Below are 144179 nucleotides of genomic sequence, written 5' to 3' on the forward strand. Positions count from 1 at the left end.
TTTACTGATGACAAAATACTATATATATTGGTTAACAGAATTGAAAATACAAACTTTCAAGTTCTAGATACATGTGCATAAACCTGCAACAGCGTAGAATCAACACAATTCAGAACATCAAATCAGATCTGTCATTCTATTTCTATACACACAAATATTCTCCTCCTCAACCAGTTTCATCACAGTACAGGAAAACTGAACTTAACGTAACCTAGGACTGCATTTCCTGTCAACATCTACGCTCTACATAAAATATAAAATCAGATTTATACATTTTAAAACATTGTTCCACTACAGAACAAAACAAAGGGGAAAGTTCAACTTGGGTGAATGATATAAGCGAAGTGGGATGATATAAAACGACTAGATCCCTTAACTGATCATTCCTAGACTTTTTAATATCTTGAGCTTTACAGTATTTTTGTTTTTTTCTTTTGAAGTTTTAGATTTTTTTTTTTAAAGTAAAGAGTGCAATTTTGGGGGATGTCAGCTAAATTTCACTGAAAAATTCTTTCAATTTTAACTCTTTGTTAATGCAGGTTTGCTGATCGTGGATATTTTATTATACAGTAGGCATCCATGCAAATAATTAACATATGCTGTATGCAAGTGTAAAAATGTGTAGTAAAGATTTTGACAGGGATATAGTCCCACATATAATAATACTTGAACATAATGGGCTGCTGTCTACTACAACTTTCCTTTAACAGAGAGCCATTAATAATAGAAAATTCTATATATTCATTGTTGGGAGAGGAAAACAAATTGAATTTCTTGTTTGGGCAGATGGGAGAGCCACAGTGACCTTGAACTATATTTTTTTACAATCTACCTGGTTGTAGACTTAAACTCATCTTTACCCATATGTCACCTTATTACACTTCTATTGTATATGCTTTGATCTGTGCTGCCCACTTCATATATTAGTGGTGAGTGAGCAGTTAAATGATAGTGCCAGCTGCCCTGATTGAATTTTAGCATTATTGCTCATTGCTGCTTGCTAGGGTTTTATATATAACAAGAGCTCTGTGGGACATCTCCAACTGAAGGTTTAGACTGGTCTGCAAAATTCAATAGATTCTCTTACATGGTACGGTTTCACTACAGAAACTCTGAGCTAACCCTTTTGATTTTCTCTGTAAAAAAGCAGTATGTGTGTGTGAAAGTGACTGAGGGTCAAATTCTGCTCCCTCTGAAATCAGTGACAAAGCTTTCCCGTTGTCTTCAATTGGACCAGGATGCAAAGTATTCCTATGATTAATAAATACCATTTTCCACGCTGTAATGAGTATTGAAGCCCACACGGTCTCTTTCCCAACAATGGCAAAAGTCCATCTTGAATTGCATTCCTAAGCAATGAATGCCAGTGATGAAAATTCTGTTTACACTGCCTATACTGTACAGCATAGATCAATGCTTAGGACAGGAATCTTTACAGCTATCCTCACAGTAAAGAGACTTGAGCTAAAGGATGTCTGTCCCAAGACCCAAATAGTATTCAGAAAAGGGATGGAGTTTTTCTGAGTGAGTTTGACTATGAAGTGACTTCCCATCTTCGTTTCTAGAAAAGAATCAGGAATTACTCCAACTACTGCAGCCAATGTGAATTCCATTTTCAGGTACATTTTCATCTTTGGTATAATGCTAGGTCTGGCAGTATTACAAGCCCTGAAGTTGTTCAGTGTTGGAAGTTTATGAATAGAGACTATTGTACAGATGACTAGAATCTGAACCTTGGACGGTGATTGAAGTCGAGCACCAACTTCCCTACAAAACACAGGGTCACATCATGTTGCAGACCTGGAAGGGGCTCAGAGAAAGGTAGCAAGAATGATCAAGGCCCTAGAAAATCTCTCACAGGAATATAGATGGAAAAGATTAGGAATGTTAATGTAGAAGGGAGACTAATATTAAAGGGTCATGATAAAACTATATAAATAACAGATAGTCTAGAGAAAAATCGATTGGGAACTTTTATTCTCCCTGTCTTGTAACACAAAACAAGGGGACGTGGGTGGCAGATTATCCCACAGCTGCCTAATGCAGTGTTCTTGCACCTTCCTCTGAAGCTCCTGGTATTGTCCGCTGTTGGAGACAGGATACTGGATTAGATGCACTTTGGCTCTGATCCAGTGTGGCAATACATTCATTTAGCACAAGTCCATTTTGAATGCCATTGGGCAGTTAAGTGCATGAAACAAATATTTTGTAATTAAGTTGTTAATATTTTCATTCAATAAGTAGAACACTTGTGGGATAGCATTATAGTTCTCAAACAGTTGCTTCTTTCTCCAAAACTCTGAAAAGTGAAAGTAAAAACTAATTGTCAAATCATGTTCTTGCTCCCCTCTCATATATTTCTCATAGTTTAATTTTTTTTTAAAACAAGGAATAAAACAACCTAGGGGGTTAGCCTTCTAGCAAGTTTTTCCAGTCTTTGAAACAATTACATCTTTGTTGATGAGAAAGTTAAATCCAATACCCATAAGTATTTATTTTCATGTGAAGCCGATTAACTAATGATGCTGAAGTCTAAATTTCTTAACACAGCTGATGCCATGGACTGATCAGGTTGACCTCTGAGTCATGTGTCTTGAATTTTCAAGCTGCTAGCATTGGGCCAAATATTCAGGCTTCCAAAAATAGCTCTTAGCAATTGTATTTTTTAAGTCTTCCTCAGCACAGTCCTTTGCATTTAAGATTAGTGGGAGTTTGAGCCACAGGGGAGGAAAATATGAGTGTACTGTAATAATGCACCTGTCCTTTTAAGTTCAGAATACATATAAGTTATGCTAGCTTCTGCATTTGCTGAAGAATTCAGTAATTGGTCTGTCTTTTGGTGGGAGCCTCTGTCTTTTGTTAAAGTAATCTTGCACTATGCTCCTGGTCTCAGATTATAACTGGAGGCAGCAGCATCTAAGGCTATTCTTCCAAAGCTTACTTTTATTGGTCGTGAGAGAACTTTCTCATCTTTCTCATGATGATTGCTTAACACAAAATAATGTATTCCTCCTACTCCCTAGCACAAGATGGCCTGGCTGTGTGACATTTTGTACCTGCCACTGCCAGGAGCCTAAGGGGGCTGTGTTATGCCCAGATTGCTGTGTTATGCCCAGATTGCTGTGTTATGCCCAGATTGCTGTGGGCTCTGTAAATCTAAGCACTGAGATTCACTTCGGCACCTTTCTATTATTGGCTTCATTGGTCGTATCTGCATTGCATAAATATCCACACAGTACTGAATACCCTTCCAAAGCTCTGTCCTGGCAAGCCTTATCCTGATTGAAAAACCTGGGAAGGATTTAATGGGGGCAGGTTGCTCAAAAGTCCTGTTGCTTCTACTTTGCATCTACGTTTGCATTATATACATTTTTTAAAATAAGTGCACAGAACCACAGCATTTGCTTGTTCTTAACTCTTTGATAGCTGAACTGACGTGATAGAAGAAAGTGACTTGTTCTGTGATTCTTTACCACTGTTACATGAAACAAGTGTCAGAAGTTGACTGAATTTGAAACAGGGTTGATAAAAGATGATCCAAAAGTTCAACCCTCCACAAGCCTTTCAGTTTGATGAGGTGGAATTTTGAACCCAACAAATCTTAACACAGCAATGAAGTACAGATCAAGTCATTAGTTCATGCAACAAGGAATTAAACTGGAGCCTGGAGATATTTAAAAATCATTTGCCTTCATTGAGAAAGAAGAAGAAGAACCATTACCATGAAATCATTCTTAGAGAGTTTGATCAGCATTTTGATGCTTAAAAGAATGTAATACTCAAACCGATGTTCTTTTATGAGTGTGCAGAGGCCCAGAGACTTCATGGAAGCCTTAATAAAGGCATAATATGAACAAGCATAAGAACACATCAAGGATTGTCTAGTAGTTGGAATTTTAAACACGGGAATGTCAGAAAAATTAATTATGTCTGAGTTCACTCTGAAATAGGCCATGCAGTTGATAGCCTGATCTAGGGAAAGTGCAAGTTAGAGTGTCATGGAAGCGTGGTACAAGAAGCAGCAAAGAAAAAATTCCCATAGGGAAGAGAGAAGTACAATAAAAAATACTGCTTAGGAGCACTGAGTCACTGAAAAGTAGGAGGTATAATGAAGAACACATTCAAATGAGGTGTACCCAACCAGCGGATGCATGTGCAAGAAAGGTAAGAGAGAAGGACATTGGGACCATGTCAGTCGAAGCAGAGGGATGAGGATGATAGCCAAAGCAAAGATGAATGATGCTTGTTTCCTGGCATCAGCATCCAAACACACCATTCTTGAACAGGATTTGAATGCTAAATTTAAAATTGATTCAGGTGTTGAGGTCTGACACTGGTTTGTAAACAGACTTTTTAGGAGGTGTTTTCCAGTCATAAATTGGAGCAGCTCTGGGTAGTGCTCAATTGACCCCATGCACAGATAAGATGTTTGGGTTAATTCAAAGTCCATACTATCTACAAAGGCAAGGAAGTATGTGTTTGACACTTTGGTTATTAAGGTGGCCACTGCAAGTTACTACAATCATTGAGGTGGGCCTCATAAAAAACAAAGGAGAAGCTGGAACCATGTTTGGTGAAAACTACCTGCTTAAAGGACAACTAGAGTGGATTGCACTAACAAAAGGGCCTTTCCTTGTGTGTTGAATGCAGTCTGGAGGGTTCCAATCTGCCTTCTTTCCATAGTACAGGAGGAACTGGATAGGAGAGGAAGAAATAGTGTACTTAAAGCACTGACAGACTGATGTGCTCCTAAGGGGTCTGTCAGTGTCATAGAAAAAAGGACTATACCATATCTTGAGTCCTGAAAGTGGTAGAAGCTGTTTGACACAAATAAATGTAGAAAAAATGTATGCTACAAGAAATCCCACCATAGTTCAAAGGGCATGTGATTGATAAAGAGGGCTGGGGGCCAGATCCAGAGGAAGTTACAGCTATAGTTGAAATACCATAATCTAAAAATATATCTGAAATGATGAAATTTATTCTTCCTCTGGTAAATTTTTGGAGCACATTTCGCAAAAGCCCAGTCTCCTTATGAACTATTTCAAGCAGACTTTGTGTGGATTTGAGAGAAAGCACACGAAAATTTGATGGATCTAAATACTCTATTGACCACATCACTGGAACAGGCATTTGATGATGTTTCCAATTCTACAGCCGTTTCAACAGATGCCAGCAGTTAGAGTTGTTGGCGTACTACTCCAGTTTCAGTGAGATGTTTAAAATCCTGTAGCGTGTTGTTCCAGACAGCTTTCTGACGCCGAGATCAAGTACACACAACTAGAGAGAATGATTGACAAGTCTATGAGCATGAGAGAGATTCACAAAATGTTTGCAAGGTTTTGATAGCTTCAAGATCGTGACAGACCAGAACTTACTTGTTCTATTAATAAACAATAAAGATTTCGATATGCTGTTCATTAGATATCTGATTGCTTATGCATTTTATGAATTTCAAGCCTCTTTCTGAATATGCTCCAGGGAGATCCTTATGGGTGGCTGACACCTTATTGAGGAGCCCTATTAATCACCCATATTCTCCGGAGGCTTGGGATGATTCAGTGGCATCTACCTGTGCTCCTGTATCTCCTGCTAGCCTCAACATATGAGTTAGGACTCATTAAAATATCTGCTAATGCTGATACACAACAGCAAACTATCCATGATTTTAAGAGATAGTTGGCCCTGTTACTTAACAGGGGTCCATATCCAGCCTGTGATTTTTATGCAGAAATTCTAATTACCTATGGAAATCTCATTGTAGTCCTACATTCCTTGCAGAATAACGTTATTAGAAGCACCAGGGGGCCTTACAAAAAGCTGGGAGTGAGCCTGAATGTCTGTGTAATAACTCAGCACAGAGCAGGACCTAAAATACAGGTTAGAATCCTGCAAGTCTTGCCAAATGACCAGAGAGACAGCTCAAAGAACCTCTCATAACCACCGCTTTGCCAGATAGACCTTTGAAAAGGATAGCACTGGGCCTATAGGAAGAAGGAGGCATGGTTTTCTGGCATTGACTTTTTCTAGATTTGTGGAAATTCTGCTTCTTAGTAGACTCATAAGTCAACCGGGCCTGAAAAAGTTATAAAAGATATTTTTTCTCATTTTGACATTCTGGAAGAAATAGTCCCTAGCTCTGAGCCGTAATTTGCCGGCTCTGAATTCCACACTTTTGGGATGCAATATGGTTTCAGGCATATTATTTCCAGTCCTCACCAGCTGTGTGGGAATTGGCTGAGCAGTTCAGTTTGCCAAGAGAATTCTAAAACAAAAGGACTCCACGTTATCTTGACTGGACCACAGGGCAGCTCCCCCATCAGCCATAGGAGTAGCCCAGCTCATTTGTTTATGGGTTGAAAGTTGAATTCTGCCACCTTCAGAGATAAATCTTCATTATGCATGGCCCTGCATTAAGAATGTGAGGCTGATATGCCAAGACTAGGAACTCTATCTTCTTTAACCATCTGAACGTACCCCCAAAGTTTAAACCAGGGGATCCAATCCTGATCCCAGTCTGAGGAAGAAAAATATGGACACCACCAGCTGTGTAACTACACGCTCAGAGCCTACTAACCACTCAGCATTGCTACACAAACAGCTCTCCCCACAATACTTCAGGTTGCTTTCTGGTTTTGAATTTTTCCTTGTTTAATGGAATTTTCCCTCTCCTTCATTTTATGGCTGAGGTACTGGTAACCGTGAGACTGTACTTGATCCAAAATAGCACTTGTCAATTTAAGATATTTTCACCAGCTCATGTTTCTGAAGAGTAATCTGCATGTTGAATTACAAGTGATTTTATTGGTAGCAGGGACTAGACATTTTGACCTCAATCGCTTGCTGCTGTGGTCACTGAACCCTCCCATACAAATGAAAGAGACATGCAGAAATGGCTACATGGTATGTCCCAATCCCTGACAGCCTAGAGTGGACTCCGGTATAAAATAATATACAGTAGAGGCCAAATCCTAAAGTCTTGATCTGGTTTTATTCAATTCTTACTCAGGCAAAGCATGTTTTGACTTCAGTAGGAGTTTTGACTCTAAGATGGAGTAAGGATTTCAGATTTAGGGTAAATACATTTTAAATTATTAAATTAATAATAATAATTAATAAAAAACAACAACTTGCAGAACATAAGACTAAAATATCCTGTTCTCAAAGGACCCATTGTCATCCTGACAGATTCACAATCCCATTGAAAAAACATTTACTTCAGTGGAGCCACACTGATTTACACTAGCTGAGAATCTGTCCCTTTGCTGTAGATAGACTTAATTCTTTGCTTATTGAAATCCATGGGAGTTTTGCCATTGAATTGAGCATGATCAGTTCCTATATGCGGTATAGCTAGAGGGGAAGAGCTGTCACTCCAGATTCTTAATCCTAGAACATGAGGAAGGGCATGTGCTCCAGCAATATGATGAGAGCCCACGCCCAAGGTCCACATGTTTGTAGCATCAAGGGATTGTGAACACTGAGAATTCACACAGGAATCGGTTTGTGACTTTTATGCCAACATGCTTAAGGTAAGTCCTGAGATGTCTGTCTATGGATATTGAGATATTATTAGAATTTTACTATTTGATCCAGGTATTTTAGGTATTTAATCTTTTTTTTTTTTTAACAACATGTTCTGCATTGCCTGGGAGCCAAGCTCCAAATAAGGCAGGCAAACTCCATACTCACAAATGGAGAGGTTTCAGTAGCATTTGGAAACACATGCAAACTCTCAGAATAGAATTCCCCCGCCCCTCTCCCCTTACTAGAGTCTTGTTTCATTTTGGAAAAGTGGACACAGAGGGTTAATTTTCAAAGCATTGCCCGAGAGGTAAACCTAACCCTTTCCCACTTTCCCTGGCGGAGAAGGATTTGGGTGTGTAACTCCATTTTGAAACTGTACCCCACTAAGCATGACTTGTAAATACTATCATATACTACAGAACAGCCGCAAACACTCTTGTTTGTAACGGTGATATTACAGTATTTGGAACACTCTTGAAAACTGTGGGTGCAGTACTTTGGGGCTATTACAGTAAATAAAACACAGTAATTTTTAATGGCGGTATCTAAAAAAATGACACAAGAGAAGGAGGTAGCTGTCTTTCTAGTGTACAAGCCAGTGATCACTGAGAAATGTTTCCAGATTATTTTCGACTACCTTAGTATTTTTCTAGAGATGTGGTCTGCTAGATTCAGTAAAATCACAGAGGGCTCCTTTGCATGTTGCCTTATCTCGGTGTGTATAGGGACTTTACATAGTTAACCCATTTTGCTCTTAGCCTCCTAGATACAGTGTAGTGATTTCAGTATGCAATAAAAATATTTACATATCTCAAATGAAAAATTAATATATTTTACCATACTGTAGACATGTATATTCAAGATACTTACTGTTAAAGGACAGTAAATAATATTTAGTAGTTCTCAGTGACTTGCAGAAATGTTATGATAATACCATATCATACTCATAGTACAATTCATCAGTACTTTTTCCAAATGCAAATACAGCATAATCCTAACTGGATCTTTTTTTGGTTTGTTTCCCCCATATTTGTTTTCTCTATGTAGTATTCTGTTAGTAGTAATAAATTATAACAAGTGCTTTGCACTTTTGAATTGCACCTTCCATCTGAGCTCAGTGCACTTTACAAATGTTAATGAACTAAGCCTCAAGCAGTCTTTTGAGGGAGGGGAAGTATCATTATCCCCCTTGTATAGGTAAGGAAACTGAGGTGGGGAGAGATTGTGACCTACCCAAAATCACACAGGAAGTCTGTGGCAGAGAGGAAAACGGAACACAGGCCTCCTTGGTGCTCAGCGTACATACAGAGGCAGCTGGCTGAGAACTACATGTTGTAGACTTTTATTTTTTCCCTTTCATTTCTGTATATAATGGCTGAGCAATGCCTGATGCCACCTTTTTCCTCCCAGGGCTGCCAGATGCTGGGTTAGACCCCTGTGTAAGTTAGAGGCTGCTCTAACTCACTGGCTGGATACAGCCCCTAAAGGGCTGCTTTGCCAGCTGGGGATTGCCAGAATACAGCAGCACTCCAGCTATGCCTGCTCTCTCCTTGGCTTGCTCCTGACATATCTCCTACATTGTGGGAAGGGGACAGAGTGGTGCAGATCCAGCTCTATGTTAGCGGAGTATCACTCGCGCCGCCCCCAACCCCCACCGTCCCCCGACCAGGAGAAGCCTAATTTTCCCAGAGAGGCACAAAGGGACCATCACGTGAGCCAAGATCTGTCCGAATGTGGCCGATAAAACTGTGCATCCAAGCATAGCCTATGCAGCTAGTATACATTGCCATATAACTGAGTAGACAGTTTGCAGGTACGCTGCTGATTGATTGTTAGTCCTGTACTCCAATAAGAGAATCACTCCACTACTGAATTACAATGAAGCGATTTCCCAGAGCCCTTTAATGCTGAATCCTCTGCACCTTGCTCCCTTGAGTAGTCTCCAATGAAGTCAATGGACCTACGTGTGGGAAACCAAGCAGGATTTGGCCCCTAGGATATTTAGTTGCATGAAAAGCACTCTGGTAATACTCAGTGACTGAGCCAGGTGTTGCAGTTGGGTGGGTGGTGGTCTGAAGAGTGAACTCCCCTACGCTCACCTGTCACCGTCAGCTCCTGTACCATGGGGCGTGGCCTGGCTCCCCACTCTGGGCACTGAGACCTGGTACATGGATTCACAGCGCCGTTCAGGTTTGATCCCGTGACAGAGGGGCAGCCAGGTCAAATCTGAGTGAGTGGCATTGCGTCCTGGTGCCTGGGGTCACAGTGCCGCATGACCCTGTGTGGCATGCTGCAATGCCCAGAGCGGGGATCTGGGCCAGGCCCTGTAGGACAGGAGCTGCTGCTGCTGGGTGAGTGTGCAGTGGGCTTTCTCTCCAGCCCTTTGTGTCTCTTACACCTCCTTTTGTCAGTTGCACAATATGCTTGACAAGGTGCCTCACCTAGACCTAATGGCTGTGGGGGGAGGCAAAAAAGGGAAAGCGGCTGGCCCCCGTGCCCTCCATTTGCGCTGCCTCTGGGAATAGTCATGTTTCTGTCTGCTGCGTACTAAAAACACACTCATGATTACTGCATCACATAGATCCTGTCACGCAGTAGCAACAAACAGACTAGCATTACTGCTTGTTTGTTCTCTTCTGAAAACCTGCACATTCTGACTCCAAGATGTGGCATCCACTCAAGCCTGAATTTGAGCCTCCAGATGCAAAAAAACTCACTTCTTCCAAAAGTAAGACACCTGTCTGCAGATTTAAAATAAGCAGTGAGTTTATCTGATAAACCATCAGTGCCCTTTAAAAATCAAGCATAAGTTGCGCCTGCATCGAATACTGCAGCCTGTCTTCCCCCCTGCTCTCTTTTTCTTGTCTTTCCCCAAGAGGAGAATTGACAGCTGTGGCCTCAAACAGGGTGTGTCTTGGATGCCAAGTTCCGGGATATCGTTCTCACGGTGGCATTTGAGGTCCATGATAGGCTCTTTGGCATTGTCTCTTGGCAGCTGTGAGGCTGCTTCTGAAGTTGTGTCAGGTCAGACTGCTTTGTGTATGGCTGGGCCCCTTGCCGATGAGATGCCCCTTCCCCTACCAACTGTAATTACTTCCTAATATGGTACAGCAGATCCACATACAAGACTCTGATGATCAATAGGGAAGGATCCAAATAACCATATATTTTTCACCTTAGATCTATGCAGTACCTTCAGATGAATAAATTGCATTGCAGCTAGCTTTGCTCACTTTTCAGTACAAGACTCTGCCTTAAGTGGATTCTTCAGGAGGTTCTACAACTTATTCATTACATTTTCTGCATCCCAAGATCACCCCACTGTTTACTCAATACACAATTAAAAATAGATAAATAAATATTGCCAGCAATTGGCAACACATTTTATTAATTTTGCTCTTTGCCACCCCCAAAACCACCCCTCAAACCAATGCCTTCTGCCAAATTAAATTAATGGAAATTTCACTGTGCTCAGAAAGTCATCAACAAAGGCTCTGCTTAACTGTCAGAGGAAGAGAGTGCCAGAGTTTGGCACCCTTCACTAAGAATGTCTTGCCATCTGCCCCCAAGGAGTTCCACATCTCAGTCAGTCGCAGCCACAACAATGGAAAGAGGCGCTGTTTATTTTTCACTCTGAAAAACTGGCCTACGATGATGTTTGCGTCTACATCTGTTCATTTGTAATCTGCCATAGTATTATGGACAGTATCTGATTTAACTAGACATAAATTAGGAACCCTACAGCATCCTTTTGTAAATGTGTGTACATACATGTGTATCTATGTGTGTCCTCATATGTGTTTTGATTCTCCTCTCACACCAGTTACACACAAACACACACATTTACCTGTGTCAAGCTGGTGTAAGTTAGCCGAGAATCAAGCTAGCTGGAGATATGGGGTCACACAAACTTGTCAGAGTAAAGGGAGCTAATTCATGAAACTAATCAAGTGATACCACTCCAAATTTCTCAGGAAGTGTTTGTAAAGAAAACCTTAGAATAGACTCAGACATTTATTTACTATAGAGGAACAAGCCTACAGATGAGGAGAGAGAGAAAGTGAGTCATCTGCAGAGGTTTGCAATCCACAGACTGAAATTGGCTTTAAATAATTATGTAGTTGTAACATTCAAAAACCAGTCGGAGAACACTTCAATCTCTTTGGTCACTCGATTACAGACTTAAAAGTGGCAATTCTTCGACAAAAAAACTTCAAAACCAGACTCCAACAAGAGACTGCTGAATTGGAATTAATTTGCAAACTGGATACAATTAACTTAGGCTTGAATAAAGACTGGGAGTGGATGGGTCATTACACAAAGTAAAACTATTTCCCCATGTTTATTCCCCCCCCCCCCCCCCCGTTTCTCAGACGTTCTTGTCAACTGCTGGAAATGGCCCACCTTGATTATCACTACAAAAGGTCCCCCCGCCCCCCACTCTGCTGCTGGTAATAGCTCACCTTACCTGATCACTCTCATTACAGTGTGTATGGTAACACCCATTGTTTCATGTTCTTTGTGTATATAAATCTCCCCACTGTATTTTCCACTGAATGCATCTGATGAAGTGAGCTGTAGATCATGAAAGCTTATGCTCAAATAAATTTGTTAGTCTCTAAGGTGTCACAAGTCCTCCTTTTCTTTTTGCAGATACAGATGAACACGGCTGCTACTCTGAAACCTGTAGTTATGTTAATTATCCATCTCCCCAGCCAGAACTCATGGGGAAAAATGGTGCACACACAGAGTAGCAATGCATCTGATAATTTGCCTACAGAGTACAAAGGTGTCCTGACAGTCCAAAATTCTAATCACTGCAGCTCCCATTGACTTCAATGGAAGTGTTGAGTGCTCAGCTGCTCTGAAAATCAGTGCCAGATTTCACCCCAAAGGATCTCGCAGCATGTCTGTGTTCAGATACACAGATTAGGAATCATTTTACTACTGGGGGGGGGAGGGGGCGGAATACATTTTTGACCAAGGACAGTGAAACGAGGAAGAGTACTGTCAGCCACACAAGCGGTCTTATACTCAGGTTTTAGGTCTCCTCCTAAATATCGTCACATGGTAAATGGTACTGGTATCTATAGCAACTCAAAATAATGAAGGTCTGCTTCAATTTGAGCCATTTGGTTCCAGGGAGTGTCGGTATTCCGAAACCTGATGCTTAGCAGACATAGTGTAGTCATCTAACGGAGAGGTCTAAGGCATCACCCGATAAGGTAACACAGTGGGCTCTACCTGTCATAAATAGGCAGATCACTAAATTGTTTCCCTAGAATACTAATAAGGTGTTCTATTAAACTGTCTAGCTATTATATTACATTTAAAAAAATTATAACGTTCAGAAAATTACACCTCTTCGAATTACTTGTGAAGTCCTTTGAATATCTTCTATCTGGAGAAGTAACTATGCATGATGATTGTTGTCAGGCATCATGTGAAAGCCTACAAGTCAAAATTTAAAAAGTGAAAGTGCCGGAAGTTGATGATGCAAGTTACAGCTAATGCTGTAATTGCTGTTAGTGTAAGAACTTTTCCATGGCTTTTTTGCCTTAAAAAAATCTTAACAGAAGATCCTATTAGAAAAAGGAAAAAATTGTATTTATAACAGAAAAAATATAGAATTTAAGTTGTGAAAAACAAATCAAGTGAGGTATTTGGCACATGAATTATTGTGAAATAAATAGTGAGGACAGGAAGCAAAATACTACTTAGTATTCCTAACACTTTTCATTATTAAAGTCCTTTATAAATATCAATTAAATAATCCTCATGACATCTCAGTATTATGACAGTAAGAATTATCCCCCATTTACAGATGAGGAAACTTAGGCAGAGAATTCTGCCTAAGGCCACAGAAAGATCCGTGTCATAGGCAGGCTTAGAATTCAGAAAGCCCTGGCTTTCAAGTGTATGCCCAGAGAACACTAGAATATGCCTCTTGCTCTGTGCCCTTCCTGCTTTGCCTGTGGCGTATGGAATAGCATGAAGATTTATATTCCTTGCATCTGTCCCATATTAAAGCTGTCTGATACACACTTTCAGCTTGTTGATCATATGACCAATAAGTGTGAGAAGGAAGTGAGCACTACTCAGTGGTGTCTTCAGCACTGTCATGGTCATTGGAAGTATTTTCCCCAGGGATGGTAATTCCAGAGATCCACATAAGCTCTCGGTGGGTAGGAAATGGCAAGTTATCAAATACATCATCCTTTTTTCCTGGAGGTTAGCAGAAAACCTCAGAGTTAGGTGCACTTGAATCACTCGGCTACTGTTGTGGAGTTGATTCCCTGGCAAAACCCTGACTGAGAGAAGTCAACTTCAATAGGCATTCTGTACCTGGAGCTTCTACAACTCAGGGCCACTAGGGAGGAACCAGAAGCTGGCTTTTGGGCTTTTCTGTCCAGGACTGTTCCTCACTTCCCCAGTGACAGTCACACTATAAACAGCCACTACATGTTTAGCATCCTTGCCCATTTGGAAGTAATGGTCCTGATTACAACATCTCTGCTCCCTTGTTGCAGCATTTCTCTGCTAAGCACTAAATAATAATATTACCACCTCTCTCTTATATAGTGCTTTTCATCTGTATATCACAAAGAAGGTCAGTATCCCTATCTCTATTTTACAGATAAGGAAACTGAGGCATGGTGAGGCTAAGGCCCAGATTTCTAAAGGTATTTAGACAGTGCTGCACTCAACCTTGCAATGCCTAACTGATTTAGGAGCCTAAATCTCATTTTCAAGAGGGATGTAGGTGCCAAAATCCCATGGGTAGCTGATGGGATTTAGGCTCCTATGTGTCTAAATCCCTTTTGAAAGTGAGATTTAGGCTCCTAAATCAGTTAGGCATTGCAAGGTTGAGTGCAGCACTGTCTAAATACCTTTAGAAATTTGGGCCAGGCTGAATTGCTGAAAGTCACCCTGCCAGCCAGTGGAAGAGACAAGAATAGAATCCAGGGTCTCCTGTGACCCAGTCCAGTGCACTCCCTGTATTATGACAGACATTTTAAAAATAGGATGCTGTAGCAAACAGCCCATGGCGCATTTGGACAGGTTACCTGACTCTTGTGGGGCAAGCCAGTGTGTTCAGTGTCCTCTCTTTCTTGGAGATTCCTACTTTGGATTAAGCAAATGAGGCATGATCTCTTTTATCCAGATTTCAATAACTTACGTTAGATATTTGCTTCTGGTTTTGTCAAGTCTGAGGCAACTCTAGCTTTTGGTGATGCCACCACTGATAGAGCGTCTCTCCGGTTTCTGGGGACCCCCTGTGTTTATAGGACAGTCCTGAAATTAATGGGTGATGGGGGTCTGCTGTTGTCTGACTGCACCCAAAGGGGCTCTGCCTAAGATAAAGGTCGTTGTGGTGTTGGCTGTTCAAACTTTCTCCTTGCTCCCACCTGCGATCTGGGATCTGAGATGGAAGGGAAAACAAAAATCAGTGGGCCACCCTTCTGAGCATGTGCCTGGGTAGAGGGAAGACTGAGTAAAGAATCAGGATAAAAGATGGAGGAGAGGTTGAATAGAGCCATGGGTGGGAAAGGGAAGACTGAGAGAATGAGTCTCCCAGGAATAAAATTGGCCCTGGTCCTAAGGAAAAGGGAGAGATGATTTTATTTTTTTCCTCCTTTTTTGTGGGCTTGTTTGAGCCTGACCTGGAAGAGGTCAAAGCCCTTCAGGGGAGGCCCACCTCACAGTTTGGCAAACACTGCCTGGTGATTACTCACAGAGAAGTGATGCATTCCTTTGGTACTGCTCAGGCACTTTCACCCCCACCCCCAACTTGAACTTAGAAGAAAATATGGGGGAAGAGGGGAAGTAAAGCCATGACCCAAAGTCATTTGGTTAGTGAAAATGTACTATTGGGTGAATATCACAATTTACAGCAGATTCTGCAAACCCCAACCTTCAGTGAATACCTCTCATTCACACCAGTAGTCCCATTGAATTCCATAGGGCTTTTTGCATGGGTGAGTGCTATTCAGCAGGAGTCAGGGCTGCAGTTTCTGGCCCTCTATAATTGACATTACTGTTGGTTTATAGTGCACACAGTTGTGAATCCAGTCCTGAATGTCTTACAGGAAAACAAGGTTTGCATTTATCAGTACAGATTTAATTAGTGCCTTTCCCCTGTTCTTGCAAGGAAGGCAGTGGATTAAGCAGGCGTGGATGTCATGCATGGATATCAACATCAAGAAACAGTTTCACACAGTTGTTCTTGGCAGAGAGTAACACAGCTTAGAATCAATGTTTCATGGTTATTATTTTCAATCAGTACAAGTCCACACGTTTTGTCAATTCAAGCAAATATAGAAAAAAATTCCCAGGGATGGACTAGCATACAGCTGTACGGGGTTCTGGTGCTGCCAGTGTTCCCAGCTGCTGTATTATCAGAGTATTTATTCCAAAATAATGCCGTAAGAATAATATAAAAACCAAACACCGCACAATAGTTAGTGTAACAGGCTCGAGTCCAGCAAAGTACTTAAGCAGCTATTTAAATTTTAGCGCATTTAAATCCATCCATATTCAGCAAATCACTTAGGGACGTGGTTAAATACTTTGCTGAATTAGGTCCATAACGCTTATATGTCGGGGATTTTTGAAGCGGCAGGAAGAAAGTGAGCCTGTTTCATCACTACCTTCATCACTACCTTCATCATTTACTCCTGTGAAAAGTGGGTGTAAAAGGCCACTCTGTCAGAATGGTAGCCTTGTATAGCCTCTGTGCGCAGATATCAATGACTACAGCAGGTGCAAAACAGAACAGAATCAGACCACATATTGTCTCAGTTCCTAACCATAGCTATCTGCCTGTGATTGTGAAAGAATGATTGGCCAAACTCAGACCGATGTAAGTGGTTGCCAGTTCTGACCCTAATATAATCTACCTTTCCAGGCAAAAATATACATAAGGGAAACTGGAAGAGTATATTTTTTCTGTTTATGCACAAATATGTATTTAGGATAAAGTTTGTTTGTGGTAATGAAACACATGATGTTTAAGATGAGTGACTAGTTATTCATAATCATGACTGTACATAGCATAGTGTAAGTCTGGATACAGCCTCTGAGAAGCTAAAGTACGGCCAGCGTTAAGCAGGTACCTGCTAGGCACCAGGGACTGCTTTTTTTAGATACTGAGTATTTATTATGCACGGTGGGATATCTGCACTTTGGCTGGCTTCCCTATAGTATAGAACTGACAACATTACTATTTGCAAACACAGGCTTCACTCAAGTGGCACTAAAAAGAGAAGAGGTGGGGCAAGCAGAGCTTTAAAAAGGAATGGGGAGTCATTCCAAGTTTGTATATAAAGAGAAACTATGTTTTAGGAGGGATAATACCTATAGATATCTACCCACAAACTCATTTAAGGTCTGTGGTGGGCAGTTTTACAGCTTTTCTGTTTTTAAGATTTATTCCACAGCTTTGCTTGTTGCAAAGAAATTTGTAGTGATCCTCCTGAGATTAGCTTTTAAGCTGTGTTAAATTTGTGGCAAGGGTGTCAGGCATTTCATACTTGACTTAAAAAAAAAAAAAAGAGAGCGAGAGAGAGAAAACATTGTGTGTGTGGAAGAAATCTTGCTGGAATTTCCTCAAAGGTTGTAATATGGACTGAAGTGACAAGAAAAGCAAGACAGGGATAAAACTGTGGGGGATTGTGAAAAGATGTCCCATTGCATAAAGCTGGCTGCTGTAGAAACACTCTGGGAATACACATGTTCATCTTGTCGTGGATATGACTGAGTACAAGCAAGTTGCTCTCTATTGACAGTTCAGAAAACATAAGATTATGTTTCTCGTACTTCCTGCTTTTTTGCCAGTATTTTTCAAAATTGGTTTTGTTAGCCTCTCAGCTTTACAGCACTGGAACTGTCCCAGAGGATACCGATTGGGGAATGAAAACTCCACTTGTATAGGTAAGTAAGTGACTTTTACTTTAGACATTCAAATGTTAAGGGAAGCTGCATTTTTTTATCCTCTTACCTGAGTTTCATGTGCTTTTGGTTTTTATGGAATGTGTATGTGTTACTCTGATTGGCTCGATAAATCAGCTTTTATATATTTTTGTTTCCCACAACTAACAGGACTGCTATTCCTTTATTTTTATATCAGAACTAGCCAATGCCAATTTAGCTATCTGAAAGTAATCTGTAAGAGAAAGATTAATATTATTAGTAAAGAGATTTAAACTGTCCCTGGTTACCCTGTTCTGTTTTTATATGTGTCTCTGCAGTGTGTGTGTGTGTGTACATATATATATATATTTATATATATGAGTGTATGTACACACACACACACACACTCATATATATAAATATATATATATGTACACACACACACACACTACAGAGACACATATAAAAACAGAACAGGGTAACCAGGGACAGTTCAAATCTCTTTACTAATAATATTAATCTTTCTCTTACAGATTACTTTCAGATAGCTAAATTGGCATTGGCTAGTTCTGATATAAAAATAAAGGAATAGCAGTCCTGTTAGTTGTGGGAAACAAAAATATATATAAGCTGATTTATCAAGCCAGTCATAGTGTATGTGTATATATATATATATATATACACACATGCATATATAGAGAACTTTTTTTAAAGATATCTAGTTTACATTTCATGCTACATGAGTCAAGGACCTATTTGGTATCATGTATGCTAAAAGACATTGGTAAAAATGGATGTCATAGGAATATTAGTTTCAATCTTAGTGAAATTAAGATTTATGAACTGGGAGCCCTTTCTCCTGACAGCCTGAAGTTGAGGACAGAACTTTAAGATTGTGGAAGGGCAGAGCCAGTGCTGCATTGGGCTATACGGCAAGGGAGGGAGGAAAAATTCTGGAAGTTTTCAAGGAGGGAACCCAAATATTAGAAGCTAACCCCTTTCCTTGGTTTTCTAGTGCATCAGAAGCTCTGACTCAGTTCTTGACAGGATTCCAGTGATTTAATAACAGATGTGTCTTGGTATGTTCTGGCAAGAAATGGCAACTTGTAAACAGAAGACAAAAGCATGCATCCTAAATGTCTTATTGTTAAGAGAAAAGGAGCAAGGCATACAAGTACAAGGTATACAAATGATAGATACACTTACCTGAAGGCCTTTGAGAGACTGAAGCGTGTTTCATCACTCCTTTGGGAGTTCAGTATGATGCCTAAACACATTGTACGGGCCCTGTTGTGTCCTCACTTACACGACAACAACCCCATTGGACTGAAGGATGTTTCCTAGGTATAATTTAGAGCAGACTTTGGCCACTGAAGTTTAAAAGTCTATAAAGATGCATTCTTTCTTCATTTTCTTGCAGTTGACTCAGTTGCACCTTTACTTTATATTTATTAATCTCCAGAAAGTGAGAAATGCTTTGCTGTCTCCTCTTCTTTTCTATAGAGAATGAGAGACACTCCATTCTATTTTTCGTACTGTACTTGGAGAGATTTCTTTTTTAAACACCTCAACCACCAGAGCAGCTGGCGAGTAGCTCAGCAAGACACTGAAGAAATAGTCATACAATCTCTAGCTATAAAGTCTCTCTGGGTAACCTGTTAGAAGTATGTATTTTGTGCAGTAGCTAAGCCAATGAGTAGATAATGTGATCACAGGTGTTGATGATGTCAAGTAACATGTTACTGTTCAGAGTATACCGAAATTGAAATGAAATGGGCTGGAATCTGCCCTCAGTTATAGCCTTTTGGGGTTGCGTCAGTGTTATTGAGGGCAGAATTTGGCACAGTGCATAGCAGTGAAGAACAACACTTACGTGGAATAACTTTAGATATTTTAAATCCCTCTCTTTATTCTTCTGACACAAGATTCTGGTTGTGTGACCGTAGAACTGTTAATGTTTGCGTCCCTGCAATAATTACATGAATCCGATTAGCAAATAAAAGATGCTGTGCAAACACATGCGAGGAAGCTGAGGGCAGATGCTGAGGGCAACTGAGAGGACAAATGTGGAGAGTGGGTCTCATGACTCAGACTGCAAACTGTGAACAATGACAATGCTGGATAGGGCTTGACAAACATCTTTGTCATCTGTAGGTCATAACAAATACACCGGTTATTAATCAATGCTTCTGACATTGTCTGTTTTCCTGTTAATGTACCAGCATCACGTCAGCCATAAAGGCCTTCACCAAAATGAGAAGGCAACAACAACTTTATGATTAGTGCTTTTTGCAACAGCTCTCTCTTTATCGGAAAGAACACAGGCTTTTCTAGATTTGTTGTTAAATATTATTACTACTGATTTGGGGCTAGCTTGTGATATCCTTATTCACACTGTACTCTTTGAATTGTTCGTTGATTTCAAGGGATGTTCAAAGATCAAGGTGCTACTTAAGGTAAAGTTATCCTAATCTGGCCCTAAGTGTTTTAAAATAGCTTTGTAAGGCAGTTTATTTGAATCTTGGGTTGGTGGACAAACCCACCAAATCAATGAATGGCCCTGTCCCCTCAAGTGAGGGAGGGGCCACAGAGCCCAGAACTCCATAGATAATTGGGAGCAAGCAATAAAAAAAACAGGGAGACCAAATCTTCTAAACTGTACGCGAGGAAGAGGATATTATATACTTTATACTGTACATTATAAAGTTATATCATCATTTACAAAAAATTAATGGTTTTAGGCTCTGAACCCTTGTGGGTAGGGAAGCACCTAGTCAGATTGCAGGACTGGGGCCTTAGTTACCAGTTGGTAACTCATCTCTCTCTCTCATAGATCTTAGTGAATACATGTAAACTTTCACCTATACAGGAAAAGCAGTTTCAGCCATACAGGCGTTGTGCTACTTTGTACCACAGTCAGAATGTATACCCAGTGTCAGGTTTTTAGAGGAGCTTTAATTCCCAGCACAGTAGACGATCATTTACCTGCATCACTCATATTTTTGAAAGAGTTGCGGTACCTACACTACTTCAGTTGTTTGCTTATGTTTAGTAACTTTCTGCCAGCCATGCTAATTAAACATTTCACCTTCATAATGCATGACAGGACATTTGATGGGAATCTTGAAAATATTCAACAGAAGATATTTTCCACAGGGGTCTTTATCCAAAGCTCATTGAAGTCAGCTGAAAGACTCCCACTGACTTCAGTGGGCATTGCATCAGGCTTTATATGAATAAATACCATCTTTATGGATTAAAATTTGGAGCATCTTTGAAAATGAGGTATGAACAAGAGGTAACCAGGAAATATTGGAAAGTAATATCACATCTCTCATGGGGCCTTCTCCTAGAAGGTGCCAAGTGCTCGCAACTCACATTGACTTCAAGGATAACATTTCTTGTCCAAAGGAGCTTTGGGTTGTGTTTTACTAGAGACAGGTCAGTCAGGCTGATAGAATGAAGCGATCTTAGCTTTCCTCATCAATATTTTGTTTGGTGAGGAGTAGCAGGCATTAATGTTGTGTTCAGTCTTATGTCAAGATTTTCAGAAGTGGCCAGTGGATTTTGGGTGCCTCAGATTTTGGGTGTCTAGCTTGAGACACTTTTAAAAAGGCCTGATTTTCAGAAAGTGCTGAGCTCTTTCAAAAAAAGGGGGAAAAATAGATTTACCTTGGAAAGGTACCTAAGGCAAGCTAATAATAATAATAAAATTAACAATGCATTCAGTAACAGAGAAATGTGGGAAGTAATGATTAGAGCTGGGTGAAATTTTTCAGACAAAACTTTTTTTTGCAGAAAAATGCAGATTCTGGTTGATTGAAACATTTAGTGAATTCTTGCTGAATTTGCCAAATTGTTTTGGTCGAAAAAACAAAAAAAACCTTTTTTAAAAAAATTGATACAGTTAGTTTCAGTGTTTTTGAAATGAAGCATTTTGATTCAGACTAACTTTTTGTTTTAGAATGGTAGTTCAATTTTATTTTAAAAAATAAACCCTCAAAAATAAATCTGCATTTCGGGTTGAATGAAATGTTTTTTGTTTGACCCAAAACAAATTTTTTTTAAAACTTTTTTGGCTGGTCAAAAAATTTGAAAAAATTTCATTTCATATTGCCCTGAAATGATTGTTTTAAATTTTTCAGTTCAGCCAGTGAACCAAAAAATTGATTACTTGCACAGCTCTAGTAGAGAAGCATCAAAATTAGATGTTTGACTCAGAACAGCTGTAAGGGCTCTGTATCTGACACCCTGGATACTAACTTGCCCTTACAGTTTATTTTCCTGATCCTTCCCCAAATTGAAAATAGCCTGTTTGCCAGTTCTGGCCCAGACATGGCCACGCTCTTGAGATTTGGGTCTGAGATTGAAAAAGCTTAATGAGTACAGTTTCTCTCTGTGAGATTTCTGCCATTTTCAGTTGATAGCCCTTGAAAGCAGCTTGAGAGATTTTGCACCATTGACACTCAGCCCAAAACCTGATTCAGTTTCATACCCAAACCAAAGCCTAAATTCACTCTGCTTTCAGATCCAAACACCATCTCCTTGGCACAACTCCACTGAAAAAGTCCAAGGATCGATAATCTCTGTATCATACTTACATGGCTCCTGTTTTCATAGTATATCAGAACCTCCCAATCTTTAATATATTTATCCTCACAACACTCCTGTGAGGTAGGGCAGTGCTCTTCTTTCCCAATTTTACAGATGGGGACCTGAGGCACACAGAGACTGAGTGACTTGCCTACGGTCACACAAATAGTCTATGGCAGAGCAATATAATATATGCATGTAGTATAAATGCAATTAAACCTGGGTCTCCCCGGTTCCAGGCTAGCATCCTAAACACTGGACCATCCTTCCTTCTGGGAGCAATGGACAGGTGATATACATGTTTGCAATTATTATTATAGCAAAATCAGGATTTCTGTAAGTATGCTAGGTGCTTTACTGAGCAAATGAAAAAGATATAAGCTCCTTGGGGCAAGAATCACCAGGGTATTGCTCATGTCTCTTAGATTGGCCACAAGTACTTTATTGCTGTGGGTGATGTAGTAGATGCAGTCTCGATGTACAGTTAGCAGAACTATCAAGCTTATAACAGCTCACTGTGTTACTGCATATATTTGGAATACCCTTGGACATATGGTATATGTGTCAAGAGAAGCTGGTCAAGGATCCATATGTCAGAGGAAGGTTAAGAAGCTGATTCTTGGGGTCTTTTTACCAACACCCAGTACAAATATTAGCCTTGATCCTCCACTGCATCTGAGCTCATGTGTAGGGGGGGTGAACATTAGGGAGCTCATTATGGCTCCCTGATTCTGGGTTGGGAGACTCCTGCATGAGTTAGAGAATCTAGGGCTGCCGTGACTGATACCAATCAGGTCCCTAATGGAGCTGGGGAGGATAGGCAAATTGCCTGTTTCTTTCCCCTAACCAAATGACCTCCTCTGCTGTGCCAATGCCTTCTCCCCCCATGCTGAGTGGAGGGCAACTTGTGCAGCTTTTGCCAGTGGGGAGTCCCCCTTCCACTGGAGATTTCTCCGCATGTCTGAATGGCACACAGTAACCCAAGTAGAACTGAGAATCTGGCCCATAGTCTTTTACAGATGGACAAGCAGCACACTTGTTTGTTTTGCTTAATTAACTCATCAGAATTGATTTTGACACCTGCTCCTTAGATTCCACCAGCCTAAGACTCAAGAGGTCTGTGTTACAGTCTCAGATTGGTATGCCAGTTTCTGCTACTACTTCATAGTAGTGCAATTTCTTTTTTCAGTTCTTGCTATCCTTAGGCCTTTAAACAGTACAATTTTAGCATAAGAGGTCACCACGGGGATTTTCTTCATCCTTCAAATGAATTGTATGTTTGTGCTTGTTGATAAAATTGTGATGGTGACTAGATATAATGGGCTGAATTAATCTCCGGTGGATCTCCACAGGAGCCAAACTTCAGTGAGGTCGCATTTGTAAGTAAATGAAGGCAGACTCTGACTCACAGCCTTCACACACACACTGCTTCTCTGCATCCCTGCCAAGCATGCTAATGCTTCACCTTCTCTGAGCAGAGCATTTCTCAGGACTCTCAATAAACTGGAATATTTGTGTGTAAGGGCATTGAGGACTGCCAGCATCATGAAGACATGATTCATTGTTTTCACCGATTCTCAAGGCATTCTCTGCATAAAGAAGTCTTTGAATACAGAGCAGCACCTCATTCTTCTATTTAGAGCTGCCTGTCAGGGCACTGCAGACAGCCTTTGTGTTCACTAAGCCGATTTCTTTCACAGGGAAAAGTTCTCATTAGTTGTTGCTGGGATACATAAAGCAGCTCCGGCAGGACGGCAGCTGCACTTCCCTTTGGCACTAATAGTGCAGGTGAAGGAGAATACTTATGTTGCACCTGGTGGGCAGTTTTAGGATCAGTTTCTCCAAGAGTTTAAGAAATAACCTTTTTACTTCTTAAACTTTGCACAGAGAGAAGCGACCATATTCAGTATTGGGCTATCATCTATTGTTACTGCAATACGCTGAGAACATACACAGAGATCCAATACATTCAGTAGTACCCCGGGTACTACTGGCACCTCATCTTTGCCATTGTAATAAACTTTCTCTGATAGCAGAAGGGAGTTATTAATGTGCCTCTGATTTTATATTCGACAGTTATTCTTTCACTATAGCATGCTTTCAGTTAAGGTGCTTGTTCGCTCATTAGGGTGTGTGTGGGATTTTCTTTTTCATGTGAACTCTGGTGGCGATGAAAGGTGCCGGATAGACAAGGAATTTCAGTATTTACGTCTGTCAGTCCACAAAACAAATACAACAGAGGCAGTGTAAGTTCCCTCACCCGACCAGCCAGTGTGCCCTTGCCTGGAGGAACTATTTCTTAGATTCATCAAGTTTAAGGCCAGGAGGTACCAGTAGATCATCTAGTCTGGCCTCCTATATCACACAGGCCATAACATTCCACCCAGTTACCCCTGTTTTGTGCCCAACAACTTGTGTTTGACTAAAGTACATCTTCCAGAAAGGCATTCAGTCTGGATATGAAGACATCAGCAGACGAAGAATCTACCACTTCACATGATAGTTTTTTCCAGTTTTTAATCATGCTCTCTGTTAAGAAATTGTGCCTAATTTCTAATTTTAATTTATTTTGCTTCGCCTTCCAGCAGATGGTTCTTATGATCCTTTCTTTGCTAGAGCGAAATGGTCCGGTAGCCCATTAGCAGTGCCTCAAATGATCCACTTTTGAAATCCACCACTACAAGATTGGGAATAACTGGCTATGTGGTAGCACTGCTGAAAGGGATCTGGTGATTGTGGTGGAGATCAAAGTGAATATGAGTCAACAACGTGATGCAGATGTGCAAAAGCACGTATCATTCTGGGATGTGTCATATGTAAGACAAGGGAGGTAATTGTCCCACTTTTCTCAGCACTGATGAGGCTTCAGCTGGAATACTGTGGCTGATTCGGGGTGCACGCTTTAGGAGAGATGTGGATAAATTGGGAAAAGTCCAGAGGAGAGCAACAGAAATGATAGGCCAGATTTCCTAAATCTATTATGAGGAAAGGTTAAAAAACCTGGGTCTGTTTAGTCCTGAGAAAAGACTGAGGACCTGTTAACAGTCTTCAGATATACAAAAAGGACCATAATTGTTCCCCATGTCCCCTGAAGATAGGACAAGTAGTAATGGATTTAATCTGCAGCAAAGAAAATATAGGTCAGATATTACGAAAAACTTTCTAACCATAAGGGTAGTTAAACTCTGGAATAGGTTTCAGGGGAGGTTGTGGAATCCCCATCACTGGAGGTTTTTAAGAACAGGTTGGACAAACACCTGTCAGGGATGGTCTATTTGGTCCTGACTCAGCGGGGCTGGACTTGATGATCTATCGAGATCCCTTCAAGCCCTACCTTCCTATGATTCTATAACGTGATCCTCCGAAATGGCAATACTGCTAGCACTCAAATTAAAGGCCCAAATCCTGCAGCCTTTATTCATTTGAAACTCTCACTGACATTGATGGGTGATTTGACTGACAAAGGGTTGCAGGGTTTAGTCCCAAGCATCCTAGATGCAGCTTCTTAATAGCTATAACTGTCCTAAGAATCTGCTTAGCAACATGTTGTAAGAAAACTTTGGTTGAGGTTGCTCTTTTGTCTAACTCATTTCAATGCATGTACGCCTTGAAGGGACAATGAATCTGGTTGACCTGGCCTAATACTGTGAAGTTTAGGGGACATTCAGTGTAGCATTTTGCAGAGTTCAGTGTGGTAGGCTAATAACCTTCATGTAGAGGTTTAGGAAGAAGGAAAGGAAGGCTTTCTTTGCAAAGGATGCATATTGAAATAAATGATATACAAAAGGACAGCGTGGTAGGAATCTGTCTCAAAAGACTACTATCAAAATCAATCATATAACAGTATGTTTCAAAAGATAACTTTTAGAAAAAATTGAGGAGAGGGGCTTGATATATAATAATTATTACTAAGCTTTCTGAGGAAATAGCTGTCTAGCTAGAGACTTATGAAGTCCCCACTACTGTAGCATGGGAGCACCTTGCAAACAGTAATGAACTTATCCTCACAACAAAGCCAGGGTCTAGGAAAGTTATTACTCCCATTTTGCAGTTGGGAACTTAAGGACCAAACAGAAGTACTTCCATTGTATAAAAGTGGCATAGAGCCAAAGGAGCAGTTCTGTGCCCCTTCCACCCAGCTCCTAGCGGAGGGGTCCTGTCTGAGGGATGAGTGGCATGGCCAGGGTGAATCTTTCCTCCAGCTATCTCCAGTTGCCAGAACAGCATAGTTGGGCACCTGGGTGTAAATTAGAGCAGTCTTTAAGCTACTGTAACGATGCTGGGGAGTTAACAGGCCTCCGAATCCAGGGGGATCACAAAAGTGGTGTAAAAAACCACCTGTACCCCATACCTTCTAGAGCTGTGCTAAGCACGTTTCAGACACTGCTCAGAAGCTGGATCAAAATTTGCTGTTTATTTTCCTTCAGTGTGCCGCATATTGAGAATGAAATAAGATGGGGCACTTTGGCTCCTAGTTCCTAGATCTGAATGCCATGGCTTACTTAGTAGAGTGTCCCTGGCTCTGGAATTCAGTTCTCCCATTGGTGTGACAAAAAATGAGAGTCAATTCACCGACAGGGCAGAATACGTTGCTCATCTGTTTTCTCAGGCTTTTCCCTAAGTGCTTATGGTGATGGTTGGATTATCTTTACAGCTAATGTCGTCCAGCATAATATTATGCATAAAATATATGTAAATTTGTCCAGTGACTGATGGGTAGTTTTTATGAATTCAAAATAAAAAAGAATGATGTCACTGATTCTGTCACTAGATTTTGCATTGGTAAAGAGCAGGAGGAAGTATGGTTTTAAGGGTCTCTTTTGTTTTATGTTACATAGTTCCTCTGTGTAGCCAGCTAACCATGTTGGCAATCCGCATGTCAGCTCTGAACAATCTGTACATAACAACATACCGGTGTGTGATTCACTGCATATTTGAGTAAAAGGTTTCTACGTGGATAGAAGGCATTTCTTGTTTTTCTCTATAATGGGCAACTACAGAACTTTTGGGGTGGGCTTTATGTTCAGTTATTATTATTTGTCACGTACATACTGCTGTAAGGATCATGCTGTCTAACTCAGGGGAACACAACACACCAAATAACAGTTTAATAAACAATAGGTGCAGATATTGAGTTTTATGCCAGGAGTTTGTCTTAAGGAGAAAGGGAAGTTGCTTGTCATCAGAGAAGTGAGAGGAAGTTCAAAGCATGGGAGTAGGATGGCATGATAGAAGGTGTGAAGCAGAGATTGAGGGAAGAGAGTTTGGAGCAAGGGGAAATGAGTTTAGATCTGGGCTATGTTTTCAAAAGTCTCAATTCAGCCTTCACTTCTGCACACAATCACTTGTAGTCACCCTTTTTGGTGCATTATCCCTTATTCGCACAAGTTATAGAACTTATAAGTTCAAAATCCAGTTTCATGAAGTCTGTGCTTAGTTTGCACACACAGAGGGGGTTTGTATTTGTAAAGTCTGTTGTTTGTGCGCAAAAGTGATAGTGTGAGAAACCTGTGCACAAAAATGATTAATGCACACACAGTCGTGCATGTCCCAAGGGAAGCAATGTTTCAAAATGTAAACCTGATTTATTTTACCCACCGAGGAGCAGCTTTTCCTTCACAGCCCAGGAGACAAGAAAAGGATTGAAGCACCTCCGAGCATAGTTACCTTATACTGATGGTTCTGATTCGTACATATCTGAAGCACTGAAAGTTGCTGCCTCTCTGGTATCTGCTGTTGGTGACTTTGTGCTTGAAGACATTGGGGCAGAGGTTACACTCTCTAGTGGCTGAAATGGAATTACTGAGGAAGGGGAATGTAGAAGCCAATTAATGTGGAAGTGAGATTGCCTGTATTGGATCACTTCCATGTAAGCGAGGCAGTTTATTTGCAATTAAAAAAAGGATAGAAAAAGGAAATGTAACACCTAATATTGGTCATTTAATGCTGGGTTTGCTCCACCTAATTAATTGGAGAAATTGTTGAAGAACAGCTGAGTTTTGTGAAAAACTTGAACCTTTGTTATGTTGCAAGGATCAAGGTCAGTTTCTTGACTTATCTGGAGAATAAGTGCAATAGCTGTGTCCCTGATTATTGAAAGCACCTTAAATCAAGTCTCTCTACCGTTATAGTGAGATGCATTACTAGGAGCTTTCTTGATCATATTTGAACTATAGGAGTATTCACACAGCATTCAGTGAATTCCCAAAGCCCTCTTTCAATTTGCACTGGGCTAATGTTAAAATTTGGGGTGGGTTCTCCAGGCTTTCTCTTGTTTGGTTGTTGAAAAGTCTTGGTCAGGAGTATAGAAGGAAAATCCTCCGCAACCTATGCAGTGACTATCATTCTCTGACCTGTATTCCTGACTTTTTAGGAAAAGATGTGTTCAGGAATCAATGTCCTTTTTGCACTTGCAATCAATTGCAACCCTTTTTCAAATGCTGTTTTGCTGCATTTTCTGTTCGTTTGTGTACATTCATGTACTTACTGTGCTGATAAATCCCCCCAAAGAAGCCTTTGATATGCTTTTTTCTCCCTTCATAATGGACAGAAAAATGGATTTTATGCAGGGTAAAAGTCATTAATTAAGAGCCCCTTATATGTCTGTGCCAGTTAGCTTCCTCTGATGTACGCTAATAAATACATAAGACCCTGATGGTATTAAGCGCTGAACACCTACTGAGATATTGCCATCAGCTGCATTTGATTTCAGTTGGAACTGCGGGCTCTCTGTATTTCTATGGATATGCTCCTTGCAGGAGTGGTCCCTAAGTGTTTAATTCCTTTTCCCGTATAAACCCCAAATAAAACCTGCTCTTCAGGAATGGCCTTATTTTCCAAAAGTCCTTCACTTGTGTAGCCGTTTCATCAAGCCCTGATAATACAGCATAAATACATCAAGCATTTTGTTGATTCCTGAAGGCTCTAGACTAATCTGTCAATTAGAAGTCAACATTTCTAACTGATTCACTGGTTGCACTGAACTGGTGTTTGGTTTGGGCTAGTTGCTCTCAGAATTCAAAAGGTCTGATTTTTCTATGCAAGACTCAGCTGAATCTCAAATGTACTAGATCCAGTTTGAAATGGGAATTCCTTGGCATTCAGGCACGTTTTACAAACCCTATCACAGAAGGGGAGGTTGGGGGGGGAGGGCTGGCAGGGAGAAGTCAGGCAGCTGCGGACCGAGGTAGTGTGTCAAAATTCATTCAGCAAACTATAATGTCAACCTCAGAAACAAACAAGAGCAGGGCACAAATACATTCCTTTTGTCCGCGAAGCTACTGAACGTTAGTTTAGAATGAAGAGTTGTTAGTTACAATGGATAGTCATTAGGTAGAAGGGGGATTTCCCTGGCTTGTCCCCTACAGCTGAACAAACCCCTTGTAGCAACAAAGAAGCTATATAATATGATTAACGGAATGTCACTCTGTGTGGTCACTCTGAAGCCTAAAATGCCAGTTGAGTCAGTGTGCAGCAATGAAAATAGCTGCAAGTATGGTTTAGAGTTCTTTTTGCTCAAAATATCACCACTTTTCAAGGCCTGTTACTGTCCAATTTTGAAATTCTCAGCTATTTTGACTTTACGAATTACACCTGTGCAGCGTAGAGAGAGGCATGTGTCGATGCCAAGCCAAGAGTCCTCTAGACCATTGTGATATCAAAGGTAACACAACCAATCACCACCCTTACCCTATGGCTAGTTTGCATTTCAACAACTTCAGCGCAACACAACCCACACACAACAACACAACCGGCACACACAATAACCCCGAATACACACATGCCCTCTCTGCAGCACACACCCTTCATTCACAACCTGCAAAAATTTCATGCACTTCCAGCACAACACGATCTACAAACAAATCAACACAGCTCTCTCGGCACAACACCCACATTCTCCCACCCTCACTTATACTTGCCATAAACTTGACTGGCAAAGCCACAGACCCATTGCTAATGATACCATATAGTCATCCTACTCTCTTAATAATGGGAGATTAAAAATCTGTAGTTAACACATTATAGTATTGACTAGCTGAGTCATACACATGCTTTCTTTTTGTATTTTGTTCTGTTTTGTTTGCTGAATTCTCCTTTATGTACTTGTATTTCAGATATTGATGAATGCCTTGAAAATGGTCTAGGTACCTGTGGCCAAACCTGTGTCAATGTTCCAGGGTCCTATTTCTGCTCCTGTTTGCCTGGCTACACTCTGGATAATGACAAGTGGTCCTGTTATGTTGATGGTAAGATCATACTTTTAAATGGCTGAAAGGAGCTTTATAACTTTCTCTAGCAGTTTAGCATCAGTTCACACTGCGAAAATATTCCAGGCTAGTCTGCTCCTAGCACTGACATGACATAACTCGGCTACTGGACCACGTGTGGGAAAATGTCACGTGCTGATTAAACAACTGCCACAGCTAACATAAAATTAAAGTGGAAAGTGAGCTTACTGGAATGGGCCCATGCTCTGGTGTTAGCATGACCGTTCACAGACAAAATATAAAGTGTGGTTGTGGTAAGAAAAATGAGCATGTAAAATGAGTCCTCCTTACTTAATGGATCAGCTCCCTGTCTCTATGCAGAGTCATAGCATCCATCCATTCACCCATCCATCTCCTAACTAACCCTCCTGTTATCCCTCTCCCCCCAAAATCATGGCACTAACATGACATTTGCTGCCATCTCATTGCTCATTCTGTCTGTCTGTTCTACTCTTTCCCTCACACTCTGTCTGTCTTGTCTATTTAGAATGTAAGCTCTTCAGCCAGGAACTGTCTACACCTTTGTTTGTATAATCCTAATACAATGGAGTTCCCAGTCTTGGTTGGGCCCTAGGCACTGCCTTAATAAACATGATTAATAATAATTTCTCTCATGTCCAATACTGTAGTATCTGAGCACTTACGACCAAATCAAGTTTGAATTCATTTTACTCCTGGTAGCTCCCCAGTGCCAGTATAGCTAAGGAAGACTGAACTGGATTGGGTCTGGCTCACAAATCAACAACAGAATTGTTAGCTTTTTTCTAGCTTTAGAATCTTCATCACACTGCTGATGATGTGTGAGCCAGAAAGAAACAAGCCAGGCTGAGTTCACAAGGCTACAAGCGGTTCAGACAGTTTAAAAGAAGTATTTTTATCTTATATTTACCTGTAAACTATGTACATTTGATCCGGACTCCAGGGAGAGGAAAATAATGTAGCTTCACAATACCATTTGTGCACAGATGCTTTTCAGAGAACAGTCCCACATTAAATTGAAAACAATACCAGAGAACGACATCATTTTTATAAGGGATAGTTTCAATGTTTAAAACACTGTCCCAAGAGGTCTTCTGGAACTGTTGTTTGGGTAATTTCCTGTGCTTCTTTGTACGAATAATACAAGTGTCAAGCCCTAGTCCTATATATTTTATGTCAGATATAAAGAATCTGTATCAGATATGATGTGTGGACAGTCAAAGGAGAGGTGGCTTTTCACTTAAGGGGTTGTCAACATGGGGCAAAACCTTGCAGCTCATATCTCCATCTCTGGATATAAATTCTTCAGTCGGAAGCCCACCAAACAAAATTCCTCCATGTTTTATAGACTGTAAGGACTTTGGGGCAGAGACTGTCTCTTTCTGTCTGTTTGTACAGCACCTGATACAGTGACGCTCCAAACTTGATTGGTGTCTCTGGATGATAGTGCAGTATAAATATTAAATAATAATAGTAATAATAACAGGAAACGCAAACAAAACAAAATTCATCAATGCGTTCAATTCCCCTTCAGTCAGAGCCCTTAATTAAACTACTGTTGTGAGAAATTCACTGACTGGAGAGGACAAAAACAAAATATATGTAAACTCTTGGTCAGTGGAGTAATTGGCAAAAGTGCAAGCAGTACAGCTGTCAGGTTCCTGAGACAAATCAACCTTGCTGCAGTTCAACATTCATTTACCATTTACATAAACCAAGTCTACATAGTTGAAATAGTCTCACATGGATTTGCTCAGTGCAAACAGCAGAAAAAGAGAGTCACTAACATCCTAGAAGCAGCTGTTATAATTGGGTAATACCTTGAAAACTCCAAGTACAAAAGAGCCTATGATACAAATCACTGTGCTGGTGAACTTCCTCTTGTACAACAGTAAACCAAATCTTGGGTTGTGGTCAAAAACTGCTGCCTAACCTGCTATTTGAAAGCAGAATCAAACTCAGAAACTTGAGGGGTAAGGAGTCCCATTATCTCGACGGGAGGTGGATCAGGCACAGAGTTTTATTTGTCCACCTTCACCTTGCAAATGTTATGCATCTTGAGGACATCCAGTTCAAGTTTATAGGAATTATGACAACTGAGTTTAGAACCAAAGCTTATGCCTACTGTTAATAAGAATTTTTTAAAAGTTTATGCAACTTATTATTAAAACTGATGTACTTATTCATCCTTGTGAATATTAAAAGTATGTGTGCAAACTGGTGGGAGGGTGTGGGTTTGAGGGATTTAAAATTTCCCCTGCAGTATTGGAAACTAAACTCAAGAGGTGACTGGATGGCTATTATAGCTGTAATATATATGGGAGTGATACCCATATTACACATTTCAGGATAACTTTATTAATAGATTTCTCATGAATCTTTCCCCTCTTCATGTGCTCTGACCCGTTTCAGACACCTTTTAAACATACGCACACAAACTGCCATTGAAATTTTATTGCTTTCCCCTCCAAATGTGGTTTTGGTGGCAAATTAATTATTAGGCAGCCGCCTGATATGCAAGACATTTTTTAAAAAATGAAAGGCTGAATTATGATTGGTATAGTGAAGCCCCTTCTCTCACCAGCATACCAGTCAATAAGCAGTTGCTTGTACTACCTGAGTGAAAAGAAACGTGTACTGCTTGCAACACTGCACATGCCAAACTGGCCCTGTCTGGGCATGGTCAGGGGGTTGTCATACCTCTCTCATCCCTTCTGACTCTGGCTAGTGCCTCTAGGGCTGTGCTGTTGGGAATGCATTGTGATACTTTTCTATCAGGGTAGAAAGCATCTCTGCTAAAAGCCCTCATCCCTGAAAAAGAAATCCACAAACATGTTGAGGTATGAAAATGCACAGTAATGCACCCAAACAACCTTAACTCTGCCCTATAGGGGGAACCATGAGGGTAAAATAAATCTAACAAGACCATAAATTGGTTTAATGTAATCTGGGGCCACAGATACTCTAATGTACGAATCAAAGTCATATGGCTATTGCATGATGTCACTACAGGGCAGAGTTAAGGTTGTTTGGGTGCCCTAACTGTGCATTTCCATTCCTTACTTTTAACCTCAGTTCTGGATTTCCTGAGTTTAGGATACTTGCAGCACTAAATTAGTGATGTGCTCTCAACCCAAACTCCATCCTAATGTGGATTGTGTCTGGGAATTAATGGTAATAACTAGTGGCTGCATGAGTCTGTATGTGCAGCTTTTTCCTGGTTCCCATGAGCTACCTATGCTCAGACCTGGTCAGTCTCCGCTACTTCCCGCCAGGACCTTCATCCCCCAGTGTGGAGATCTGAAAAGACTCTCTGGTTGTCTCTCTGTGATTAGGGCTGGGGCTGCTCTAACCAAAGAGAGAGAGAGAGATCTGGGAGGAAACTAACCATACAGATGCAGCCATTCAGGGCTAGTCAGTGCTGTTGCTATCTCTCTCTAGGCTCAGGAGAGTGGGAGCCCCCAGCACCAGAACACCAAGCAATGGGCCAGGAGCCCAGCTAGAGCATCCCGCATCTGCTGGCAGGAGGCAGCTAGATCCCATGCCCAGCCCAAGGCAACTGGCGGCAGAGCCTCAAGGGGAAACTAGAAATCTCAGGGGAGAGCCTGCAGCCAGCAGGAACATAGGAATTCCTGTGTTCCTAAAGTTTGTTCTATGCTGCAATCCTATCAGGTTTATCAAGAGAGTTGCTGTTGTCTGTGTTATTAAAGAGCTCCACATTTATCAAATATCCAGATTAAAGCGTTGAATCATTTGTATGAAGTCTTCAGATTTCTGGGCCCTCATCTCTGACAGGCACGCTCTAGTAGACACGTAGGCATTTCAATTCTTGAGCATCTTGACTTTACTCAGTAATTGCTTTATTTTGACTTTCCATTTAGTAGCATCATACCTCTCACCTGCTAAGGCTCAAAGGTGGCCTCACACAGTTTCACTAAGACCCAAAATGAGGGTCACCAAAATTAGTATTCATCCAGGAAACTTAAAATGCTGTGGGATTCCGTCTTTTAGTGTAAACAACTCTTTCTGTGTTCTCTGATTCATGAGTCTGTAATTTTTGATTCAATTGACTTTCTACAATAAAAAGCGAAGGGGCATTGAATTTGTGTGAAACACAGATAACTTCTGGGACTAAAATGCGCAGTGACCCTTAGAATGCAGAACATTGTGAGGTATGAGTATTATAAGTTCTTCCCAACTCTGTGACTGGCATAGTGCTGAAAAGAATTTAGTGTCATGAAAGAAAAATACCTATGTATGACCACATTTCTTTCCCCCACCCCAGATCCTGCACCATTCTTAATTTTTAGCCATGGAAATGCCATCTTTAGAGTTGACAGAGAGGGGACCAATCACGAACGGCTAGTTGCCAATGCTGGCGTATCAGTGCTCATAGATTTTCATTACAAAGAAGAGAAAATGTATTGGGTGGACTCTGAAAAAGGGCTTCTGCAACGAGTGTACCTGAATGGCACAAAACAAGAGGTAAGGTGGTAATTGCCATGGGATTCTCCAAGAAACCATGCATAATGACAAATCTGATGTGAGGGGGCTACTCTTCAGATACAGTGGTGCAGTTTCTGCTTACAGATTTGCAATTGTAAGTGTGCATCCCTGGCACGCTAGCCTTGGCAGCAACGGGGGGGCATGGGGTCTGGGTACAGTGGGCTACCCCACTGGCATTCACAATACACACAATCTCTTTAATAAGGTGAGGGGATGGTGATAGAATAAAGGCTAAGGGGAGGAAATTTAGACTAATCTAGGTTTGTTGTTCTCGCAGACAGTACTAATTTCTACCAGCTTTAAATATATCACTGGAATTGTGGGATTTTCTCAAATAGACTTTTTCAGAAATCCAAGCTTGCACAGCTAGTATGAAGAGAATGTACGTAACTCCCCTGACATTTTTCTTGAAACTACTAATTGAGAGCTAAGATTACAAGAACACTCCTTTCAGCATTACCTCTCTTGCTCAGAAACAGCTGTGCTCTATATCTGGCTAAGGTTGTGTGGCAAAGACAAAGGAACTTCAGCACTTCCAGAACCCGAGATGCTGCCAGTTCTGCAGTGGACTACAATGAACTCCTCACAGGTGAACTCCTGTGTCTACATGCAGCCTCACTGACTTATCCTGCATGTATGAACTTGAAGGATTAGGGCTTTTTCCAGTGTGTGAATGGATATTTTATAGCTTAGGAAATACAAGATAAATTTAGGTAAAAGGAAAATCTGGGCAACATTGGGATACCTCTGCCTGATGTGATCTATTTTCATTTGAGAACAGCTCATCCTTGCTTAGCATGACTTAACTCAATGGTTTGCACTTAAAGATGTAGGTGACAGGAGGGGAGAAATGCAGCACAAATCAAGGTGATTAAAGAGCAAGCAAGGAAATCCAGTCTCTGTGGTGCTATTAAAAAGAGGCCAGCCAATGGATTTAAATGGAAGCCTCAGTGTGTTTGCAGGTCACTATTTTGTTTGGTGACAACTTTAGGATGGTAATTTGGGTTGTTGTTTTTTTATGTTTTTAATTTCTGTTTACAGAGACTACGCTATGTTGAAAATGGTGTTTCGGGGTTTGCCATCAACTGGATAAATCAAGATATTCTTTGGGCCAACCACCGGAAAGCAACTATTGAAGCAACTGACATGAATGGAAACAATTCCCGAGTCCTTTTAAAAGACTTAGGTCATCCCACAAGTATTGCTGTTGACCCTGGGAAAAGGTAACTCCGCTTGGGTTTATAAGTTCTTTGACTCAGTCTAAAAATAAACCAAATGCTCTGATGGCTTCTTGTAGGCTAACAGAACAGCTTGCATACAGTGTGTTGATCAAATGTCAAGTGATTGTTACAACTTCCCCAAGAACACAATAAAGATAAATAGGGTGGCAGGAGGCAGCAGCATACCAGAGACCAACACAGAGACTGACCCCCCTAGTTCATCAAGGTGGACTTAGCCAGGTGGAAGAGGAATGAGGAGGTTTTTGACTGTCGGGGAAGGATCCAATGAGGCCTCAGTTGATGGAGGTGGAGGACTTAAGGGGAATGAGCTTGATCTTCATTTGGTAAAGCAGGAATGATGGCTGAAAATGCTGAGAAGCCCCAATCTATAACATCATTTGAATTAGGCATATAGTACTTATTTAAAAGTAGGTGACTTTTAGAGAAGAACTAATGCCATAGTGGTTTTCTTTGTTCCCTTCTTTCTATTATGTTTGTCTCCGATTTTGGTCAGCTTGAATATCGGTTACAAAGCTAATGACTGTTGTTACCGTACTATAAATATTAGTGTTTTAGACTTGATAAGGGAGCTTCTCTAGGCTCAAAACCATTTACACAGAGAGCCATTCATAGATGCATCCACGCAGGGAGATCTGGCTGTTCTGAAGAGATATTTGTATTTGTATCATCACCCTGAATACTCTGTGCTGACTTCTCTTGACTGTGCAAAGCTCTTTCATTGGTAATGTTTAAAATAGCAGTGGAGGAGACATTGAGGTACTCCATATTGATATGGCAATAAAATATTTTTGTTGGCACTTTTAATTTATAATGAAGCCACTCATCGCTGCTGTTGAGACATTTTAATGTTAAGGCTCACGTGTCCTCCTCTTTTGCACTTATACATTAACCTTCTTTTCATGCTAACCAACAATATCTATATTCCTCACAGGGTTGCCATTTGAGTATGATTTGAAAAGCTGAATACCAGACTATTTGTTTTCTGTACTGAATGTCACATTTACCGATTTGGAAGTTCTCACAAGTCCTTGTACCCTTTCAGCCTAAAGCCACGTAGAAACATTTTATGAATGGAATAATGGAAATATATTTGCTAAACTGTTATGAACTCTGCGGACAGACTAAGGTGTATATATACACCTATGTGTGATCAACTAGGGATTTATTTTAAAGCATTACTCACATGCTGTCGTGTCAGGCTAGTTAGCTATTAATAAACTGTTTAGATCCTCCTAGAAGTCTACTTTCTTATGTATCATTTTTATATTTTAGCACATTCTGCTTGTCTGAAAGTCCTGATGGTGCTATTTTAATATTAATATAGTGAAGTCAAGCAGTCGGTAAATTAATTTCCAGAGGGACAAACATATGCAGTGTCAGAAACTAAGAAGAAATATAGCTTCCTGAAAATGTGTACAACTCTCAAGTAATGAAGTTCAGCATGATAGCTAAATTAATAATCACATTTTTCTCAAAATAAGCTTGGCTGGTTTTGCTACAGAATAATAATAAAGCAACTTTTTCCTGTATTCCGCTATTTCCTGTGTGGAGTTTAGGCATGGTCAAGAATCTGTAAGAGGAGGCGCTGTTGTCTAGGGGTACTGCAATGGATTGTGAGTTAGGCAATCTGGTTTCAATTCCTCCCACTAATTTGCTATGTGACCTTGTACTTGTCACTTGGGCCTGATCCAACTTGTGCTGAAGTTAATGGAAGTTCATGTGAATTGGACTGGGCCTTTAATTGCTCTATGTTTCTCCGTTTCCCCACCTGTAAAATGGAGATTATAGAATTTAACCAACCTTTTAAAACATGTTGGTATCCTGAGATAACCAGTACTATAAAAGAGCGAACGATGATTATTGCCGTGTTTGAAAATTGTAATAGTAGCAACCTCGTATTGTCCTTACTAAAACAGTTTTTCATCTGTAGTTAATAATCTCCGATTGACTTAGCACATACCACAACAGTTAGATTGTAAGCTTCCAGGGGCAAGGTACTGAGTCTTCCTATGGCATTTGTATAGCACCTACCACAGTCAGGTCCTTTCTTGACTGGGGCTTTCGGGTACTCCCATGATATAAATAAGAATAATGATGATACACAGGCTTTGTGGTATATTATTTTGTACATTTAAGAAGCATTGTAGTTCTTTCAAATTCAGTATGATCTGACCCTTTTGGTCTGAATGGGATATTTATGTCTAACAATTTCAGTGCTATCAAGCCAAGCAATGCACTAATACTTGGAATTTCTGTGTGCAACTGTAAAACAAAGAAAGAAGCAAACAGAATTTAAAAAACAAACAAACCCTGTAAAATAAAACAACTATCCATTTATTGTTGGAGGAAGTGTGGCCAAGCCAGGTGTTGGCAAATATTGGCCCTGATCCTTCAAACCTCAAGGAGAACAAGTAATTTTGCACAAGTGAATAATCTCATTGGGCATGCATAGGTGTTTGCAGGATAAAGGTCACATTTTGACTATGCCCTAACATTTAGATTAAAACAAATCAATAAAATAGTAGAAATGGTATTTTTCAGCTAAGTGCCTGTAAAACAGATTCTGGATTAAAATTGCTTGGAATGGAAGAGCTGTATTTATCCACAGAAGAGGTACAACATAGGCATCAGCAGTGCAGGCTTTCCCCAGTTATATGCCTTTTCCCTGACTTGGAGGCATCCCTGTAGGAGTGAGAGGTTCCCGGACAATACCGTCCTCTCTGCTGGGGAGAGTCAACAAGGGTGTTGCTAGATCATGACTCACTTTTGGAAACAATGTTTGGTCACTACTAAACTGGATCCTCCTTGGGGAGTTTCTAGTGTCTTGTTACCTAATTCTCTCAGCCATCCAGTTCCCTTGAAAACATTTTTAAATGTGAAAAAAAATTGATAAACTGAATCTTAGCTCTACAATGCTTGCCACTGGACAGTCACCAGTTGGTAAAAGATACAACGCAGTAACCAAACTTATTTCCTATTTTAAAGGTGTCCCAAAAAGGAGTAAAATAAGGTGTTTGCCATATTTACTTTTTATATATAAAGAAAAACAATAAAGGGGAAAATATTTTCCTGCTAACCTATACATTAAACACTCAGATCTTGTCTGTTCTGGAAGTCTCCACAGTATGCATCCGATGAAGTGAGCTGTAGCTCATGAAAGCTTATGGTCAAATAAATTGGTTAGTCTCTAAGGTGCCACAAGTACTCCTTTTCTTTTTGCGAATACAGACTAACACGGCTGTTACTCTGAAATCTGTAGTGACTGAAGACCTTGTGAAATTATGATATTATGGGGAGCAAGAGGCAGAAAGCTAAGAACTGAGTGCAGGGGCCATTTTTAGTCAGAGTTTATAAAACTTCTTTTTTATTTGTAATTGTTAACATCTATTTAACTCCAATAGCTAATGAACATTTTGGAGAAATTATGGTCACCCATTCAATTAAAGTGAGAGAGCTCCCAACATGTAAACTCTCAGACCCACAACTGCTCCTCCAGCAAAATCAGGGGAGACTAGACTTGACACTTCTGATACATCTGCAGTCTTTTAAAAAAATACAAGCAGGAAAGGTATTTTTAAAAATGTTTCTGATAAGCAACAAATGTATTAAAATTATTTGCCTAAATGACAGAGAGTCTTGAAGCTTGCAAGTCTCAAAGTTCTTTAAGAGATGTAAAGGATAATGGCATCAGTATGTCAAGAGCAAGACTCAAATCTGCTTAGATCTGTATCTTTTATGGACTTTCAAGTGATACTGCATAAGTATTGAAGAAGGGTATTTTGTAAACATTCTGTTTCTGGTAGCCAGTTTCTGCATATCTGACTTTTCCTTCATGCAACAGATATCTTGGTTTCAGAGTAACAGCCGTGTTAGTCTGTATTCGCAAAAAGAAAAGGAGTACTTGTGGCACCTTAGCGACTAACCAATTTATTTGAGCATAAGCTTTCATGAGCTACAGCTCACTTCATCGGATGCATACTGTGGAAAGTGTAGAAGATCTTTTTATACACACACTTTGTTATAAAAAGATATTCTACACTTTCCACAGTATGCATCCGATGAAGTGAGCTGTAGCTCACGAAAGCTTATGCTCAAATAAATTGGTTAGTCTCTAAGGTGCCACAAGTCCTCCTTTTCTTTTTAGATATCTTGGTATTACTCAACTTTTGAATTAGACGTTTCGGTTCTGGGAATACTGTGATAAAAATGAATACTGAAAAAAAGGGAGGTTAATAACAGATAATACGCATCAGCTGCTGCACGATCTTGCAAATAGTTCTTTCAAAATATGACTCATTTTTGTCTTTAGGTTTTTATTTTGGTCTTCAGATGGTGCTCTTTCTAGCGTTCACAGAGCAATCCTTGATGGAACTGACATGAGAAGTGTTTTGAGGACCACAGAAAAAATAAAGACCATCTCATTGGATTTTATTGACATGAGACTCTTTTGGATCCAGTATGATAGTGAGAAAGATGTTTCACGCATTGGATCATGTGACTATAATGGTGGCTCTATACATTTGCCCAAACATTCTGCCCGGTAAGTTTTTTCTGTGTTGGATAGAAGGAAACTAAACTCTTCCCCTTCTTCTTTGAGTCTGGAAACAATAAAGATTGTAAAGTACAGACAAAATGGCACAACATTTTCAGAAGATGATAGGAAAATAGAATAAACAACCCATTTTCATTGCTGTCTGAATACTCCTCCTCCTTGGCACTTTTCATCTTCAAAGCTTTTAGCAAAGGACAACTCATTAATCCTCAGGACTCTCCTGTTAAGTAGGTATGTATAATTATTAGCTCCTTCCTATATATGGAGAAACTGAGGCAAAGAAGTTAATTGATTTGCCACAGGTCACAGCAGGTGGGCTCAGAGGAGAACTCAGGAGTGTGGGCTTCCAGCCTGTGCTCAGACCACCAATCATGTCTTGTCTTCCTCTTCTGGCTGATAGTCATATACAATCTTGCTGTCCTCTTCAGCTGCTGGATCTGGAGGCTTTCCTGACCCTGGCAGCACTCGATCTACACATTGTCCAATTCTCTGCTGATTTTATTGCTCTGGTCATTTCCAGAGAAACAGAACTAGTGACAATGAGTGTCTCCGTCATCAACGGTCATCATAAGCCTTATCTATACTAGAGAATTTTGGCATTACAAGCACTTGTGACATTGAACACACAAGAGTGCTTGCAATTGTACACATTGCTTTTGCTTGGAGCAAGGCTCGTTTTTGTTGCATTCTGTGTCAGGTCACTCTGCAGTAATGAACTGACTGCAACATGGATAGAAAGTTGCACTCCTGTAATTGCCAGTTGCTCTCCTGTAATTGCCAGCACTGTACCAGAATGTTCCTTTTACCCTTCCAATGGCTTCTTCCTGAGGTCTGTATAAGCAAAGATCTGTCTCTACACAGTGTAGGAGGTGCTCAGGAATGGTTCCCTTCACCTATAGACCTCAAGATGCTAGGGGAAAATCCCCTCTTTCAGTACCAACTGTCCCCCATGGGCCCTGGTATATCAGTCCTCCCCATCCTGTGTTCCAGTCAAATAGTACAATACCTGCCCCCTCTGCCATCCTGTTCACTTCCTGAGAAGGGTTAATGCCCTCGAATGATGGACACTTTAGGAGCTGTACAAGACTGAGCTCCTTTTGCATACATTTTAAGAGTTGCGGAAGAAAGACCAGGACAGTGGACTTTAGAAAGTCTATATCTCCTGTATTAAGGCCCAGTCCTGGGGATCTTCTAGGAACTGTGGGATTGTTATCTAGGGGCTAGATTATTAAATGTATTTGAGTGCCTAAAGATGCAGATATGCACCCAGTGGGAATTTTCAAAAGAACCTAGGCACCTAACTCCCATTGAGTTTCAATCAATTTTGAAATCAATGGAACTTGAGAATTAGGCACTCAGGCACTTTTGAAAATCCTACTAGGTGCCTATCTGCACTTTAAATATCTGGCCCCTAGTGCTTCTGCAATGGTACAGGATTACTGTGTGGACAGATTGCAATAATGCACTTGAAAAAAGGATGCCTACTATGGATGCCCTGCATCACTGCAACTTACATCAATACAGCCACACCAATGGAAGTTGCAATGGTACAATTCTCTGTTGTAGACAAGGTTTTATCACATCCTGGTATATATGATATACTCCTCAGACAACCTGCCTTCGCAGAATTGTGTTTTGTATCAACTGCCCTGTGTCTGGTCCATAAAACATATCTGTTAAGACTGTAGGTCTGGAAATTGGGAGGTTTTATGCAAATAAAGTGCCACCTAATTGTATGTTTCAGTATGTGTCATCTCATTTGCATACAATTTCCATAAAATCTAAGTTTCCCTGCACACTGTCAAATCTCTATCAGTTGCTCCCATTGAATTTACCCACATCCCATCAACCCAGTCTCTCTAGCTCCCTACTTCCTCCTTTGAGTTTCCCTGTGTTCTCAGGGGAAAAATTATTTTCCCTTGAGCTCTGGAAGGGGCAGAGTCTCCTCCTTCCTCCCCATGTGTATGTTCTGGGAAATGGAAACCAGCATACTGCTCTTACTAGCCATCTATGCAGCGTTTCTAGCCTCTCTCTTGCTCCTGAGAGGCTCAGGAACCCAGCTGAGGGTGCTAGAAATCAGTAGTCTCCTAAAGAAATGGGGATGCTTAACAGGCATGGTTCCTTCCACAAAGGCACATGGCATAATGTGTTGTCTGTTTTAAACCATGGGCTCAATAGAGTTAGCCAGAATACCAGGACTTTCTCTGTGAAACAGGGCAGTCCTGGTCAACTAGTCACTCAAGCTGCAGGAGCTGTTAGTAATTGTTTGGCTGGCCCCACTGTATCTGCAATATGTTGTGTGCTGTGTTGTGAACAACAGTATATTGTGTCCATAGTGACATTTCCACGGTCATACCATACCTCACAAACCATTCAATCACGTGTTCACAGATTTCAATTTCTGATTAAAAAGTACGTCAGGGTATCTGAAGCAAACATGGTTGATCTAGATGTTCCATGTTTTCAGGAGCCATTAAGCAAATGATTAAATAGGGATGAAACCAAATGTTGTTTGTTATTTCTTCTCCACTCCAGACACCGTTTATTTGGCATATCTCTGTTTACTGAGTACTTCTACTATTCAGAGCCGAAAAGTGGCACGATCCAGAGAGCCAATAAATTTACAGGAAAAGTTATAGTCACACTCAGCCTGAAACCATCATTTTTGCCACCTGCTGAAGTAAAAGTGGTGCATCCATTTAAACAGCCTGGTGCAAGAACAGATGCTCGAGATTTTGGTAAGTCACCAAATAATGACATTCTTATGTGTGTAAGAATATTGTCACACACTCCATTTAATTTTTCAGGATGGAATTTTCTTCAGCAAGAGTTCTGGCCCTTTTGAAGTCGATGACAAAATTCCCATGGGCTGCACTGGGGCCAGGGTTTCACTCAATATGCATGGCTTTAACAGGAGCTTCAGTTAGGAAGTACACAGAGAACAATCCTAATTCTATTAATTTACGAATGAGGAACATCCACATGAATTAATTTCTTTGTGTGTGTGTGTGTGTGTGTGCACGCATATCCCTAAGTATATCAAACATACATCTTGGCAACGCCCCTTCTAGGCTAACTTCCTCAATTCCTGTCCCCTCGTGGACCTTTCATTCTAAGGCATAATTGAAAACCTTGCTATCAGTCCTAAGTTGTTCCGAGAAATGTATGAAATTTCCAACCAATAAGATGTATGTATGTCTCAGTCCCACTCTGAAGTAACTGGATTAAGGGTCACACTGTTTACCCTAGGACTGATATGGAATTTCAATAGAAACTTTTAAATAAGAAGCGTGAGTCTGTGTGATTTACAGTAAGTCACCTCAAAGTGTGACCACACCATGGGTATTTTACTGTGGGATCTGAGATGAATATAGGTGAAGGGATCCCCACTATTGCAACATGGCACCTAAATACCACAGTGGTGGGTGCACTATAAATGCCCGGAGAGGAGGAAAAAAAACGGGGCCTGACTCTCCACTGTCTTGCCCCTTGTGTAGTCATTTATTCGTATCCAACTGGGTGTGAATGGTTATTATTGAGATGCAGTGCCATTTTGCACTTCTTTTGTACAAAGTGCAGGACAGTGGAGAATCAGGCACCTGAGAGCGTACTATCGTAATTCCACAGCTCCCATGGAAGGTTAAGAACCATGTGATTCTGAGCGACTCAGGTGGTGAGGAACACAGAGTATTTCTTAACAAAAATTATAATGTAAAAAAACCCCTCTTGAAACATAACTTGGAAACTACCCCATATCTCTTGTCCTTCTATTGACCCTCGTCTCCCTTCACTCCATCCGATGCCATATTTGGGCCCACTCTCCCCTTGGAGAGTACCATGGCGTGGTAGAAACCAAGATCTTCAAGAGGTATCGCCTGTGGAAATATTTAATTTTCACGTCAAGCATTTATTCTGCTGCAGCAGGGATGCTAGCAATTAAAATCGAATGGCAAGTGCTTGCATGACAACAAAACACACAGCCATGACCTTAAGGAGCCTGTCCGTTTATTCAGAGATTTTTCCACTGCTCTGTACAACGTATCACTTTGAACCTGGCGGACTGAATCATTCCCTTTGAAAAAACACACACACAGCCACCGGACCAGGGTAGGTGTGGGTCAGAGGGTGAAGCGTCTGCATATTGCTTAGCGTGATGCAACTAGTTGACCCAAGTTTGGAAGGTACTGCATAATTTCTCCTAAATCCTGAGCTGGTATTGACCAATAGGGTGTGTCTGCATGTGGAAGGGGTGGGGGGAGAAGAAACGGGCTAGTTCATAATTGCTGACACAATGAATGCCAGGGGATGTCAGCTGGGTTATAAGCATTCCCTTGAGGCAAAGTACATAATGTAAAGCTTATTGATTCTGGACACTTTGCTTTTACTCTTCTCATCGGAGCTTAAATGTATTCTCCCCCGCCTTTTCCCCAAAGAGTATATACTGCTTTTCAGTGTCCACTTTTCAACTGAAAAAGGGTTTTTCCCCCGCTTTTCTTAGTGGATAAATTGTCAATGTTTTTAAGTGCACCATGCTGTCTGTAGCTTTACTGCAAGGATAATTTGGTAGAAGCATGAAAGTAAGTAGTGCTTGTAATGCGTTTTTTCCCTCTCCCAAATGGCTTCTTATAATACATGGGGAGAAAAAGAAGCTTACCTTGCCCAATCCAGATGAACCTTTTGGACTTTACATGTGCATCGCTTAGCTTATCTAGCCCAAGAACCAGGATTGAGAAGGTTAATTAGCCCCGAGTACAAATGAGATTTATAGGGGATCTTACAACAGGGCAATCTGGAGATGAGAGCATGTAGGCGCCCTGTAGAGGCTAAGTCAATGTTTGTTGCAACACAGCATTAAATGTGAATGATCAAACCTTATTTAAAACAATAACACAGATGGCAAGTAAGTTCTCCTCAGGTAGAAAAGAACCTGACAGGAAATATTTAACTGCTACAATTCCTGCCAAAGATCAAATTTGGGTTATATGTTGCAGGCTTTTTTCACTAGATTAATGCCTTGCTTGGGAGAGGTCCTCCACTATCATCCCCTTTTTCTTTCACAGGACAGTCTTGAGCTTGTCATGACTGTTTGTTTCACAACTAACAGGACATTAATTTGGCTTTGGGTTCGAGGCAATGTACTCACACAATGTCATGATGTAAATACCACAACCTTCTGATGCAACAACTTTGTTCTGTGGGGCAAAGTGTGAAAGGTGGAAGTGTTCTTCCCACATGATAAAGAATCTGAGGTAAATAGCTTCAGATTCAGCTGCTGATAAATGTATAACCCCTCTGGAATACTTGCCACTTCTACTTACGGTTTATAGACTGTCAGCGTTGTCTTAACATCTCAAAGACTGATTTCTCCTTTAATTATCTTTTTTCCCCTGTAAATACTGTTCTGTTTAAAGGGATACTAGTGTCAGGCAAAACTTAGCTCCAATTTTAGCTTTTATAGTCAAGCATTTCAAATATGGGTATCTAAATTTAGGTTCTTAAATCCATATATAGACACCTAAATAAAAATCTTTTGATTTTCAGTGGTTCTGAATATCCCATTGATCCTTAAAGCAGACATGGTGAAGAAAATGGCCTATATGATTCATTCATTCATGAGACCAATAGAAATATTTCCATGATATTTTTTTTACAAAAGTCCACTGGAAGCAGTGTATAGTGTTGCTAATCTCTTTGAGACAAGCAGCTCAAATTTTGACACTTCCAACCAAACCTGAACCAAGAACCCTTTTCATATTTGATTAAATAGTAATTCTTGATGTGCCTTTCTACCAGTTGGCCAGCACTTTCCATATTATGGCTGGGCAGAATAAAACATATGAAATACAATTGTTAGGCTATTTTCCATGTGGTTGAATTTAGAGGGTGAATTGGAAAGAGGGCACGTGAACGAGCTCTCTTGTACGTTCTCACCTGTGTGGTGACATGAGGGTTGTTTGCTGCATGTGTGTGGGTGGGGATGGTTGCATACTAATCTTCAGCAGCAGCAACAACAGTACAGCTATGCTTTGCCTGATCTGACGACGTGGGTTTTCACCCACGAAAGCTCATGCTCCAATACGTCTGTTAGCCTATAAGGTGCCACAGGACTCTTTGCCGCTTTTACGGTCTCATCATAAGTAGCGCACAGTAGATAAGGTAAACGAATCCCCATCCTTCAAAGTGACAATGAACGTGACAAGGAAGAGAATTCACCGCAAATGTTCCATGAAGTCCAGGCAGCAGAACAAAGTAGATGATTAATTATTAGCCATCTATAAACAACAGAGAGCAATAAAATGATAATTAGCATATGAAACAGAATGCAATATCGTACACGCTGTTGGCAAGGTGATAAGCCCTTTGTAAAGGGACCACTTTTCTGTATGTGGGCAGATAGGTGGAGACAGCAAAGTGGATCACAGATGCAGACAATCCTTTTCTGGTTTAGGGATCATTTTGCATTTGGCTCAGATGAGTCTCACTCTCTGACTTTGCAAACCAACAAAAATCATCTTGTGAGCCTCTGACTGTCGACCATGGGTCTTCCGCCAAACCAGTTCTGCCCCTTCTCCTGATGCCTCCGGGAAGTACCTGTGTTGGCAGGTGGCCAGAAATGATCCTACACAGTCATGGCTTTTAGCCTTCCCCCACTCTCCTTTTGGAGCACAAGGAGCTTCATTTTTAGACAGTAGCTTGCTGACTTGATTTTACAAGTCAAAAATGATGATGAGGTTATTTTCCTAGTTTGTGGAGATGACTGAAAAGAAGCACAAGTTAGAGCCCAGAGCATCTCTGCTCTTAACTGGCAGGATTAAAATAGCCTTCCACTAGAAGAAGCAAAACTTTAAAGAGAAGGAATTTCCTTAGAATTGGCAGATGAATACAGTACACACTAACTAGACTTGGAGCCTACATACTGGAGATCCCGCTTCCCTCCTCCCAGGCCTTTCCGCCACAACTGTGATGGGTGGAGGCACTCTAGCTGGACCCTTGGAGTAAAAGTCCAAAATAACCTCTGTTTGTTGACTGTCAGTGCGTGCTTTAGTGGGGACTTTGGGGGTTGTTTGGAGGAGAGGAGTTTAGCATGAGGATAAATATAGTTGGGAGTTGTTTTGTTCTGGTTGGTTAGTTGATGGGTTTATTTCAATTAAGTGTATTTTTAACTTTTGGCAGAGGCACCCTACACTATTAGATATTAACATCAATCTCAGTACACAAACAATCAACTTCTTCAGCTACTTTAAATATCACAAAGCAATATCCAGATAAACTGCACATGGGTTCCATTACTAGTGTGGCTCCCTGGACTGTCTGGAAGAATTTCAGGGGTCTTTAAAGGGCATCCGGAGTATTATTACTGTTTCTAAGGTGATCCCACTTAGTAGGCTTTATTCTCTGTTCACTAAAGAAGCTTCACATTAGTTATTATAATGATTATTGAATACTAAACATACACATAGCACCGTAATCTTGGATGTCTTCACAGTCCCTTCCCCAAAGAATTTTTATAGTCTAAATTGTACAAACATAGAACATGAAAGTAACAAAGGAAGACTGTCGGGAAAGGAGCAATAAAAGTTAAAACAAATACAAATGTCAGTTTATACAACAAGAGTTCTGCTGTTTTAAAAGGTTTCAGAGTAGCAGCCGTGTTAGTCTGTATTCGCAAAAAGAAAAGGAGTACTAGTGGCATCTTAGAGACTAACCAATTTATTTGAGCATAAGCTTTCATGAGCTACAGCTCACTTGTAGCTCATGAAAGCTTATGCTCAAATAAATTGGTTAGTCTCTAAGGTGCCACTAGTACTCCTTTGCTGTTTTAAAAGACAGACTGAGGCAAGGCAAGCTTTAGATTGTAAACTCTTTGGGGCCTGGATCATCTTTTTGTTCTATGTTTGTACAGTGCCTAGCACATCGTGGTCTTGATCCAGAACGGGGCTCCTAGGTACTACCACAATGCAAATAATAATAATAATAATAATAAATAATATAATTAATTAATGAGTAGACAACACCAAGGTGGAAATCATTGGTGGAAAGCATGGTGAATGGGTTTTGAGGCAGGATTTGGAGGAGGAGATCAAAGATGCTTGTGTCCTTCTTTCTCAATGAATATCATGGGTCTGATTGTGCAGTAGCTCCATGTATGAAACTGTCTTTCAAATCAATGGGACTTCCACATGAGAAGGGACTATGAAATCAGGTTCTGTATGTAAAGCTGAATTTTATATTTTATAAATCAATCTCCATCCTAGAAAACATTTACTCTTCCAGAACACAGATCCTGCCATTTGAACAAAGAAAACTGCAAGAGAAGCATCTGCAGGGATGACTCCAAGACCCATCGGTGCAAGTGTTCAGATGGATTTGTTTTAAGTAGAAGTAGGCAATACTGTGAAGGTAATATATGGATTCAAAACATGGGATGGATGGGGCAGCTGGATAAGTTTTCTCCCACACTTTTACCTTTTCTCAAATCTTGAATTATGTTTCTTTTGAAGGTTCTGTTTATTCCAGTTTACTATCTTTGGAATTGTAAAATTCCAGTTTACTATCTTTTTTTTCCCTTATCATATTTCATTTTCTTGTGTCCGGGTTCTGATTGAGTCTAGAAGCAGAAGTACCAAAATACCACAAGAAAGTCTATTCTTGTGAAATGTTGCAGTCTCAGTTTGGATTAGTCAAATGATGTTCAGATAAGCGTGCATAATTTTGTATGCTTATAAGAATTCAAATGAATCGAACTCCAAGGGTAAAATGGTCAAAACGTGCCTAAGTGATGTAGGCACCTCAGTCACATTTTCAAAAGTTACTCAAGATCCTAAACCTGTTACTTTTCAAAATTTTACCTCACTTGTTTTAATCCAAATTAAACAGTCCAGTATTTTTCTTTGAACTTTTTTCTTTAATTTGTAAAACTTGTTTTAGGATAAAATTTATAAAAGCACACTAATCACTCAGGAGTCAAATTTATAAAGGTATTTAGGCCCTTAAAGATGTAAATAGGTGCCTAGTAGGATTTTCAAAAGTGTCTAAGCAGGTTAGGTGCCTAAATCCTATTGAAATAAAATTGAATCACTTTAGAAAGTGGAACTTAGGATCCTAAATCATTAAGGTGCTTTGAAAATTTTGCCCTGAGTCGCTGAGACACCTAAAGACCGTTAAAAGAATTGGCCCTTAGGCACTTAAAATTTGTACCCTTCATAATTATAAATCAGTACAGTAACTAGCTTGTTTGACTGAACTCTACAAGCTTGTTTTTCATAGTTTAAGACCAGCATATTTGACAAAATGAAATATCCTATCTTCAGTAGAACAACTAAATAAGAATTTCTTCTTGAACTTTGCAAAAAGAAAAGGAGTACTTGTGGCACCTTAGAGACTAACAAATTTATTTGAGCATAAGCTTTCGTGAGCTACAGCTCACTTCATCGGATGCATTCCGATGAAATGAGCTGTAGCGCACGAAAGCTTATGCTCAAATAAATTGGTTAGTCTCTAAGGTGCCACAAGTACTCCTTTTCTTTTTGCGAATACAGACTAACACGGCTGCTACTCTGAAACGTGTTCTTGAACTTTGTGTTACTTTGCTTTATTAATCCATGACCTTGCATGTATTGAATATATAATGACCCTACTCTATCATACAATTGTTTCTCTTGTCAGATGTCAATGAATGTGCTTTTTGGAACCACGGCTGCACTCTGGGATGTGTAAATATCCCTGGCTCGTATTACTGTACATGCCCACGAGGTTTTATTCTGCTGCCTGATAGAAAAACATGTCATGGTAAGTAGCTGCAATACACAAACATTTAAGGACTGATCCTGGAATCCTCACTTACACAAACCTAGTGTTTCCAGTGTTGCTACATGTCTCTCTTCCGGCCCTTTAATGTGTAATCACATCAGCTTAGACCCAGTGAACCAAATTTAGAGGTCATGTTTGAGGAAGTATAAACGGTGCTTAATTTGTGCCAGGGCTGAGCCCCACGGCACCTCTACGCTTGGCAGTTCATAGCCCTGGCCCCTCTGAGCTTGCTGTTCCACTTATGAATGTAAAAAGAATTGCTTGAGCCCTGGCACCTCTTTCATTACAAATTAAGCACCAACTATAAATTACATATGGATAATCAAGTGTGAGCCTCATGGAGCCTACAGGAGTTAACTAAGCATCCAAATCCTAGGATGTTTACCTGAACCAGTTCCAAGCTATGAACCTCAACTTTTGGAGTTCTCCCATCCCTCACTGTGTATATAGTTTTGCAATGTTGACAATGGGTTTTTGCAACATTGTGGTGATAAATATCACAATGCAATATATAAGGTAAAGAATGTAGGAGGTAGTGATTTTTTTTTATCTTGCTTGATCTTAAAGAGATCTTTAAGAATAACCTGAGAGAGTATCCATTTTGAGATAATGATAATTAAGGTAATCATATAAAATAATATAAAACTCACCAACATGCACACAGAGATTTCACTTGTGTGGGTAGGTAGGAGTCTTGTGGACTTTGGACTCCTGACTTATTTGGAGAACTTTTCCTGAAGAGTTTTTCAAATGATAGCAACTTTGAGATGATTTTTGGGAAAATGACAAACATTTCTAGCAGTTAGGTTAAATTACAACATGCTCTCACTTCTCATGGCCATGTACAGAAGTGATTATATCCAAGAAATCTCTTTTTGATTGATTTTTGTTTTATTTAGTGAGGTATTATTTTCCATTTACTGAGGTATTCTATAGGTGGTATAACCCTAATATAAGACAACAAGTAACATGTATTTAGAACATAGCATATGTGGGTAGGAAAGATGCCAAATACTCTTAGCCATATAAACATATGTTGTGTGCTTATCCAGATTAAAACAGCTTGCAGATAGTACAATGAACCATAATGTTTGACATAATTTAGATTCCTATGGTTGATTAATAATGGAAATAATATATCCCCAAAGCATGAAAATTGAAATCATACCTCAATTTCATTCCCCAGAGATAGAAAGATTGTCATTTTCTGACGTATATCATTGTGAAGCTGAGCCAATCATTTCTATAGATTCACATCTTACAGTTTCTAGTATTTATGTTATATGAAATACATATAATGTGTACTCTTGGAGTAAGTATCCAATATGCTCTGATATATCAAAATGGGAAGTAGGATAATTTCTTTTTCTTGAAAAAAGAAAAGGAGTACTTGTGGCACCTTAGAGACTAGCAAATTTATTAGAGCATAAACTTTCGTGAGCTACAGCTCACTGTAGCTCACAAAACCTTATGCTCTAATAAATTGGTTAGTCTCTAAGGTGCCACAAGTACTCCTTTTCTTTTTACGGATACAGACTAACACGGCTGCTACTCTGAAACCTTCTTTTTCTTGGAATATCTTCTATAAATTGATGTTCTGATCATAACCTTTGTAGTTCGAAAGGTTAGGAATTCTGCTTTTTTTGTTTTTCTGTGTAATATTATCCTTGTGTTAGACCCTTCATATCTTCTGGCTGTGATGTGAAACGATCTCCTTATGACACACTTTTCTAGATTTGTTTCTCTGCAGGGTTATGAATTTGACAAGCTCATATATTCCCAATCAGTTGGTCTAATGGGATATCGTTTTAAAATTTCCCTTTTTGCTACTCCAGGTCTTTAGAAGCATTTTAGTAACTGATCTGGATCAATCAAGTAATTTCAACAGTGTTTTATTTATGTTTGATTGGTCTAATTTTTTAGTCATAGTTTCATTCATTTAGAGTTGCCCAGCCAAGATGGCATTTGGCCACACACATATTTCTTTTAGTTTTTATTCCTCGCCATGATTCTATTCTGTTCTGCTCTACGTAGGTTCTTTTACCACACTCATACTCACCATAGTATCTGAGGCCCATTGGGTTCCTAATTTCCATTGGAATCATTGAGGATCCGAGCCTAAGTTCCTCTACACCCATTTCTGTGAGGGAGATCAAGCTGCTGAGTGTAAGACTTGGGAATATGAACACCTAAATCCCTACTGTATGTGGGAACTCAAAAGTAATTTTGTGTCCCTAGCTAATTTGGTCAGGAAACAAAGGTGAACCCTCCCCACCCCACACAGTGCACAGAGGTGGGATAAAGCATCAGGCATCATGGAGGTATGATTAACATAATTGTGGGGTAAACAGCGTTTTAATCCCTACTAGGTGATGAGAGGGGTCACGATGAGAGGACACAGTTTTACACAATAACTAGCAAGAGGGAGTTCTCCAGTACACCCACATTTTCTCTGTCTTTGCTGGCTGCTCTTGGCCCAGCAGGAGAAATGCCTACAGAGAGAGGGGTGAGTGTTCCTCTCCCAGGACTGAGCCAGTCAGGACTCCGGGCAGCATTCCTCCTGCTGGTCCCATTAAACTCCCAACCCAGCTGATGTGGGGTGGGGTATGCAGGGTGTGACATGTGCACCATGCTTTGCATCTCTTGTAAAGTGATTTTGCATAAGTTTGCTGACAACAGATTTTAACAGCCTGCCCCTTTAAAGGTCTGGAGGCCTTGAGCCAGCCCTGTTCAATCACCCCTACCTGTGCCATAACTAGCTGCCTTCCAGCCTGAGGAGGAGGGAAAAATAGGGTCAGCAGATAGCCTGATGAACACCTGGGTCTTCTAGGGCTGACAGGGAGGAACTCCAGGGAACAGGTTAGGCTTTCATGGAAGGGGGTTTGCTAGAAGCAGGGAATTCCAGACAGCTGTGAGGGTGATTCTAGGAAAAGCAGCCTGGGAATCTGCTCTCTGATGGAGCAGGGAAGATTTAAAGGTAGCCCAGGAGGGGTGGTGGAATCTTTTGTTTGTCTGGACTTTTGTTATCTCAGAAGGGGTTACATTTGTTCTGTGACTTGGCTGGAGGGCCCAGCCACCTCACCAGTTCTGCCCTGTGAGGGGAAGGCTGAGAAAACCTACATCAGAGGAGTAGACTGAGGCAAAGAGTGCCTGCATCACCATGTTTGACCAGGAGGGGACATGGGGCAGTCATGCCTGTGGTGCCGTCTAGTATGTTCCTTTGTTGAAGCCCTAAAATTCTGTAACCCTCCACTCAAGATTTACACAGATACAATGATCCTTAGGTGTGTCTTGGAAAACTGGTTGGAAACATGGGCTTGGAAAGTCTGTGTGGTTACCAGTATAACTGGGCTCTTTAACTGGCTTTCCCTTCGTGCTTGATTAGGATAAGCATGCATGTGTATTACGTTCCCTCGATGCTACCGGTGCTGTGTTTGTTTTCAGACTGTGGCTGGAAAATGCCTTTTCTTTTACATGCTACACTTACCCATGGGAGAAAGAAGAAAATTTGTTTAAAATAATGGGTCTGTGGGGCACAGTTGTCCTGTGAAAATTCAGTGCTACCTCTGTTTCCCAGGTGTATTTTAAAGGGGTTTCATTTCACCACTGTACATGCCACTGTTATTTTTCGCAAGTTAGCAATTTGGCTGTGTTCTGTATCTTATGAAATCTCACCCTCACAGCATGTTACTATAGGCTGCTAGTCTGGCACTCATCCCCAAACTGTCCTGGGCTTAGTTGTGGCATTTAGGCATAGGGGATGAGACACTGCTCTCTCCCAGGAGTAGCATGCTCCAAAAGGCATAAGCCCATTTTGGTGCCCGGTGGGATGGGGGAGGCTGCACTATGGTTCTGTAGGATGGTACAGTCTGCTTCTCTTGGTGCATCTGGCCCGCTTGGGAGCTTTTGCTCTGTTTCTCTGCACCTCCATTTGGAGGAAGTGTGCACCCAGAGGCACACAGAGGGAGGAGAAGTTGCTGTGCTCTACTGAGCTCAGGGACTGTGGTTGTGACAGGCCCTTGCATGGAATGCAAAGGCTTAGAGAGGAGGCCCTATTGCAATCTATCCCTCTCTTGGGGTGATTTATTTGTGGTACTATTTTACATGCAACTACTTGGGACTGGAAACGTTTTCAACGCTGCTCATCACTCTGTCAATCCCAGGCGCCTATCAGCTTAGTATTTAAGTGCTGAACAGTGATATAAGGTAAGACGAAGATAATCTGCTTCTGAGACAGGCAACGGACCAAGCATGGATTAATTTAACCCCTAGATTATTGCTATAACTTCTATAATACAAAATGACTCCCACCCCATATAGTGCGCACATAATCACAACACCAGCACATTCTCTCAACTAAGCAGCGAGATGGAATAGTGGAAGCCCACACAGTAGCCTGAAACTTTAATGATTCCCTGCTTATTATATAAGTCTCTTCATTCTAAAGCCATAAATTCCTATTAGGGTATTAATGTAAGGTCAGTTTCTAGACCTCTTTCAAGGTACTTAAGAGGTCAGAAAAATGCATTGCAGAGCACAGTTGCCTTGGATAAGGAATATTTACAGCAGCTATGTACCATTCAAGCCAGCAGGCACAGAAGCATCTGTGGGAAACCTGCTTTTGTTCCAGTTTCAGTCCCTCCCAACAGATGTTGCCATGCGGTACTAAGACAGTGTAAAGAAACAAATGTTGGCTGGAAGGAGGACATCTAGAGCTGTTCTTGTCTAATTACTTGAAAGGAAAAGAGAATTAATGAAGGAAACCTAAAGATGTACAGTAGCTGGCGCTGTCAGCAGTTGTGATCGAAAGTCCTGTCAGTTCTGTGTTTTCTGGAAAGCCTATTTTCTCCCACAGGAAGTAATTTACCTTAATGATATTCAAGAAAAAAGGAATAGTTCTTTGTATTTATTTATAAATATATGCATATTATGAACTTCTTCCTGAATTTACCAAAAGAATTGAAAGACTCATAACAAGTCTTCTGCCCACACTAGGCAGTATAACAGTTACTGAGACTGATGACAATTTACAATCCCTTGCCAAGAGGAATAGTTACATGGTATCTCACCTTTCCTGTGTGCCTGGAAGATCAATAGTTAAGACTCTGGTGGACTGAGAGAATGTGTTCCAGAGTCAGAACACTGCATTTCCAATCCCTAATGGTTAAATACAGGCTATGTCTGGAGGAATTATCACAGTGGTTGTAGCAGTATTTAAAGAGACAGACAGCACCTTAAGTAACCAGGACCACACCATATTAATTGGATATTAGTGGGATTAGCTGCTAATCTGGTGAGTTTTATTCATATGCGCATGGTTGAATAAATCAACAATATACTGCAAGGAAGAAATTTTCCTTCATGGCATATTGGCAAGGAACTTAATTTTTTTTATTTCCCCCCCACTCTTCTTTGGATCAGTGATCAAATGTTGGGCACAGGTGATTGTATCCCATGTGATCAGTTTCTTATGATGGCTGAATGGGGGAAGGGCATGCATGGGTAGCTCTAGGTTTTTCCCACCACGTACTTCTCCCTTTAGTTACTATTATTATTTATTGTTTGCATTACTGTAGCACTTAGGATATACCTACACTGCAGCTGAGAGAGCGCCTCCCAGCAGGGGTAGACAGACTTGTGCTAGCTTCGCTCGAGCTGCTGAGCTAAAAATAGCAGCAAGGACATTGTGACAATGACAGAGACTCAGGACAGTGGGTGACTAGCCTTGCATCCATGTCTACGATCCATGGCCCAGCTGCCTTTATCCTTTTATATCAAGAATCTCCAGTTGACTCCAGGGAAATGGAAGCGCAGCCCCCCTTGGTGTAGTGCAGCAGCTCGGTGAGTCAGCGTTTAACCCTTCTGTTGTCGTCTGAACACTCAGGGGCAAGTACACCATCCGACAGCCTTCTGTATTTGCAACAGAGACTGAGCAGAAGAGGTCTGTTGCATGACTACTTCATGATCACAAGAACATAGTCGGATGTTGGTAAATCTTTGGTGTGAGGCCAGCAAAACTGTGGACTTGAGTAAAAGTACCAGGAATAACCACACATGCCAGCAAATAGCAAAGAAGCTGGCAGTGTTGCAAATTTAATGGAGTGGTGACCAGCGAAGGGAGCAGATGAAGTGGTTTAGGATGGAGCTGACAGGAAAACCAGGAACAAGAACCACACCTTAGGCGACTCGCTGACATCATGTCCATTTTATGAAGCGTTTGATCAGGTGCTGGACAGTGTGCCAAGCAGAGACCCAACTGTGGTACGTGATGGTCAGCCAGGACAATGCTCTGCTGGCCCCAGAATCCAGCATGGGGACCGTTGGGATGGGAGCCAGCAGCAGGTGCTGAGTGCGGACAGTGAAGTGACTCTCTTGCTGAAACTGGTCCCAGAGGAGGCTTTGGAGCAGGAGCAGGAGCAGCAGCACATCTAGGGGCCATACTCTGAGGAGCTGTTTGATGCCACCCCTGGGGAGCAGCCTGCTGTGAAGCCTGCAGCAGACACAGAAGGAACAGAAACTGCCCTGAGTGTGGTAAGTTTCCGGCTCCATTTTAATGTTTGTTGATACTGTAATGGGAGGGATTTCCATTCGATGAACCAATGCAAAAGTTATTAGAAGCCCCAGCACATGTATCTGCTAATGGCCGATTGTCTGCCACCAGCGGCTTGGCTCCCTCTTCCTCCATCGCGTGGCGTTCAAAATGGTGACCAGAAAATGCAAAACAGTAAAAACACCTTGAAAGTGAATATTTATTTGAGACGGCATAGATTTTTGCTAGGGCATTCCTGTTCCTTAAAAATAATAATCGTACATCGCCATGTCTGTAAGTATGCCGTTCTGTAACCACTGAACGACGTAACAAGCCACCTGGAAACAGTGATTCTAGTCCATTTTCAGCCAAAGGCAGTCCATGCAACATAGGTGACAAAATCCATAGGTGCCAAATTTGACTGGACATTGAAATTTTGTGCAGAAACGTGGCAGGAGGCAGAGGGGTAAGGAAGATGGCTGTGCAGTTCTGGGTGTTTCCATGCAGCCATAACAGGCTAAGCCTTTGGAAGCTAATGCAGCATCCTGTTGATTTCCCTCATGAATTCTGACCCAATCCCAGGCGCTGATAGTTGCAAACTTTTCCTGAAGCAGGAACTCCAGATTCTCCAGAAGAGAATATTTTCCAGGGCCACCTCAGTAGCTGACCAGCCCACTTCACTCATAGATATGTTGTTCAGTCACTATATGTGCGAATATTTCAGTTGCACACACTGCAGGTTTCCCACCAGCAGTTCGGGATAACATCTCCCTTTACGAATCAGCCACAAGAACTGTTATGTCCTCCAAAATGTTGGAAGGCCTGAAATGATAGAAGAAGCTTTTGCAGCGTGGCCACTGAGCGGCACCCACCCGCACCCAACCCAAATAGTTCTGCAACGTTTAAGAAAGTGAAAAACAATTTTGCATTTTTAACTTACCATGGTCTACGCACTTACTTCACTGTGATTAACCAGGCTGTGTCCAGAGGCCTTCTGTGATCTGAAGTATCCCTCTCACAAAATATTGAAGTTTAGTTTGGAAAGTAACATTTTATGTCTTTGAAATTCCAGAAGGATTTATTCTGTGCTCCTGCATTGAGCTATTTGAGACAATAACCTTGTGTCTTGTCCTGTTCCAGCTCCCTCAACATCTACTGGCTGCAGTACCTCTGCAGCTCACCCACACCGCAACAGACGTCTGAGCCAGTGTATCTTCATGAGCCGTTCCAAGAGGAAGTGTTTCCATGCTGAACTTCTGATTGGAATTCTGGACAGGGCCAACAAGCAGGTCCAGTATCAGACAGAGGAACTTTTGGCTAGAGGAAAGGCATGGTGAGAGGAAAGGCTCAGGCTAGCTGCACAGCTTGAGGACAGGGTTTCGGTGCAGTTCCTGGAACAGGAATGGTGGCTAAGGGAGAAAGAACGGTTTGAGCGGTTAATACCGCTAAAAGCAACAAGAGTACTGGTTTCTGCTTGCATGACCCACACCACAGCGTGAGTCCCCTGTGTGGTACCAAGAGATGCAGTCCAGAAAAAGCTTGAAAAACTCCATGGCTGGGTGACCCAGGCAATTGGGCTCCATGAGTGGCTGAGCAGGGCAGGGGGTGCCTCCACCTCTCCCCCGGTGCCAGGTGCATGGCAAATAGGGAAAGAAGGGAAAGGAGAATGGGGGCCCAAGGGACATGTAGTGGTAGGGGGTTTCTGTCTTGTATATGGTTTCACTGTTTGCCCTTGTCCATGCACTTCTTGATTTTGCTAAGGTTCTGTTGGTAGTGGTGAGATAATGGCAGCTGGCCTGCCTGGCAATGGGTGAATGTTGTACTTTTCGAATGCATATTTATAAATAAATCTCTTTATTTTGTCAAGAAAGTTTATTGCTGTCACTACATCACTTCATACACTTTGTATTTAAAATAATAAAGGTTCACCTCTGGCTTCACAAAGATTGTGAAGAGCACAGCAAGCCATAGTAATGCTCACAGCATTGATGACACTGGAATCCAAGAGTATGTAGAGATCTCCAACCTGATTTCACAATACCAAATGCATTCTGCAACTGCTCAGAGTGTAATCAATGCATCTTTTGCCAGGGCCTCTGGAGTCAGGTACAGTTTCATAAGCCAAGACAAAAGAGGGCATGCAGGGTCCCCTAGAATAACAGTGGGGACAGTTATTCTGTTTATGACAATGTCATTTGGTGGGAATAGTGTACCAGCCTGTCCATGAATGCAGACTCCCAATGGGCAGAAAACCATGGCATTATGAACTTTCCCAGTGCAGCCCCCTGTTGACATTCATAAATTCACCTCTGTGTCCACAAGGGCCCGCATAACAATGTAGTAGTACCCTTTGTGGTTTGTGTACTCCTTGAGGAGTGCAAACTATGGGCATATGAGTCGCATTAATGGCCCCAGTGCAGTTTGAAAACCCCATTCTCTCAAAGCCAGCAATTACTTCAGGAATATCTTTTATGCCTGCCATCTTGGGATAAACCAGATGCCTGATTGCCGCAGAAACCTTTGCCACAACTTTACCCACCACTGACTTTCCAACACCAAACTGGTTGGCAACGGATGTATAGCATTCTGGCGTAGCCAGCTTCCAGTTATAGCAACCTGCTTTTGGACGGGCATTGGCTACCCTCGTGTGTCTTTACACTGGAGGATCAGGGCAAGCTGCTCGCAGAGCTCTAGAAATGTAGCTTTCTTCATCCAAAAGTTCTGGATGCACTGCTGGTCATCCCAGGTCTGCATGATGATGTGGTCCTGCCTAATGAAAGCCAGCCTACGTAGGGGGCTTCAGCAGCTATGCCAAGTGTCATGAGCAGCATCAGCCAGTTTGAGTCTGCCATGTCTGTGTCTTCTTCCTCCTGCTCCATCATTAGCTCTGTCAGGTGCCTTTGGTGGGTCAGAAAGTGCTGCCAAAATGTCCACCTGAAACTCACAGAAGCTCTGCCTAAAGTGCAAGTAAGAGACGTTCTTCAAATGGCACCTCTTCCGTGTTGCTGGCTCTACTAGCTGGAGCGGACAGACTAAAAAGGCGGCTCGGCAGGATGTGTGGGTTGGCTGTTCAAACTTCCTGTAATGTACAGGGTGGGCAGTCTTGTTTTCTCACAGTACACCATGGTCAAAGGGCGAGAGCAGCCACATTTCAGGAGGGCACTAGGGAGTCTGGGATATGGTTGGTTTGACTCAGTTCTGCATGCTGCAGTGTGGATGCCAGAGCCCCAGGTTTGAACCCAAGTTAGAAAATTCTTAATGTAGGGTTGACAATCAGTGTAGATGCTCAAGCCCTGGTTTCTGTAACCCAGGGTCCACTACTTGAGTCCTGCTAAGCCTGAGCTTATATTGCAGTGTAGACCTACCCTTAGGGAACTTCTACACTGGAATAAAAGACCTGTGGCACTGCCGTGGCTGGCCTGGGTCAGCTGACTTGGGTTTGCAGGACTCAGGCTGTGTAGATGTCTGGGCTGGGGCTGCAGCCCGGGTTCTGGGACCCTCCCTCCTTGCCCAAATGTCTACATAGCAATTTTACAGCCCCGCAGCCTGAGCCAGCTAACCCAAGCCAGCCATGGGTGTTTAACTGCTGTGTAGACATACCCTTAGGGGCCCTAGCTGAGATCAGGGCTCCGTTGAGATAGGCACTGTGTGTACAGAAGTAAGAGAGGGTCCCTGTCAGGAAAACCTTATGATCTAAGGTCCTGATTCATAAAGGTACTTAAGCACATGCCTAACTCGAAGAACATAAGTAGTTCCCATTGACTTCAGTGCTTAAGTGCCTTTCTGAATTATGGTCTAATGACAAAACAAAGAGTGTTGTCCCCGTATAAAGCACTTTACAGATGGAAAACTGAGGCACTGAGTAGATTAACTACTCATGGTCACACAGGGAATACAGGGCAGAGCTGGGAATTGCACCCACATCTCCTAATTTCCAGTTCAGTGCCTTACCCACAAGACCATCCTTCTCTTCAGATGAGCCTTCCTCACAGTTTCAGAGCCCCTGCCCCTGTTCAGTTATTGGGTCAGTTTCTCATGCAACAGGTGAGTGTGTCTTTAATTGCTGCTACTTTGCTGACACCACAGTAAAATTTTGGAAAGTTTAAAATTACAGGGTACATATTAACAGCTTCAGAGCACAGCAACTATTTCAACTTTCTCCTCCATTATACTTAATACAGATTTTGAAAAGCAAATAGAAATCTTATCCTGGCTGTGTCCACACATGAATCTTTGTTGTGCCTGTTTAAAAATGCTGATTAACCTTTGTCAAGTTAGTATGTGTTCTGAACCCTTTTCCTTTTCAAATTACTATAGAGCTCATTTCCTGTGAAAATAATCATACTGAATGCAGCCATGGTTGTCTTGAAACATCTAGAGGGCCTGTTTGCTTCTGTCCTGAGGGATCAGTGCTCAGAGTAGATGGCAAAACATGCTCAGGTAGGATTATTAACATTTTTCTTTCTTTAATGGGTGCTAAAGTCTGTGTTTATTGCTGGTGCTGAGCACCAAAGCTGGGTGATGGTGTTTCACACTAGCTTTGTGCAGCTGTGGATGACTGTGCAAGGCAGCTGAAAAACTGTGTAGGGCTACTTTGCCGGCCCTGTGAAGTTTTGGTGTCACAGGAATTCCCCCAGGGCCATTGGGGGCCCCTTTACAGCTTCTCCATATTTTGGAGTGTTATAGGAGCCATGATCTAAGAAGGGTCAAGGGGGTGGGGATAGTTTTAGGCAGTGTGGCTCAGTTGAGTCAGTTTATGTAGCCAATGGGTATGTCTGCACTGCAGCTGGGTGTGTGCCTTTGGACCAGAGGTGGGCAAACTATAGCCTGCGGGCCACATCTGGCCCGTGGGTCCCTCCTGCCCGGCCCTTGAGCTCCCAGCCAGGGAGGCTCGCCCCCTGCCCCCCACTGCAGTCCCCCTCCCCCGCAGTTATGCCGCCGCGCGGGCAGTGCTCTGGGCGGTGGGGCTGTGCGCCCCTGCAGGGCAGCGCAGCAGGCTCTGGCTGGGTGGCGCAGCTGCCAGACATACTGCTCTGAGTGGCATGGTAAGAGGGCCAGGGCTGGGGGGTCCCAGGGGGCAGTCAGGGGACAGGGAGCAGGGGGCGGTTGGATAGGTGTGGGAATCCCGAGGGGCCTGTCAGGGGGGCAGTTGGATGGGTCGCGGTTCTGGGGGGGGCAGTCAGGGGACAGGGAACGGGGGGTTTGATAGGCGTGGGAGTCCCAGGGGGCCTATCAAGGGGCGGGGGAGTGGATAGGGGTCGGGGCAGTCAGGGGCAGAGGGGGTTGGATAGGGGCAGGGGGTCCAGGGAGGGGGCCATCATGGGATAAGGAGCAGGGGGGTTAGATGGGTCAGGGGTTCTGAGGGGGGCAGTCAGGGGGCGCGAAGTGGGAGGGGGTGGATAGGGGGTGGGACCAGGCTGTTTGGGGAGGCACAAGCCTTTCCTACCCGACCCTCCACACAGTTTTGCAACCCCAATGTAGCCCTCGGGCCAAAAAGTTTGCCCACCCCTGCTTTAGACATTTGTGGCACAGGTAGTGGCTTGGTCTAGCTGCTCAAGTACAAGACCAACCAACCCCCCTCGGTCCGTCCTCAGGTGACTGGCATGTGCTGCAACATCCACCCAGGTATTTTTATCACGCTAGCTCGTGTGGAGGAATGGTCTCTTTTGGTGCGGGTAGGGCTGTGCAGTGATTTATTTTTTTTTAAATCTAGTAAATCATTTGCACTCTTCATTCTCCCAACAAGGTGGCTTAAGCTTAGAAAATGAAACAACGAAACATGATGTTCTGGCCTGTCAAGTTAGAAGATCAATGGGTTTCATTGCTTAATTACCCTAACCCATTTCACCTTCTGGTGAGAGAATGGCTTTAATTTGCTGTACCATGGGACGAAGCACAGATATTCAGTGTCTGATGGAAGTCGTTACTTTCTGTAGATTTGACTAGAGTTCTGTTGAGTAAAATAAGCTGACTTAAATAATCAACACCTGCAAACTCTGTTCATATGTCCTACTGCCCCTGTTGTAAATCTTCAAGAGGAGATGTAACAGAAGGAGCTGATCATGTTCACGCATGTTGGTAAACCTTGGCCTTTAACAATCATGCTGAAAATCTTTGGCAACAATAAAATCTATCTCATAGTTGAAATCACAATTGTATGGGTTGTTCTGTTGCTGATACTTGTGATTTTATAGTGTTTTATATTATAACTACAGTTTAATTCTTAAAAAATGCTCTGTTTAAGGTTGTACATCTCTGGATAATGGTGGATGTAGCCAGATTTGTACCTCTTTAAGTCCATCTTCCTGGGAGTGTGGTTGTTTTCCTGGATATAAGCTGCAGGGGGATAAAAGACACTGCACTGCCATAGGTCAGTATTGAAGTGTTCCTGGATATTCCTGGCCATATAACAAGAAAGTTATAACAACTTTTAAAGGGGATTGGGTATTTTGGATCACTCTTTAACATTTTTTAATTCATTGGAATGAATTTGAGGAATATTGGTAGTTTGGGAAAATAAAACATGGTGAAATATATCACGACGTACATAACTACATAGTTCAGTCTCCCTTGCAACAGATTGTTTCTTTTAGTCAACTTCAGTCGTTTGAGGGGCCCCATCCTGCATTGTGTAGCATGGGGGAGGGGATTGTTGTGTCCCAGAAGTAAATGGGGAGCCGTGTGTGCAGCAGTCTGCTGATGTGCTACACAATGCAGGATCGGGGTCTAGGTTTTTATATGTGAGGGCTGGGCAAGGCATGGCCAGCTGAGGGCCCTCTATTGCATAAGTTATTTTCACCACTGATCCAAAAAAGCCCAAGTTTGTTGACATGTACGTCCCAGTGCAAGGCCCATCTATTTGGGGTGAGGATAGTGGTGGTGGGCAGATAGTAGATTGGTTTTTGGAGTGAATCTTTACTTTTAGATTTTTGTCAGTGTTAGATGTTATGTTATGTATTATACATATGCCCAGAGAGGTTGCATTTTATAAATTTAAAAATGAATAAGTTGCATTGTCAAACACCAGGCATATGACAGTGTGCACATCTGCACTGTGCAGTTTTACTCCGTGCATGTCAATACCAATCTGCAGTCTTTGCTATTACAGTGCAAAGCTCCTTATGGTCCCTCACTGTCAAGTGAACTGGATTGTATGGTGGTGTTGTGATGGACACTTTATACGAGGAAGGATTTTCTTGCGGCTGAGTTGCTGGACTGGCACTGAAGAGATGTGGGTTCAATTTCTGCCTCTGCCACAGACTGTGTGCCCTTGGGCAGATGACAGGGCTCTGATCTTGCAAACACTTAACATATGTTTACTTTTACTCTCCTGTGAAGTGGAAAGCATGTACATGCTTGCAGGATCAGGACCTAAAGCTCGGTGCTTCAGTTTCCCCACCCTTCCTTTCATCCTTTGTCATGCACTATTTCTATTTAGATTATAAATTCTTTGGAGCAGAAAGTCTCTCTTACAACGTACAGTGCCTCACACAGCGGTGCCCTAATCTCTCTTGTAGCCTCTGGGCAACACTGGAATGCAAATGACGACAGCAGCAATAATTAATGTATGTTGGGGGGATTAACTGAGACTGTCACACTAACTTCATTGGTGAAGTAAGTGAGATTTAAGTCAAGGACCCAAGGGTGAAAGCTAGTTCAATAAACTAAAGCACTACCAAGCTCCCTTCCTTTGCATTGTAAAATGCTAATTTAGGGTATGTCGATGCTGCAATCGGAGGTCCGATTGCAGCTCAGGTAGGCGTACCCGTGCTAGCTTTAATTTAGTTAGCGTGGCTAAAAAGAGCAATGAAGATGCAATGGCACAGACACCAGTGTGTGCTAGCAAAGCAAATATGTACCCAGGGTTCTGGGCAGACTTGTACAATCTGCTCTGAAATCCATGTGCTAGCTAGGTTAAAGCTAGCACGAGTATGCCTAATTTTGGTTGCTGTGTTGACGTGCCCTGAGCGGTTCCCACAGCATGGGCTGTGGGGGAAGGAGGGAGTGTGGCTTTCAGTCTATGTTCTGTATTTTAACACTTCCCTTTTTGTTTCTTTGTTAAATAAAAGACATCCTGATTCAGCTTGTGTATACCTGGGCCCAGTCTTTCAGCCTTTCCTGAGACAAAACTTCTATTGACTTTTATAGGACTTTGCCTGAGGAAAGGACTGAGTAATAACTAAGTAAGGACTTCATGATTTGCCCTGTGCATGTCCAGCATATCTATGCAGTCACCTGTGCAGAAGAGTTAAGTGCCAGTTTAAAATTTAGCAATAAAAGGAAAAGAGGCAATTGCTTTCAGTGATAGACAATTAACTTTTTCCTTCTTCATTGATGAGATCTTGTTGATGTTGAACTTTGATTAAGATGATGGAAACAAAAGAGCGAGGAGAGACAGAGAGGAGAAATGTGCACTCTAATTGCTTTTTCACACATAAAGCATCTTATCTACAGATTACTTTGGGCCTAGAAGAATTAACATGCATGCAAAATTTCATTAACAGGCCCCAGGCCATTTTTGTTATTTGCAAATGGCCAGGACATCCGCCGCATCAGTTTTGATGGAACAGATTACACAAGTTTACTCGACTGGCAGATGGGCATAGTCTTAGCACTGGACTATGACCCAGTTGAAAGTAAGGTAAGGCATTAAAAATGAGAGGATTTTGAAGTGGTGTGAGGACAAATGGATTGTGCTTCCTTGTACCTTAACCTTTTTGCTGCCAATGATCCAGATGACAAGCTGTGCTGCTATTATTCCGTTGAATGTCCAGCAACACAGTTGGTGTGGTGTTCTGTCTCGAGTAGGGTGCTAAACACAAGCCCTCAGGTTAAATTTGACCCTTCAGTTCTGTCTCTTAGTTTAATGTAGTCCATATGCCAAAATGGCTGGATTTCCCACATAGTTTTAAGCATGACTACAAAGAGATACCGTGGGTCTCTTATATTGGACCGACTTCTGTTTGTGAAAAAGACGCTGTCTAGAACAAAAACATTTGTGTAATCAATTGATTTCTCACTTTAAACTTCAGAATCATTTCCTGGAAATATATCGGGTGCTTTTATTGAGGGATCATAGAAAATCAAGGCATCTTTACCCCTGATACATATCAAAACCCATACAATATGTAGAGGCTCTTTTAACAAGCATTGCACCCAATTCTCCTAGTAGCATTAAACCAACCTTCTGCAAATGTGGCAAGCTTGTTAGCCTTACAGAACGTGGTCCTGATTCTGCCTGGTGTTCCTTCTGGACCCAGGAGTCAGCCCACATGGAGCAGCTTGCCAGATTAGGGCCAGTGAGTACTGCCTCATCCCAGTGCTCTAAGCTTGGTGAATTTGGAAGAGGGGTAGTCGAATGCTGCTTTGTGAAGCCTTGTATAACAGACAGTTTTCTCCTTATAATGAGACTTATCTCCACTGTTCTCTAAGATAATGCAGTATGCTCAAGTTTATCTGAATACCATGGGGGACGCAGATTTTATTTGGATAATTGGGAGTTCAGATAAATGAGAGGGCAGCTTCTCGCCCCAGTTCCCCAGTGGTCTTCCTTGCTGTCAGAAACAGCTAGACAGGGTATAGACATTGCTGTTGTCACAGCACATGGGAAGTAACAACAAGGCAGCAGACTCCGTAGCACCTGGCTCCTGTGGCTGCTTGGCTTGGCGCGCACATGCCCCAGCATTACCTCCTGGGGGCAGCTGAGGGAGCAGCACGGAGGCTGCGCAGAAGAGGGAGCTGGGCACCTCTGTGCTGCATCGGCCAGGGCCAGAGCTATAACACTGCCCCAGTGAAGAGTAACTCCATGGCAGAGGTGAGAGGAGGCAGTGAGGGGGAAGTGGATGTGCATGTAGGCAGCTGGGCACAGGTGGCAGGGGGCTTCCTTGGGAGGGTTGCAAGGTGGCAACTGAGCAGGGGGTTTCACTGGAGGGTTGCATGCTGGCAGCTGCATGGAGTGGCTAACTGGGAGGTTGCACACAGGCAGCTGGTTTTGGGTAAGGTTGCCAACTGTCTAATCACACAAACCCAAACACTCCTGCCCCGCCCCTTCTCCAAGGCCCCGCCCTGCTCACTCCATTCCCCCCTCCCTCTGTCACTTGCTCTCCCCCACCCTCACTTACTTTCACTGGGCTGATGCATGGGTTGCGGTGCGAGAGGGGGTGCAGGCTCTGGGCTGGGGCTGAGACGTTCGGTGGGAGGTGGCTCCAGGCTGAGCTTGGACTAGCTGGTTGGGGTACAGGAGGGGGTGTGGGCTCTGGGAGGGAGTTTGGCTGCTGGAGGGGGCTCAGGGCTGGGGCAGGGGGTTGGGGTGCAGGACGGGGTGAGGGGTGCCTCGGTCGGCTCCTGGTTGGCAGCACAGTGGGGCTAAGGCAGGCTCCGTGCCTGCCCTGGCCCCGCACCACTCCCAGAAGTGGCCGGCATGTCCCTGCAGCCCCTGGTGGAGTGTCAGGGGGTCTCTGCATGCTGCCCATGCCTGCAGGTACCACCCCTACAGCTCCCATTGGTGGCAGTTCCCGGCCAATGGGAGTTGCAGACTTGGTGCTCTGGGCAGGGGCAGCACACTGAGTGCCCTGTCCCCCCAGGGGTCGCAGGGATGTGCTGGCCACTTCCGGGAGTGGCACGGGGCCAGGTGCCGCCGGACTTTTAGTAGCCTAAAATCTCCCAGTTTGGCTGCAGTAGCTTCTAGGAGATAGAGGCTTCTTCTTTCAAGCAAAATACCCATTGAAGTTAGTGAGAGTTTGCTCGAGTTGAGTTTTTAAAGGCTCAAGAAAAATCTACAGTCAGTGCAAAGGCATTAATGTTGTTATTAGCATTTGCAGTGAAGCTTTAGTGTTATTTTGTATGCTGTTTTGCAGTTCAGGATACAATTCTCTGTTGATACCAAATATAAAATGGTGGTTACCACCACTCCTACGAATGGTGGTAACCATAACTCTAAACAGTGGAGAATTTCAGATTTCGTCTAAGACCTTGCAAGGTTCTCTGTGTAGGCCAGGCCGTTGTGCCTGTCTGCAGCCCCATTAGAGTTGAGTCCTGGAACACCTTGCAGGACAGGGACTGTTATTTAAGAAAATAACAAAGACAAATGTGAAAAGAGGTGGAACAGGAGGAAATTATATCCATCCCCCTCCACACACATGCTTTCATTTACTTAAATGATCTGGCAACTAAATATTAACACATTTCTTTCTGCCTCCTCCTTCTGTTGTTTCATGGGCTGTGTTCCACTTTAGGAGGTTGCTGTGTAAAAGAGAACCTTAGGTTATTGAGGAGGTGGTATGTAGGGCAGCTAGGATTTATTACTAAGCATGCTCAGCCTGCAGAAGTCATTCTGGTTGAAGATAAGTGCCTGTTTGTTTGATCAATAATCACAGGATACCAGTTTATAAATAAGTGAATAGGGATTTTTCCAAAAAGAAAATTCATAGTCAGAGATGAAACAGTAAGATCAGGGAAACTGGACAGAAATGATCTGTGAAATAGTTGAAAATAATTCTTATGTTTCCTCTTAACAGATTTATTTTGCACACACAGCCTTGAAGTGGATAGAACGAGCTGATCTGGATGGCTCAAATCGTGAAAAAATTATTTGTGAAGCTATAGATATACCTGAAGGTCTTGCTGTGGACTGGATTAACCGTAAATTGTATTGGACAGACAGAGGGTATGCTCTTCTCTCTGCACTGATGCCAGAGGACATATAACGTTGTCATAAGATATATGGAATAACTGAACTGTAATGTGGGAATAATTGAGGTGTTACTTTAAATACAGTAGTGTTTTATCAAGTAATTGTAAGTCATTACCGACTGAAAGCTTAGCATCTGAAAATCAATGTCAAGGTGTGTAAAAAATGTGAAAGTGTGTAAAAAAAGAACAATTCTCTGTGATTCTGATTATTATACTTCTCGTACAGACAAAATTCCCACTGATTTCAGCAGGAGATTTGTCTTTGTGAGGACCAGGTGATCAGGCTCAATTGCAATGAATGTAGAATATGTGCTGCATATAAGCTCATGAACATTACTATACTATACACATGACACATCTCGGACATAGCACAGAACCATTGTCTCCTTAATCACAGACCTCCTTGAGTTAAAGGAGACTCTTTGTTAACTCACTGTCATAGAAAGGATTATGTCCTCTTTGTGGCTTAGTCACTAGTGGATAATATGATCACACATGTGAGCCAGCACATCACACTATTCACGGAGGGGAAAAAAAGCCCATCTTTGGCAAAAAGGCAGTGTTGGATTAGAGCAACACCGTAGTGGTTATATGAAAGATGAAGGATGGCTACATAGCATGACCAACATTTTACTAGACAATAAAAAGTGATTCTGAATATGCAGATCATCTTCCTACTGTATGTGCTGTACTCTGAATTGCACCTTCCTCACTCTGTGATGTATATACCCAGGCGATTTTTGTTTGTGAACTGTCTGGAAAATATGTGGATCAACTTCCTGTATAAAAATTAGTAAAGTTCCTATTGCCCTTCCTTCAGAAGGTATCCAGAAGTTCATGGATGGATTTGTACCTTTCACACATTCTGAGCCACTGCTTTTTTTCTCCCATGCCTACATTCCTCCTTCCATCCTGACGCTGCTGGCCCTTTCCTTTTTGAGTCAGCTAGGAATGGAAGGATGTAGGTTTCCCTTCAGTCAGATGTTAATACTATTCTGACATTTGTTCCCCTGGATAACGTTTATGAGAGTAAAGTTTCTGCAATCTTTTCCGGATAAAATACAGGACTGGGAGTCAGGCCATCTTTTTCTGTGTTTGCTTGGGCACCATTCTGACTCAATTTCACTGTCTGTAGAGTGAGGATAATGATATGTACCTGTCTTTGTGAAGTGCTTTGAGACCTATGGATGAAAAGTGCTGTATACAAGAAAAGTATTTATTACTTTTGTTCTTTAACACTTTTCCTCATTCAGGAGCTTATTCTCTCCTTGATTCCAATTAATGTTCTTAATAAACAGACATCCAATTCTCTACCTACCCGAAAAAAGTAAAAAGAAAAGGAGTACTTGTGGCACCTTAGAGACTAACCAATTTATTTGAGCATGAGCTTCCGATGAAGTGAGCTGTAGCTCACGAAAGCTCATGCTCAAATAAATTGGTTAGTCTCTAAGGTGCCACAAGTACTCCTTTTCTTTTTGCGAATACAGACTAACACGGCTGTTACTCTGAAACCGAAAAAAGTAGTTTGATTTCCTGCAGAGAAATCAATTTCCTGCTATCATTCTATTGGATCAGATAATGGAGCTATGACATGAATGATTAAAACAATGGGCCAGTCAGTGCTGGCAAGACTAGTTTCTGTATTTGAAATGCCATTCATTACACTTTATGGTCAGCTAAAGAAAATGACAGTTTAAAAACTCAGTGAGTATATTTTGCTAAAAAAGGGAATGAAGATAACAGTAATGGCTCAAATTGTGTCCTATATATTGCAGGAAGTCTTACCTTGGGAGGAGTGAGTTGAATGGAATGCACAGAGAAATGATCATCAAGGAGGACATCTTCCAGCCCCGAGGGATTGCTGTTCACCCACTAGCTAAGTAAGAAGTAATAGATACTATTGATCTAAGAGTAGGTGGTGAGGAAGGTAAATATTGAAGCTTTCCCCCCCCCCCTTCTCTAATTAGGAAACCAGTATTCAGGTCCTGCCTTTTTCCCACATAAACTGAGTTTGTTGATCTCATCCTAGGATACTTGTCCACTTCTCACTGTTGGAAGTGGACTGCCCAGTGAAGCAGTAATTGGGTGTGTTGAGAGTGAAGATTGATGGAGTTGAGTGGAAGAAGTTTGCAGAGCTCCTGCCATCACTTGGCTCTATCCAGTTCTGTCAATTCTTCATCAATCAGCACCCAATTCACCTTGGAACGGGAAGAAAGCAGTATATGACTTTTTTCTTCTTCAAGGAACTATGACTTTTATTGTAAAGACACACATTTGCCTTTGGGACACACTGTGACCACACATGCCATCTGTCTGGTTTTGTGTGGGTGGGCAGCTGTAGCAATGGGAATCTAGAAGCAGGTTTAACAATACTTATGGCTTCTTTTTCACTGCTGGGCTATTGTTAGTTGAGGATTAATTACAGGAATTATGTTGTTATTATTATACGTTTTATACAATTATCACCTGGCACCGGGGATAAATTGTCTATAAATAAAACTAAGCAAATATATATAGTTAAAGTCACCCTCACTGGTAAATGTTATTAGTTAAAAAGGATTGTATCTTTTGCAGGACACTATATGCTCAGCTTTGAAAGTAATTTTTCATTTTTATCAGAGAAGGAATTTTATTGCAATTATCATATTCACGTTTAAGTAACATTGCAGTCTTTGAAGTCATATCCACAATAATCTACTGGATGTGAAGGTGCACGAGTATAAACATATATCTGCACTTTTATCTTAACTACATATCTGGTGGTGCATACATAATATGTTGATGGGGACATCAGAACCACCAAGTGATAGATTAGGGTTATTGGTGAAATCCTGACCTTATTGAAGTTAATGGACTCCCATGGACTTTATTTGGGCCAGGATTTCACCCTGTCTGTAACAGGATGGTTTCTAAAACCTGAATTAGTGTTGCAGGGTTTTTCGGAGTCATTTTGATGTCAGGTATGTTTATCCTGCAGGAAAGTGCACTATAATTACTGCTGAGTGAAAAGAGTAGGTGGACCTTGTTAACCCCATCCAGGAAATAAAAGACTTTGGAAAGTGGTGATGGAACAAGGGTATGGAACACAGAGGGTCTCTAGGGAAAACACTTAGGAATACCTGAGTTTGGGAAGCTAGTTATAAGTTATCAATGGCAATAAAGTAAAATCTCAAGTTGAAAGTAAGATTGACCTATATATAGTGTGTCACAGAATGTCGGAGTTTTATGGTCTAGTTCCTGAAAAAGTAGGCAGAAGTCCAGGCGAGTTTTGATTACTGTTGACAAGATGATTATTTTTGAAACAGTAACTGATGAATCATTGTTTAAAGTTGAAGCAAAAGATGTACTGGAGAGGGACAGATAGGGTGGGGTGTGGAATTAGAGCCTAGTGAAAATGTCCCTGTTGAGAAGTTAAAGGCTAAAGAAACAACAAAGGACTATGGTAGTTTCCATGATGGTAAACGTCAGTATTAAAGATGAAATTCAAAGTCAAACAAGAGTATTAAGAACATTGTGGGACAGATGATACTCTCCATTAGCAGTCCTTTGATGACAGAGGAACTGCTTGTGTCAGGCTAGTAGGATTTGGGGCCTATATGAGTACATTTAACAAAGGCAGATAACTTGGCCAAATTCATCCCTTGATATAACTCCACTGAAGTCACTGGGATTACACCAGGGAAATTCTGAGGCCCCAAAATGATTAGTGATTCTGCATGCCTTAATTTTTAAGTGCCCAACTTGAGTCACTTTAAAGGGGCCTGATTTTCAGAAAATGTTGAGCCCTCAACCTCTGAAAATCAGGCTTCTTTATGCTATCTCGGTTGGGCACCCATAAACTGAGCATCAAGGATCTTTACTTAGTTTGAAAAATTTGGGACAGGGCTCATTTTTGGTTTCTTTTAATATATAAAACAAAATAAAAGAAAATAATTTCCTTGCTGACTTGCTTACAGAGATGTGCATTCAGGATTCCATGTGTACCCTGTAACAGCTATTGCTATCACAGTGCCTAAAGCAGCAATCGCTCCATTATTATAGAGTGTTATAGTATTATCATCTGTTGCAAGGGAAACGGAGAACCCTAAACTCGGTAAGATGCAGATGAAGGAAATGTTTCTTCAGAGATTTTATTTTAAACTGCAAAAACGGAATTATGTTCACAACCACACATATATTTAATATAATGATCTGGGATCATAAAACAATTTTTAAAAGATCAGTATTCTAAGTATTTGTTTTGAGGGTAGGTGCCTTATGTCTTCCATGTGCCTGACTTGCTATAGTCAGTCTGCCATGAAAGAATTCTCCAAAACAAGATAAATGTGAAGGGAAAACATATTTGCTTACTGACTCCTTTGTGTTTTATTCACTAAAGGAGATTATTCTGGACTGACTTGGGGGTCAACCCACGGATCGAAAGTGCTTCCCTACAAGGCATTGATCGTCTGATTATAGCTAGCACTGACCTGGTTTGGCCCAGTGGAATAACTGTCGACTGCTTAGCTGACAAGTTGTACTGGTGTGATGCTAAACAGTCTGTTATTGAAACTGCAAGTCTGGATGGTTCTAAACGCCGAATACTTACACAGTATGATGTAGGTGAGGTTTTGGTGTTGATGATTACTTGTTATGTATATCTGTCTCTGTGTGTATGTGAATCTGAATTATGGGCCAGATTCTTCACTAATTTACGTCCTGTGCAGCTCCGTTGAGGTTAATGGGATTGTAGTAGGTAAGTCAATGCAGAATTTAGTATATTCAGCAACACCTGTACTAGAGACAAGCCATATTAATCACCCTCTAGTTGTAAGAGACCACCCCAAATCTATTGCACAGAGTTCCATGCTGCCTTCCTTAGAAGATCTATCCCATTAAGAAAATGATATGTTGGTTCCTTGAGTTACTGCTTCACTGCATACATACATCAGTGGAGTTACACCTATGTAAGTGAGAGGAGAAAACAGGCCTTTAGATTTTAAACTCTTTTTGTATCAAGGACTATGTCTATACAGTCTTCAACATGCAGACATCTCTAAATACACAATACACACATTGCGAGCAATGGAAAGATGATCTTTGCAAGATGCTGGTGGCTATTACTGCTCAGCCTTGCTGTGATTTGAGATGAGAAGATCACCTTGAGAGCTAGAACAGAAGCCTGAGCACAGGATAACTGATAGTCTAACACATTTAGAACAAACCACATTTTAGTGTTTGTTTGTGTGTGTATACAGAGCAGTGATTGCCCTTGGACACTGTCACACTGTTGACAACATATATTTTGTAACTGTGTAGTCAGTCTACAGCAGTGTTGCCCAAAAGGCAGGTCATGATCAATTGAGGACTGCCGTCTGGGTTCAGATAGACCTCCATGTATAATGACCACACTATCACCGTATTGTGGTAGTGTTGTTCTGCCAGAGACCACATTAGGCAGCCATCTCATAGTACTAGGCTGCTCTTTTTTCCTGGTGTGGCTTGTGTTGCTTCTTCTATGCCAGATTCCCCATCACTGATGTGCAGGGCTGCCTGCAAAGATGGGAGGACTCTCCAGTCCCTTGGGTACCAATAGGGCTGAATGGAGTGCCCTTCTAGCATTCCTTTCCCCTCCCCCTCCCCACAGTGCTACTCTGGCCTGTCATTCTTCTTTGTCCCCTCTGTGATAGGTTTGACAGTGAAAAGTACAAACTGTGGTAAACTCCACTTTGCAGCTGAGTCAGGCAAGCTGAGCTGCAAAGAAAAACCTGACAACTTGTTGTAAGTTTCTGTCAAAGGGGTAGCATCAGTGGCTGTCAAAGGGGTAGCATCTCTCGGGGAGCAAAAGAGAGGACGAGAGAAAGGAACATCGGAGGAGAGAGGAGGAAAAGAGATGGATCTGAGACTATGGTGTGTGTATTGGGAGACAGAGAGGTGACATCAGACATGAGACTGTGTTTAGGCTGGTGAGCATCAGACCTATGCATAGGAAGGGGGAAAGAGATACAGAGTGACATCCTGGTCCTGTTGAAGTCAACGGGAATTTTGCCCTTGACTTCAGTAGGGCAAGCATTTCACTCTTGGTGTTTTATGGCTTAAAAATGGGACCAAGGGAGGTTTGTCTAAAAATTAATTTTCTTTCTCTCTGGTTTATTTGGAGTTTTTTTTTTTTAAATTGTCTCTGTCTTAAAATGTGTGGTCTGAGAAAGTCTGTGTGAAGTATTGTATGTATATAATTGTATATTATTTTTAAATGACATACGTTGACAAACACTCAGCTGGACCCATGAACATTTTAAGATTAATACATTGTACCCTGGACAAATATAACTTCAAACCTTCCCAACGGTATCTAAATACCTTATACATACTTTGGGTAAGTATGCATTCTTATTGCACGGGTGCCATCTAGTGTCGCTGTAGTTACAGGTCATATGTGAATAATGAGTAGAATGTACGGGCATCCGGTGACAGCTGCATGCGAGGCAGATTAGGTTTTCTTAGATCTGTTCCATCATTATGACTGTTTTGTAGTTTGAGTAAAAACAAAGATGTGAGCACCTGTTCTAGGGGACCAACAGTAAAGGTCTCTGTTTATACAGTCCCTATTGTGTTTGGAGATACATAGTAATGGTACATAGTCCTGCTTCTACATGATTCTTGTAGGATGGATCCTTATTTCTTATTTTTAATTTTATTGGATCATTTCCCACTTTTATTTTTGATTTTTAAGTTGTGGTTAAGTATAAGTGAAAACTGTGAAGGCTAAATTACTGATGTCCCCATTGGGATGGGAGGATTGTGGTCTTCCAGGGGTGCAGGTTATGTGTAATAAAATAATTCACTATTTGGATGAAGACATTATCCAGGATGTTGGCAGGTTACTCAAACTTCACGGAATGAAATAAGAAGAGAATCAGGCCAAGGGAGTAAGCCTGATGCAGAAGACTTCAGGATATATGCTCATGGGATAGAAAAGGATTCCTAAATCCCAAAACAACATTTAAGAAAAAGTAAACAGTCTTGTCCACATAGGAACATTTCTTTGATATAAATTGAAGTGTGAATTGAAACCAATATGGTTATACTGGTTAAAAACCCCTGTGTGGACACATTAATTCTGGTATAAAAGTGGCTTTTTTTTTTTAGTTTAGCTAATGTCACTTGGGAAAGGGGTTAAGCTAAACTGAAAGAAAGACACATTTATCCTGGAATAAGTATCCAAATGTGGGTGGTATAACTGGTAATATGTTTCTCATATAGACAGTGTTTTTCCAGTTGGGCAAAGGCTTAAGTGTAAATTGCGTTACTACAGGAAATACCTGTCACTCAATAGGAATACCTGATGCTACAGGCTGATAAAATGGGGCAAATATCCAAACTCTGGCAAGAGTTTAGAGTTCCCTCCAAAAGCAGCTAAAAATATATGCAGGTCCAGTATATGTGATCTGTCTGTGGGTGCACTGAGGAGAGGAATACTTGTCTAAATGTATAGGCCCATAGCAACCTAACAATAATCTCTAACTCTGACACTGATACTCAAATAGCCAGAATTAGACACCATAGATTTCTTTTAAAAATCTAGACAACAGTACTTGGCATCCTTAACTCTGAATTGCCATGCTTGTGTTCGGAAATCATCCCCTTATTCCAATTTGAAAATTTAAGCATATGTTCCGTTACCAGTAGAGACCTGCACGGATACAAAATGTATCTCCGTGGATATAAATTGGTATCTGCGAAGCTGCAGGGCTCTGCTGGGAACCACAACAATGAAAGCAGTAGCCTGTCATGCTGCCGCTCCCAGGAACCAGTGCCTTGTGCTGGCAGCTCCTCTGATGTGGCTGTACTGCCCCCAGCTCCGCCACAACCCCGCCCACTGGGGCAGGCACCAGGCTCACCCGCAGCTGACTCTGGTCGTGCTAATGCATTGGGCAGGGCTGGGGGCGATACAGATATGCCAGAGGAGCTCTGGGTACAGGGCACTGGCTCCTGAGAGTGGCGGCCTGACAGGCTACTGCTTTTGCTGCTCTGGGTCCCGGTAGCGCCCTGCAGCTCTGCGGATAATGATTTATATCTGCCGATATCTGCATCTGCACATATAAATTTTGTATCCATGCAAGGCTCGAGTTACCAAGGGAAAAACTGCTACTCTGTGCACTATTTTGAAAATGTAAGGGTTCATTCTAAGCCGTGCAGGTGAATGGTATAGTATACTGGCTTGTGCATGTGCACTGTCCCTCATAGGATGGAATCAAAATGGAACCAGCTGTGTCACAACTTTGCATTGGTAGCAGCTAAAAGAGAATCTTGAGAGGCAAGGGCCTGTGCTTTTGGAGTAGGAAGGGCAGGGTGCGACCATTCAGGAGCACTGATATTTTCCATCATCTACTGATAGATACATAAAAGTGCAAGTCTGGGTATCTCTACGGTATTGCTGTGTTTCTAGAAAGACGTGTGTGGATACTTATTTTGGTTATGTGCTGACTTGTGTAACTTGAACCTGAACTGGAATTGACAAGTATAATTGCTTTCTAGGCCATCCATTTGATGTAGCAGTATTTGAGGATCACATTTGGTTCTCTGACTGGGCTAAGCCTTCATTAACGAGGGTGGACAAGCAGACCGGCCAAAACAGGGTACGTCTCCGAGGCAGCATGCTGAGACCCTCGTCAGTGGTTGTAGTTCATCCTTTGGCGAAACCAGGTATACTGCAAAAGTTAAGCAGTCATTCCCTTACGGGCTTCTTTTTCTGTTCGCTGCTATTGGTACAATAGACATTTAGAGGAGGGAATGTTCATCTCTGAAATAGAATTTTCAAAAGGCTCCACATGCACAGTCAGACTGGCTTTTATTAGAATCATGAGAAAACTGGTGTTTTCTGGAACTCTGGAACTCATGGGGGCATTAGTGGGTTTGTTCTCAGCTTGGTGTGTAGACTTTGGACATGCAGCTCCCCCATTAATGCTAATAGCTCTTGCATCTCTAAAGCCATATGCTTCAAGCTAAGAATATAATACTTTCTGTAGCACTAACCTGACCAATTACCATGAGACCACACTCTTGATATCCATCTATCGCCTTTGTGTAGCTTCCTTCTCCTTATACAAATAATAGTGATGTGTAACACCAAAAAGGCACCTGTGGAACCTCTAAGCTTCTTTGCTTTGAGGGCCAAACCACTTGATTTTTCTGCAAGGGACAAACTCCAACCCATTGGAAGAGCTTGCAGGAAGCTTCATTTTGCATCTACATTACTGAAGTGAGTTGTCCTATTGATTTAGATAAGACTACTTGTGTAAATAAGACAGTCACAGTTTGACCCAGTGCTTACTATCCTCTGCACAGAAGTAAGCCTTATAGAGGATGATAGGGCTCCAGGTGTCCAATAATAAAAAGCATTCATAATAGCTGTAAGTATATCTGTGTATGATGGAAAGCATGCAGTTCTGCTTTACTGTCATTAAGGAACACATATACTTTATTGTACATGTCCCATCTTAACAAAAAAAAAGTGCATTCTCTTCTCTGTCAGTTTTAAATTTTTTAACTGCTTCATATCCGCACTGCCAACAAGATAAGATAATTAATAGTTGAGGATTCTCCGAACATATGGCTGCATCCTGCTAAGGTGCACATGTGTCTCTCCCCTAGGGGCAGATCCCTGCCTTCATGAGAACGGAGGTTGTGATCAGATCTGTGAAGACAGATTTGGAGTTGCTCATTGCTCATGTCACAAAGGCTTTATGAAAACCCAAAATGGAAAAACCTGTCAGGCCCTGAATATTCCTGAGACAGCAGCAGGTATCATATTCTTTTAGTCATGAAAAAAAACTTGTCTTCAAAGGATACTATCAAATAATAATGTAATGTATTTTTCTTACTCTTCACAATTTGTGATAGCCTTGTAGACATTTGAAAACAGCATTTATTTCCCTTTTATAGGCATTTTCTTACTGTGTCACTCCCCTGCCTTTCTTCTCTCTCTCTCTCTCCTTCCCCTCTGGGTTTTGAATGGAAGTCAGCATGTAACCAGTTTGACTCTGCATATAGTTCATGTCTTCATGCAAAACGATTTACACACAATTCCTAACCACATAGATGTGCCGTGTTTTGACTTCATGTGTGAGCAGGACTATTACATGACTGTCAGGTTCTAACCGGGTTCTGCAGGGCAGAATTTCCCAAAGTATCTTGACAACTTACCAAAGTGCATTGCACCAGGTGGAAAAACACCAACTCTCTGCTCTGCCCCTGGCATCAACAGCTGAGGCATTTGGGAAAACTGCTTATATTTTCCAGGAGTGCATTCATACACACTGGTCATGCATTGTGCTACGTGTGGACAAGCCAATATGGTTGGCACACAGTTGAGCTGGAAAAAATGCTGCTTTGTGGTTGCACTGAATCATGTTAGCTGTACCTGTGTCAGAGCCTGGATACGTGCAATGTTTCTATTAAGGGTGGGAAGGTCCTGTATTTAACAACATATTTCAACGTAAGGGGTTAGAATTCACAACAATTGTCTCCGAAAATTAAGGCTTTTCCTCAGTGAACTTAAAGAAGCAGCTTGACTAACTCAGCCACTAAAAACTTAAGCAAATCTGACATGTTCTATCCTGTAGAGGGGCAATGATTCACATTCATCCAAGTGATTATATTACAGGAGAGAGCAATGTTGGTAAGCATCTCACAAAGCGCTAGTCAATATACTGTAGGCTACAATTCTTTACTATCCCCCTCAGGATGGATCAAAGGTTCTTTGCACCTCTGATTTTTATGATTCTGTGTTCTGATATGGTACCCCCAGACTGAAAAAAAGCATCAACTCTCTACCTTCTTCTCCCATACCCTATAACATACTGGCTTATACCGTCAGGCTCACCTGAACATCCCAGTATCTTGTGAAGGTGAATTGCTGTGCCTTTGAAGTGAATTGCTGTATCATCTTTAGCATTTTTAAAAAGTTTAAAAAAATCACACTCTTTTACACCTCAGTGGATGACCACTGGGGCAGTAACATATGAATCTGACCTCTATAGTATTGGACCTTGACACACAGACATCAAAGTATGAACCTTCAATGTTGACAAGTGCAATTGGGGAATTAATTTAATTCTTCTCATAGTATTTGAGAGAACCAACCACTGAGTGGATTTTAGGCCTGGGGGAACAGGCCAGAATGAGAACAATCTGACTTTTGTTTTAAATAGAAAGCCACAGATTCTGTGACTTGTGAATTACTGATTTATGTATGACTAAAAATCAGAACTTTGATTCAGTAGACTTCAACCATCTGTTCTACTTGTCTTCAACATTTTCAGGGGGTATCTCTGTACACAAGAAGGCAGCACCACAGAATAAAACAGCAACATTGGAAACCGTATACCAAAGTCCACTGAATAGTAGGACATATGGGGATACTAACAATGGGGAGGAGCTACAGACCCAACACTTGTTGATGGCTGAAATCATGGTGTTTGGTAAGGTCTACAATTTTATGGTTCACAAAGGTCATGACTGTTGTACTGAAAGTGAAATTCTGAGCTGGATACAAATTGGTTTATTCAACTGGATCAGAGATGAGTGGTGGAGCTTAGAGGAAGGAGGGATCAATCTGTAATGGTCATGCTGCTTATAAACACCAGGGAGAAGAAACAAACATCAAGGTTTAGGTATGGATGATATGAAATTAGAAAGTCTAGTCAGAACCAACCAAAGGTCGGATCCAGAGGGGCACTGGATTAAATATGGACAGAAGGCTTTTGCTTAACAGGAAAACTGTAAATCACAAAGAACTGGATCAGAAAAACCAAAAAGGGATTAACAGCTTTTCTTGCCTAGACACTTTTATCTCAAGTTAATTGCTATGAACGTTTGTACTTTAAAAATCTGTTAGTTTATGAATTGCCACTATGAGGGTCAAATCCTTTCTTCTCATCAGGAATGGGGGAATTGAACTTGTGACTCCCATGTCCCAGGAGAGTGCTCTAACCACTGGGCTAATGGTTATAACAGCGGCCTGGTCTCCTGCCTGGAAAAATTCATTTTGGGTCCAAAAAAATCATGTTAGCTCAAATGGATTTTTTTGATTCATCAAAATTTTACACAATTTTGGGATTCAGCCAAATCAGTTATTCACCCAACTCTGATGCATTGTAAGGTTTTGCTTACACTGGGAAAATGAGTGGTTAAACACTGTTTATACCTAGTGTAGACAAAGACAGTTGTGTTTAAAATTGTTAGCTGGTCATTGTTAAACCTAGGGGGCCATGTTTTAAAACTTTGGCTGTACATGCTTTTGTGTAAAAAATCCATTTGCTCCTTTGATTAACTGAACTAGTCAGTGTGGTGGACTTTGATTTTGTTTGTGCTACAGATCGAGATGACTGTGCTGTGTTAGAATGTAATGTCAACGCCCAGTGTGTTCCCCTGGAAGATGGTGCTATGTGTCAGTGTTTGAAAGGATTTACCAGGGAGGGTAAATCATGCTATGGTAAGAGGAAGTATTAAAATGTTCTAGAAAACAATAGAATTGAAAAAGCCGTCTGTCTTTGACATATCCACAGCATGAGCCATCACAGGAAGGTCGACAAGACCGCTGTGTTTAGACACATCATTTCCATTGAAAAGGATAATGAACAGAGACCATGAAATGGAACGGTTAATTATTACATCCATTATTTTCCCTTGAATCATGAGTGTAAATCCTATTGATATCAATGAGTAAGACAAATTTGCCGCAGGTGTAACTCTTCTGACTTTAGTGCTCTTAATTCATAAACATTATACCAGAGATGAATTTAGTCTGTTGTGGGAATAGAGAGAGAAACTATGTGCTACAATGCCCTTAGCAATGGAGGATGCAGCAAAATGCTGAAGAAGCTCTTCTCATGAATATGTGGGAGCCTGGTCCCGTGACTTTCCTAGAACACTGTGAAAGAGAGAGCTCAAGTGTGTAAGTGGCAGCGTTATCAGACGAGAAGAGAGTTCCCCTTGAACTCAGTGTGGAATGTGAAAGCAAATAGGATCCACTGAACATTCACGCTCATTGTAGTAGCATTAGCGTTTATAGTTTCTGCAGACTGCAACCACTAAATATGCACACTTTAACCGATGTAAAAGATTAGCAGGAGTGACAGATTCAGACTATGTAATTAGAGATGAGGCCAATAAGAGTGGATATGGTAGAGGGTTATAAATAATTAATGCTACAGAAACCTACTTGCCTTTTCACATAATGCTAGAACAAGGACACATCCAATGAAACTGGAAGACAGCAAAATTGATAGGAGGAAATACTTTGTTACACAACACCAACTATCCTAGGGAACTCATTGCCACAGTCTTTTGTTGAGGACAAGGGCTTGGTGGTAATCAAAATCACTTTATGTAGTTAAATAGAGAACATCCACAGCAACATCAGCAGGGTACAAAAAAATAATCATCAGACCTAAATCCTCATGCTTCCCAGCATAAGCCAATCACTGGCTGCCTGGGGTTGGGGAGACACTTCTCCTCAAGGCATGTCAATTGCTCAGTATGATTTTGTTTGTACCTCCCTCTGAAGCACCTGGAACTGGCCATTCTTCCTGACAAAACAACTGTAGATTGTTCTCACCCAGTATTGCAATTCTGTGTTCCTATGACATGTCAGACATTCTATTCAGTAGAGAGCAGAGATAACAAATACAAATTATGGGGGCAATAGAAATACAAGTATAATATATTTATTTATAAAATGCATCTAATTACAAAAAGCTCAAGGCACATAGATATTATAGTTGATGTATAATTTAGCATTGTGGATTCTCTTAAGGTTTAATGGGTCTAATGCAATGTTTATATTGTATAGTTATGTGAGCTCCTCTGCCTGTCTCTTTCTGGTATTAGAATATGCTCTTGGGTACTCTTGTGATGAGACCAGCTACAGCACAGTGCAGTTAGCCCATTTGTGCACTCGCATAAACAATAAATAAAAGCACTTTATCTTACCACAAAGATAAAGACAAGGCAGACCTTGGAAATAAAGCACAGGTAATCATTTGACTGTAAAACACCAAGGACACTTGCAGCATTATTTTAATAATAATAATTGGGAAGGAGAATAGATATGAAATGTTTGTTTCATTGAACTATTGTACCTTTTTCTCTTAACCCTTGTTCCTCTTTTCAAAGTCTACATTCCACTTCATATCGTGCTTCTGGAGAGCAAGAAAGGAGGCAGTTTTGAGATTAGGTTATACACTCATGATTCAGGGAATTTATTTGTCACTTAAATTAAATGGAAAGCCAGGCACTGCAGATCAGAGTGGAGGCCACGGGTAAAAAGAGAGAGAGTGTGTATATGATGTATATGTCCCTCATGGGACAGTAGACTTTGAAGCTGAACATTGCAATTTCAGAGATAAACACATTATCGTGCCTGGTTCTACCTACAGCCCTTTTTTGGCACAAATAGAAATTTACTCAAGTACGTTTTTAAAGCAATTTTGCACCACAACTGAGATCAGCAGGGGTGCTCAAGCTTGATACCCCCATGGTATAAAAGAGGGGCTGCTGGCAGAGCATTCTCCACCTTTACTTTAGAATGCTCACCCCCTGCCAGTCCAAAATAGCCTTGCACATACTCTGCAAAGCCCACCTGTTTGAGCGGGCTTCGGGGGATGGCTAATGTGTTTGAGGGTGCCTTGGGGGAATGTGTGGTGGTGGGATTTAAATCATACTGATCATATGACATGGGCATCCAGAGCTTTATTTCGGAGTGTCCTTTGGGCTAAAGTTCTTTTTCTTTGAAATAAAAATCAATCAATAAATAAGCCAGGTATTTTCAAGGAAGCCTAAGGGAATTAGGCATCCAGTTGAATGGGGTTTAGGTGGCTAACTTACTCAGGCTTTTTTGAAAACCCCAGCCTCAATTCATGGCCACAAATAAGGACACCTCACACCCCCTGCTCACTCTTCCCAGTACTTTAGAAGCAAAATGATTGCTCTGTACTACAGAGTAAGGCTGACATAAGGCAGCTTACGTTGACCTAATTATGTCAGTTTACACACTCCAGCCTTGCTCCAGCTGATGTAGGTGTCCTATTAAACCGACATCATAATTCCACCTCCATTGGAGGCATAGGCTCATGTGGGGATAGATCAGGAGGATGTAAAGTCCATGTAGACACTGTGTTACTTACATCGGCTGTTGGCTGTCATTCTTGTCTACTTTCATCCATACTGAAGCCCTGAAATTGACAAGAAAGCGATGGGGCAGGTGGTGGGCTCCAGCTAGAGCCCAGCTGCCCCGGGCTCCCCATTCCCAGTCAGGCTGCATGCTCCCCGCTCAGAGCCTGTCTTCTCTCAGGCTTCCTGCTCTCAGCCCAGCTCCTGCCTGGGCTCCCCACTCCCAGCCAGGCTGTGCCCTCCTGGGCTCCCCACTCCCAGCCAGGCTGTGCCCAGCCTGCTCCCTGCAGGGAGCCCTGGTGCGGCATGGAGGCTCCTGGCTCCACGCTGCTTGGAGTCTGGCTGCCCTCGGGCTCTTGGCTCCCTGCCTCAGCTGGGCCCCTGGTGGGGAGCTGGGAGCCTCGGTGTAGCCGCCAGGCTCCTGTGGGGAATGGGAAGCCAAGAGTCTCGGTGCAATTAGTGTGGTGGTTGTAAGTCGACCCAACGTAGGTCGATTTATCTTTCTAGTGTAGATGTGCCCCAAGTAAAGGTAACAGGATTGTTTGTGGGTGGGTCTCATACAGTTATTTCTTTTCTATCATTTCAGCATGTTACTCCATGAATGATGCGTCCCTTGGCTCCTAACATTGTTTTTCTCATAGATATTGATGAGTGTGCTCTTAACATGGACCGCTGTAATCGATACCTATCGGACTGTATCAATACCGAAGGTGGCTATGTCTGCAAGTGTCTGGAGGGATACAGTGGAGATGGGCTTCATTGTTATGGTGAGGGGGAGTGTGAGGGTGACAGGGGGAGTGAGAGGCAGTGACAGAATGAATGAGGAAGTAAGAGACGTGTCTAATGATTTGGATCGGCTATGTGTCAAGATGTGAGAGTTGTGTTAAGTGTCTATAATGATCTATCCCACTACTTGGTCGAAAAATGGCATTGGAGCCTGCATACTAATATTAGACTAGTAAGCTCCCCAAGACGGATGACATTTATCATCTCTACTTTTTTGGCTCTTTTCCTACTGTTTGATGTGTGGCAACATCAGCAGCTGATCAATATGCAAAGCCTCTAGTTGTCAATGGATACTTCCCCTTGGTGTTTACACTTTGGTGGCTATGCTGGGGAAAAAATGGGTGAACCAACAGAGATTTATTGGAAATCATTACCATGCATATAAACTAAAGCAGGTATTCAGTGTGTCATAATACTCCTCAAATAATTCTAGGTTAGTTTAATAGGCATGAGCTTCAAGGTGTTGACATTTACACCCTGAGTACATTTAAAGACGTGTTAATAATCAGATCCACTGATCCCACTGTCCTTTAATTTTATCGGTGAAGCTTCTGCCTTCTCTTTCCAGTGGAGGATCTACTGTCCTTCTCCCAACACTGCAATCCTCTGAGGTGCAGGGATGGATAAGCCTACCTGTCCTCCTCTCACAGAGAGCACACTTTCTTGCTCTTTCATCCCACTTGCTGCCAAGAATATTCTGTGGATCGAAGCTCTGCAGCATTCGTCCCAGCGCCAGTAGTGCTGAGCCCATTGCTGCCTGTATAGAATGACACTCAGAGGCATTCGTTCTTCTAACTGCGGACTGTTTGGGTGACAGATATCGATGAATGCAAGCTGGGGACACACACGTGTGCAGAAAACACTGTCTGCACCAATACTGAAGGAAACTACACTTGCACTTGCATTAATGGTCTATCTGGAACTGAGGTCAACTGTGCTGGTGAGTAAAGTTAGTGAATAAGCCAAATAACCTGGTCCCTAAGTAAGGAAGGTTGAGTGCTCCAATAGATGAATCATCCTGGGAAATTCAGAAATTGCTGAATAATGATGTCAGGCAGCCTGTGAATCCAATTAAATTGGTTCTGGATGCTGCTGTTTGCAAATTGCACTTCCCCAAGAAGAGGTGGGCTGAGGAGACTGGATTTTGGTTTTACAAAGCTGGGCATCATGAGTATTTGATTCCATTTGTTGGAAGTATTAACATTCAGGGCCAGCTCTAATTTCTAAATATAATAGCTTACAGCTAATAACCACTGTCTTCTTTAAGAGCAGATATAGTTCTTTGTTGGGGTAATACCATGCCCCTTTTATGAGATGACCTAAGACTCATCATGTCAAGTCATTTTTCAGGTTCCCCAGGGGTTCAGCCTCTCTGCACAGAGCCAGCACAAGGTGTTGTGGCTCAGGGGATACAGCACTAGGCTGGGTCTTGAGAGGATTGGGTTCTAGTCCAGTCTCTGCCACTGACCAGCTGTGTGACCTTAGGCAAGTCACTTCACCTCCCTGTGCCTTTGTTTCCTCATCGTAAAATGGGGATAATAATACTGACCTTCTTTGTAAAGTGCTTTGAGATCTATTGGGGGAAAGTGTTGTATAAGAGCTAGGTATTATTATTGTTTTAGTCCTACTTAAGCCCTCAACTAGAGTATAAAGAACAGATTTTCAAGAGTGCTCAGCTCAGTCACCAGAATAAGTGGCCAGATTTTCAGCAGAGATGGGTGTGTTGACTGCTAAGCTCTTTCGAAAATCTGGCCATAAGTGTCACAACAGGAGCTGAGCTTCATTGACGTGCCTCAGTGGGAGCTGATCTCCTTTGAAAATGTGGCTTTAAGTGAAGCATAGTCATTGTGCTGGTCCCCTACCTAGAGGTGAATTTTCCTCTTGCTGGTATACTGTCCAGTGACAGAAAGCATTCTACAAAATTCTCCGAGACCCGTCTGTGCAGAAAAATGAAGGAAATTATGACAATGGAAGGTGACCAGCAGATTCTCATGCCCTCTTTGCAAGAATCCGATTTTTCAGCAGTTTTAACTGAGAAATGGTGACATTAAATTATATATGACTTTATGCCTGATTCAGCTATGGAAATAGATAATGTTTTAAAAATCCAAAGCTTAAGTTTGCTCTGGTTGTTTGTGTGGTGGTAATAGAAAAACATCATAAACTGCAGAAACAAAGAAAGTATATATTGTAGTTCCACCTTAACCGTGTGCAGATGGGCGAATCACAATCTGTTTATTGGGGTTAAAGAATCTTACTTATTATCTTGCCTGGAAATGCTGAAGCTCTGTACCAAGCAATTTTGCCAGTTTAGCCAACGACTAAGATGTGCATGCATGTGAAATATTGTATTTCAGAATCTGCTATGCCTTCTACCACGAGCACCAGTGATGACAACATTTCCTCTGAACAAGATGGTTTTGTGGGCTGCCCTTCTTCATACGAGTCCTATTGTCTTCATGGTGGAGTTTGTATTTATGTTTCAATTCTACAAGACTATGCGTGCACGTAAGTATAGACCTTTGTAACATCTGTGCCAATGTATGCCATCCTAGAGATACTGCGATGGGCATTTCCCTCAAGACAAACAATGAAGTATTTTGCCATATATGTTCTCTGTATTTCCTACAACTGTAATCAGAACCTGCCCTTTATATTCAGTTGATATAAGTGATGCTCACTGTGTTCCCGAACATTGCAGTTAACGGTAGCATTTGATTTCTTCCTTGAGTGCTTGATTCTTTTGCACATATTTGCTTCAGAGTCTACAGGTACATCTACACTGCACACTCCTGTTGGTGGCATGTGGAGTACATACACTACCTGTCCCCTATAGCATAGAGATACATGGCAGTGAAGACAATGAGCTGAGCAGAATCAGGACACATCTGACCCCTGTGGGTGTGAACTCTACTCATCCAAGCAGTGCCTCCCCCAGCTACACTGCTGTTTTTAGCAGTGCAGTGTCCTGTTGCCTCTCCAGTGCTGGAATCTTTCCCAGCCGCAAGGAGAGACAACAGCAACAGAGAGAGGCTCCATCAGCTCCCCACTGCCAAGTCTTTGCCTGCTGTCCTCCCCCCGCCACAGCCTTTCACTGACACATGGAGCTACACGCCACAGTGTGAATGCAGCCTGCTTTTTTCTGCGGTGCGTAGCTACACGTACCCTACACGCGGTCGCTAGAGGTGCAGTGTAGACACAGCCTTTGTAGGGTAACTGGCCAAACCAAGGTGCCCACAGCTTTAAGGAATACCGGATGCATCACAGTTGCTTTTCATTTCTACTCCTACATATGTATTTATATATTTTTGTATGTGTTTTTCAATCATAAAAGTTAGTTATCCACATCCCTGCCAACTCACGTGTCCTCCTTGGCCTTTCGGCTTCTCCCTGGGTTGGTTTGCTGCAGCCATCTGTGGTGCTCTGTGATGGGAGAGGACACCTCCATCCATGCCCTTTCAGACTAGTACCAGCCTTCAGCACCCCCACTTAGAGATTGAGGGATTTTTGTCTCTTTTGGGGCAGTCTGTGAAATTATCAAATACAACGGTCCTCTTAAAAACAAGGGGTTCATCAGAAAAAAGAGAAAATGGTAATAAAACAACAGAAATGGTTTGCATATCAGACCTCATCTGAATCCTTTCCAAAGCCCAAGAAGGCAGGGCTCTCTTTAGGGGGTGTCTATGCAAACACTTAGTTTGTGGAAAGCTGGGCTATACATCTACCTTGGACTAGCCTGATGTGCACTAAGTCTTCGTGTGGGCCCTGCTGCCGCAGACAGATTATTTGTGTTTAAAACTATATACCATATGGCAGAGGGCTCCCTTTTGAATGATTATTTTTATATTTGCACACTAGATGGCAGTATTCCCTCATTTAGACTGTAGAATTCACATTAAATACAAGAATGTAGTTAGGGGTGAGAGGGGAACTATGTGTTTAGTGATAAATTGCACATACCAAACATAATTTGTTTTAATTTGATTCAAATGCTCATATTAGAGAGTGATCCATTTGGCTTGTATGGAATTTATTGCGGTTTTACATCATAAACATATTAGCATTGTTCTAGCTCTAGTGTGTATTTGTCATATCTTGTGACTGAAACAAGGTGCATGGTCTTAATTTAGTAATTAATGTTTGCATAGCATTTGAGATCATCAGTAAAGGGTACTATAGGCCACATCCTACTTGCTTTACTCGTGGGTGGTTCTGTTGACTTCAGTAAGACCAGTTTGGTGAGTGGGATTTGGGTCTACATTATAAACCCTGAAAGAATTTTAAGAATCTAGTTTACTTTTTGCTGTTTATGTTGCATTGTTCCCTTTTTGTATTTCACTCAGCTTGGACAATGAAACTAGATTGGCGAGATTCTCTTTTATTTTTCAGTTTCTAGTCAATTTCATGAACTTTTTTGTGTGTGTCTGGGGTCACAACACTGAAGGGTGATTTTTTTTAAAAAAAATCAGCAACTGTTCATTTAAAATTTTAAAAGATCCTGCAGATATTTTCTATCCATAAGAGCTTTCGTAATGCCCCTTCTTCCTCTTTCCCCATTGCTTTTAACAATAACAACAACAACAAAAGTTTGAAAATAAAACCAAATGATTCAGCAAGATCTCATTTTCAAACAGTCTTTTATAGGGAAAAAATTGAAACTTACCTGTTGGAAGATGCTACTTTGAAAATCTCAGAGGAACGTTCCCTTATGGAAAATGCCTATAGAATTTAATAGAAAATAATTTTTTATAATTTTTTCACCACCTCATAGAATTGAATAAGGAATTAGATCCCTATTATAAAATTCTGTAAGATGTTTCTATAAATAACATCTCGCTATTAAATGGTGGTTAGAGAAATTTCTGTAAAACCCTCTTGGTTTATTTAATCCCTGTTAAACTTTACAAGACTCTTCCATAAGGGATGCACTTGATGAAGCAACACCAAAGGTGATTCAAACAGTGACATTTTTCTTTTCCATCATTGGTTACTGTGTGTGCTCATTTGCTTTTTTGATAGCTGTGTGACTGGTTACGTGGGGGAGCGCTGTCAGTTCAGCGACTTGGAATGGTGGGAACAGCAGCATGTGGAGCAAATGAAGAAGCGGAACATCACAATTGCAGTTTGTATAGTTGTGCTGATCCTGCTGCTCCTCCTGGGATCTCTTGCTGCTTACTGTTACAGGTAAAACTTTCAATCACAAATTTACAACACAACTCTGAGGTACCAAGCAGTTTTTGCATAACTAAGGGTGAAGTATAGGGGCTATGCCAGTTTACAGCAGCTGAGGATCTGGCCCCACATGTATTTTGCTCTTTTTTTCTTTTCGGTAATTTATCCTATGAATTATTCACAATCCATCTGAGCTCCACTCCCTTGTTTGCAGTACACACATTGACATTAATGAGAGTTACATGTGTTGAGGGAGAAGAAGAATAGACCCTATTAGGTTTGAAGACGATCCATAATTTGTATTGACGAGGAAGTTCAGACGCATGCCCTATAATGCATATTTTCCCCCTAGGGTTTCTCTTCGGTACCCCAGAGCTGCAAAGCAATTGGTAGGGCTTTGCCTTTTCTGTGATAGCCATCCTGTGAGGTTGCGGGGCGGGGGCTGGGGGGGAGTGGGCTGTGCCTGAGAATTTTCTTGGCCTGGGAAGATCAGGTACTGGAAGCATCAGCAACAGGGATGTGTCTTCTACGGTGTCTCTGTTGGGAAAGTTCTTCCATCAATCTCTAATGCCTCTTAGGGATTGCACAGGGATGGGCTGCCTTTTGGTGGGAAAATGCCCTATAATCAACATGTTATTTATAAACAAACTGTTCCTATAGATGACAGAGGGTCTCAGTCTTACAATATATTGCAGCCCCCAACTTGCCAGGGTGTCACCGGGAGCTGAGAAAGCAGGATCAAACTCTAGGAAAGGAAATTCTCATGCAAATACCTGTATCTGTATTTAAGGACCTCATCACCCAACTGTTCTCGGAGGCTATAGTACAATCTTATAGTTTGTACTTGGAGCAAAATACCCAGCAGCCAAATCAAGACACGCTCCTCCTGCGTAGATCAAAAAGAAGGAAATAAACCTGCCACTAGTGTGTGTGGGTGTATGTATGCGTGTGTATGTTTTTTAAGATCAGAGTCCATTAAACACAAATAGCCATTGAAGTTAACGTAATTTTTTTCTTATTTAATTATTCATAGTATATTAGACCAAAGAACTGGAAGTGCTGCCATATTTCTTATGTTCTATTGACTGATTTTAGAGTCCTGGATTTAAACCTAATTGCAGGTTGGCCTGTTTTCATGATTTGGGATTCAAAGACAAGTCAGCTGAATTATGTATATAGAATAAATGTACAGAGATAGGGTTTCTTAACTCTGTGTCTTTAATTGAAGCTGTCATTTTAACAAAGTGAAAAATACAGATGGCTTGAAGGTGCAGGGATATTCACTGATACAGTATATTTTTTTCCCTTTTTTTCCTTTTCTTTCGTAGCTGCACTCTGTTAAAAACAAAATCTTTGTCATTTTGCCCTGATTTACTTTTCTTCTTTATCAGATGGTTTTGATCAATATAACTGTTTACCTCAAGAGCAAGTTTTCAGTTACATGCTTGACTGGCTTTGTACTACAGCTATTACTAGCCCAACTAGATCAAAATGAAACTACTGATCTAAAATCCCTATTTAAGTGGAGCCTAGAAACCAATATTTCGATTGAAATTGCTGTTTTGTTTTTTCTTGTAGCTGAGTATATTTTGAAACACTGATTACATTCCATGAACAGATTGGTAATAGTCGTACTCTCCCCCCATAAAACACAAACTCGTATCTCTTTATAATTGCAAGAATCTAAGGAAAACTATGTTTATTCACTTTCAAAATTTATAATGTAGAAGGCAAAAGAATTGATGCACTGTGTCAATTTGTTTAGTGGATATGGTCAAATAAAACAGAATTACTGTTGTTAATATTTAGCACCTTACATTTTTATAGTGCTGCAGCTGGATAAGCCTCATGTCACTTCTTTGAAGCAGGGAGGTATTAATATCCCTATTTTACAGGTGAGAAAAAGTGACTTGCCCAAGGTCACAGGGCAAGTCAGTGGCACAGCTGGGATTAGAATTGAGAAGTTCCTGGTTCCAAGATCATGCTCAGTCAACTGGTGTCACTGCCTCTTCAAATTGTTCTCAAAGTTACACATGGAGATCCTCAAACCTGCCTAGTTGTTCTAGCATGTGTTGTTCTGTATGCTTAAAAAATGAACAATGGAATTCAAACAATCCTTTTAACTGGGATAGGCTTTGTGAGCACATAGTTCCTGTGTGTGAGTTTTGCTGTGGGCCTGAGTCACTTCTGGAACTGTCAGGCACTAGCTCCCTTTGACAGTTGTCCGTAGAGTGCCAAGTGGTTCACATGTGGCTTCATGAAATACTATCTCTCTTCCATCCTGTCCCCTGTCAGGGGGATTTTTCTACATTTGATCCTCTTGGAGTCTATCACTCTTGGGGGAGAGTCCTTGGCTTTGGAATTAACTTTCTCCAGCGATACATCAGAGCCTAGGGTGCAGGATGCAGTGAAGGACACCTCCTCTTAGTCTCACGTTTAGTTTCTAGGGTCAGTAGCTACAGGGAGGTACTTACTATCTATGGTGTGGATGGGTCTGACTTATCTCCACCAGAAGACAATTTTTGGTTTGTATTTAATTTCTATACATGTGACAAAATATGATAGTTATGGGCATGATACAAATAGCTAATTAACATGTAAAAGAAAGGTGAAATAAAGAGGAAAATTTTCATTTAATCTAATAAAGATCAATTGGTAACTGGCATTAAAAGTAGAGCTTATCAGATGCAGTAACTCGGTTTCCACTAGAATTAATCTGGAGATATCTCCCAAGTTAAGTTTAGGAGAGAGCATGGATGATAGCCAAAGTATTAACTACTCTAGTTAACGTTTATCAGGAGAAAAGCTGTTTGTGTTTTCTAGTAAATGTATTCTGTCTGTGATCCCAATTCAGGAAACCACTTAAGCATTTAACCGCTTAAAATGAAGTAGGTGTTCAAACTCTTCCTCAATAGGGATGCTTTTCCGAAATGGGAGTCATAGTCATTTTCAGTCTTATACTACAGTGATCATTGTTCAACTGCTAAAATAGTGCGTTTGAATTGTGAAATTGACCACTTAGATCTGATTACTTGTATCTTTTTTTCTCCTCTTAATAATATTATTGGCTTTTTTCAGAACTAAACAGTTTTCCTCTTATATAACTATCTCTGGTAGACTTACTCCAGAAAATGTTTTAGTTCTTAGAATTTTGAGTACTCTAGATTATTAGTAATATTTACTATATGATTTTCTGAACTTTTGTTGATGTCATTCATGAAAAACAATGAATAAAAAGGAGGGCTGGATTTTCAGAATTGTATACGCTCAAATAAGCATGCAAGAATGCATGCATATTTACTTCCCTGACTTGCACACACAATTACAGTGACTGGACACACGGTCATAGCATTTGTGCATGCGTAGCCCTGAGTATCTGGCCTTTTAATAAAGAGGGAAAAAGCCAAATTTGTAAATAAACAAATATTACAATAATAAACAATCTTATATTTGTTTACTATTCCCTCCCAAATCCTTGTTATTTTTATAAACTACATGATACTGAAGGCACATTGTCACAAACATTTTATTACTGTACCTACTACTGTTTGAACCATTCCACTTTTGTCAAGTCAGGACTTTTTAACCACACATCTGTAATTAGTAGTAATGTACTAATTGGTCTGTATGAAAGAAAACAAAATACATCCACTCATTTGTCAGTATTAGCAAAATATTACCCTTCGCCAATAAAATAAAACGTAAAAGTAAAATGGCATCTGTTCCTCCCGGTGACAGTTAATTTGTCGGGGCTTTTGTTCTGTTGCAGAAGTCAGAACTTCTATAAGAAGAATCCATACGCAGAAGCGATAAGAAATGCCAGGAGCAGTGCCGACAGTGAGAACGTGACACCTACTAGCAATAAGCCTCGGGTAACTATATTAATATGGAAGTAGGAAGGATCAAAGGGTATTAGGGATCCACTTGAGATTATCCATCAAATAATTCTCATCTTAACTATATTAAATAACTGCTAGAGTCATCAAATACTTTGCTGTGAACCGTAGTTCATCTTACCTCATTGTTATCCCGCAAAGTTCACAGCTGCCTGAATGTATTGCAACCATTAGCCGGTGTTATTGTTAGCTTTGAACACAACAGTTGGAGCTGTGTTCTAAATTAAGGAAATGGCAAAGTGATGACATGGCATATCACTGAGTTATTTTCACAGGAAAGTATGCCCTCCCTGTAAAAGTTTTCTTGGAAGCCAAGTATTCTGCATGCTGGGCGAGATGTCGAACTTTATATTTGGGTTTGATGCAGTTAAATACCTTTGTATCAGAAGCAGGCTTGAAAAGACAAACATCCAATCTATTATGGCAGCTTGGGCGTGAGCGAATATAAAATATTCTTTTAGCCATTTTTTCTTGATGCAGAGGGTCAAATTCTCCTCATGGTCAGACTTGTCCAAGTCTGTTGAAGTCACTGGGGTTGCACCAGTGTAATAGAGATAATTTGGCCCCACAAAATCTACATTATGGGCTTACGGCACCTTAGAGACTAACAAATTTATTTGAGCATAAGCTTTCATGAGCTTTCATTGGAAGTGAGCTGTAGCTCACGAAAGCTTATGCTCAGATAAATTTGTTAGCCTCTAAGGTGCCACAAGTACTTGTTTTCTTTTTGCGGATACAGACTAACAAGGCTGCTACTCTGAAACCTGTCATTATGGGCTTGATTTTCATTTACACTAAGGCTATTTTATACTGCTCTGACACAGTAACCGAACCTTAAAGTGGTCCTAAATTACACACTTTGCAAATATGGATACACTGACATTTGCTTTAAGACTGCTTTTCACTGCCAGGGTAGTGTAAAGTGGCCTAAAGCCTTATCTACACACACAAGTTATACAGCTTTCCAGTATAATTAAAGCAGTACATTGCCCCCCTGTCTCCCACCTCTGTGCAATGTGGATTCAGCACTTATATAGTAGAATAATTTATTCTTGTATGGGAAAGGCAATAAGCTAGACCAATATAAGGTAGCTGTATTGCAGTATAACTGTGTCCACATTACAAGTTGTATCAGTATAACTATTTCAGTTAAAAAAAAACTCACATCCCTTACCTACATAGTTATACCATTACAAAAACTGTGTATAGACCAGGCCTTAGTGTAAAAGAGGCTCAGGCCCTAAATGTTTTTTGTTTTGTTTTTTAAATAATTGAGATATTAGGTTTAATTCTAGATTTGATCTTGAATAAAAAGTTCCTATCTTGAAACTATTGCACCAAGTCTCCGAGTCCAGAGCGATTCCATTTACAGGCCTTGCCAGGTTTGTTTGTAAATTAATACCTGTGAGGGGCTGGAAGATTTTAAATAGCATGTAACATGTATCTGCTCTGAAGATTGTTTTAAGCAACAGTAAAATGACATTTTGCAAATGGACTGGATTGAAGGCTGTGTTTGCAAGTGGGTGGCCACCGAAACGTGCGGTTAAACATATGCAAGGCATGTTGAATTGACTTGACCATGGTTGCAGCGTGAAATAATTCTTTAGCTGGTGAGGCCTCGTGCTCCTGTGGACCTTTTATTACCAGCGTTTCAGTTGCTGAGCCAGTCGGCACTTTGTTCCTGCAGGTATCAGATAGCAAATGCGATGAATCTGAGCCATGCTGGCATTTGTTCATGGGCAGAGAAGAAAAACACAGTTTGCAAAGTAGCTGATGTTTGGGAAATCAGAAACATTTGTTGGAATCGAGAAAAGCCTGTTGGCTTGGATCGAGAAAAGCCTGTGTATTAGGTGACCTCCGGCTGATCAGCACAGCCCTCACCAGCATCTGTCCCTGCAGCTAATATCAACTGCTGATGACGTTTGCATTGAGTATGGGGGTAATTAAACAGCTAAACAATGAACTGAGTCAACAGAAACAAACCCGACCTGCCTAATATACATTCTAGTGATGAATTTCACCACCTACGTTCTTCTGCTGGGGGTTGTAAAAATATATTTAATAAAGTAATTAATTTCAAATGACTTGTTACTGGCTCAGCAAGTAATCACTGCCCCACTACTATTACTTTCTCTTAGAAGTAGTAGATTACTTTTGCATCATGCATTTAATTTGCTCAATGATGATGTAGCCATGAGGATTAAGTACCATGGCATCTTCACACATACTTGGCATGGGAACAGCATTATTGCCAAGAAAAGCATTGGACAGTAATCCACTCCTACTATTCACTCGGAATTATAAGCTTTGTGGATTTTATTTAAAAAGAAAATTCAGTTACTTTCTGGGGCAGAGACTGTCTCTTCAGCTGTGCCTTTATTGCTCCCAGCACAATATGGCACCAATCCTGGTTAGGGTCTTTGGGTGCTACCAAAGTGTAAATGGTTAATAATATTATTTAATAATGACTTACTTAAATAGTGGGTGGATCATATGCTATGAGAATACATGTAATAAATAATGCTACTGATGCTATCTGGAGCTGTAAACTGTTAATGAAATTCACCCCTTTCCTGGTAAATGGTCCCAGTAAGCAGTGTTTGTGTAGCTAAAAGAGGATTTGGGGGAATGGAATCTGCTCTCTGATCTCTGGGCCAGGTGCAAGGCAGCTTCCATGCCTTGTCCCTATTTGGGCCCACCCGCACACCCCCAGCTGTGAAATATGTGGAGTTGATGTGGAGCCCACATGCATGCAAGGGGTCTAACGTTTCCCACCAGCTGCAATCAATTGCCATGGCGTCAGTTACTGGAACTGCTTGGGTAAAATGGTTCAGTTACTCCCGCACCCTATGCCAATGTCCTCTCTCTGCTGCCACCCTTCCAGCTGAGGGAGAATGGTTGCAACTAGCGTTGTGCAAAACATGGCAGTTTGCTGCATGTGGGGTTTATGCCAACAATTCCTTCACTTTCACACTAAGGGGGTTCACAACCTTGAGTTTCATATAGACTTTCAGATTCAAATAAACACAAAATAAAACTCAATTGAAACTGTCAGTTTTCACCATGTTTTTGTCAAACCCACATTAAGCTGTGTATTTTGCAGAGTTTTTTTTGTAGGCAATCTCATAAACCAGGCCAGGTTCACTCAGGAGGTGTGGGATCCTTGGCAAACTGTTGGACGAGCCTATTCTGGGTTTAGTTTATTCTGAGACCTGTAATCCAGCAAGTTTAGCTCTACTTTGAAGCAGCCTTTCAAATATCTGCAACATAATGCAGAGTCCACCAGATGCCTGTTACAGCTGTAGGTCTGGAGATTTTTTGCATGGGAATCAATGCCCCCCAGGCCAACATCAAATATTGCTCTAATTTCTCCCTCCTTACCTTCCCTCTGGCTCCCATCTCTGAACATCCCTCTTCCATTTCCCTCCCCTCTTTTTAGCTATCCCTCACAGCCAGTTTCTCCATTCCCCTTTATCTCTGTCTCCCACGCCTTTTCACTCTGTTCTTTCTGGTTCTTCCCTCACACTGCTCTGTTGAATTTCCCCATCTCCCTTGGGGCAGAATTACTCTTGTCTCCTAACCTCCAGAAGGGGCAAGGTCTCCTTCTCCCTTATTCCCATGGAGTATGTGCTGGGAACTAGGAGGTCACAATCATGCTTTCTTCCTCACCCGCTCTGGAGGATTTCCTCTCTCTCCTGTTCTGAGCTGCTGCCTAGTGGCCATTGCCTGCAGACCTGGCTCTCTGTGCTGCTGAGCAGCTGGTGACTCACTCCCTAAAGAGAAGGGAAGAGTAGGGGGCAGATTTTTACAGGTATGTAGGTGCTTAAAGTTGCAGATAGACATCTGGAGATTTACAAAAGTGCTGAGGTGCCCTGCTTGGAAATCAAGGGGAGTTAGGCCCCAAGTCCCTGGGACAGGGCAGAGCCTGTGGGCTGATTTCAGATGCCTTCTCCTAGGTTCCCAAAAGGCTCATTGAAAATGTGCTCAGGAACCTAGGAGCAGACACTTCCAGGGAAACTGGGAGACTTAACAGGTGTGCTTTCAGTTTAGCAACCTAATTAGCTGGAGAGAAGGGACTGGTGCTGGAGGACATTAGGCACTTTGCTCTACCCGGTGGGCTGAGCATGCTGCCCGTGCAGCACAATGGCTACTGTTTAGAATCACAGACTCTCAGGGTTGGAAGGGGCCTCACGAGGTCATCTAGTCCAACCCCCCTGCTCAAAGCAGGACCAATCCCCAGTTTTTGCCCCAGATCCCCTAAAGGGCCCCCTCAAGGATTGAACTCACAACCCTGGGTTTAGCAGGCCAAGGTTCAAACCACTGAGCGATCCCTCCCCTTATGAGTGTGGCTCACTGTATGTTACTCTGCAAAGAACAATAGACTGTCTACTAGATTTGTATATGTTTTCCAGTTCATTGTTGTGATGGCACGAAACGGTCACAGGGAACGCAGAGATGTCGATCTAAGGGACTGTGAGACGTCAGATCGCGGTCACTCCTGCTCTTCGGAGTCCGGTGAGTAGGGTTTTCTTTAATCTTTGGCAGCAGCTTTACTTGGAAAAAATCTAACAGCTTTCGCAGCAGAGTGTGTCCTTGTATACAGCAGTCCCTCAGAGTTACAATATAACAGTATGCACAAAAGAGGTCATTCCTGGCCCCTTAGCGAGGAGGCAGCATTACAATCCGACAGCTTCACAGACAGCTTGGGGTACTGATGTACAAGTGCAGTCTTCATCTTGCAGAGATCTCGTTTGTTGATGTTTAAGAAGGATCTTCTTGCTTGAGATAGAGGTAAATTGCTAGTTACAGTGTAAACAGTTCCAGCCTATAGTGGCAATTCAAAGACAAGGCATAAGTGAGCCACATCCTGAAATGCAGTAGTCAGTTCTGCCAGGAGAATAATGAGGAAGTAAGGAGCCTAGATGTGCTCCTTGAGCCAAAAATACTGCTCCTCTAGTGGGTAGTGAGCCTGAGCAGATGTGATAATTTTACTCATAAACACACTGAGAACTTTGTTCTTTTTTTCACAAAAGCTGTATTTCTTTGTTTATGTCACTGAGTCTCTCCCAATGACTTTGTGTTATTCAGCTGGGATTAATGACATTTACATTTAGATTAAGGAGTCGAAAGCTGCACTGAATATTGAACTCTTAATGTCCATTTGCATTCCCTGGCCCTGATTCTCCACCATATTGGAGGGCAGCAGGTGCCAGGGAGCTGGTAGAGGTGTCTTGATTTCAGGGCATAGCCCTGGCACAAAGTCCTTAACACCAATAGAGTATCAGCCATAAGTGGAGCTCAGCTCTGCCATGCCCCTATGACCTTAGCCCACCCTTGACATGCTCCCTCCTGCCCCTTACATCAGGAGCAGGGGGTAGCTGGTCTAGGAGACAACTTACAAAGGGGGCCCCCATGCGAATCTGGGGCCAGTTTAAGGCCACTTGGCACTGAGTAAGCATCACTTACCTCACTGCATAATGCCCACTCAGTCCTTGACCCCTGCTAACACACATCACATGGTCTGTTTAGTGCCAGTGCTGGTGATTTTGTGATGTGTGCACACATTATCCATTAGGAGCTGGGCAGAGACCAGTACTTTCGCGCAGACATCCGAATAACCAGCCATCAGATTCTGAGAATAATAGCACTGTGTTTGTATTTATTTAGCACTTTATGTTCAAAGCACTGTACAAACATTAACTTTTGAAGCCTCCTTGCAACACCCCTGTAATGCAAGCAACCAGGCGTTATCTGCGTTGTACAGATGGGGGAAGTCTGACCTTGGAAAAGATACACTAAATCAGCGGCAGTCCTGGCATGGAACCCAGGAGTTCCTGACGCTTGTGCTTTTTCATTTAGAGCATGCTGCCTTTCAGCTGTCAGCTGGATTCATTGACAGCTGACCAGGGCTGGATTTGAACTGGCAACTGATGGAGGAAAGGCTCCATGTACTGAACCAGTCCTCTCAGTGCTCATATCTAACTCATGTCTACAGCAATTATCAGGGAACCAAATTCTCTCTGCAACAATTTATAAACACACAGGGCCAGATTTGCAAAGGTATTTAGACACCTAAAAATGCAGATAGACACCTAGAGAGATTTTCCAAAGAGCCTGACCAGACTAGCATTTTTAAATCCTCCGATTTTCCAAAGCACGAATGTTGTGAGAGGTGGGGATTCTAGTGGTAGAACAGGAGACTGGGAACTATGGCACCAGGGTTCTGTTCCCAACATGGCCTCCTATTTGATGAGAGCCCTTGATCAATTTATTTAGGGTAAAGTTCACCCCTATGCTAACAGGGATAGCAGACACCCCCAGTCCAGTTAAACTGCCATGCTTCTGTGTCTGGAAGGTTAGTTGTTGAGCAGTCATATTGAGAGTGAAGTGGAGATGGGCTTCCACATGGCTATTGTGGGAGTGGGTCAACTGGGGGTGGGATGGAGGAGGAGCAGTGTCATGGTGAAGGGGGCCCAAGGCTATATGCATATTGTGGCCACAAACACGTAAGGAAGATGTGTGCAGAGCTGACAGCCCCACGTTCAGATCCTTTGTTGGAGTATTGGCTGAAGAAGGACTGCAGAGCTGCCCTACATAATGCACCGATGGGTGGTGAATTCCACCCTTAATCCTTCTTCAATTAATTGTACAAAGCTTATTTATTCAGGCTGCGCATGGACAAGGTGAATTTACCCTTTGATTTCTCTAACTCAGTTTCTCCATCTATAAATGAGAATAATACTTAAATGCTTATCCAACTTTTTAAGTTGCTCTGATAAGCTTAGATGAAGGACTCTCTATGGCAGGGTGACCAGATAGCAGATGTGAAAAATCAGGACAAGGAGTGTGTGGGGGGTCATAGGTGTCTATGTAAGACAAAGCCCCAAATACTGGGACTGTCTCTCTAAAATCGGGACATCTGGTCAGCCTACAAGATGGGAACAGAGTAGTACCATCCATTATTATAGGCACAGCTAGCAGTATCGCCTATAGGCAAGGATGCCTGACACTTTCCATTATAAGACCCTGTTCTCGGCTGCTTATAACTTTGTCCAACTTTAACTATTTGGGCTGAAATTCTCCATGGCAGCTGCCTACCTTAAGGTTGTGTGTTGTTTTGCTCATGTGAAAAGGAATTCTTTCACCATTTCCTTGAAGTGCTCATATTTCAATGCTTTATAGCAGGAATCTGGCCAAGTTATAAGTCTTTGAAAAATTGTTTCTTAAAATCTCAAGCTTTTTCCTCACTTCTGAATGCTTTCCTCTGGAACCTTTAATGTTCTTTTACCATAGGGTTTTATTCGTAATGATACATTTCCAGTTTTGTTTGTTTCACATCCACTCCCTCTCAAGGTTCCCATGAGTTATTCAGGATAGTTAAGTCCCAGGCAGACTGTGAAGAGTTACAAAGTGATCTGACAAAACTGAGTGACTGGACAACAAAATGGCGGATGAAATTCAGCATTGATAAGTGCAAAGTAATGCACACTGGGAAAATCTAATCCCAACTAATGATGGGTTCTAAATAAGCTGCTAGCACTCAAGAAAGAGCTCTTGGAATCATTGTGGATAGTTCTCTGAAACCTTCAGTTCAGTGTGCAGCAGCAGTCAAAAACGCTAACAGAATGTTAGGAACTATTGGAAGAGGGACAGATAATAAAACAGAAAGTGTCAGAATGCCACTATATAATTCCATGGTGTGCCCACACCTTGAATACTGTGTCCAGTTCTGGTTGCCCTATCTCAAAAAGGATATAATGGAACTGGAAAAGGTTCAACAAAGATGATCAAGGGTAAGGAACGACTTCCATAAAAGGAGAGACTAAAATGATTAGGGCTGTTCAGCTTAGAAAAGAAACCATTAAAGGGGATATGATAGAGGTCTATAAAATCATGAATGGTGTGGAAAAAAGTGAATAGAAAATAGTTGTTTATCCTTTCCCATGATACAAAAAACAAACAATGAAATTAATAAGCAGCAGGTTTAATACAGACAAGAGGAAATACTATTTCACAAAATGCACAATTAACCTGTGGAACCCATTGCCATAGGATGTGGAGTCCAAAAGTATAACTGGGTTCAAAAAAGAGCTCGATAAGTTTATGGAGGATAGATACATCAATGGCTATTAGCCAGGATGGTCAGGGATGTAAGTAACCCCATGTTTAGGGCAACCCTAAACCTCTGACTGGCAGAAGTTGGGAGAGGAAGACAGGGCTGGATCTCTCAAAAATTGCCCTGTTCTGTACACTCCCTCTGAAGCTCTGGTACTTTTGGAGAAAGCATACTGGGCTAGATGGACTAGTGGTCTGACTCAGTATGGCTGCTGTTCTGTTCTGTTATGAATTTTCTTGCTAGTTGCTATCCGTGTTCTCAGATGGCTCTGAGTAATATTTATCCATTTCTTCCAGCATATGCACAGCCTCAGCCTGCAACAAACAACAAAGCAGCACAGATGCTAGCGGAAGAGGAGAGACAGCAAGGCTGCCGGCAACATTTTCTCAATGGTAGGAAGCCTCAGCTTGGTGAAGCAGAGAGGAGCCCTCACCAGCTTCAGCGGAGCATCAGCCCCATTGCCATGTTGGAAAGTGACCTTCACTCCCCAGCACCATCCAGCCTGTTAATGCAGCCTGATTAAAGGGTCCGAGAACTGAGCTGAAGCTGGGGTAGTATGGAACTGAAACTTACAAAGTGCAGCAATATTTTTTCTTTAAACTGTACATTAAAAAAAATACCTTGCCAGTCTTTCCTTATCATCTCTGCTTGGAAGCATTGCTGTGATGACTAGACCAGTGCTAAATATTCTATTACATTTTTAATATCCTGTAAAGGTCCTACGAATTACAGTACTTTGCAGGTAAAAGGACACTGGATGAGAACTCACCCCAGGTGGTGACCATTAGAAACAAACATCTTCTGAATGATTTTATTGTTATTTTTGGGTGTTTGCTTTCATCATATACATTCAGAAGTCATGAAAACAAAGTAGGTAACGGTAACCAGGATGACCATATGGAGAAATTTACTGCAATTCTGTAAACTAAGATGATGCAGTAGAATCAGATAAAATGGTTTCTTCATTAAAATACTACTCAGGGACACTGTAGGCTGGATGATCCTCTCCCCTATGCTAGTTTTATACCAGGGTACCTCCTTTGACTTTGGTGGAGTTATTCCTCATAGAGACTTATGTAAGTGAGAGCAAATTGAGATTCTATACTTTTAAGATTTAGCTGGACCATAAGAATTTTTGTGTAAATGAGCATCAATTATATCCAGCAAGGGAGATGTAGCCTCTGGGGAAAGTTATGTCATTTATAAATCTTTCTATCTAAAATCTTCAAAGTCCCTTCAGATCATGAAATGTTTTGTTCCTGGGGTGAGACAATGGGCCAGATTCTTCTCAGTATAAATGCACTGGAGTTATTCTCACTTTATATTCATGTGACTGAGAGTGAAATCTGGCTCATTATGGATGGGTCTGGCGTATGGAAAGAGTTCCAACCATCTACCACATCAAATACACACATTTTATAAAAAAAATAGGAAAAAATCCAGTTTGGATTGATGTACACAAAACCGGCTTGTTTGTGCTGCCACATTAAATCCATGGGATTGATTGTAAACATATAAGAGGATTTATTTTTATCATAGACATCCAAGCAGCTACAATTTACTTCTAATTATTTAATACCTAAGTAAAACTAAGGTTGTAAAACTTAACAGTTGTAAAGCTCTGTTTTTTTAGAGAGTTGTCACTTAGTCGCTTATGATTTCAAATTATTTGAATCCAGCTCATTTGAATTGCTGAGATTGTTTTTAAAGTATTTGCAAATCAGCTATATTACTTATAATATGAATATTCCCATGTGCATCTCCACCCCTCTCATGCAGGCATCTGTTTGCTCATCAGAATCAAACCTCCAATGTTTCTGAGGTTTGTCCTGCACTATTTATGGATCCTCATCTCTAATATCCACTGAGTTGCCCATCACTATTAATAGTGTTATAATTTCTTAATCTAGATAGCTGAAAATGTTATGAAATATATTCACATATATTTGCAATCCTTTTTTTAGAATTCTGCTAAAAAGGCAGGATATATTTCCCATCCACTTATTAAGTTTTGGGTAGTGATCGGAAAAGCAAGTACTCTAAGCAGTTTCAGGGCCAGAATCTCCTTTCCCTTACACCAGTTTATACCTGGGTAACTCCACTGGTGTAAGCAATAGGAGAATTGAGCTAGTGCTTTCAATGCAAAGTTATGAAACACATCTTTTATAAAAGGTTCATAAGCGTTAGATTTGTTTCATTTCTGCTTGGAAATACTCAAATGCGTTTGTAACTGTCATTAACATTAATTGCAATTACACCTACTCACATGAACAGATGGACTCCTCTGTTTAGACTGAAGTGATTTGAAGAGTGTTAGAACACTAAATAATATACAAGAGGGGACAACCCTTGTGCTGAACCATAAGTTCTCAATATGTAGATTGGACTGTAAAGTAAATAGCTAAACTTTGAACAGAGTAGAGATGGATCATAGTCTCCAAGTGTGGATTTGTATCTGAACCCAAACTTCCCAAGACTTTGCAGGGATATTTGTTTAGGACAGTGATTTCGCTTGTCTCAGTATAAGAACAGAGGCCAGACAGACAAAAAGGTCCTGATTCAGCGAAGCACTTAGTCACATACTTAGGTTCCATTGACCTCAATGAGATTTAAGCATGTGCTTGAAGTCAAGCATGTACTTAGGTGCTTCCTTGAATCGGGATTGAAGGTTGGATCTAAACTTCCTCTGTCTTAAACTGTTCAGATTTTGAGTTTGGACCATCTCTAAAACAAAAGTGTTTCAAATGCCTTAAAAATTGTACAGTTTCAAATCCATGCTTCACAGTCTTTCTGCCTTAGTTTTGTATGAAGTATCTCATTTCTAATTTGGTAGCTTTCACTGGAGAGTTTTGAAAGTCAAAAGTATACATTTTTACAGTGGGGGTACTGGTGACTATAACATTAACTGGTTTGTTTCCTCAACTCACATAGATCTAAACAGAAAATGCTTTTTAGTGCTAAAACCACAAGGAAAAGACAGATATATAAATATAATATATTTGGTTTATTTGTAAGTTTATAAACTTTGTGATTTATAAAATAAATAATTCCTAGCATTTCCATTGTTTTGATAGAACATAGTGCACAATGATGGCTTAGATTTAACACATGTCACATTTACTAATAATCCAAACGGGTATCCCATAGCTGCAAAAACTAATGTGTATGTACAGCATGCACGGATATGGTTCTTCTCTGACTGTTTAAAGGATAATCCTTATTAGTGTAAATCCTCCATACCTCAAGATTAGATCCCAGCCTTACTAGAATATCAAGTAAGTGTTCAATGGGCAATGTGGGATTTTAGCTATACAACTCTCATAAGCAGTGAGAAGCTGCATGACTAATTCCTCATGTACTCTGCTGAATATTTACTCCTTTCTATGCACACAAGAATGTTTCTAAAATGATCTTTTCTACTTACATGTGTGGAAACATGACTGATGGTCTTAGGCTACATTTTCAAAGTGGTCCAAGGTGTTAGCCTAGGATTTACATTGAAGTTAATGGGAGCTGGTGAACTGGGCGTATAAAATCCCACATTGGCAGTAACATGGTTAAGGAGACCTGGAAAGCCCAATTGGCCCATTTTGTGGCACCTGGAGGGGAGACAGGTAATAAAGGATTAGATCCAGCTGGGGAGAACGGGACTGGATAGTTCCTGTAAAGGAAGACTGGAAGACCAATAGGGGAGAACTGAGAGTGGAGAACTGCAGTAGGTAACTTATACCCTGGGTCTGGCCCTGAAGGAGAGGGCAGCAGGAGCGAAGGAGTTCCAGGTGACTGCCAGAGAGGCTTAGAAGCTAATTAAACATGGACGCTTCCTCTGCAGACTGGTGAGAAGCTACCCAGGAAGCTCAATCTCCAAGAGGAGAGGACCAGAGGGTGTGATCTCAAGGAACAATCTGCAAGAGGGGCATGGTAGGAAGTAGTCCAGTGGAAAAGCAAGGGGTTGGGAAAGATTGATGCCAATGTCTTTATATGTGGTTCCTGGCCTGGAATCTAAAGGAATGGGTGGGTCTGGGTGCCCCTGCTTAACCCAGCAAGGAGGTTTATTAAGGCCTAGAACAGGGGTAGGCAACCTATGGCACGCGTGCCAAAGGCTGCACGCGAGCTGATTTTCAGTGGCATTCCCGCCGCCCAGGTCCTGGCCACCAGTCTGGGGGGCTCTGCATTTTAATTTAATTTTAAATGAAGTTTCTTAAACATTTTAAAAACCTTATTTACTTTACATACAACAATAGTTTAGTTATATATTAAAGACTTATAGAAAAAGACCTTCTAAAAACGTAAAAATGTTTTACTGGCATGTGAAACCTTAAATTAAAGTGAATAAATGAAGACTCAGCACACCACTTCTGAAAGGTTGCCGACCCCTGGCCTAGAACAAGCGAAGATGTTACTTGAAGATGCCAAGGATTGTATTACCTTCACCTAGGGTGATTGACATCTTGATCTATTGGGCTCCTTAGCACCCTGAGAGAGGAAAAGGCTACCGGTGACTTGGCTGGAGGGCTGAGGTTGCAGCAAATGGGCTAAATGGCAACTGGTCCACCAACGACGGAGGGGAAACTGAGGCAGAGTTCTTGTGTCATCTGGTTTTCCCACAAGGGTGCGCTGAAGATTGAAGGCTCCCTCCAACACCGTCACATAGCTATATCCCTGCTCACCTCTTTTCTTATCTGATCAGCCACTGCATGTGTCAAAATCCCATTGAAGATAATGAGAGTTCTGTAAATGGAGCAGATGTAGAACTGATCCCTAAAAATATACTGGTAAACTTAGAGTTTTATGAGATGAAATTAATATGCATCATGCTAAGCTTTAGAAAGAGGAATTTTAAAACAAAAAGTGAAAAGCGAGACTAAGATTAGATACAGAGAGATTTCTGCAGGAGGAGAGAACCATTTAGGAGTATAATCCTGTCTTTATTGAAGTCATTGGCAAAACTCCCATTGATACAAGAGAGTGAATATTCATTATAGGCAATGCAGGTAGTATCACTTATAGGCAAGGTTGCCTGAGACTTTCTATTATAAGATCCTGTTTCTACTTACTTAAACCTTCACCAAACTTTACCAGTCCAGGCTTAAACTTTCCATACTGGGTGTCTGCCTCAGTCTGATTTTTTTTCTTTCTAAAAACTTCAGCAAAAGTGATTTAGTAGCTTTTCAGAATGAGATGGGGGGGGGGGGACATATTGTTTTGCCCCCTGTTACAAATATTCTACAACCCTTTCTTCGAGAAGCTGCATTGCTTTCATCCGTTGGGGCAGGGACTTGAAATTTGGTGGTGTGGGGTCAGCTTGGTTTTAGGGATGTCCCTTTTGCTGCACTGTGAAAAATTGCCCATGTGTTGAGCCAAACTTGCATATTCTCAGTAGTGACACTCCGTGGGGTTTGGCGGCTAAATTATCTGAAGGTTCTAGCTGCGCTGAACATGCTTCAGGCACTGAGCTGGGCTTTCTCTGCCATTGCTGCTCCTGGTAGTCAGGAGCCTGTCAAGTGAGAGGCAGTGAGAGAAAAGAGACTCTGTATCTCCTGTGCTCTCAGGCAGTGGGGAGCAGGAGTAATAATCAGCCTGACTCAAATACTCAGGCACTGGGCTTGGGGAGGTGGCAAGGAGGGGGTGGGGTGGGGAAAAGAGTGGAGGGACGATTATGTGGAGCTGGAGTATAAGGAGACTGGGCCTGTGGTTTGCAGCTGTGGTGGGAGGGACTGAGATGTGGAGCCAAGAAGGGTAGGTGGGGACGGGGACCAGTGTTCCCTCTAATTTTCCCCACACATGTGCAGAATGAATGGTGTTCCATGCAGCAATATGGAGGGGATGTGTGACACATCACCTTCATATTGGTGCACATAACAAAATTCATGGGGTGGGGGTGGGGCCAAGGGGTTTGGAGTGTCGGAGGGAGCTCAGGGCTGGGGCAGGGGTGTGAGGGCTCCGGATGGGGGTGCGGGCACTGAGGTGGGGCTGTGGATGAGGGATTTGAGGTGCAGGCTGCCCCAGGGCTACAGCAGGGAGAGAGGACTCCCCCCGCAGCAACACCTGGGCTGGGGGTGGGAGGGGGGAGAGGTACCTCTCCCTGCCGCAGCAGCTGTGGGACTGGAGCAGTGGGATAGGTGCCCTCCCCTGGCTGTGGCAGGTCCGGGACGGGTTTGGGCTGGGGGAGGAGTGCCTTGGCCACAGCAGGTCTGGGCCGGGACTGGGTTTGGGCCACCCGCCTCCCAGAATTTCCAATAAGGCCCGGCTGCGGCAGGTCTGGAGGTGAGTTGGGGCCAAGGGAGGGGCTCCCTTCCCCCAGCAATGGCAGGTCCTGACCGGGCAGGTTCCCTAAACGGCTGCATAGGGAACTTAGGTGGGGACTGGGATGTGGAGTTGAGTTGAGAATAATAATGCCATCATACCTGTCCATTATACCTCACAGCGATGTTGTGAAAGTAAATTCATTAATGTTTGTATATAAATTCATACATTCCAAAGCCAGAAGGGACCATTCTGATCCCCTAGTCTGACCTCCTGTATAACACAGACCATAGAACTTCCCCCAAATAATTCCTAGAGCAAATCTTTAAAAAAAGCATCCAATCTTGATTTTAAAATGGTCAGTGATGGAGAATCCCCTGTGACCACTGGTAAATTGTTCCTGTGGTTAGTTACGCTTACTCTTACTGTTAAAAATTTACACCCTATTTCCAGTCTGGCTAGAAGTTGAAACATTCAGCATTCATTGGATCATGTTATACCTTTATCTGCAAGCTTGGAGAGCTCATTATTAAATATTTGTTCCCCGTGTAGGTACTTTGTCAGGCACTTAGATCTGTAGTGATGAGCACTATAGAAAAGCCCATGAGGAAATTAATAATTCTGTCTCCAGAGCAGGTTTTGAATAATGTGCAGTAAATAAGGCCTAAGGCATTGAACAATGAGGAGAAAACAAAATATTGAATAGTTGCTCATTAATTGAGCACTGTCCAGTCTGTGTACTGAATCAGGTAGTGAACAAACAGTATATGAGCATGTAATTAAAGACTCTGTGATAAAGCATACCCACAAGGAGGCTGCACTAGAGTTTCCCCAGCAACCTTAATTCTGGCATTTCCTAGCTTTTGAATGTTAGATTTTGCACACTGAACATTCCTTTAATGGAGTTTTTTTTTGTATGTAATATGATATAAAACAGGTAACTTGCAATGAAAGAACAATGGGAGTCAATGAAATTGAAATGTCACACATTTTGAACTGAGAAACTATTTTACAGAATGAATAACTTGTGGAACTCATTGCAACAAGACATTGTTGAGGCCAAGAGGTCAGTAGGATTTAGATCCTTTTATATGGATAATAAGAAAATCCTCGGTACTTTTTAAAAAAGAAAAAAGTATATGTATACGATCCCTTATGCTTCAGGGCATAAGACAACCAGTAGCTGACGGAGATCAGTAAGAAACTTTCCCTGTGTGCAAGGTATTCACTGATTGTACACTACAGGATTTCCTGCAGCGTCCCCTGAAGTGTCAGGTACTGGTCACTGTCAGAGATGGAATACTGAATAAAAGGACCCTGGTCTGATCTGTGTGGCAATTGCTATATGCCTTCAAAGCTTCAGCTGGCCAAAGTATTGTGTTTTCCTTTAAAGGGGGTGTCATTTTATCTCTCATGTTACTTCAAGCTGGTGCTTAAACTGCTCAGTTAACCTACAGCACATCCTTGGTATTGTTGCCTCAGTGACTGACAATTTGCCATCTTTATCCACATGAAAAGGTAAAATAGTAACATCAGTGAAAGCTTCTGCACACAGCCCCAACCTGGAAGCATGGCAGAATGGTTGTGCTCACTCTCTCCTTGGCTTTTCTACTGAGACTGTCACTTAATACCAGTTGTGATGTGGACACCTGTCCTCTAGGAACTGGACAGAGACCACCTAATTTCAGACAGGCCATTCATTATTCAGAGGATGGGAAGGACTTTCAGCCACCACTCACTGCCAAGCAGGGCTGCATTCAGACCTTAGCGTAAAGCCTGAGTACTTTACTACCAAGGTTTGGAGAAAGTTCTGCAAATTCTAGGCATAGAATTTGTCTTTTGAGGCAGCTGCTGCAGAAATCCTTTATTATTGGTGCCTGAGCCACTATCTTGTCTTCCTCCTTAGCGTCCAGGTGCAACAGGCTCAATGGAAACAATTGTCTTCTGCCAGCCTACTCCTCCTTATGAGTTCTCACTCTTCATTCTGCCGGCTCCAGCTATGTACTAAACCAAAGCCCAGAAGGCGCTTCCCTGGCAGGCCTCTTTGAGCAGGACATTGCAACCCAGCAGCCCCCTGCTCTCAAGGTAAGAAACTAAAATATGACCCCACCAGGCTTATTGAGTATGCCTGAGTACAGAGTCCCCCGCTCTTCAGGCTCATACTTAGGGGTAAGAGCATCAATGAGTGCCAAACTTCTTCCTTCCCACTTGCACTCCTGCTGAGAGTCTGGTTTCACGTTCTCTCATCCATTGCTGCCTCCCATTCGGTTCCTCTGCTGGGACCCCCACTGGATTATTGCTGCCCTATGCAAACTGTCCTTCAGCCAGTTTTCAGTCCAGGAGGCAGAGTTCACCTTATCCAAGAGGCTCTGGTCAAAGCCCATTAGAAATAATGTTTAAAGTAGGACAAAGTGAAAGAAACCATATAAGGTAGTTCTCCCACTTTCGATAAGGTTCACAAGCCGCTGCCAGAATATGTATCAGTAAAACAGCAACGGGGGTCATGGCCCATGACAGGGGCTTTCCCAATTCAAATAATTAGTTGATCAAAGAATTGGCTGCTCTTGCCTATGTAGGAAGCTAACTTATTTTTAAAATTAATTTAGAACCATAGAAATGTAAGGCTGGAATTGATTACAGTCTTCCTTATAACAGCCTTTAACATATTTGAAGATTGTTATCAAGTCCAAACTCAAGAAAACTTATTTTCTCAAGACTAAACATGCCCAGTTTTCAGCCTTAACTCACAGGTCAGGTTTTCTAAATCTTTTATAATTTATATTGCTCTCCTTTGGACTCCATCCAATTTGTCCACATCTTTCCAAAACAGCTGGACACACTACTCAAGCTGAGGACTCACCAGCGCTGAGTAGAGTGGGACAGTTACCACCCTCATCTTGCTTACAACACTCTTGTTAATAACCCCAGAATATATTTTTTTAGCAGCTACATCACTTTGTTGACGTGTATATTCAATTGGAGATTCACTATAAACACCCCCACCCCCAATTCCTTTCAGCAGTACTACCACCTAGCCAGTTATTCCCCGTTTGGCAGTTGTGTATTTGAATTTTCCTTCCTATGTGAAGTACTTTGCATGTATCTTTATTGAATTTCATCTTGGTGAGTCCTGACCAATTCTCCAATTTGTCAAGATCGTTTTGAATTCTAAACCTGCTCTCCAAAGTGCTTGCAACCCCTCCTGAAATTAATTTTGTGGTTTACTCATAACCTCTAGCACACTTTTGGCAGCTCTAGGCCTTTATTTATTGGTTTAAAAATAAATTTTTAATGCACTATTTTCAGCAGTACAGAAGAGATGTGCATTTTAACAGGCAGTATCTTTCTTAAATATTGATTGCACAAAAATGCAGTTGGCTATGCTATGCTAAATGGAGAGATTGCATAACTGGCATTTTATTAGTCTATTAACCATTGTTAGTCATTATGTATTGTGGTGAAAAGAATGCTGTATTAATATATTGATTCCTCTTCCTCCCACCCCCCGGTCAATTATAAAGTGAATTATTTCTTCCAGAGCCTGTAGAGAGCTTTGAGGGAGATGGAGAAAGTTAGGGGTGTTACATTAAGGAAAGCAACCCAAGACGCTGTCATGCTGCAGTATGATTCAAACAAAATACTTTAAGATTTCAATAGCCCTCTAACCATTTTCCAGTTCTCTCTTTGTGATTAAAGCAAGGGTGTCAAGTTGTTAAAGGGAGGGGGAGGGCAAAAGTAGCATGTGGCCTGAGACTGCCGTCTCTTATGTAAGTAATCTTTACCTTGGACTTTTGTCTGTAATTAATGGGAAAGTAAAATGAGGAAGACACATGTATTTTAAACGACTCTTGAAATATAACCTTTCTAAAGGAATCAATAAACGAAATACAGCCAGATGCGGAACATCTCACCGGAGACATAAAACACTAATCGTTCTGGGATGTCTGAGGTTCCCCTACAGTACTTGTATGAAATAATAGAGTTCAAACTTGTTTCCATTGACCCCGGTGCTGCTTATTAATGATTTTTGCAGGGATGTGGAAACAGTCAAATTCAGGTTAGGTGTTTGGAATCCCAATACAGATAAAAGGAAAAAGGTTAATCCAGTCAATGGAATAGGCCAAAACCAGGACTGCCTAAGTTTGTAGAACCTTTTCCTCATTTGCCACTTGGTCAGTAGCAGTTTGTTTTAATTAACAGCTTTCTCTTAAGTAACAAACCTCCCAGCTGAGGGCCTAACTATAGTATTAACTACCCAATCTATGCCATTGGGATTATCTTTAGGGTCACAATACTGTGATTTTGGCTTTTGACCTGTGAGAATATTTTTTCTTTGCCTAAGAAAAGAGAAATGTCTTCATCTATATCTTGGGGGACACATATGGGAAATGTAATCCTTCAGGATGTTCATACTGAGACAGAATTTATAGCCATATGTACGTTATGATTATGTACATTTATTTCTCCATTTTTCATACATTAAAATGTAATGCTAAATGACGGTAGGAAACAAACCTATCACTGCCAGAGAACCAAGACCCTAGATCTGAACAGTGCTAGGTTCTGAGACATTTTGGAACTGAATCCCTTCTGACCTTAATGTCTATGAGTTTATGAATCTGAAGTGAAATTTAGTGGTAGGCTACTAAAATAAACCAACCAAAAAGCCTAGAGCTAATGCACCCAGCCCCCCAAGAAGCTTGAAAGTTCAGACCTGGATCTGAGCTTTATGACTCAGCCACCTCAAGGAAAAGGATGATGTGACAGGGTGCATGTGCCTCCAGTCCTTGGCCACCCCAGGAATTGCTCAGACTCCTTTTTTGTGTCCAAGCTGTATACTTTAGTCAAGTCCCACCACCAATACCTGCACAGTACAGCACAACAGTCCTAATTTCTATAACCTTCAGTCCCTGTTCATCAGGCTACTAGGAGGAAAGGAGAAATCTCTTCCTTGGGATCGCCTTCAACCTGGGTGCAGCTAGCCCTGTCCTCCCTACATTAACACTTCATTTCTGCCTTTATTAAACTAGTTAGCTAATGGGCCAATTAATTCCTTAGCTCTCCCAACCTCCCTGTCTGATTAACTAATTCATCCCTATCACCTCCATCAGATGTTGCTGGGGAAACTAATTGAGGCTACAATGATCAGAGTTCTGACTCATCTGTCAGGCCTCCGCACTCTTTCACAAATGGTCTTAGACTAAAGCACAGGACTTGAGGTCAGGAAATCTGGGTTTTGTTCCTAGCTGTGCTACTTGTATGTGGCCTTGGGCAAGTCACTTAACCTTTCTGTGCTTCAGTTTCCCCATCTGTAAAATACAAGTATAGATGCTTACCTATATCACGGTTGTTGTGAGGAATAATTCGTGGCTGCTTTTTTGATCATCTGATGGAAGTTGTTCTAGAAAGACAAAATGCTATCATTCTCATAAACTATGTTCTCTCTGAATTCAGTGGAGCAAGAAGAATGAGCAATAATAAAGAGAACTGGATTTGTAATGAAATTGAAATTACTCTAGATTTTCATGACTTTCTGCTTCAGTGCCAGATTCAGACCTGTTGGGGAAAAAATGGGGTTGAACCCTCTTATACTAGACCTGAATTTGGCCCTCAGTGTCTGAGTATTACATGCATAATGGGTGACTATTGTGTAAAGTATATAGTCACCCTAATTCATTCAAAAGTATATTTCATTTCCAACTGTTGTAGTCTAGTCTCCTTGCGTTAAATTTGGCCCTGTGTAGAGGGCCCATTCACCATGCAAGTTCTATTTAAACGGTAAAATATAGGTAAGTCATGCTAGTCTTCTGTACAGAAGTGATAAGTAGACATAGATGTAAGCTTTCAAAATGCTTTGCAAATCACACCTATTGTGGGCTCTCCAGCAGGAGAATTCAATGAGCCAGATAAAGGTGGCTAGGTTCTTTGAATGGTTAGGCCTTAAAAATGATACATTCTTAAGTCTTAGGAAAGAATGTGAGTTTAACAGTGCATTAACTTTGGCAGCCAACAGAATAGAAAAGGTAACAGCCAAAAGTTGGCAGATCAGTTCTTGGAATGTAAAGAAAAAAAAAGCTCAGAATAGACAGGTTAGGCTTTATTGTTTCCACATGTATTTGTAGAAAGGGGATAGATTTCAGGTCTCAGTTTCTTCCATTTTAATGGGGGGTTTTCTCTTCGTGTGTTTTGCTACCTATTCCTGCATCAGTTCTATTGTAGACCACTTGGCTTTATATTAAGATGGCTTTATAAACTGATGCATTTACAAAATCCGCTGACCAGAAAGGAATATGCATTCATATATTTGCATTTGCATGCCTTCTACTGCAAATTATGATGAGATAATGACTGGCAATAGTAAACTCATCCAAAAACCAAAAGGCAAACAAACTTTCAGGAAGTAAGGGAACAGCTGACTCTGAGATGCGGGCAGATTTTCAAATCTCCTCATTGTAAAAACAGGAATGAAACAAAATTTATTTGTATTGTAAAGGGATCAGAAGTGGAAAGGGACAGAAGAAATAAATACTTTTGTGTTCCATTTAAAAGGGACAAGCAGTAGTTCATAAGAAAGGGTCTCTCTGAAAATAAACACATCATTTCTAATACCACCATCATAGAATATCAGGGTTGGAAGGGACCTCAGGAGGTCATCTAGTCCAACCCCCTGCTCAAAGCAGGACCAATCCCCAACTAAATCATCCCAGCCAGGGCTTTGTCAAGCCTGACCTTAAAAACTTGTAAGGAAGGAGATTCCACCACCTCCCTAGGTAACACATTCCAATGTTTCACCACCCTCCTCGTGAAAAAGTTTTTCCTAATATCCAACCTAAACCCCCCCCACTGCAACTTGAGGCCATTACTCCTTGTTCTGTCATCAGCTACCACTGGTCTAGAGCCATCCTCTTTGGAACCCCCTTTCAGGTAGTTGAAAGCAGCTATTAAATCCTTCCTCATTCTTCTCTTCCGCAGACTAAACAATCCCAGTTCCCTCAGCTTCTCCTCATAAGTCATGTGTTCCAGTCCCCTCATCATTTTTGTTGCCCTCCGCTGGACGTTTTCCAATTTTTCCACATCCTTCTTGTAGTGTGGGGCCCAAAACTGGACACAGTACTCCAGATGAGGCCTCACCAATGTCAAATAGAGGGGAACGATCACGTCCCTCGATCTGCTGGCAATGCCCCCTACTTATACATCCCAAAATGCCATTGGCCTTCTTGGCAACAAGGGCACACTGTTGACTCATATCCAGCTTCTTGTCCACTGTAACCCCTAGGTCCTTTTCTGCAGAACTGCTGCCTAGCCATTCGGTCCCTAGTCTGTAGCAGTGCATGGGATTCTTCCTTCCTAAGTATAGGACTCTGCACTTGTCCTTGTTGAACCTCATCAGATTTCTTTTGGCCCAATCCTCTAATTTCTCTAGGTCCCTTTGTATCCTATCCCAACCCTCCAGCGTATCTACCTCTCCTCCCAGTTTAGTGTCATCTGCAAATTTGCTGAGGGTGCAATCCACACCATCCTCCAGATCGTTAATGAAGATATTGAACAAAACCGGCCCCAGGACCGACTCTTGGGGCACTCCACTTGATACCGGCTGCCAGCTAGACATGGAGCCATTGATCACTACCCGTTGAGCCCGACAATCTAGCCAGCTTTCTATCCACCTTATAGTCCATTCATCCAGCCCATACTTCTTTAACTTGCTGGCAAGAATACTGTGGGAGACCATGTCAAAAGCTTTGCTAAAGTCAAGGCACAACACATCCACTGCTTTCCCCTCATCCGCAGAGCCAGTTATCTCGTCATAGAAGGCAATTAGATTAGTCAGGCATGACTTGCCCTTGGTGAATCCATGCTGACTGTTCCTGATCACTTTCCTCTCCTCTAAGTGCTTCAGAATTGATTCCTTGAGGGCCTGCTCCATGATTTTTCCAGGGACTGAGGTGAGGCTGACTGGCCTGTAGTTCCCAGGATACTCCTTCTTCCCTTTTTTAAAGATGGGAACTACATTAGCCTTTTTCCAGTTGTCCGGGACCTCCCTCGATCACCATGAGTTTTCAAAGATAATGGCCAATGGTTCTGCAGTCACATCTGCCAAGTCCCTTAGCATTCTCGGATGCAGCGCATCGGCGCCATGGACTTGTGCTTGTCCAGCTTTTCTAAATAGTCCCGAACCACTTCTTTCTCCACAGAGGGCTGGTCACCTCCTCCCCGTGCTGTGCTGCCCAGTGCAGTAGTCTGAGAGCTGACCTTGTTCATGAAGACAGAGGCAAAAAAAACATTGATTACATTAGCTTTTTCCACATCCTCTGTCACTAGGTTGCCTCCCTCGTTCAGTAAGGGGCACACACTTTGTTGCTAACATACCTGAAGAAACCCTTCTTGTTACTCTTAACATCTCTTGCTAGTTGCAACTCCAGGTGTGATTTGGCCTTCCTGATTTCACTCCTGCATGCCCGAGCAATATTTTTATCCTCTTCCCTGGTCATTTGTCCAATCTTCCACTTCTTGTAAGCTTCTTTTTTGTGTTTAAGATCAGCAAGGATTTCACTGTTAAGCCAAGCTGGTCGCCTGCCATATTTACTATTCTTTCTACACATCAGGATGGTTTGTCCCTGTAACCTCAATAAGGATTCTTTAAAATACAGCCAGCACTCCTGGACTCCTTTCACCCTCCTGTTATTCTCCCAGGGGATCCTGCCCATCAGTTCCCTGAGGGAGTCAAAGTCTGCTTTTCTGAAGTCCAGGGTCCATATTCTGCTGCTCTTCTTTCTTCCTTGTGTCAGGATCCTGAACGTGACCATCTCATGGTCACTGTCTCCCAGGTTCCCATCTACTTTTGCTTCCCCTAATAATTCTTCCCGGTTTGTGAGCAGCAGGTCAAGAAGAGCTCTGCCCCTAGTTGGTTCCTCCAGCACTTGCACCAGGAAATTGTCCCCTACACTTTCCAAAAACTTCCTGGATTGTCTGTGCACCGCTGTATTGCTCTCTCAGCAGATATCAGGGTGATTGAAGTCTCCCATGAGAACCAGGGCCTGCGATCTAGTAACTTCCATGAGTTGCCAGAAGAAAGCCTTGTCCGGTGGTCTATAGCAGACTCCCACCACGACATCACCCTTGTTGCTCACACTTCTAAACTTAATCCAGAGACTCTCAGATTTTTCTGCAGGTTCATACTTGAGCTCTGAGCAGTCATACTGCTCTCTTCATACAGTGCAACTCCCCCACCTTTTCTGTCCTGCCTGTCCTTCCTGAACAGTTTATATCCATCCATGACAGAACTCTAGTCATGTGAGTTATCCCACCAAGTCTCTGTTATTCCAATCACATCATAATTCCTTGACTGTGCCAGGACTTCCAGTTCTCCCTGCTTGTTTCCCAGGCTTCTAGAATTTGTGTATAGGCACTTGAGAGAACTTGCTGTTTGTCCTGCTTTCTTAGTATGAGGCAGGAGCCCTCCCCTCTCGCGCTCTCCTGCTCGTGCTTCCTCCCGGTATCCCACTTCTCCACTTACCTCAGGGCTTTGGTCTCCTTCCCCCGGTGAACGTAGTTTAAAGCCCGATTCACTAGGTTAGCCAGCCTGCTTGCGAAGATGCTCTTCCCTCTCTTCGTTAGGTGGAGCTCGTCTCTGCCTAGCACTCCTCCTTGGAACACCATCCCGTGGTCAAAGAATCCAAAGCCTTCTCTCCGACACCACCTGCGTAGCCATTCGTTGACTTCCATGATTCGACGGTCTCTACCCAGGCCTTGTCCTTCCACGGGGAGGATGGACGAGAACACCACTTGTATTATATATGCATCAATGTATTATAATGCAGTATTGACGTATACCGGCACCATGACTCTTTCACTTACTTCCCCATTGTTTCAGTGGGATCAGTTATAATAATTTCTGCTTTGCCGCTAATATGTGAACACTTGTTGGCTCCAAAACTCACTCTGTCTCCTTTTTAACATTAGCGTAGTTTGCAGATTGATATAACCGAGTAGGGCCCCTGTGAGGGCCCAGTGGATATAGGAGAGAAACAACACAAATCTCAACACAGAGTCAGACATTGTGCTCTTCTGCACTCTCTTTTATGATGAACAGAGGGGCTTTTAGGGCCCCAGCTGATCTAGGAATGCACACAATGCTACCTCTGGGTGCATCATTCCACCTCCATACACCAATAGTTCGTGGGTTTTCTGAGGGATTCAGGTGCTGGAGATTGGGGAGGAGTAGGCCAGAAGCTGAGCAGAGGGGAAGGCCACTTTCCACAGCACTGTTCCAAGCATCCCAGTGGAAATTTAGGGCCAGATTGTAATACCCTTACTCATATTGAATACCAGTGTGTGCTACACATGTTCCCATTGATTTCAGGCTCATTAATGAACGTGAGTCAGAGTCTGATACCCTTACTCATGCTGAATATTACCTTACTCCTTCACTGCTCCCATTGATATCAATATATATAGACATGGTCATGCAATCACTTAAAATTAGCAATGGGTTAAGCAGCACAGTTGATCCAAATCTTTGCCCAAAATGCACATCAAACCAAAATGGAAACTTCAGAGTTTCATAGAGGTTTAACTGTTTTTAAAATTGTTTCATTTTCCGTCCTCTTCAGGTTTTCTCTGCAGATGGCACGACATGAGGTGAGCCTTGACTGAGCATGGGGTGAAGGCTGTGCACTGAGTTTTGTTAAACAAACAAGGAACCTGTCTGATGCTTCCAACTGAGATTTTAAGAAACATAATTTTTCTTTTAAAAATATAATTGTAAATATATAATTTTACTTCCTGGCACTACAAAGAGAAGCAAGGATAAGCTATTTACAACTGTAGCTGTTGCAGCATTACCAATTCCCTGGATGCAGGGAAGATCAAAAGAATTAGGAGAGCCTGATAGCTCTGAGTGAGATTTCTAGTCCAGGTTCTGATCCTCTGAGGTCCAGAATACTTTCAACTCAGTTATTTTTGGTGGTGCTCAGCAGAATAGAGCTCCAGTTTTGCAGATCCCAGAAATTTGGCTAAGATTCAGATAGGCATCATAACATGTGATTTCTTATCTGAACTAGGCATTTGAAGGTTCATTTTAAAAGCGTTGGTGAGACCACTGGAGTTTGGTTTTTCAAAACTCTCAATCTACTCTCTAGGTCTCTAAGTGTGTTTTGAGTTCACAGATGGGGGCATGGATCAGTTTTTAAGTCAGGCTCCCTATCAGTGCCTGGCCCGGACTGGGGAAGCTAATGATCAAATCAGAGGAACAAATCTGGTGATGAATCCTGGTCACATGCCCTCTGAGACACATTGCATATACATTAAGAAGTTCACAAACCTTCCTTCCTGTACTTTAAACTAGGGTTGTCAAGCAATAAAAAAATTAATCGCACTGTTAAACAATAATAGAATACCATTTATTTAAATATTTTTGGATGTTTTCTACATTTTCAAATATATTGATTTCAGTTACAACACAGAATACAAAGTGTACAGTGCTCACTTTATTTTTATTACAAATATTTGCACTGTAAAAAACAAAATAAATAGTATTTTTTCAATTCACCTAATACAAGTACGGTAGTGCAATCTCTTTATCATGAAAGTTGAACTTACAAATGTAGAATTATGTACAAAAAAAAAAAGCCTGCATTGAAAAATAAAACTATTTAAAACTTTAGAGCCTACAAGTCCAAATAGTCCAACTTCTTGTTCAGCCAATTGCTCAAACAAACAAGTTTGTTTACATTTGCAGAAGATAATGCTGCCTGCTTCTTGTTTACAATGTCACCTGAAGAACAGGTGTTTTCATGGCACTGTTGTAGCTGGGGTCTCAAGATATTTACATGCCAGATTCACTAAAGATTAATTTGTCCCTTCATGCTTCAACCACCATTCCAGGGGCCATGCATCCATACTGATGACTGGTTCTGTTTGATAACCACCCAAAGCAGTATAGACAGACACATGTTCATTTTCATCATCAAGAGTCAGATGCCACCAGCAGAAGGTTGATTTTCTTTTTTGGTGATTTGGGTTTTGTAGTTTCAGCATTGGAGTGTTGCTCTTTTAAGACTTCTGAAAGCATGCTCCACACCTCGTCCCTCTCAGATTTTGGAAGGCACTTCAGATTCTTAAACCTTGGGTCCAGTGCTGTAGCTATCTTTAGAAATTTCACACTTGTATCTTCTTTGCATTTTGTTAAATTTGCAGTGAAAGTGTTCTTAAAACTAACAACATGTGCTGGGTCATCATCCAAGACTGCTATAACATGAAATATATGGCAGAATACCGGTAAAACAGAGCAGGAGACATACAATTCTCCAACAAGGAGTTCAGTCACAAATTTAATTAACACAGTATTTTTTTAACAAGCATCATCAGCATGGAAGCATGTCCTCTGGAACGATGGCCGAAGCATGAAGAAGCATATGAATCTTTAGTGCATCTGGCACATAAATATCTTGCGACACCAGCTACAACAGTGCCATGTGAACACCTGTTCTCACTTTCAGGGGACATTGTAAGAAGTGGGCAGCATTGTCTCCCGTAAATGTAAACAAACTTATTTCTCTTAGTGATTGGGTGAACAAGAAGTAGGACTGAGTGGACTTGGTAGGCTCTGAAGTTTTACATTGTTTTGTTTTTGAGTGCAATTATGTAACATAAAAACTACATTTGTAAGTTACACTTTCACAATGACGAGATTGCACTACAGTACTTGTATGACGTGAATTGAAAAATACTATTTCTTTTGTTTTTCTTTTTTACAGTGCAACTATTTGTAATAAAAAATAATATAAAGTGAGGACTGTACACTTTGTATTCTGTGTTGTAATTGAAATAGATATATTTGAAAATGTAGAAAAACATCCAAAATATTTAATACATTTCAGTTCATGTTCTATTGTTTAACAGTGTGATTAATCTCAATTTTTTAATCATGATTAATCGTGTGAATTAACTGAGATTGATCGACAGCCCTACTTTAAACCCATATTTTTTGTCTAGGGAGAGGAATAAAGAAGCATCTTTGTGGGTAAAGAATGTTTTAAAATGTATCCTGTAACCTCAAGGCCTGTGAAACTCATATGTGAGAGAGGTGGAGCTGTATCTTGTCATGTGACCTTAAATTAGCTTGATTACCTTACTCCACTGCTATCTCTAGCTATCTAAATCATGTATGCAGATGAACATTACACTAGCTATAATCTCAAACACTTGGGAACTATGAAACACCTTCAATTTGGGGTAGAGAGAGAGGAAATAATTTCTTTAGCTCTCAGTTCTTATAGCCAGATATCGTAGTCTGTTTTGATTCCACGTGCTAAGGTAAAACTTGACACTATCCTGAAACTGAACTGTGGTGCGTGCACTGGAGGTGTTAGCTACAAACCCACCACCAGCCTTCCACCCTGCAACCCTGCCAGCCAACCGTTATACTACCGAGCCCCAGCCACCTCTCATCTAGCCCACAGTACCCCAAAACTTATCATTGTTTCTTCCTGTGACCCAAATCTCACAAGCTTTTCTATCAGCAAAGGATTGTAGAATATAGTAAGTCACAGGATGATTTTCTATGTATTTTGCTGGTCACACAGCAGAAATGATGCAGAACCACTGATCTGGTTGGTAAAGCAAAGGCATAGGGAGGCTGAAGAGGTTTTACAAACCGACATGTTTGTTAATTCTAACATTGTTCTTACTTGTCTTCCTCCAATGTTTATATTAATAAAAAGATTTTTGCCTCAGGCTCCATCTTGGGAATATCAGAAAATGCTCACAAGAACTCCTGGGCTGTTTCATGGTGAAATTGTATTTGTGATCTGTCAATAAATCTGTGCTACTATCGGGGATAGATACAGAGGGATCATTATGCAAGTCATAAAAGTGCCAAAAAAAAAAAATCAAGGTCCCATTTCCATTAGAGATGCAGAAACAAACTACTTTAGGGGTCTGTCAGATACATTGGCTATTGATGCACAATACCAGGCACCATGAATCATGTCTCTATCTGGAAGAAGAGAGCATGGCAGTGAGATGGGACAGTGTTGTTCTCATGTGTCTAACTCATGAATCTTGCATGACCGCACAGCCTTCAGAGTTGCCCTCCTTGATCACTCTGTGACGCTGAGTGCCTTTAAATTGTTCCAGCTTGACCCATGCATGACCCCATGACCTCCTCACTTGCTATGCATGATGTCATGTGACCCCAGTGTCCTGATATACTCGCTCATTGACCCTTCTCTGACCCAGATTACCTCCAAATTTTCCTCGACCCTCAGCTTCCCACCTTGTTCTTTATGAGCACATGTGAACCCACTGCTGGAAGAGTTGCACTCATTGATCTGTCTCTGACCCTGATTGACTCCAAATTCATTCTCATTAACCACACATGACCCCCACAGCCTTCAGACTTGCCCTCCTTAACCACTCTGTGACCCTGATTGCCCCCAAATTTATCCTCATTGACCTTGAATAACCCCACAGCCTTCAGACTCGCACTCCTTGACCACTCTGTGACCTTAATTGCCTTTAAATTGTTCCAGATTGACCCATGCATAACCCCACTACATACGCACTTGCAATGCATGAGCTTATGTGACCCCCAGAGTCTTGATATATGCTCTCAGTGACCCTTCTATGACCCTGATTGCCTGCAAGGTTTCCTCATTGAACCCTGCATGACCCCCTCAACCTTCCACCTTGTTCTTTATGACCATATGTGAACCCACTGCTGGCAGAGTTGCACTCATTGACTTGTCTCTGACCCTGATTGCCTCCAAATTCATTCTCATTAACCTCGCTTGACCCCCACAGCCTTCAGTCTTGCCCTCCTTAACGTATTCTGTGACCCTGATTGCCCCCAAATTTCTCCTCATTGACCTTGAATAACCCCACAGCCTTCAGACTGCACTCCTTGACCACTCTGTGACCCTGATTGCCTTTAAATTGTTCCAGATTGACCCATGCATAATCCCACTACATATGCACTTGCAATGCATGACCTTATCTGACCACCAGTGTGTTGATTCACCCTCTCATTGACCGTTCTGTGACCCTCTTGCCTTTAAATTGTTCCAGACTGACCCATGCATAACCCCACTACATACTCACTTGCAGTGCATGACCTCATGTGACCCCCCCCCCCCAGTGTCTTGCTATACACTCTCAGTGACCCGTCTATGACCCTGATTGCCTGCAAGGTTTCCTCATTGACCCCTGCATGACCCCCTCAACCTCCCACCTTGTTCTTTATGACCATATGTGAACCCACTGCTGGCAGAGTTGGACTCATTGACCTGTCTCTGACCCTAATTGCCTCCAAATTCATTCTTATTAACCTCGCATGACCCCCACAGCCTTCAGTCTTGCCCTCCTTAATGTATTCTGTGACCCTGATTGCCCCCAATTTTATCCTCATTGACCTTGAATAACCCCACTGCTTTCAGGCTTGCCCTCCTTCACCACTTTGTGACACTGATTAACTCCAAGTTTTGCCTGATTGACCCCCCCATCAACTCTCTGTCTCCTCAGCTGCAACCCATGACCTAGTGTGACCCCACAGCCTTGATATTCCCCCCGCCCCGAATCACCCCTCTGTGTCCCTGATTGCCTCCAAATATGTAGTCATTGATGAAAGAATGACCTCCTAGCCCCAGCCTTGCTCTCCATAATCCCATGTGAACCCACTGCCTGCAGGATTGCTCTCATTGACCCCTTTTGACCCTAAGGGCGTCATATCAAGGGGGTGTGGTTTACACAAAGTTATTGTGCTCAAGCGTGTGGGGTCATGCATTTGAGCATAGATTTGGACCAGTCTGGGTCACAGAGGAGTCAACGCATGGCATAGCAAGGCAGGTGGTCCAAATGAACTCATGGATTGCAAGGGAGGATATAGTCAGGTTAGGCAAGGGTCAGCCATGAAAAACTTGGATGCAGGCTGGGTCATTTAGAGCAAATTTTCAGGCAGTGGGTTCACATGGGGTCATGAAGATCAAGGCTGGAGGTAGTGGAGGTGATTGAGGGGGTCAATAAGGAATAATTTGGAGGCAATCAGCCTCACAAAGGGGTCAATGAGAGCAATACCTCAGGTATTGGATCACAGCGGGTCTTAGAGAACAAGGCTGGAGGTAGTGGGGTCATGCAGCAGTCAATATTGTTACTTTTTTTTCTAGTTACGGGAAGTCTGTGCTGCATCATGTTAAGGATAGATGAATCCTCCAAAAGCTAGAGTGGCACAAATGAGTTCCAAATATGTGGTATAACATAGCCCCCCCCCCCTCCAAGTTACGAGTTTTTACTTGCATAATTCAAGCACTGGGAGTTAGGAAATGTCAGAAATAAGTTAGCTCATCCAACCTTAATTTAGCCCTTTTGTGCATATGCATTATGATAGGATCTTCAGTTATATGCTTACAAACAATTTTCCCTTCCACCGGTCCCCGTGCTCCATTCAGTATACAGGACTGATTTCAGTGAGTTGCATCAACAGTGAATTTGGTGCATAGGACCCAGGTTTTTAAACATATTTAGTTGTTGCTGCACTCAGCATTGCAATCTTAACTGATGTAGAAGCTTAAATCTAATTTTCAAAAGGGATTTTGGAGTTTAGGAGCAAAAATCCCATCCATAGTCAGAGGAATTTTGGCTCCTAATTGCCTTGACCCCTTTTGAAAATGAGATTTAGGCTCCTAAATCAGTTAGCATTGCAGTGCTGATTGCAGCAACACCTAAATACCTTTAAAAATCTGGGTCCAAATGTTTGAGTAGTATTCTACTTGCAGTGTATAAACTGGGTATGTATCAGCTGGAAGTGACAGAGGAGGAAAAAAACCTGGGTGTATTGGCTGATCACAGGATGACTATGTGCCGCCAATGTTACACAACCATGAAAAAGGCTAATGCAGCCTGAGGCTGCATCAGGCAAGGTATTTCCACAAGAGACAGGGAAGTGTTAGTACCATTATACACAGCATGGGTGAGACGTTATCTGGAATACTGTGTGCAGTTTTGGTCTCCTATGTTTAAGAAACTGGAACAGGTACAGAGAAGGGCTACTAGGATGATCCGAGGAATGGAAAACCTATCTTATGAGAGGAGATTCAAAGAGCTTGGCTTGTTTGGCCTAACCAAAAGAAGGCTCAGGGGAGATATGATTGCTCTCTATAAATACATTAGAGGGATAAAGACCAGGGAGGGAGAGGAATTACTTAAGTTATGCACCAATGTGGACACAAGAGCAAATGGATATAAACTGGCCATCAACAAGTTTAGGCTTGAAATTAGATGAAGGTTTCTAACCATCAGAGGAGTGAAGTTCTGGAACACCCTTCCAAAGGGAATGGGGCAGGGGAGAAACCTAACTGGCTTCAAGACTGATCTTGATAAGTTTATGGAAAGGATGCTACGATGAGACTGCCTAGAAGAGGCACCGACTTTCTAATGTGCCAGGGGTGCTCCCGCCCCAGGCCCTGTCCCCATCCATCCCCCTGCCTCTTCCCACGCCTACTCCACCTCTTCCTGCCCCATTCTGCCCCCTCCCTCGAGCATGCCCCACCCTCACTCCGCCACCCCTCCCCCCAGCACTTCCTACAAGCCACAGAACAGCTGATTGTGATGGGCGGGAGGTGCTGGGAGGGAGTGGGAGGTGCTCCAGGGCTGGAGCATCCAGAGAGTTGGCTCCTATACTGCCTGCAATGGCATGTAGCCAATCTACGACTTCTAGCAGAAAATATTTCCAATGGGTGGGGATGGGACACTAGATGGGGAGGGCTCTAAGTTCCTAAAGAGAATTCTTTGCCAGGTGTCTGGCTGGTGGGTCTTGACCACATCACCATATTTTGGGTTGAGAAGGAATTTTCCCCTGGTCCAGCTTGGCAGATATCCCGGACTTCCTCTGCAGCATGAGTCACTTAGAGGTTTAAACTAGTGTAAATGGTGGATTCTCTGTAACTTTAAGTCTCTAAATCATGATTTGAGGACTTCAGTAACTCAGTCAGAGGGTAGGAGGGGTGGATGAGGTTCTGTGGCCTGCAATGTGCAGGAGGTCAGACTTGATGATCTCGTCTTACCTTAAAGTCTATGAGATGCACTTGAACTGAACCTTGGATCTGAAACTTCAGGAGAGTTCTAATCTGGACAGGAACCTCATGGCTTGGGTCTACTTCTCAAACTTTTATACTTTCACAACATCAGCGTAATTCAGGAAACTATAAAGTAATGACTGGTGCTGTGTTTTTTGTCCTGTTGTTCTCACTTTTATAAAGTTCTCTGTTAGGAGGACTCAGAATAATGGAAGATCTACTCTATATAGCATAGCCCCAAACCTACACTCTTTTGAACTACATACTGAGGCAAAACTTCCATTAAAGTCAATGGACTCTTCCCTGAATAAAATCTGCAGGATCACCCTATGTGTAAGTTGCAACATTCACACACTGTGGCATTAGGATAGGATGGCGTTTCAGCTCTAACTGTGAATTTCCTGACTTCTGCCTGAAACCAGATGCTTAATACTGTTCTAACAGAGTTTTAGGGGTAAATACAGCAATATTTTATTTAATAAATCTGTCCTTTAAAATGAATCTAATGGGAACTGTAAAGTAACACTTTGCAATATTGATATTTTAGTGCCCCAACACAGTATATTAAAACAATAGGAATACCTTGCACAAGACACAGTTGAGGTGCAAATCCACATGCTACTGCCCTCTATAAATATGTACGAGATGTGGAAGAAACATAGGCCAGTTTTTCAGGATGACATTTAAGGGCCAAGTGTAATCTCTTGGGACCACCTTACGGATGTTTGTTTCTCATGGCCCCAAAAATATATGTGTAAACATTCTTGTGAGATTCTGTCATCATTAGTACCATTGCATTATGCATACCTCTAGCCCCCTCATAGCAAGAATGAACTTCCGAGGCTTTTCAGACTTACACTACATGGAGCCAGCAGAGCTCTCTGAGGTGTCGCTTCAATGAAATGTCAAGGAAAATACTGTCAGTTTCACAACCTTTCAAGGAATGAAAGTGAAATAATGTACTTGGAGACATCTAGTGGGAAACCGTTATGAAAGGAGAATTCCTCCCCTGCTCAGAGGACTGATTTGGCCCCACATAGTAGGAGTAACAGTAAGGTTAAGTGTCTAACTCAAGCTCATATTCCAAGTCCATGACAGTCAAGAATATATGCTAGATGATGCCTCAATTGTAATTCCTCTGGTCTAACCACTAGGTCATGTTACCCCCAGCGCTGACAATCTTTGTATGAACTAGGGCTGGCCTCATTACCCATTATCCATGGCCAGCTTACAGTTGGGCACCTCTGGTTTCCAATCTGACTTCCTTTCTTCAACAGAAATAAACTGTACTGATGCTGTATAATAAGGCCAGGTCTATATTACAAGTTTTTGCCAGCATAGCTGTGCTGGTCATGGGTGTGATTTGTGACTAACATAGCCGTGCCAGGAAGAGACCCGAGTGTAGATGTAATTGTACTGACAAAACTGCCCTTTTGCTGATACAGTTCATTCCATTCAGGGGACTGGAATAAGCTATGCTGGCAGAAGTGCCATTTTCCTGGTATAAAATGCGTCCACACTGAGAGCGCTTTGCCAGTATAATATATCCAGTATACCTATACTGGCAAAGCACTCCTCGTATAGACCTTGCCTAAGTCCGCCTCTCGCCATTGTGCCTCCCAACCCTACTGAAAGGTGACATTTGGCCTGACCACCCCTGCTTAATGGAATTTTCCTGAAGACAAGATTTACATGATTTTGTAGCTGGCAGAAGAGAGAGATTTCCTATAACTTAAAAGAAAAAACACCCAGGTATCAATATAGCTTTCTCACTTGGGCTTTATAGTGTTAATAAACATCGTTCGTATTTACATAGATTCTCATCTGTTGAATTGAAAATAATTGCCAGATTGGACAAAATCTATTATTATCCCCATTGTACAGATGAGATAACTGAGGCACAAACAGTTGAATGAGTTGGAACTAAAACCATGCCTCCTGACTTCTAGGCCAAGTATCAATATGTGGAAATGCAAGTGAGGTCATGATATGGACCAAAGACCATATCTTACTAGGTAAGATTCATCACTGTAACCTTTTGATCTGGGGAAAAATTGTCCATGTTAAATTAGATCCATGTGGTGACTGTGAAGTCAGATTGAGAGAATTATGGAAGCCAAATGCCTGTATTTATCTGAGGATTACCTTCCTGAAGACTGAGACAGTAGGTTCAGTCTCAAATTTCATTCAAATGTTTCCTTTGTTTCAGCAAATCTTGGAATAGAGACATATTGTAGCAAATATGTAATTTTGACATGAAAAACAGATCAATAGCACCTGAAATGAAACCACAAAGTCAGTTCAGTTAGGCTCAGGGATTAAATGTGACTGGCACAATGTTCTCTTGCAATTTGAAATTCTGGGTGAGGGGAGCAGATTATTTTCCCTGAAAACTCATTAACTCTTTCAAGTCTGAATGGTATTGAAGCTTTCTTTTTTATTAAAATGGATTCTTTAAAATCAAACATGTACTGATGCCACTTTATGAGGGTTCTGTTTCTGTCAAGTTTGCACTGGTGGTTATAGGGGTAGGGCCTGAAGGAATGAATAATTAGTGTTGTGTCAAGTAGTTTTCGACTCTCAGGCCAACAGAGGAAATATGGCCCACTGGGTTGCATGTTAGCTGGTGACCCTGAAGAGTTGGGTTCCATTCCCATCTCTGTCACCGATCTTTTCTGTGACCTTGGCCAAATCACTACTTCACCATTGTTTCTCCTCCCACAGTTTGTTTGTAATGCTTATTTAGCTTAGAGGCTCTTCGAATCCGTGACTCTCTTACAACGTGTTTGTACACTGCCCAGCACAAATGGGACTGCTAGTTTATATTATGGGAACAACAAACAATATTAATAAACTTCTGTACATTATCTGGGTTACTGCCCAATGAGATGACAATGACTTTAGAATACATTGGTCTGGGCCAGATTTAAGAAAAGAAAAAGGTGAGTGAATATTAATCAGCGAATTACGTTTGTTCTTTTGTTTATCTACACATTATCAACTAAATGATCCCAATCTTTATTAGAGAAAAGCCTGATCCAAAGCCCATTGAAGTCCTTCCATTCACATCAGCGGGCTTTGGATTAGACTCTTAGAGCAGCATTACATATTAGTAATATTTTTATAAAATATGTAGTAATATTTATTATTATTAAAATTATAATCTAAAGGCTAGGGATTACCTTCCAGAAAGATGAGAATCTCCTACCTCATTCTCAAGTCTCAGATCACATAATACAGTAATAAATATCACTATGTATTTTGGCAGGGGTTGAATGGGAAAATAGAATATATCTATTGTAAACTTGTCAGGGCCTGGACTGTATCTTTGCAGGTGTTTGTCCTGCACCTAGCATAAGGAGGCCCCAACTCTGATCTATGCTACTGTAAAATATAATCTTGATAATTATATATTACCATAGCATGCAGATTTCCTACTCATCTTCTAGCCAATTATGTTCACAACTTCTTAAGAGAAAAATACAGAATAAAATTGAAAATATGATGTGGAAAATTATAAATTCAAATGATCATTTGCATTGACTTATTAGGTAAATCTGAGGCCTTGTTCACTGTGTCATGGATAACAGTCATGCTACTATATATCAGTGGATACAGTTTGACAGCATACTCTTGCAGAGGGATCATATAGAGTAATTTAGTTGCTATCAACACTAGAAAGTGACAGCTCACTACAGAAACCAGAAGGCAGATGAAATTTCAGTTTTGTTTCTAAATGTCCCTTTATTTATACTGTTGTATTTGAACTGAGAGCAGAGATTTGCAATGTCATGGATTCACTGAAGGTCTGACTATGAGCTCATTGAAGTCAATGTCAAATCTCAATTTGATATCAGTGGCATAGGACCAAACCCTTAAACATTATAAAGCGTTTCTGCTCCAGTACTTGTTGAAAAAAATTGTTAAAAAAAATTAAGAAAATTGGATGTTAAGACGTCTAATAAAACTGATTACTTGTTAAGGCAAAATTTTCAAAATGCAATGGGATCCCCTTTGTCTAATAGATTTTAAATTGTACTAGAAGGGATATCCAAAAGGAGGCCATTTCCTGCTTTCTATACAGACATTCGGGGTGGGGGTGGGGATTTTCCTCTTTTACTATCTGATGAACATCATTAGTCTCTTTGGTCAGACTGCTAGGCGCCTCCTGGAGCTTAACCTCAGATTAGCATCTGCTTCATTTTAGTGTCTGCCTCATAATGATATCAATAAACAGCCTTCTTACAGTAAAAATTGATAATTAAATCTGTGCTAGCTGACTCAACATCTCCTGTGCCCTGGAGAATAATTATGGATAATGAGGGTTTAATGGATCAAAATATTTTATGTTTTCCTGAATAATGAACATGGTGCCCTTGAAAGGTGATTGAGAGGTTAATCACCAATGGCTAAGGTTTATCCAGAGCTCATGCAGAGTGCAGACAGGAGCAGGAAAAGCTCTCTCACATTGCTCCAAACTCCAGGCCAAATTCAGGGTTGGTGTAAGTGGGTGAAACTGTTGACTTCAATGGAGTTAGACTTGCTTACACCAGATCTGAATTTCACCCCTCCTCTTTGCATTACAAAGGTTAATGGCATCTGCAAAAGAGTGGTGCAAATGGGAAACTCAGGTTAGTAAGGTGTTGCACTGCATATACATTTGTAATTAATAGGGTTTGTATACTACACTAAGCAAGGCTGCTCTCAGGCGTGGTTGCACAGTCCAGCTTAGAAGCAGCATAAAATGCAACTTTCCTGATGTCCTTGTAGTTTGTTTCTCTTGTCTAATGCTATCTGGTAATGAACCTCCTGAACTGATGGGCATAGCAACCAGCTCACTCTCTATACTGGCAGCTGGCACGTTACAGCACCGAAACTTGCAGCGCTCAGGGGGGTGTTTTTTCACACCCCTGAGCAAGAAAGTTGCAGCGCTGTAAAGTGCCAGTGTAGACAAGCAATGGTGATGCATAAACAATGTTCTGAATAAACCTGCGAGACAAGGTAGACAGTGCTTGGCCTGAGGAGACAGGTTGCTGGGCACTTTCATCTATTTACATGTGGGGACCTGTTAAGAACTGTGCATGTTTCGATAAAATATTTTTGGTAGCTTTTCTTTATACTGCTTATGTTGCATTAGTTAAATAACAAAGTGGTGGTAGAAAATATCACAAGTCTATTCTAATCTATTCTATATAGGTTCTTTATACTGCCCTCATCCCTGCAGTATCTGAGCACCTTACTGCAAATCTCCAGCGCTCTGAAGTACTGGCCATGCGGAGTTGTGGCGCCCTCAAGCCCTGTCAGTACATCCAGAGTAGTGCAACAGACAAACTAACTGGTAGAACAACAGAAAAATGACTTAGGTCCTGGTCTTGCAAAGATTTATGCACATGCTTAACTTTATACACTATGAATAGCCCCACTGACTTCAAAGCAAGTATTCACAGTGCATAAAGTTAAGCATCTGACTAGGTCTAAGCAGAGTCAGTATCTCTGAGATGATTTTTAGGAGAAGAAAGAAAGCAAAGACAAGTTTATTTATTGTGACTTTTAAGCAATTAGCCTTCACGCTAATCCTGCTTTTACATATATACAGAACACGGAGTAAAATCCACCAAATGCATATTATAGATATGCAGCCTTGTGATATAATACCACAGTAATACCTGCCCACCAGAAAGATAAAATGAGAGCTCCTCTCTCCATTTCACACCAAACTCAATCCTGACGGATTCCAGTTTGCCAAAAAGTGACTGCTGGGAATGGCTGAAACAGTTGGTATAAACAATTAACTTTAGATAAGAAAAGAGGTAAGAAAGGCCAAAGTTCCACTTCCTATAGGAGCTTCTTTCTGTCAGAGCCCTGGTCTACACTAGGACTTTAGGTCGAATTTAGCAGCGTTAAATCGATGTAAACCTGCACCTGTCCACACGATGAAGCCCTTTATTTCGACTTAAAGGGCTCTTAAAATCGATTTACTTACTCCACCCCTGACAAGTGGATTAGCGCTTAAATCGGCCTTGCCGGGTCAAATTTGGGGTACTGTGGACACAATTTGACGGTATTGGCCCCCGGGAGCTATCCCAGAGTGCTCCATTGTGACTGCTCTGGACAGCACTCTCAACTCAGATGCACGATTGTCTGCCGTTGCTCTGACGCAGGGAGGGGCGACTGACGACACGGCTTACAGGGTTGGCTTACAGGGAGCTAAAATCAACAAAGGGGGTGGCTTTGTATCAAGGAGTATTTCAGGCAGGACTTCACGGAGGGTTCCAATAAGAAATGGTGCACCTAAGTTATTGTTCTTATTGGAACAAGGAGGTTAGTCTGGCCTCTGATTGATACATGGCTAGATTTACCTCACTGCACCTTCTCTGTGAGTGACTGCAGTGTGACCTAGAGGAATGAGTCCCCTAGACGGGGGGCGGGGGGCGGGTTTGCAAATGAGTACAAAACAAATCTGGTCTATTTCTTGTTTTGATCCACTCCATCTATCTTTTACATCTTTGGCTGTCAGCAGACGGTGCAGAAGGACTGCATGCCATCCACATCTCATGGCTGCTCGGCAGAAGATGGTACAATACAACTGCTAGCCATCCTCATCTCTTGCCTGGCTGGCAGAAGATGATGCAATAGGACTGCTAGCAATCCGTATCACCTGCCTGCTCACCATAAGATGGTTCAATAGGACTGACTGCAGGACTAAAGAGAATGACTTGATCAAGTCACTCCAAATTTAGTCCCTGCACCCATGTCTGCCCAGGCACTCCTGATCGACCTCACACAGGCGACCAGGAGCACCTCGGACATGACGATGACGGCTACCAGTCCTATTGCACCGTCTGCTGCCACAAGGCAAGGGGTTGCTGCTGCTGTGTAGCAATGCAGTACCGCATCTGCCAGCACCCAGGAGACATACGGTGACAGTGAGCTGAGCGGACTCCATGCTTGCCGTGGGATGGCGTCTGCACAGGTAACTCAGGAAAAAAGGCGCGAAACGATTGTCTGTCCTTGCTTTCACGGAGGGAGGGAGGGAACGGGGGCCTGACATATGTACCCGGAATCACCCACGACAATGTTTTAGCCCCATCAGGCATTGGGATCTCAACCCAGAATTCCAATGGGCAGCGGAGACTGCGGGAACTGTGCGATAGCTACCCACAGTGCAACGCTCCGGAAGTCGACTCTAGCCTCGGTACTGTGGAAGCACTCCGCCGAGTTAATGCACTTAATGCACTTAGAGCATTTTCTGTGGGGACACACACACTCGAATATATAAAACCGATTTCTAAAAAAATGACTTCTATAAATTCGACCTAATTTCGTACTGTAGACATACCCTTAGAGCGTCTGATACATCTGTTGCAAATATGGAAATGTCATTGCTTCCAAAGATGGACCAAGGGGTAGGAGTTTCCTTCTAGATCAGATTTAGGCTATGGTTAGGCAACTGTATTTGCAGCCAAACCAGGGCTAGGGCTTGAGTTCAATTCCTGATTCAATGGCAGTGAAATCTTGTGAGCTGTGCATGCGAGATATTGCCTTCAATGGTGTGAATCTCCCCAATCAGATGCTCTTTTGATTTTTCAGCTTGATCTCAAATAACACAAGAAGTCTTATCCTTTCTGTTTTGGATCTGGTCAGGAACAAAAACCACTGTGGGACTTTCATTTCTGAAACCCCACCCCTGAAACCTTGAAGGGGTTTGAATATGAGGTTTTGGATTTGGCTTATCTTGAATTGCTTCTGAAAGAGGGTATCTGAATGCACTTTGCTAATTACTCCTGTTTGGTAGCGGTACAGCCAAACTTTATTCAATTTAATTTTAAAAAAATTCCCTCCACCATCTTCCACCATCTCAGGCTCTAAAGCAGATATAGGTAAAATAGCAAAAATCCCGGAGTGGCCTCATATTTTATGAGCCGTCTAAGTTTAGAGCTTTAGACAAATGATTCTATTTTTGGCTAATTTCAATCATAACACACATTATTTTATCTATCAGTTAAATACACATTGGTTGAAATCCTGACCCCATTGAAGTCATTGGGAGTTTTACCATTCATTTTAATTGGGTGAAATCGTGGCACCAGTAGTTAAGTAGTTAGTTATTTTTTGAAATGTTTATTTTAAACTTCTCTTAGAATTCATTACAATTGTCTGTCCAACATGAATTTGTGATTAAGATATTTATAAATGTGTATTATTGATCCAGCTGGTTCCAGTTAGACTTATTGGGCAAAAATTAAGTGTGTTCTGTGGAAAAAAAATCCAACATGAAATATTCCTTTCTTTATGTGAAATGGCCAAGTGTATTGTTTAAAGCACAAAACAAAGCAAAGTGGTCAGAGGTAATTTATTTGAAAAAGCATTTTTATTTTTATGTATTTATTTTGTGTTGAAAGGAACTTTTTTTTTATTTCCAAGGGGAAGGATTTCCTACGTTTTGTCAAACAATTTTTTGTAGAATTTGTCACATTGAAATTGGCTAATAGAGTTTTTAAAAGGGGGTTAAACATTAATTTGACAGAGAAAACATCACTTTCACATTGTGACATTTTATAGCAAGGTTTAATCCATAGTGCATTTATAATGAGCTGGAAGCTAGAGCGCAAAGTTGGTACAACAGAAGTTTAAGTAAAGGAACATAGTCTTAACGACAGCAATATGCATGTGCCATTCTCAGAGTGGGGGCTGATTGGCAGTTATTCTGGATAGGGTGAGTTGGGAAGGGTGACATGATGTATTGCTAATCAGTGTTTTAATTGAAAGGGAAACACAGTATGAGCGAAGACGGGAGTCTTTTGACCACTTTCTACCACCAGAGGGCACACTAAAGTTTTATTTAGTTTTTTAAAAAACTATTGGAGTTTTATTTTGCATAAGGAAACAGAACTTTGTTTAGGAGTCAGGAAAACTAGTATAGCTTTACAATGACTGTCGGGTCTGGAGGAACAAGTACAGGGTTGGGAATCTGGAGAGTCTTAGTTCTTAATCCTTGCTCTGCCATTGATTCAGTTGGTGAAATCCTGGCCTGGTTGAAGTCATTGATGCGAGTGGGGCTAAAACGTCACCCACCGTGCTGCTCTGAGCATGTCAGTTCACCATTCTGTCTAAGGTGCTGCAGAGGCTTTATGTGGGCTCTGGGGTCCATCCACATGGAGTTCCTTGTAGGATCAGGATCTCCATAAACTGGGAGTAATACTACTTATCTATCTCACAGTGATGTTGTGAGGATTAATGGTTAATGTCTGTGCTTTGAACATATAAAGTATTGTAAAAATGCTAATAGTTCTCACCTACCAGTGCTGTTTCCTTTAGCACATTTGTAAAGATCCTCAGATGGTCAGGGCTATTCATTTATTCATTATTAATGATCAAAATCAAAACCTAGGCCTGCTTGTCCATTGTTGCCTTGGAAAATTCCATCAGGTAACTTGACTGGTTAATATGAGAAATTGCTTTTACTAAAGGACAGGTGCCAGCTCATATCATCCACTAACTAACCCCTGTAGACATTTCTGGAAACATCTAAACTCTTCCCAGAATTCTCCAGCTCACTACTTAAGTTTGTTAAAGGAACAGTAAAATCTCAGAGGGCTATAATTGGCCTGCAATTTATAAGTATAGAGATAACATCCTCAGATGGAAGGTGCTAAGTGCTTTGCAGGCATGACTGCAAAGACTGACCCCACAGACCCCACCTGATGTAAGTGTTTTCTTTGTTTTACAAATTGGTAACCTGAGGCACCGAGAGATTGTCATTTTCCTATGGTAACAGTTAGTCAGTTGCAGAGCCAGAAAGAGAAACCAGGGGTCAGAGACTGACCACAAACCTCCCAGCATGGATGAATCCCCAGCAGGCATACAGCCGGCTCTTATACCTCCCTCTCTGCAGCCCTGCTTTTAGGGAGCGTGTTGGGGTTTGGGAGAGGATGGGGCCAGAGCATTGTGCATTTCAGCAGTCCCCAGCTGGCAGATGGCCCCTTAGGGATCATAGCCAGTGAACATAGGTTAGAATCTAGCTGCTCTAACCTGCTCTTGAGACGGGCAGAGAATTTGGGAAGGCACTGCTACCACTGAATCCAGCTGAGACTCTTTTCTTCCACAAGACACATAGTGAGTCAGTAATATTCCACATCATCATCCTTGTCTTCCTTTAAACATCAACAAAAACCCAAACGGAATCCCCAAGATGTGCATACACCCAACCTGAGCAATCGGGGATCTCACTGTCATTAACCTTTGTCCATCCTTCCTCATCCTCTCCACACTGCTTCTCATCCTTCACTTGCATTGCACCTCAGACTTAGATGGTAAGTGCTTTCAGAGCAGGGAATATGTCTTTCTAGGTCTTCTGTGAAGTTCTAGCACATTTTGGGTGCTAAGAAAAGTGTATAGGTAGGGCCCTATGAAATTCACCGTCCATTTTGGTCAATTTCATGGTCATAGGATTTTTAAAATAGTAAATTTCATGATTTCAGCTATTTAAATCTGAAATGTCACAGTGTTATAATTGTAGGGATCCTGACCCATAAAGGAATTGTGCCAGGGGGCGGGGAGGTTGCAAGGTTAGTGTAGAGGGAGTTGTGGCACTGCTACCCTTACTGCACTGCTGCAGGTGGTGGTGCTACCTTCAGAGCTGGGCATGGTACGGTATTGCCACCCTTACTTCTGTGCTGCTCCTGGCTGGGCACCACCTTCAAAGCTGGGTGCCCAGCCAACAGTCCCCACTCTCCCGCTATCCAGCTCTGAAGGCAGCGCAGAAGGAAGGATAGCAATACCGCCATTCCCCCTAAAATAACCTTGCAACCCCCCTACAACTGCCTTTTGGGTCAGGACCCCCATTTTGAGAAACTCTGGTCTTCCCCATGAAATCGGTATAGTATAGGATAAAAGCACAAAAAAGGATAGATTTCACGGGGGGAGACCAGATTTCATGGTCCATGACACGTTTTTCATGGCCGTGAATTTGGTAGGGCCCTATGCACAGGTTATTGCTGGCTGGGATAGAACGAGCAGAAACAGACATGCCAAAAGAAAGGGAAATTGTGCTATGTGAGAGTCCCTACATAGGAGCCTGCTGAAGCGGCGTTTATTCCGCAAGCCAATGTGTCTCTTTCTTTCTTTATTCCTTCCTCTGCATGCAGTTTTGAGGAAACTCGATCCTTTGTTAGCTGATGCACAGGGAGAGGCAAGTGACCGTATCAGTGAGCAGTGCTCACAAAGGGGCTCAGGAATTTCCTGAGTACTGGTGCTATTGCAAGTCTCAAAGGAAATGTGTAGAGAATGTAAAGAATTCTCTTGAGATCAAGCCAAAGAAAAATAATTTTCACACCACTGGCTCTTCTCAAAGCTTCCTCTTTTCTTTAAATCCCTGGTTCTGGGATTACTGCTTCATTATTTACACTTGGGGAACCTCTTCAACCTGGGAGGGATTGCTTTGAAGCAGCAACCTGCTCCGTTTAAGATAGTGGAAGATCAGGTGAGTTTTCAATTAGCCAGAGTGGAGCTTAGATACTAGAAACCAATTTTCCCTTGTACTCTTTCTTTCAATGTGACTAGGCAATAAACGTTCATGGGAGCGACAACCAATTTCTCAGAGCTGAAGGATCTAGGTTCCAAAACTTGGTGGTTATTTTTCTTGTGAAGCTGTAAAATAATATACCATGAAAAACCCCTGCATTTGCCAAGAGTTGCCACATGGTGCTACCTGATGCATCCCAGTTTCCCCCTACTTAAGATAGCAGAGTTATTTCCGATCTCCGAAGCACTCGTGGTAAATGCTGAATGTTTAAATGGCAGCCATTGTAGCTGTCGCCAGGTCCTGCCATTTAGAGAGTTATGTGAATTGGCTCAGGTAAAATAAAAACAAAATTCTCCCAAAGCTGAAACTGAACCCTTTCTCATGTTTTAAAATAACTTGATAACTTCAAAACAAACACATATGTGAACAGCTCTGAGATGCTATGGGTGTTTGTGGTAGAATTTTGTTCATTAGCTGAAACATTGTCTGGGCTGCTTTCACCCAACGGTCCAGTCTTGGGAATGGAGCTTTTTAAAAAGGGCCCTAATCCAACTCCCATTGACTTCAGTGGATGATGGATGGGTTGGGGCCAGGATTTCTAGCCCAGCTTTACAGGTTTATTCAAATCAGATAGAGAAGTTTTTTTAGGCACTAGTCTGAACTGAACCTCCTCATATTTCACCCATCACTTCATCTAAACCCCTATGAACTACCAAAAAGGGCAAATCAAATGGAACATTTCAGTTAAATATGACGACCATGTTTAAGTTGTATCAAGAGGGAAAAGGTAAATAAAGAAAGATATAAACTTTCAGGAAACCAAATATTGTATTTGGGGCAAATACATTGAGGCCTCCCACTTTTGAAATAAAAGTGGTAAGAAAATCATTTTCTCCTTCTCTTCTGTGTGTGAAGATTTTTTTTTTAAAAGGATGTTCTAAAACATTCTTGGGGTTTAATGTCAATTAAGTTTTAAAAACCATTGGTCATGTTTTCACTGCAGTTGGTTAAAAACTCCTGTTGACTGAAACGGTGCAAAATTGAGTCCATAGACATGGGTTTGGATATGTAAATTCTATCATTCAGTTGCATAAATGATAGGATGAAAAAAATTGCAGGTACCCAATTGGAGGCCAGTTTGAAACCCCTTAGTAAATTTGGCCCATGGTACCTATCCTTTGTGGGGTCAGACCCATGTACAAGTATTAATCCTATCAGAAGGCAGGAATGTAAGAGCCATTGTTACCTACTGTACTATGGCTATGTATTAAACAAGCCATGAATTATCTGTCAGATCTAAAAGGGTAGGGTGAAATTAAAGGAAAAACTGTAGTGTGTGTCTTGTAAGTCTCAGTGGCTCTCACAAACGAGAATTTTTAATAGCTCATATTTCCCCTCCCCAATTTTCAAAAGGTGAACCAATTCAGTTGTTTTATTTAATCTGACTAACAGGCTCTGAAACAAGTTTATGAACTGAATGAAATATGGAACCTGGGGAAAAATAGTATGGGATCATGTAAGTGGCAGACTATTAATGCAATCACACTGTCCAGTAAGGAGAATGCTGACTTTAGGAATCAGAGTTGGCATTTGCTCCTACATAATTGGAGATATTGCACTTTGTTCTATTCAGAAAAGCTCTTGTATCATGCTCATCACTGTGGTGTCAGAGCACCTTCCAGTAGCACTGTAAGCAATGTAAGTAATGTTTGTCACACATTTGTTCTCTCTTCCCTCCCCCCCCCCCCCCCCAAGAGAGGAAGGGGGAAGTGTGCAACAGAATGTTTTAGTTTGGGTTTTTTTTAATATAGATATATACACATGTTGCTATATGTTAGAAAAGACAAGATCAAAGAAACAAACCTCGCAGTTGATGCAGAAGGTGCTAAGGTTTGTGAGGGTTTTAAGTTGTTAGGGAAATTCATTCCAAGGTCTTGGTATGGCCCTGAAGAAAGCTCTGTCTCCTGCACAGATGAGCTTTACCCTTACTTAGAAAGTTCTATAGTGCTAGAGGAGCAAAGATGTTGACCATGGCAAAGCTTTTGTCAATCTTTTAGATATCCTGGGATCAGGCCATTGAGCACCTTGAAGATCAGGATGGAGACCTTGGACTTGACTCAGTATTCTATGAGACACTACTGTAGAGAACAGAAGACTGGACTGGTGCTAACCTGTGTTACCAAGTAGATGTGCTTCAGTGTTATGTACCAGCTGGCGTTTCCTAAGCACTGCAGGTCATGCCTGGGTATATCACATTGCTGTAGTCCATCTGAGAGGTGACAAAGGCATGGATAATTATAGGTTGGGTGAGGATAGCATATAATTTTCTCATATTACAGCTACATATCTGGTGAAGCAGTACATTCATAAAACAGAGAATGGTCTCCTAAAGCAAGTTGAAAGGCTAGTGTGGGAATTAAATGGTATGTACCCAAAGGGGAAAGAAAACAGATCCAGAAATGTTTAGGTTTCAGAGTAGCAGCCGTGTTAGTCTGTATCCGCAAAGAGAAAAGGAGTACTTGTGGCACCTTAGAGACTAACAAATTTATTTGAGCATAAGCTTTCGGTGCCACAAGTACTCCTTTTCTCATAAATGTTTAGGTGGATGGTGTGAGGATGAAGGAGAAAGAAGAGTAAACTTCTAGAATGAAGGCTGAGCTGGTCAAAATATGGGATTTTTTGGGAAAAATGATTCTTTTAATCCAAAACTTGAAATTTTTCAACCAGCTCTAATAAAGTTATCTTAAAAACAAAAACAAAAAAACACTTAGTAGCAACTGCTCCAAGCATTCAGTGCCTCTAAGAGGAAGAAAATCTTGCACATATGTCAAAGAATTTGAATTGTAACTTTGATGTGGCAAATGTGTAGAGTTTGTTGATAAGGGAGTGGCATACAAAGTTTGTTTTGCAGAATTCATCTTCAGAGCCAATATTGCATTTCATTTCATTAATTAAATGAGCCAGAAGAAGGGATTTTATATTATGTTAGGGTTTTTTCGTCTCTTCTGTTCTGCTGTTAAAGATCAATAAAAAATGAACTGAATATGATCAATCCATATATATCCAGGGGGGTTGTCATTTTGGATAAATGTTATGGCCAATTTTGTAGGATACCAATCGTGATAGTTTTCCGTGTTCTTGATTATGGCAAATGCTGTAAGCTGATTAACATGCACATTTGTCTTCAATGAAACAATATATATTGTGACCAGGATCCCAGTGGGGGCCTGCTGAGGTCACTCAGTTAGGGTGAACTGCAAAGAATGGTCAGATAATCCCCAAAGATGGTGGATATTTTCAACATTTAGATTTACCAAGACAGCATAAAACAGCTTCTTTATTACCTCACTGGTTGCCCAGAAGCTGACAACACAGTTCCCTTAAAGTAACCCAGCCTCAGGCCTGCATTCAGGTACTTAAATCAAATATGATGAAGATTTCTGAAATTATTATTTCAATCCCAAAGGATCGGACACATTACCTGCCAGGCTACTGAATATTCCAGATCTCACCCAAATACACGCATACAGCCAATTCTTATTAACTAAACTAAAATTTATTAAAAAGCAAGAGAGTATGGTTAAAAGATCAGTATACATACAGATATGAGTTCAATTCTTTAGGTTCAGATTCATAGCAGAGATGAACAGCTTTGTAGTTGCAAAGAGTTTTTAGAATTTAGTCCAACGGTTATAGTCCAATGGCCAATATCATATTTGGGAGTACCGGCATAACTGGGATCTCAATCTGGCAACTCAAACTTCCCAAGATGAAACTTAAGTGGATCTGAAATAAAAAGGATCAGGACCCAAGGATCTTTTATACATCTTTGACAAGTTGGAGTCCCTTGGGGAACAATAGGCCCTCATTTCCTAAGCATTGTCATTAATTATTAACATAAGTCAATTGCCTGCTTTTTCACCATTCACAGATGATTTGCTATACATTTCAAAGAGAGATGAATACAGCGATATCCTATGTTTATAGTTTATTTAAATGTGAAGAAGTTCTTTTGATCTCTGAATTAACAGAATACAGTATAGATAGGGATTGTAGATTACATTGTTGACCACTCCCCATATATATGTAAATACACAAAACCACAAACTATCTCCCCATGTGTCTAAGGGTTGAACTTGAGTCATTCATTGTGCAGGATGCTTAACCCTTTCTGGCCATGCATCACATATATTTGATATTAAATTTCAGTAGCTGTCCAGGGTCCATTTCATAAACAGGGAGAATAGTGACTCCCACTTGATTTCCCCACACACAAATAAAATCAAATCCATTTACTCGTGTACATGTAATGTATGTCCATGTAGATAGCCCATTAGAGTGAACTGCTCACCAAGGAGTCAAGAGCCAGTGAACAAACCTTTCCATCCTTGCTGGAGAAGGCTCATAAATCCACTGTCATTTGTTCATAGGGTATGATCCTTCCCAAGTCAATGAATCTGTGGGCATTGATTTAGGCCCTATGTTCTGGATATTGCAAAAATATTTTCCATGAATACTAGAGTATTTAAATGAAGTTTGGGCAGTTAGGCTCACCCTCCTTTTGTGTTCACTTTCCACAAGCATTCGGAAGAACAACATTTACTGACACAAATGGTTGCAAAATTGAACTTCAAAATCACATTCATAAGTATTCAACAAAACCAAACTGTACATTTGTAACACACTTCTTCATGCTGGTATTTGATCACCAATCAAGGAATAGAAACAATCCCATGTGTGACCAATCATAGCTAAAACAAGTTTAAATTTAGAATAGCAAATTCTTATTCAGGACCTGAGTCTATAAACACTTATGCACATGCTCTTTGAAGTCACTGGGACTATGCCTGTGAGTAAATCTAAGCACTTATGTAATGTTAGCAGGATGAGGGCCTGACAGCAAAACCTGTTACTATCACTCCATAGAATAATTCTTTTTTAAAATGGTAGAATAATGAATACATTTGAGGAAACTTATCTGGAAGCAGAAAAAAGCTAATTTTTTTGGACATGCTATTTATTGGGAATTATTTGTTCAGCTTTAGATATGAGACTTAAATTGGTTGCAAATTGTACAGAGTTATAACTGACTTTCAGAATTCATGGTTAAAAGCTGGGGACTGAAAGGGAGCTACTTCCACACAGCTGAATTGAGATAATTTAGAATGGGATCCCTTTTACATAATCTTGTTCAGAACAAATGCCCCGAGGGAATACAACTGTAGAATTTGCAGAGCACATAGAAAGGAAAAGATAAACTAATAAAGTTAACTGCACAGCTTCAAACTTCAAGAAATGGTTTTGGGGTTCAGGTCAAGTTTGGGTGAAAGGTTGGGTCAGCTACTCTTTTACCTGGACTGTTTTGCTCATCTCTGATTGAAAGGAATTCTAACAAAGAGCTCAGGAAAAGACACTGCATTGAATATTTTTTATTGTGATTTTTTTTTTCCTGTCAAGGTTGGTCAGCTTTAAAAGCACACTTTGAAGCAGGTTTTAATGGTCTGCTTGTTTTTCAGAAGGGTTCTGAGAGCAGGCAGATAAGGAGAGAAATTGACCGGAACACCAGAAAAAAGTACATTTCATCTTCCTAAATCCATGTAGGGTTGTAAGTCATTTGTGCTACTGAAGACCAACTAAGGACCATCTATTTTAGGTACTTACAAACTGCCATGGTACCTTAGTGCCTTCCAATCTTTCTTGTATTTATCCTCACAGCATTCCCTACCTCACAGGAGGTGTTATTCCCATTCTACAGATGGGGAAATGAGTCACCAAAACATTAAGTGACTTGCCAAACGTCACACAAGAAGTCTGTAGCTGGGCGGAGAATTGAACTTAGGTCTAGCAAGTCCCACCCGATTCAGTAGACCGTTTTTCCTTTCTATCTCTGCTCTACTTAAGCTCCTTTTTGGAGGTATGTAGGGGGCCATAAGTGAATCTGCAGTGGGGCCACCAAACTTCCCTGTGCACAGCAGAAAGGTTCTCTGTGTAAGTGCTGCATACACCAGCAAGGAGATAGGCTAACAGATCTGCTTTTACTTGGATATAGTGTCACCAACACACCATCCATACAAATAATGTGGAGGTGCAGTAACTCTTACTTCAGCCTAAAGGCTGTAACAGAGCTTTTATGGGGCTGTGTCCACTAATAAAAAACTTTACATCTATAGATCTCAGAACTCTGCAAAAAGTTGTGTATTGTGATCTCCATTTTACAGGTGGGAAACTGCTCTGGCTCCTATAGGACATGTAAAATTCACCTCCCTAGCCCCACTGTAGTTCTGCATAGAGCCTCATTACTCAGGCTTTATGCCAATTAAACAAATTTATCCACAGGGAACAAATGATCGAGACTGATCCTGTACCTACTTAAAACAATGGGAATTTTATTTTTGACTTCAGGTGGAGCTGGACTGACACCTGAATAATTAGTACATACAGAGCCATCATGAACAATTGCTTCAGTGGGACTAATCCTGTAAGTAGCTGCTCTCCAGTTTGTGTAAGGGGTTCACAGTCTTGTCTATAAAAAAGGGGTTCACAATTTCCCCCAAAGTTTTATGGGCCTTTCCCATACTGAATAGTACTGTCCCCCTCAGCCAGTCCCATTC

At 41.7% G+C, this 144179-nt stretch overlaps 1 protein-coding gene and 1 long non-coding RNA gene across 3 annotated transcripts; one reads left to right on the top strand and one right to left on the bottom strand.

Annotated features, from left to right (window-relative positions):
• Positions 1-16805: 16805 nt before the first annotated feature.
• On the top strand, positions 16806-104918 carry EGF (epidermal growth factor). Of its 2 annotated transcripts, XM_007054419.3 has the most exons (25): positions 16826-17460; positions 30147-30278; positions 34564-34763; positions 35826-36007; positions 40335-40565; positions 43113-43315; positions 48852-48977; positions 50244-50366; positions 61234-61356; positions 63161-63286; positions 65421-65557; positions 68433-68581; positions 70383-70487; positions 72986-73209; positions 77125-77292; positions 78241-78390; positions 79911-80069; positions 80966-81082; positions 84402-84527; positions 85364-85486; positions 86904-87054; positions 89566-89730; positions 93488-93590; positions 98027-98129; positions 102027-104913. In XM_007054419.3, the coding sequence occupies exons 1-25, from the start codon at positions 17334-17336 to the stop codon at positions 102251-102253; spliced, it is 3780 nt and encodes a 1259-aa protein (XP_007054481.2). In that variant the 5' UTR covers positions 16826-17333; the 3' UTR covers positions 102254-104913. The 2 variants fall into 2 exon arrangements, with proteins under 2 accessions (XP_037752975.1, XP_007054481.2); XM_037897047.2 differs by lacking the exon at positions 78241-78390 and having other exon boundaries at positions 16806-17460; positions 102027-104918.
• On the bottom strand, positions 73449-88151 carry LOC122465468. The gene is made up of 3 exons (XR_006290365.1): positions 87909-88151; positions 83775-83822; positions 73449-73549 (listed from the first exon to the last, which is right to left on the bottom strand). It is a non-coding gene; the product is annotated as an uncharacterized LOC122465468 (long non-coding RNA).
• Positions 104919-144179: the final 39261 nt, after the last annotated feature.

Source organism: Chelonia mydas, chromosome 4 (assembly GCF_015237465.2).
Source record: "Chelonia mydas isolate rCheMyd1 chromosome 4, rCheMyd1.pri.v2, whole genome shotgun sequence".
NCBI lineage: Eukaryota > Metazoa > Chordata > Testudines > Cheloniidae > Chelonia > Chelonia mydas.

Excerpts from the sequence above, each read along its gene's own strand:
- EGF (XM_007054419.3), top strand. The coding sequence starts at position 17,334 with ATGTTTCTCGTACTTCCTGCTTTTTTGCCAGTATTTTTCAAAATTGGT. Across the intron at positions 36,008-40,334 it reads GCTGTTGACCCTGGGAAAAG|GTTTTTATTTTGGTCTTCAG; the intron begins GTAACTCCGCTT and ends TTTTGTCTTTAG. Across the intron at positions 93,591-98,026 it reads CTACTAGCAATAAGCCTCGG|TTCATTGTTGTGATGGCACG; the intron begins GTAACTATATTA and ends TATGTTTTCCAG.